Here is a 144179-nt window from a genome sequence, read left to right as displayed (position 1 = left end):
CTCTAAGCTGTCTTTTGTATAATTTCTATACTATAGACTTGGGCTTTTGAATATGTAATAAAACGATAAAATAATATCAATTAAAATTATATTTTTGTAATAATAATCATCATAGGTATATTTTAAGCAATTCCACACAATGCAAACATAAAAATAATAAAAAAATAACAAAAAACTTGTGCTATATTGTATAAATTTGATTTATTTTGATTTGCAGAAATTTTTTGCATTATAAAGTTTAGGTATAGGACATATTATTATTGTATTGTGCTTTCAACCAAAATATTTTGTCTCCACGGACGGAAAATACTTCACTCAAGAGGTGTGAAATCGTCAATACTGTGAACAATATCAACGTACCTATTGGGAATTTATTAGCTTTCTTTTGTAGAAACTTTAACTATTGCTTAGCAGTGGTATTGGCAAACACTTTTATAAATCCATCGATTCATGTTCATGTGAATTAAGCATAGTAATCCATTAGTAATGTTGAGAGATGGTGTCAAAGCAGAAAGATTTTCTGTAAGTGCAAGTTACCAGTTGACGTAGAAACAAGCTTTAGTATTATACAACAAAAAAATAAATATGAGTTCGGACTACGCAGAATCCGATAATTCTTTTCAGTATCATTGCAATGAGCAATGTAGTCTTGTCATTCAAATCGCTAGTCTGCATCGAAGTTGAGATGCTAGCTACAAATTAAATTCACCATTCACCACTATAGAAAGACAAAGGTGTATGATATTATATAATATAGAATCAAACCTTGATTAATCAAACTTGTATAACATAGTAAACCATCCGTATTGATTAGTTCATGAAGTATTACACCATTTCTGTTAGCTTGGTTATTAGTATTAGGTAAACAAAAGTTAGGAACATGATAATACAACATAACTACAATTTAATCTATGAGTTATTGTCAATAAACGAATGGTTGAAAATGTAGGAATTTTTGGCGATAACTTACCTTTATTAAGTTTTTCCCTCATTTCCCGAATAAGGTATGCCCTTCTTGAAAGAATATTATTTGACACTGGCAAAGGGTGGAGGCAGGCTGTTAAAATCCGACATAAATAGTGGACACTAAGCTTTGCCAGCCATACGAAAGACTTTGTTTCCATTAATTGTCAGATAGTGATAGTTAGTTTTAAAAAAAATAATTAAACCCTGCGTAAACCAAGCCAAATAATATTTGATTGTAGTTTAATTTGTAAACCTTAAACAGACTACAATATTCGACGAGGCGGGTGATAGCCAAAAACGCAGTCCAAGTGTCACTTCAGCATTCCTAATCTATTTAAAAATACTCCCTCGCATTCGGACTAAAACTCCGTATATTGGACTTCCGCACTTTTGCAACAATCTTTTTGCTATAGCTCAAAGCAAAAATGACTTAAAATGGACATCCACTCTTTCAGGTCTAATGTATAAATTGGTCTACCGTAGTTTAAGAAGTATGTATTTCGAAAACTATGTGACATTGGACTCCCAAAATTTCAGCATTAAAAGAACGTGAATACACATTTAAATCTGCAATTTACCTAAAAACTATAAAAATTTTACTTCCGCACTTTCAACACTAATTTTGAAAAAAAAATATTATTTATCACATGGTTATTGACTGATTTTTGTTTTGCGTATTTCAGGTTTTCATTTTAGACAAAGCCTAATTCTGAAAAATGTTTTTTTTTAAATTTCTATTGGTATCGCTTAAACTTTATAGTGGTTTTGTAAGCGGACATCAAAATCTATTCATAGCTAGCTCAATTGATACTAATATAGTAAAGGATAACCCGGTCAATGATTTCGGGCTCATTGCAGAGGCCATTATCATGCATTATCTACAACGAGCCCTAAACGTCGAGGAAAGAAGGAAGAAGTACACACGGTGGAAACCCAAAAATCTATTACGATAAAAAACAACCATGAAAGTCTCAAAAATTAATGATGAGAATAATTTACAGTTTACCAATTATTAGAACCTTCTTAACTGTATCCATTTCTCGAATAACAATTAATTATAATTATTTACACTTACTTATAAATATTATCAATTCAAAATACCAATATAGTATACACAAGGAATTGTAAATATAATGTAATTACTATTTATTTACAATATAATATATTAGTGTTTTAATTTCGGTTAACCTACAATATTCATGTCGAATAATTATACGTTATTGTACCTACTTATGATGATGAAATTATATTTTTTAATCAATATAGAATACACACAAGGTTTTTTATTATAGAAATAACATTATTTTGAAAAATCTTAGAAACATACACGTTAGAAAAAAATCGTAGCAGACAAAGGGTTACGGCAAGAAATCTGCAATTCGGTCGGGAAATCCCTTTTGTTTTTTTCAAATGCTATTTTATCAGTTATCACGGTGAACTCCCGTACACGTGTTTTATAATTAGAATAATATACTAAGGCAGGTAGGTACATGATTATTATTCTAACTCGAAATATGACGCCGTATCAAGGCGCTGAAACATCCTCGCCGAACTTCAAAACCAATGATAATGATTTAATGATACTTTGACCAATAATGAAAAATAATGAGGTGAGTAATTTTATTCATTAATTAAATTAAATACTTATTGTTATTTATTTTAAACAATATCTCAAACACGCTTATTCACCAGACTGTCAATGAAACACACGATCCCTCCAGTTAAGAAGTATATACCTAGCAGTGGCGAAGGTCAGAGGTAGGCTGTTAAGATCCGCCATAAATGGTGCAGACTAAACTTTGTCAGTCATACGTATTTGTATTCATTGATTAAAATACGACTAAAATTTACAGATAGTGTTGGTTAAGTTGTTTTTAAAGTTCAATTATACCCTGCGAAAACCAAGCCATAATAGAGAATAGTCAAAAAATACTCGTCTATCTATAAAATATCTAAAATCATGCAATTGAAATCATAAATAACTTTTAATATTTAATGATAGAATAATATTTTTTTTCTATTATAGGTTGGTTTAGGCGGAGCTTAATAAATTTAAAAAAATGAATCAACAATATCTGTAATATGTATTCTTAATCCAACGAAAACAAATAAGTATGAATGAAAAAATGTGCATAATTTTTTCGTATCACCCAAAGTATACTAAAGCTTTTATTTTGTTAACAGTCAATGCATGGTAAAACTGCATTGTATTGTTGTTTTTAAAAAAAATTGTAGTACTTATTCCACTTTAATAAATAAATTTGGACCGGTTAATATCCGCCATAAATAGGACATATTAATTTTTGATAAACCATTTGTTCTAAATATGAATACGGTAGACTGATTTAGGTTGACACCAGTAGCGAAGAATGGAGGTAGGCTGTTAAAATACGCCATAATTAGTGCATACTAAGTTTTGTTAACCTAATTGTTCTAAATAGAAATAGGGTAGACTGATGTGGGCTGACACCAGTAGCGAAGGGTGGCGGTAGGCTGTTAAAATACGCCATAAATAGTGCATATTGAATTTTGTTAACCTAATTGTTTTAAATAGAAATAGGGTAGACTGATGTGGGTTGACACCAGTAGCGATGAGTAGAGGTAGCCTGTTAAAATCCACCATAAATAGTGCACATACAATTTTGTTAAAATAACTGTACTAAATATAAATATAAGGTAGACCAGTGGTCGGCAAACCGCGGCTCGCGAGCTGCATGTGGGTCTTTGGCCCCTTGAGTGTGGTGCTGCCTTAAATGTCCACGTACGGACTGAAACAGTGAGAGATAGAATGTCAAAATCTCTTCGAATATAACCAACCAGCAAATCGAAGATCTTAAATAAGTTTCAGCTTTATTAATAGCAGTTGACGAGTCTTGTTACATAAAGGATACAGCACAAATTTGAACCATAATTTTATCTACAGATCTTAAAGAAGAACTTTAAAGATTATTGCCACTCAAGGATCAAACACGTGGAGAGGATATTGAAAATGCTGTAATTGAGTGCATGGAAAAATATCATATTCCACTTGATAAAATTGTGTCAATTTGAACAGATATAGCGAAATGGCCGGCGTAGAAAAAAGGTTTGTTATTATTTTGAAAGAAAAAAATAATCATGAGTTGCTTACCATTGCATCATTCGTCAAGAAGCGCTTTGTGCGCACACATTTCCAGAAGAAATTTGCAAAGTTAGCTCTTAATCATCGCCAATTTCAAGATTTTTTAGTTGAAATGGAGAGTGAGTACGCAGATCTTCTGCTGCATAATATGGTACACTGTTTATTGTTTTAAAACGATTCACTACCTTATTAACAGAAATTAAAGCATTTCTCCTTTAGAAGGGTGTTCAATATCTAGAAATAACGGACAATCAGTTGATCCAAAAAAATTATTTCGTGGTAGACGTTACGTCTCAACTAAATCAGCTTAATCGTAAACTACAGGGGGAAGGAAACACACATTTTTTGATGTAGGAAGTAGTTATTTCATTCGAAAACAAATTATCCCTTTTTGCTCAAGATTTCGAAAGAGAATCTTCGATTCACTTTCTAAGCCTGCTAAAACATCGCCAAGAAAATAATTCTGATATTGACATAACATGCTATTTAAAAACAACAATTTTAAATATGAGAGAAGCTTTTCTCAACAGGTTTCAGGAATTCAGAAACAGCAAAATGACGAGAGTCTTTGTTAAAAGAACCTATCAATGCTACGATAACAGAATTATTTTTCTCTCTCTTTAATGTTGACATTGGAAAGTTTGAAATGCAATTGCTGGATTTAAAAAAATGAAGAATTATGAAGCTCTAAATTTGAACGTCTCTGTGGTGATATGGAAATATTGGAGAAAAACAAATATGAAAATGGTTCACAGCACAAGTAGTCTGCTTTGAAATACATACCTGGAAAAGGAAGACAATATGATGATTTTTAATACCTGGAATAGTATTCCTGACTCACAATATTATTATGACTGCAATATCCTCAAAAACACACCAAATGCACGGTTAGAAAATCACTAATCTTATACTGGAACTGTCAAATATCGAATACGGCTACTAATAACCGTCGCGGAATAACGATCAACAGTATAGATACACAGTATTATTACTAAGGTATTATGGCCGTAACAACAGCGATACTACGCCGTTTCGGGTTTTCGGGTTTCGGGTTTCGGGTTTTCGTTTTACTACGAAAAAATAAGGGATATTAGCCGTATCTATGTCAGATACGGCTAATATCCTTTAGTAAATGATAGTTACAACCGAATCGCTTAATCTTTATTGAGTTTTTTCTCAAACTTTGTAAATACGGCTATTTCATCATCATCATCAGCCGGGGTCAATCCACTGCTGGATGGAGGCCTCCCTAAGCTTCTTTCAACTCTCTCGGTCCTGTGTCGTTTGCTGCCACGTATTTCCGCCGAACTTTACTAGTTCATTAATCCAGCGGCTTTTAGGGCGACCCTGTGGCCGGTTCGTGCCCCTTGGGTACCACTGGATGACGCTATTTGTCCAGCGGCCGTTCTTTCGGCGAGCAATGTGCCCCGCCCATCTCCATTTCAGCTCCAATGCAGTCAATCCATAGCTGACAGAGAAGGGCGAAAGGCGATCTCTGGCGCCTAAAAACGAGAAACCTTTGGCTATGGAATGGAAACCCCGACAGAAAACCGCACACCAACCCGTTTGGACAGCGTGGTGTGTTATGCCCGAAAACCCCCCGATGAAAACCAACAACAATAAATCTCGGCCCTTATTCTCCGGATGCCAACCTGACACTGATCACGGCAGCAATCAGCAAAGGAAGGCAGAGGGTGCTAATAATCCCCGGAGCAACGGCAACGGCTGCCTACCGATGACCATAGCCACGTATAACGCCAGAACACTACCCAGCAACGCCAAACTTGAGGAATTTCAGCAAGAACTCAGCGGAATCCACTGGGACGTCGTCGGCCTCAGCGAAGTCCGACGTAAAGATGAAGCTATCATCAACTTACACAGCGGACATGTGCTCTGCTATAAAGGAACTACAAGTGGACGCACTAGCGGTGTCGGATTTATTATTCATAAAGCATGGAAAAACCGCATAGTGGAATTCGACTGTTTATCTAATAGGGTGGCAAGTCTGATCATCCAAATCAATAGCAGATACCAACTTCGTCTAATACAAGTGTATGCTCCTACACAAGGCTACCCCGATGAAGATGTGGAGGACCTTTACGAAGGCATAGATAAATTAAAAAACAAGCGTAATTGCCACTATAACATCATAATGGGTGACTTTAATGCGCGGATCGGCTCCTACCATCGCGACGATATAGCTGTCGGGCGCTTTGGATGCGGCCAGAGGGACACAAAGGACGACATGCTGGTCGAGTTTACCGAAAGAAATAACCTGCATGTCATGAACTCCTTCTTCAAAAAGAAGCCTCCTCGCAAATGGACGTAAAGGAGCCCAGCAGGAGGAACCAGTGACATTGATTACATTCTCACCAATAAAAAGGATATTTACTTCTCAATTATACACTTGAGAAGCTAAGCCGAATTTGAGACTGAACTGACAAATAGACTTACATCTTTCCAGGCTTAAAATGATCCTATCTCCCTCTCGAATGCAGAAAACATAACGCGCATAATACTAAAATCTTCAAAACAACCAGACAAAGTGGCATCAGAGCCCGCACCCTCAAACAAGCTTTCAACCGATACGTCAAATCTAATGAAACAGCGAAGGGTAACAAAGAGTCATATTCAAGTATCAAACGATCCCGAATACTCTACTCTTTGCAAAATTCTCCGTAAAAACATACGTGAAGACCTCCGTAGATTTAATATGACGCTGATACAGGCTACTGTGAAAGCAGGGAGAAGTCTGAACAAAAACAAACAACGGTTAGGGATAGGGAGAAGACAAATCACAGCACTAAAAGTGGAGAACGGGACTACTGTTTTGCGAAACTGGGATAGTTTATTGAACAGAGTGGTGGAATTCTACAGTTCGCTCTATAATGACGAAAATGGAAAAAATTCGACTAGTTCAAACCATCTGAGGAACGATGATGACAAAAACTGTCTTCTTGAAGTCACTTCCTACGAGGTAGAGCATGCAATAAGAGGCATGAAAAATGGAAAAGCTCCAGGAGAAGATGGGCTTACGATCAACATTCTCAAGAGAGCCGGACAGACCGTGAACGACGTGCTAGCACGACTGTTCACAACCTGCCTGCGCAAAAAAAATGTCCCAGAGGCGTGGAAAAGTGCCTCGATCATCATCCTCTATAAAAAGGGAGATCAGGAAGACCTGAAAATTTATCGGTTAATCAGCTTATTGCCAATTCTGTACAAAGTTTTTTTAAAAATACCCTCCAACCGCCTAGAAACTGCTCTAGATGAGAATCAACCAAGAGAGCAAGCTGGGTTCAGAAGAGGCTATAGCTCAATGGACCACATCCAAGTCGTCTAAGAAGTTATAGAACGGTATCAAGAATACAGACTGCCACTATACCTTGGTTTCATTGATTATGAGAAGGCATTTGATTCAATAAAAAAATCTTCTATTATAGACGCTCTTAGCAACCAAGGAACTTACAGACGCTACATAAACATATTTTATCACTATAAACAGTGATGAAATAGCATGCGTGAAACTCCACAAACGGTCATGTCATGTTAATTATCCATTAACAAATACGGCTATTTAATTCCTTGATATTTCCTGTAACTATAGCTGTTACGGCTTGGATTTATTTACCGATCGTATACAAAAACTCTGCAGAATCCAAATACATAAAAACATGAAAATACCTAAATACGTCAGTTACGGCATCTGTGCTAAGTACGGCGTATGGGCGATCCGACAAAAATATTGCACACTTTTTCAGTCATACTTGTTTATTTTCGTTGAATTCAGAATACATATTAGGAGCAGTTGGTGTTAGTTAGTTCACTTTAATCACGTTCAATTCATTAAACCATGGCTAAATCAAACCATAATCGATAAAAAATATTTTTCTATTTATAAAATAGATAAGTATCTAAAATGATGGATGGTTTAATTATCTCATTTTATATGTTTTATGGATAAGCGAATATTTTTTTACTATTACCTACTATGGCTTGGATTAGGTAGGGTTTAATTGAATTTTAAAAACTAACCAACACAATCTACACATTTTTTTATTATGATTCTACCGAGGTTTTGACTTCGACTCGCTGTCATATCGCCTCTTTTCATCAAGAAGAGGATCCACCAGTCAGGCCCTCACTCGAATTCTGTTAAAGAACTTTACAATACTGCAAAGCTCTTCCGCCCTACCCTTCGCCAGGGTACCTTTCAATTCGTCGACATTCTCAAAGATATCCACAATTCACAGTTGTACTCTTTGTCGCTCATATTTCGGGCACTGTACTACTATAATATATGTACAATGTCCTCTAAAACATCACATTCATATTCGCGCAGAGCTGCGAATCGCTTCTTTCCATGATGACATCAAATCTTTTACCCATTTTGTGTCCTGCTCTTAATAAGTATCAGCTTAAGCTCATTTCTCTTCAAACGAGACTCTACACTCAGGGCAACTGTCGTGGGGATGGTAGAATGGGCTTACTCTATTTCCACTTTTCTAGTGATGCCCTAGAAAATCTATCTACTTGCTTTTTAAGACATTTTCATTTCATTTTCATTTCATTAAGAAAGACATTTTCTTTATGGCCTCATTCCAGTCTAGGTATTCTGGTACCGACATCGTGGTGATGACATCCTTGATTGGCCACGTTCCTTTGCCAGATCATTCGCTCTTTCATTACCCTCAATACCCATGTGCGATAAGATCCATTGAAGGCATTGGTATTCGCCTCTATGTTTATTGGCCTCAATCTGGTCAAGGATGTGGTATGCTATGCTTTTACAGTTATGTGAGCGAGTAGCTGCGGTAAGGTGTTGTAAAGCACTTTTGGAGTCTGTTAATATGACAGCGGGTTGCGCAGAGAAACCACCGATTAATGCATATTTTATTGCCTCGCTTATCGCGATCAGCTCCGCAGTCATTATCGGTATTGCTGAGGTTAGCTTCCCGCTGTTGTTTATACCTACTTCTGGTATCACGAGAGCTGCTCCTGCACTATTCTCATTTATGAACCCATCTGTATAGAGGTGGATCCATCTTACGTACCTCTCTATCAGCGTTTTTTCGATGAACTCTTTTGATTTAGCGGATGACTTGCTCCATTTTGGTTTGTCGATTCCTTTGATATCCAATTCTATAACAGAGCTGAGGTCGTACATACAGCTGGCTTACTCAGCGAATACATACTTAGGCATTTTGTTTTTAAAACGTTTCTACTTTCTGTAGCTTGACGGATTTCTACCAGTAGTGGGAGTTTTTGTTTCTCATAGTATGTATTGATTCAATGAGTTCGTATAGGAGTTTCACCTTTGCCAATATGGAGTTATCCATTATAAATTTCCACTTCCATGTCTTTGTAGCCAGTGCCCATTTCCTGACATTTATTGGAGGAACACTGACTTTCGCTTTTACTACGTGAATGGTTGTTGTTCTGATAAATCCTCCACATATTCTTAATGTTTTAGACTGGAAACGATATAGTCTCACCGAATTAGTTGCGCCAGCGGATAACTTTTCGCTGCAGACCTTTTAATTAATATTTAATTACCGCATTTAAATAACATGCTAATTATATCTGATGGCCACCTGATGGGCAACGCACCAGTTGCGTTGGACGCAGCGAATGGGATAACAAAATGTAATGTGGACTATTAATGGTAGATTTCAACAGCCTACCTCAACCCTTTGCTACTGGTGTCAACCCACATCAGTCTACCCTATTTATATTTAAAACAATTATTAGTTAACCAAATTTAGTGTGCAAAATTTATGCCGGATTTTAACAGCCTACCTCCACCCTTCGGCACTGGTGTCAACCCAGATTAGTCTACACTATTCATCTGTTTAGAACAAATTAGTTTAACAAAATTTAGTGTGCACTATTTATGGGGTATTTTAACAGCCTACTTCCACTCTTCGCTACTGGTGTCAATCCACATCAGTCTACCCTATTTATATTTAGAACAATTATTAGTTAACAAAATTTAGTGTGCACTATTTGTGGCTAATTTTAACAGCCTACTTCCACCATTCGCTACTGGTGTTAACCTACATCAGTCTACTTTATTTATATTTGGAACAATTATTAGTTAATATAATAATATGTCCTACTTAAGTCGGATTTTTACAGCCTTTCTCCACCCTTCGCTACTGGTGTCAACCCACATCAGCCTTTCCTATTTATATTTAGAACAATTACTAGTTAACAAAATTTAGTGTGCACTATTTGTGGCTAATTTTAACAGCCTACTTCCACCATTCGCCACTGGTGTCAACCTACATCAGTCTACTTTATTTATATTTAGAACAATTATTAGTTAATATAATATGTCCTACTTAAGTCAGATTTTTACAGCCTACCTCCACCCTTCGCTACTGGTGTCAACCCACATCAGCCTTTCCTATTTATATTTAGAACAATTACTAGTTAACAAAATATAATGTGCACAATTTATGGCGGATTTTAACAGCCTACATCCACCCTTCGCTACTGGTGTCAACCCAGATCAGCATTTCTTATTTATATTTAGAACAATTACTAGTTAACAAAATTTAGTGTGCACTATTTATGGCGGATTTTAATAGCCTACATCCACCCTTAGCTACTGGTGTCAACTCACATCAGTTTACCCTATTTATATTTAGAACAATTATTAGTTAACAAAATTTAGTGTGCACTATTTATGGCGGATTTTAACAGCCTACCTTCACCCTTCGCTACTGGTGTCAACCCAAATCAGTTAACCCTAATTATATTTGGAACAATTACTAGTTAACAAAATTTAGTGTGCACTATTTGTGGCTAATTTTAACAACCTACTTCCACCATTCACTACTGATGTCAACCTACATCAGTCTACTTTATTTATATTTAGAACAATTATTAGTTAATATAATAATATGTCCTACTCATGTAAGATTTTTACAGCCTACCTCCACCCTTCGCTACTGGTGTCAACTCACATCAGTCTTTCCTATTTATATTTAGAACAATTACTAGTTAACAAAAGTTAGTGTGCACTATTTATGGCGGATTTTAACAGCCTACATCTACCCTTCGCTACTGGTGTCAACTCACATCAGTTTACCCCATTTATATTTGGAACAAATACTAGTTTACAAAATTTAGTGTGCACTATTTGTGGCTTATTTTAACAGCCTACTTCCACCATTCGCTACTGATGTCAACCTACATCAGTCTACTTTATTTATATTTAGAACAATTATTAGTTAATATAATAATATTATGTCCTACTCATGTAGGATTTTTACAGCCTACCCTCACCCTTCGCTACTGGTGTCAAGCCACATCAGCCTTTCCTATTTATATTTAGAACAATTATTACTAGTTAACAAAAGTTAGTGTGCACTATTTATGGCGGATTTTAACAGCCTACATCCACCCTTCGCTACTGGTGTCAACTCACATCAGTTAACCCTATTTATATTTAGAACAATTATTAGTTAACAAAGTTTTGAGTGCACTATTTATGGCTGATTTTAACAGCCTACCTTCACCCTTCGTTACTGGTGTCAACTCAAATCAGTCTACCCTATTTATATTTAAAACAAGTAATTTAACAAAATTATAGTGTGCAATCTTTATGGGGGATTTTAACAGCCTACCTCGACCCATTGCTACCGGTGTGCACTATTTATGGTGGATTTTAACAGCCTACCTCCACTCTTTCGCTACTGGTGTCAATCCACATCAGTCTACTCTATTTATATTTGGAACAATTAGTTAACAAAATTTAGTGTGCACTATTTGTGGCTAATTTTAACAGCCTACTTCCACCATTCGCTACTGGTGTCAACCTACATCAGTCTACATTATTTATATTTAGAACAATTATTAGTTAATATAATAATATGTCCTACTTAAGTCGGATTTTTACAGCCTACCTCCACCTTTCGCTACTGGTGTCAACCTACAACAGCCTTTCCTATTTATATTTAGAACAATTACTAGTTAACAAAATTTAGTGTGGACTATTTATGGAGGATTTTAACAGCCTACCTCCACCCTTCACTTCTGGTGTCAACTCACATTTTGTATACCCTATTTATTATGTAAGTACTACAATTATTTTTACAAAATTATCAAGTAATCGGTATATTTTTTAAACTTTTAAGGGGCCGTCCATATACGACGTCACGTGATTTTAGCTATTTTAGCACCCCTCCCCTATTGTCACAACCTTTACCATCCTGTCTTTATTATGTCCTCCCCGCCCTCTTCGTCAGAAATCATCACATTTTAATAAATTAGACCCCTCCTAGAGCGTGACGTCATATATGGATGACCCCTAATAGAATAAATCTCAGCGAAGATTCTCTTGAAGATTGCAATCGCAAATATCTATTTATTAGTTGTGCGGTTGTATTGATTTCATTAGAGTGCAAATCATTAAAAATGTCCTTGAACGAATAATTTAGGAGTAAACAAATGCGTCACATGCATTCAAACCAATGCCGAACAAGAAGCCCTCTGATTGGTTCATTCAAATTGGATCAACAGAAGCTAAAAGAGTAAAATGTATATGGGAGGGTAAAATGGGCGTGGCTTCTATTAATAGATCGATACTTTTGTTGCTCCAAATGGATCAATTTCGTATGTCATCTTTGGCAATGGAGCAACAAATCAGGGTAGATCAACAAATAAAAAATGTTCAACAAATACCTGGCGCACCGTCGCGTAAGATCAACTTAGATCGAGAAGAGATATCTATATATATATATATATATATATATATATATATATATATATATATATACTTAAGCGCTCGTCCAGCGTACGCGCGTTCGGCGGAGCGTTGAGCGGCGCACGTAACGCAAACGTATAACCGTGTGTGAAAATGTTCGTAGACAATGTCTTTTTTTGTTTATACGTTTGAGTTGCGCGCGCCGCTCAACGCTCCGCCGAACGCGCCTACGCTGGACGGGGCCTAATTCACAAAAAAATGAATATAGGCATTTAAACCGAGTAAACCGAGTAAACTACGTAAACCCTCTTAAAAAAATTCCAATTGGCATTAGCAATGGTAGGTTAGCTCTGCACCTTGGGAGGTCAAACAACAAGCTCCCGATTTCTAAGGTAGTTAGTTACCAGGGACGTATAGGTAAATGCTACAAAAAATGGAGCTTCCATTTACACCGCGTATAAGTCAGAAAAAAATATGTAACTAACATAATATAATTATATGATTCGCCCCATACACATGTATTGAATTTAATCTTATGGTCGATCTGCCAGAGAAAACAAAATATTAATTTGCAAGCTATAGCTTATAAGCACAAACATAAAACATGTACATATACCTACCTACTGTTCGAAATGATTACTTAATTTTAGAAGCAACATTTAATTATATAGGTAATTAAAATATTGTGCTAAATATTTTAATATATTAATTACGCATTGGGAATAAATATATTATTATGTAGATATTGATATAAAGGTATTATGTATTATGGTCAAAGATTTATATGGTGTATGTTTCACATAAATAATACGTCGAGTAAGCTCAGTCTAAATTAAATATAGATTAAAGTTTGCCTCGAACGATGTTCTACGGAGTTCGTAGCTCTGACGTAGAGGCATCGTTTGTCGCGAAAGCTTTTGAAGAATAGTAAAGATTTTTTTCTGTTATTAAACAATTATAAAAAAACACATAAATACATACTGTATTATATTATGACGTATATTGTGATGACAGTTTAATCTACGCCGTAGACTGTTTACGCCCTTTGGCATAGTTTTGGTATCATCTCATAATATATGAGGTAATCTTTTAATATTTAAAAAAAATACCTAATTTTGCATAAACTTATTTTTACTTATATTAAATATAAGTAAAAATAAGTTCAGGTGAAGCATATGGGAACAATGCGGCGCCTGTAATGTTCCATGTCATTCGCCAGTTCGCCAATTCGCCAGTAGCACCACCATTTATTCACTAGGTAGCCATCATGTCGGTAATATTTTTCGTCCGCATCAGAGGGACATTTTCAAAATGTCCCTCTGATGCAGACGAAACCGGTCCTAATTTATTGATTATAATTGGAATAAGTACTACAAAAAAAAATGCGTTTTATTAAATTGTGGATGCTATATACACGGACTTTTCTAAAACTTTCGATAAAATCAATCACTGCATTTAACTTGAAAAACTCTGGGCCCTGGGGATTCACGGTGATTTATTTCATTGGATTTCTTCATACATCCCAAATCGGTCGCAAGCAGTTTCAATTAAAGGATTCGTTTCCAGTTTTATACACATTCCATCTGGAGTACCGCAGGGGTCCCACCTTGGTCCCTTATTATTCATCTTATATATTAATGATATGAGCACCTGTTTTCTTAACTCACAATTTTCCATCTATGCAGATGACACAACAATATATAAAAATATCTCTTCAGTCGATGATTGTATTGAGTTACAATCTGACTTAGATAGACTGTATAGATACTGTCAATTGAATCACCTTTATCTAAACGTCAACAAATGCTCGTCAATAACATTCTCCAGAAGTATGAACCCCATCAACAGAGAATACAAACTAGGAGTCGAACCCTTGAAACGCAGCTCAAAAATACGTGACCTGTGTGTTATAATGGATAATAAGATGAATTTTAACGCGCATATCAATGAATCTATCAATAAAGCATTAAAATTACTAGGTTTTATTCTTCATATCTCTAAACCATTCAGATCACCTGATGTTCTGAAGGTACTTTACTTCTCATATGTTAGATCCATAGTTGAGTTTGCTTCTGCCGTGTGGAATCCACAGTACGTTATATATAAATCGTCTCGAAGCGGTACAAAAGCTAAGGTACAAAATTTCATAAGCACGTTTATTTTAAAGCTTACTGTTATGATTTATCTAATTATATTTCGACCATTGCAACTTTTATGGTACCATCTTTGAAAAGTCGACGTTCTATATCTGATCAATATTATCTTTTTAAAATTATCAATGGTTTTGTTGACTCGCCAAACCTACTCGAAAGGGTGGGTTTCCATTGTCCATCAAGATTTACGCGAAACCAAACTTTGTACCATATCAGTCGTAGCGGTTCTAATTATTCACAAAACTCTTTTATTCGGCGCTCTTGTTTAAATTATAATATGTATTTCTCCACCGTTGATTCTTTTAATAATTCACCTGTTTCATTTAAACATGCTATCTCCAAAATTTTGTATAAATAGATATATAATATATTTACTTATATATATTTATATTTTTTTTATGTTACTTTTTTTTGTATATAATTTAATTATTTATTATTCTTCCTCATTTTTCTCATGTATTTTTCTTATGTAATTTCTTTATATTTATGTTATTCTTACTCTCTATCTTGTTAGGCTTAGCTATATTATAATGTATACATGGAAACTTTGCTGGTTGCAATAACTTTTCATTAATATATTTTATATTTTTGTAATCAATATGTAACTGTTTGTTTCCTTAATAAATAAAATAAAAAAAATAAAAATTACGTCCGATTAAAACCAGACGTGATACGGGCTGACATTGATTATGGATTATATTATTATGATACAATCCACAATATGTTTTTTTTATTTTTTTATTATTAAGCTTTATACACCGTACTGCCATGAATACAAAACATCCACAATATGTATTATTAATAACAAAAATGTATTAGAGGACCGATAATAAATGATTTAAAATTAATATATCTATACAAACTACCACATATTTAATTCATTGATCATTTTATTTGTTATTTTAGATTAGATACTTTTATCACACGCCAAATTTAAATCTAATTAACGTACCCCAAGCGTAACTTATTTCAAGCTTTCGATTATTAGATGCTATTTAAAATATTATACAGTTGGGTGTCGGTTAATTGTGTAAATACATAATTATACTGTGTTCGTAATTAGCGTAAATATGTACTTAAATACGCAGGAATCCACATTTAGCATAAAACTTTGTACAAAATGGCAATAATTCATCTCTCTATAGGAGCGAATTCCTCTATGGCAGCCACCGGCAGTAAATAATTTCCCTATTAGACAATAGAGAAAGCGCTATGTAAACTGTACATATTAGTTACTATACACTTGTATAATGTATATTGAATAGGGCTGGTGTGAAATCCGGAATTTACATTCAAAACCAACACGTTGAAACTGTTTGGACTGGCATAAATCACAATTGAATTGAAATTTTTGGGTCCTCCGACGACCAGACGCGCTTTAGCAGTAAATAATAATTACACATATCAATTACAAATAATAATAGGTAAATTATACCAGCCACTTAAAACTTATGTGGTCATAATTTTAATGAATTATGCAATAATAAATTGATATAAGTACCTACTGAGGATTGAACGAATACCAGTAAGTACGTCCTGACCAAGTTGAGGTTGAGGAAAAAGTTCTTTTTATCTTGTAATTATTTAAATTAAATGTCACCTTTACTCATTTAATTAACAACAGCTTAGTTTTCCAGAAATATTACAATAAAAATGTGTCTACTCTAAGTTGTCCGTCGTAAATGAGGCAAAATTCTACAGTGATTTTGTAAAACGTACCACCCCTGGTAATATACATTTTCCCTATTTCGGTGAACTGCCTGTCTCAGGTATATTTTTTGGAAAAGCTATATCATAATGTTTTAATATTTTCCTAAGGTTCGGCTTTTATAGTAAGTGGTCATTGGCAAACCCTCCTAAAATTGGAATTACAGGTCAAACGGTGGGTCAAATTCATGCATAGGCTAACTCTACCACATCACCAAAAGACGGCATAAAATATCGATTAACGTTATAAAGAGCACATGTTTTCATAACGGTAAGTATTTACGTTATTTGCTGAACTATAGTTATGTTATACTACAGCCAGCAATCCCCATATTTTGAATCGGTTACTAACTCGAGAACTGTCAACGCAAACAATGCTATTTTTTTTTTTTTTAATCTGATTACAGTGCTACGAGTACCTACATATTAAATAAAAAATATATAAAATACATTTAAATAACACGACTATTATTAGATTCGAAAGCTTTTTCTTTCGGACAATCTATGTTATTCAAAATCCACCATACAACTAATTTTGCTTATCTTTAATCTTTGGTGGAACGTTTAATAGTAATACAAATATTTTCTGTGTTTTATTTAATTAAACATGACCATCATCATCATTGATTCTATAATTCCATGTAGATATTGGATGCCTCCAGGATATCTCTCTACGCCTGAGTTTACGTTAACCAGTTTTGATGATCCTGTAAATTTATATCTCTATTAAAGCAGTCAAGGCATCTCGGTTTGGACCTTCCATCTTTTCTTCTTCCTTTCAGGTTTATTACCATTGCACTTTTTGGTGGATGCGATTTCTCCATCCTTGCAAAATTAACCCGCTCATCGTAAGCGTCCCACTGTCAAATCAATAACACTGGTCCCACCCAAACGACTAGCGTTATTCTTGGCTCCGCAAACAGGCTCCGTGTTATACCTCGTTTTGGCAGGGTTACATGTAAATTATACGTGTATGTTCGCCGTAGCACAGTTTATCTCGAGCTATTGTATCAAAAAAAGATGGCCGTATAGCTTTAGGATCAAAAAGTGACGCGTTATTCGTGGAGCACTGCAGATAGTAATGTTCCAATTTCAATAAATTTGATTTTGATACCTAGGTATCAAATATCTGATGACAGCGCTGTCATTATTATCAGATAGGCACGACTTGATACTTACGAAGATCTACTTACTAAACTATTTTTCAATCATCCAGAATTCAATATAAATATAATATACGATTGTTTTTCTAATTTATTTACTTACCTATTTTCTTGTGTCTTTCCCTTGTATTCCGATAGTATTTGTTTTATAGACATGACTTTGATCTCAATGCTATACGGCTATCTCTTTCCTATACAAAGACTCACGGTGAACGGTGATAAGGCGAACTGTATACGTAAAAATTTCCGGCCGAACCGTGGCGTTATTTTCTTGTGTGGCTCCGAAAACTATATATCTAAGTAGGTACGAGTACCTATCTAACAAAGCGTAGTTGTCTATGGCTGTCCAGATTCGTCTGTCAAAAATATGAAAAAAATAAATTTTAAGCTAAGTATATAAAACTTAATATTATTTTATTAAAACACAATTATATTATGTGTACTTAGAATGATTTTAATATGTTTAATCTTATACTAACTTTAAAATACATTTTCATATTATTCGGTCGATTTGTTGGTGTTTAAAAACAGTTTTACAGTCATAGAAATTTGAGGTACGCTATCATTTATTCTGTATGTACATGAGTATAGTTGCATGAGAGGCAAAAACCGTTTTTCGTTCAACAGAACCCCATCCGGGTTTATCTCGACACCTTCCGGGCGATTAACCAATCATGCCGTGATTCTAGAAACACGGCTATATGCCTACCGCTACAACTACCCACGGTTCATTAATGATGTGCCAGACACAACAATAATAATTTTAGCGTTATGTAGGGCGGTTTTTATAGAAAATATATTTTTCTTTTTAAGGTCTTCGTGTGTATTATCTAGCGTTAGTTAAAAGCTTGTCCAAAAGAATTGTAACAGTACACCTGCTGAGCAGCGATTCTTAATGGATTTTTCCAGATTAAAAAGCAACGTACCATCTAAAACCACACGCACACGTTAACAATTTTATAATTCGACAGAAAACCGAGCTGCGAAAATGTGTGCCAGTCCACCATAGATGCGACGAGGTGCGGTAAGATAATAAACGGGATACGAGCGGTCTTCAGTCTCGGCGGCAATCTATTAGCGATGCGAGCGAAAAAAATGAAAAAATTGGCTCTCAACAGTTGTATTCTTCAGATTGAGTAGTCGCTTTGTTATGATGTGTCGCCTCTAAGCAGTGTATAACCTGGCTACCCGTAGACAACGGCACTCATTACTGATAAATTAATTCATACATAAATGTTTTTCTCAGTGACGTTTGTGGAACGGTTGAGAAGCATTGATCTAGGACAACAACAGGTGTAAGACAACAGGAACGGGTCATAGCGTGTAGAAAAAGTTTCGCGCGAGCATCCTTATTTACGAATTTCAAAAATCTGTAATTTGAAGTTTGGTAAATGTTAAGATACACCATACGGAAGTGGCAGAACCTGGAATAAAGCACACGTTAGTTGAATTTAGGACTTCTACCATTTACAATGCTAAAAAGTATTTTTTTTATATTATTGATTTCCGCGTCGAACCTAGGATTAACCTAGTTTCGGGTAACATATTATTTAACATCCACACAATACGTAGTTATATTCCATGTGTTTATTCAATCTTTAGATTTAACCTGATTGCGATATTTTTACTCAAAAACGCAACTTATATAAACATAAGCGTCGATAGTAGGTTATACCTATAGTACATATCGCAAAAGCCTTGGCGGCAGTGTAAATAATTAAATTCAATACTTAGAATAATGTTAAAAGATTGAATAGTATTTATGACAAACTGCATCATCACAGAATATATAATGTTCAATTATTCTTGTGTTATTATCGGAAGTTGGTCACAATCAATGCCTTTGTTTTATCTTTCAGTGAAGCTGCACTCGTGCCTATCACAGATGTTCTTATGCCACGAAATGTAGGGTCGTCGATCTCTGATGCGTTTACTGTTGATCTTTCCTTGGATACTGAGTAGGTGAATCCTGTGTATTGTAATTTTTTGGTTCTAATTCTATGCAGAACTTGTCGATTCTTTCACATTCGTATTAAGACGTCAACACTCTACTAGGAATTTACAGGATAGGCACGTCTATACAGCCATACCTAAAAAGCGTCAACTTTCCGTGTCATCTCCTGGTTCAGCATCTATATTTCCATGTCACAGAAAAGATTTTGGAGAACACAATAGCGAACATTGCGGATTAGCAGGTCTACATACGGTTACCAATGAGGTATATCATATTTAAAAGGGCTACCTTTCTCAATTATTGTTTTTATTTCTTTATACTTGTCTCATTTCTCATTGACCATCGTCCCTAAATATTTATATTGGGTCACGCATTCAATTGATTCGCTTTTAATTACAAGACATATGTTTGGTTTCACTATTTTTTGAATGTATAATACATAGCTTAAAGTATGAAAATAATAAAATTGTTGATGATATCACATTCGTGGCTTATTAGTATTTTTAGAATTATTTCCTGTCCCTGTTATGAAATATTTCTATAAGTTGTCCCCACCGTCGTCGCATCGTCTGCCCGCGAGAATTTTCCAATATACCTACCTACAGGCAGAAATGCTAGCTTATCTCACCACTTTACAGTTGACTGAACATCAAACGCTATAAACATAGAATAAAAATGACTATTCAGAATATCACTTTCATGACAAGAATGTACAAAAACTCCCGCATTAAAAGATCCGCTTTCATAAAGGCCTAGTGATTATAAATGAAATTACTCCAAATAATAAATTACTTATATACTAATTATTTTTATTGAATAATCTAGATTCTAGAAGAATAATATATGAGTAAAAAAGTCGGTTTTTAGATAGCTACGTATTTTTATTATTCTTCATAGTAGTTACAATTTAATTGAAGAACGATAAAACACGGACAGGTACCTAAATTAATAACTAACCAAGTGTTTACCTATTTTTTTACTACCACGTTTTTATTAGCTCGTATTCTTGTTTGTCAGGTGGTTGTTTATTCAGTACATATTTTGCAATTGATTTTTAACTAACTTCCCGACTAGCTAGACATTTGAAACTTTTAGAATATATCAGAACACGATGAAAATGCATTCTTTTAATACTTTAAGCCATCTTTAAACAGAATTGAATTCATTTTCAGTTAATTCTGTTTTGTATGGAAAGTTATTTCAGAAAAATCCGTAAAAAGTAAAAGACTATTATTGGTTGCTAAGGAGGTGGTCCTAGCAACTAAATTATTAATATATACGTGCGTTACTATGGAAATCAAAATGACATTTCAGTATTCTATATTTATTTATTTTGTTCGTTTTTTATTTACTTCATATCAAGTATAAGTTTGAGCATATTGAGCATAATAATTCAACAGAAAATTTAAAAACGTTGTAGGTATATAAAAAGTTCTTTTTATCTTGTAATTATTAATATTCATAGTAGTTATAATTTAATTTAAGAAAGATAAAACAAGGATAGGTACCTAAATTAATAACTTCCAAGTGTTTGTCCAAGATTTTTAACTAGCTTCCCGACTAGCTAGACATTTGAAACTTTTAGAATATATTATCAGAACACGACGACAATGCATTCTTTTAATACTTTTGGCCATTTTTAAGCAGAATTGAATTATTTTTCAGTTAATTCTGTTTTGTATGTTTCGGAAAAAATTCGTTAAAAGTAATATTTACTACTCACTATTATTGGTTACTAAGTGGGTCCTAGCAACTAAATTATTAATATATACGTGCGTTACTATGGAAATCAATATGAAATGTCAAAATGACATTTCAGCATTCTATAATATTTATTCAGTATTTCTTATCAAGCACAAAAAAAGTTTTTATTAATACATAGAATTGTCAAGTTTATATGATTCAACAGAAAATTTAAAAACGTGGTATACAAAAAGTTCGTATTATCTTGTAATTATTATTCAGTATGTTTCAAATGTATGTATTAAAAAGTGGCTAACTAGATCATACGGTAAAATTAATTGTTAATATTATATACCTATGGGTTGGTGCTCGCGATGGAATAATAATCGAAATCGCGTCTGGGAAATTCACATGTTGTTTTCAATGTCGTTTGGGCCCACAATCATCCCTCCAAACCAACTCGCCCCATACCGTATAACGAGGTACTGACCCGACACCTGCAATATAATTAAATAAATAAAACTATACAATCAAAATTTATTTTGTGGGAAATTGTTTAGTCTGGCAGTCGGTGTTTATTTACGATTTTAACTTGGAAAATAGTAAGCATTACAAGGATGTATGTAGGTAGATACACAACAGTGGCGAAGGGTGCTTTTGGAAAGATATAGGCTGTGGAGATTAGAGAAAAAGAGTACACTTGTCTCAAGCGTATACTTACAGGACATCAGATGATAATACGATATTACTACTAATCAGTGCTCGAAATGGAAAATTTCACGAACAGGAACGCTGTATAATTTTCCGAAACTAAGTACTTATGCTAATCCTTTCTTTACGTACGTACGTACTTTTGATATAAAAATGCAACAATAAACTTTAAACTTCTTACGTGGATCTATATTGGGCAGGTTGGTAAGGATTGTCAGCGCCGTAGGCGAAATAATCTTGTTTTAACAAAGTATACCGTCAAAAATTGTATTATTCTTTATTTTTACTTTATCTACCACTATAACCAGTGCATGATACCTCTACCACCACTCGTCACTGATTATAACTTACTGTCTCATTTGGGATAGATAAGTTTGTAATTAATTAGTCATAACAAACAACATATCCACATAAGTACCTTATAGATTCAAATTAAAAAAATATTTACGTACTTATAGAAAATTTTACAAATTCCATTTAAATACGAGCACAGAATATCAAACATCAAGAAATAGTATTAAAATAGTGTTTAAAAAATAAAGAAATAGTATTAGAAAAAACAGTAAGTGCCTACCTATACCAAGAATTTATAAAATAGCGTTCACATAAACTCGTTCTCACGCAGGTGGAATATACGATTATCCGAAGCGATTTGGTTGAACATAGTTATTTCCTGCCCAATTATCATTAGCAATTATTGCACCTTGGCAGAACAAACAACTTAGATTATCAAGAAAGTTATAAAATAATATACTTATAATAAAATCAATACTAAGTACCAATAATGGCAGAGTTCTCATTTGTACTGGGTAGATATAAGTTGGAAAAAGTACGTAGCCTAAATACCTAGCTCTCTTTTTAACTTTCAGAATACAGTATGTAAGCATACGTCTTGAGAAATCAATCGGATAAAACCATGGATAGTATCCACTATCCACACAGCTTTAAAGGATTCTCAAAGATTTATTTTGAACCTTGTCCACTATAAGGGGCATAAGGCCGTACCTACATCTAATAAAAGTTTCAAGTCATCCAAACAACGTAAACATAGCATTATTTGTAATTAAATTACCAATGGTGTGTCATTTTCATTTATATAAGATAAAACATGACGGAAGGTGAAACTCAGGTTGCTAAGCGCGATTCTTATAGAATAATATAAAATTGTCATTAATTAGTACCTACTATATTCAACATTATAAGGACTAATATTGTATTGTATGCATGTTATGTTACAATGGTGATGCTTTGGTTACAATTATTGTAATATACATCTACCACCGTATTCATTTAATAATCTATGACTAACACCACCTAAGATAATTAGATGTCCGCACTGGACACATAGGTACCTAATTTGTTAGTACCTACTTATTCTAAACGATTCAATCTATGTTGTTTGTCCTTCCCTACTCACATTATTATTGCCATGGAAATGATAATAGGTACCTACATACAATACAGATATTATGATAGTCGTACATTTTTATTAAAGGATATTCCTATATTTTTTTTAAACAAATTTACAAACAAAAATTAAGTAAAAGTTCTCTCCACACTACCTATGTATTATTTCTATTATTTTTAAAGTCACAAGCTACAATGCATGTAATAATAATTGTAATACAATAGGAACGTCCCAAATAAATAAACTCTGCAGAAGGCTATTCAATATTTTCTGCCCAAACCATCAATGGCCCAAACACATTTTTGTAGAAAAAATCATTCATTATTCATTGTGAAAATTGGGGTTTACGACTTATCATAAATATTTTTTTAACACAAGTCAAGTTGTTGAGATGATAATAATTATTGAATCACAGAACAGATGTTGCCACTGTATTGTCCACCGGAAAGAATTCCTAATGTTTTAGCAGATTTACACGAAGTACCTACTACGTAATTAAGCCTTCATTATTTTTATAAATATCCACAAAATTATCAAATTGTGCGTGTGGCCAGAATTATCTTAAATCAGTTTGGATACCAGCGACAATAGTATATGTAATAATATAATTATGTAAAAATGGCGAATTTGTATCCCACAGGAAAGTACTTATTAAAAACGATAATTGTAAGGGTGATTATCCACTTAGTGTTACGAAGAAAAAGCGAATTTAACATAATAGACTTTTTAAAATAATATATTATAAAGCCTATTATAAGGAAAGTATTCATCCACAGGTATTTAATAAATAAATGTGAAAGGTTAAAAATTCTCCTCCTGTAATAGTATTTTGGTTAATTCGCCATTTTTACAATACACCGACGATATAAAGGTATTCGTATCGCCTGCTGAGAATTTTAACTAACTTTTAAGAGAACAAATTGTTATTAAAAAATATGTTCAACACAAAGTTAAAATTAAAACACAAAACTTACCAGAAGCAACAAAATTCACTTACAAAAAAGTATACTCATCATGACCTATGGCAAATAAATGAATGAATGTAGTAGTTATATCACAAGATTTATTGTACTATAGTCGCAATTCAACAATAATGTAAATTACAAAACAAATGTAAACATCGTAAAAAGAGGGGTTTACGACACGTCATAAGCTTTATTTAACAAAAGTTAATTGTTGAGATGAATACCATCTGTTGCCACTTCAATGGTTATTGGAGTGAATTCCTAATGTAATGTAATGTGGTTTTAGCAGATTTACACGAATTACCTACTACTTTATTATACCTTCATTATTTTTATAAATAACCACTCAATATCATTTTTTAAATGATCAAATTGTGTAGGTATGTGGCCAGCGTTACGTTACCTGCGACAAAATATTTTTCAATAGTTTCGGTTAACACGTTTCGCCTGATGACATTTTTGACCAACTTTTAGAACAATTTTTTATTAAAAAATCAAGTTAAACACACAGTTAAAATTAAAACACAAAACTTACTAGAATGTAGCAAAAAAACACCAAACTAATAATATAAACAATTTTGTTTAGAAACGTATTTATATCTTAAATAATACAAAATATTTTAAAAGGCAACTAATAGGAATATTATAGCGGATTGCACGAGTCAAATTATCAAACTTTTTTGTACTAATTTAACCATCGAAAACACAATTCATTCACCCGAAAATAAATGGCGAAGTAATAATTTTTGTCACTCCGAATAAAATAATATAATAAATTAGTAGGTAAGTAAATTAACAATGCGTAAGTCAAAGGCAAGATTGTATTGAGATTTGAAATGTTTCATCCTTTAGAAATTATTAAACAATGTATACTTTATTTTTTAAGAGTTTTCAAATAGTGTCAGCAAGGCACATTTTTTTGGGTAATAAAGTAATTTACGCTTGCAGCTGGTTGTTTCTTGTTATTTAGACAATGCATTTAGGCATGGACATATCGACACAAAATAAGAAGGTTGAAAGAAATTTAGGGATGTCATAATTTTTATTTTTAACCCTTGCACGCCCGGCATAACATAACTTCGTTAATTTTTAATTTTGAGAAAAACTTTAAAAGATACATTCATATATAATTATCTCAATCTAACGAACCGCAACGCAATTTTAAATGAATCCACGAGCCGGAACGGTATATTTTGGAATTCCACGAACCACAACGGCGCTCCGGTGCGTTCCTGTCCATTCCGAGCGCTGCTACTAATGAATATGTACACAATAATGACAAAGATATACTAATTCGATGAAATTTCAACAGGTTATGTACGAAATAAAATTGAGCGATGAGTTTAAATTATGTATTTTCCTAAACATTTATACTTACACATAAAAAATCATTAGATAAAATATTTTTTTACTTTTAAAAACAATCTATATTTAAGTATGTGATTGAATAAGTAGAAAATATTTTTTTTAAATTATCTACTTATTATTTTTCATTTGCTATGTCTATTTTTCAAATAAATAAATATTATACGCAAAAATTTTAAGCTTAAGTACATCGTTACAAGCCTATCGTTTTTCATACATTGCAATGCACATACTGAGGTCACTTGACATAAAGACCATATGAAAAAAACATCAGAATTCCCGGCGAATAATCCGATAAATACGTTAAAAACAAAAATGGCGCGCTTTGGCATATTTTTGTTAAACATTGAACAGATGGTGCTGTAATCGGTATTTATTTATAATACATTCCTACATATAGGTAAGACAGATGTCATTGGCAAAATAATTTTTTTTTAAAGAATTTTTTTCCGACCATGTCCAACTGCACAACCTGAACTTTTTATTACAGATGGCAGATGTGGACATTCGAGACCTTCCGGGGACCATGGCAAACGAGGTCTAAATAGATGCACTTTTTAATTTCTGTATTGATGTAATAAAAGGAATCAAAATAATAAATGGTGACATGTAATGATGATTCATGCCTTTCAGATCCAGTGACTGCAGTCATATAAGATAGGATAAGTATATGCTCAGAATATCAGTCCTATCCGACATTTCTATACTTTCATTTCGACAGTCCTCAGTTTCCAATGAATACGACAAAATATTCATCAGAATCACCAACCACCGCCTTGCGCTACAAAGAATTTTCCAGGGTTTTTTCAAGGCGATTTCATATGCCCTGGCCGAATTCAAATTAGGAATACCTGATGCGGGTAAAAGAATAGTTTTCAATAAGGCATATTCTCTGAGCCGGCACAATTTTCATTTGGCTAACATCAAGTAGAGTAGTTTGCGTGCCAAAGTCCTTAAAGAAACCTCGATAGTAAATGTGAGGTATCCATAAAGGCACCTAGAAAAAAATAGGATCATATTATTATGGGCCTCCACAGAGTGGAGGTTTGTATTGACAGATATTGTTTTTATGAGAAATGGATGTCAGCCATTTGCTCAACCTATTAGGTCCATAATCTGACTCATACGCAAATTGAAAAACAATATTTGTACTTGTCAGACCCAGGATTCGAACCTGGGACCCACGACGCAATAGGCCAACGCATAAGCCGCGCGGTCATCGTAATAGAATATAGGCAAATGATTATTTAAATACGTCAATATGCAATTAAATAATATTTTTCTTATGGTAGGCTTTAAATATAATTGCCTGGTGTGTAGCCTTCGCCACTGGTACACAATGTAAGAAGTAATCGTATTTTTCTAATTTATCAAAGTTATGCATCGTATTCGAAAGCGTTCTGAATAAATTTCAATAAATTTCATCAGAATACGGCTCAAAGTTTCCAAAATTATCGCATATAAATTTACACCACACCTGAGCTTTGGCGCTCTCTTACAGATGTACCATCTACCTACGCCCTACACTTCTACTCATTGCGCAAGCATGGTCCTATCATTAAGAGTATAATAATTTCCATGAGTTAGAACACTTAAGAATATATTCAATTACTAAAAACATTTTTTTGTAGATCTGCATAATCTTATTTCTAAAGAATCCAAAAGATTTAGACACCTACATAGTTCTAAGATACTGCATTTTATATTTAAAAAATATATAAATATAATATCGGGTCTCCGTAATTAGTTTCATATGCGTAGATAATTTAAATTTGACTTACCTCTTACATTAAATCACCATGTTCGATCCCAAGATGGGCTTCCACAGTGTGGATGTTGTATTAAACGATTTTTGTTTTTGCTCAACTATTAGGTCCATACTCTGGGTACAAACACACATTGAAAAATAACATTTGAATGTTCCATATCCGGGACTCACGACATTATAAGCAGACACGTTACCGCGAAGCCATCGTGACTTAAATAGATAAAAATATGTAACAAAATAAATGACGATTTATAAAAAAACTTCAAATAATTTTGGAGTAAGCAAAGTTAAGAGGGTGGGTTTTTTGCTATTTTGTACAGAAACTAGTACAAGAAAAAAGAGATTTGAGATGTTTCAGTAGGGGGCCGTCCATATATGACGTCACCGATTTTTGCTTTACCCCTTCCCCTATCGTCTCATTTCGTCGCATAACCTTATACCACCCTGTCCATATTACGTCACATTTTTGACACCCTTCATATCGTGACGTCATATTATATAGCCGGCCCCTAGGTACCTACTTACAATCCTTCGAATATGATCGGTGTGATGATCAAATGAATAGTGTTACTGGTGTTACTATACAAGTATTTATGGGTCTATTCTATACACAAGACGGCTATCGAGGGTAGTTTATCATATTTAATTATTGAGGTATTATAGTTGTTACAATAAGTTAGCCGTCTAAACTGTCAAAACTGTCTACCACGCTCTTAAAATCAAGACAGCCAAGAGAGGGGCTGTTAAAACATAAAACTTTTTGACAGTTTATACGGTTAACTTAATGTAACAATTAACCACATCAATACATAAAACATGATAAACTACTGTTGATAACAGCCTTGTGAATAGAATATTATGCCCACTGAAGCTAATGTGAAACAAATACGTAACGGATAAGATACTGCTTATAATAGGCTTATAACTACTGTGAAGTTAGTGATACCTACCACCTACCTAATAATAGAGTAAGTGTTAGAAGTGGCTGAGTTTATTGATTTATAACGCTCTTTTTACTAAATGTATTTATTTCTTCGTACCTATCTAAAATTATCATATTTCACGAAATAAATAACATCATAATATATTATTTTTTAAGCCTAAATTTTCATGGAATGATTAATAGCAAAGTTTTCCTTTCACAAGGCGCCCTTATTCAAAATGGTGGTCATCCGTCTTACTTACGTCGCAGGTATTAATGTCTTGTTAGGGCCAAACAGATTGTTTACGTGAAAATGTTTTATAATTTATAACTATATAAACTGGAGACGCTACGAAGGGTTTCGTTTTGTCAAGAAGTAGGTACTCGTTTTCTGTCTCGCATACCACGATTCCCATTTAACTAGAAAACTTCTTTCTTTGACAAAGTGGACGGCGACTTCGCCTACGTTTTCATACCTAAGTCTACTTTTCGAGTAGAGACGCTAATTATTGTAGTTGGAAAAGTTATTTAATTACTCCGGTAGTAAACGTATCTAGTCAGTAATAACTCGGTGACATTTATCATGGGGGGCCCGGCGTGGCGTGTCGACTAAATAAGTGAGATAAATGCACATCACAAATTTTCTCTAATACTATTTTCTTTTAATGATGATTATATAATCTGTGATCTCTGATATTATAAAATTTGTGATTGTGCGATGCGATTTTACAACGTTTTTCTTAGGTCGTATTCTTATTTGTCCGGTGGTTGTTTATCCGGTACAAATCTTGCAATCGATTTTTAACTAACTTCCCTAGCTAGACATTTGAAACTCTTAGAATAAATCAGAACACGATGCCAATGCATTTTTTTAATACTTTTAGCCATCTTTAAGGGGGGACATGCTCGTCGAAGGTCAAAATTGAGTTTTTATTGTATTTTCAAACCATGATCCTGGACACTCCTTAAACGTTGTAGATAATCTATTTATATAATTTTGAAGCCTTATTATCCTTTATTGTTATTTTAAACATTTGATGACTGCATAAAGTATTTTTGTTACATAAAATAGTATTCTTTTAAACCTCTCGCTCTAATGTTTTAGAATATAGTCATATTTCGGTACATAACTGTGCAGTGGTGTTAAGATTTTTTACATTTATTAATTTTTAAACGCATTTATAAAACCATTAGCATAATTTATTACGAGATAATTTTTGTAAAATATTCACGATAAAAAATTATATTGATAATCTCTGTGATCCCAAATTTGACAAGAATTAGGCATTTTATTATTCAAAAAATCGGCAAGATTAACACATTTCAAGATGATTCTAAAGATATTTATTATAAGCTATGTCTTTGACCATTCAAGTGTGATAAACATCTTATGAATAATGATTGCTTTATAATAATTATTGACCTAAGAATAAGGTAGTGTTTTTTTGAAATACGCCATTTCTTTTGTCATTCCCCAGTGGTTAAGCTACAACATACGGCCGTAGCCATAAATTGACAAACTATAATTGAAGTAGGGAGTAAAATGATATTGACGCGCGTGTTTGAACATGTACCGTTTAAAAAAAAAATAAAAAAAAATTCGGTTAGGTACATGTTCAAACACGCGCGTTAACATAATTTTACTCCCTACTTTAATTATAGTTTGTCATTTTATGGCTACGGCCGTATGTTGTAGCTTAACCACTAGGGAATGACAAAAGAAATGGCGTATTTCAAAAAAACACTACCTTATTCTTAGGTCAATAATTATTATAAAGCAATCATTATTCATAAGATTTTTATCACACTTGAATGGTCAAAGACATAGCTTATAATAAGTATCTTTAGAATCATCTTCAAATGTGTTAATCTTGCCGATTTTTTGAATAATAAAATGCCTAATTCTTGTCAAATTTGGGATCACAGAGATTATCAAAATAATTTTTTATCGTGAATATTTTACAAAAATTATCTCGTCATAAATTATACTAATAGTTTTATAAATACGTTTAAAAATTAATAAATGTAAAAAATCTTAACACCACTGCACAGTTCTGTACCGAAATATGACTATATTCTAAAACATTAGAGCGAGAGGTTTAAAAGAATACTATTTTATGTAACAAAAATACTTCATGCAGCCATCAAATGTGTAAAATAACTATAAAGGATAATAAGGCTTCAAAATTATATAAATAGATTATCTACAACGTTTAAGGAGTGTCCAGGATCATGGTTTGAAAATACAATAAAAACTCAATTTTGACCTTCGACGAGCATGTCCCCCCTTAAGTAGAATTGAATTCATTTGTAGCTTATTCTGTTTTGTAAGAAAAGTTATTTCGATACCATTATTATTATAATATATACGTGCGTTACTATGGAAATCAATATGAAATGACATTTCATTATTCAGTATTTCTATCAAGTACAAACTTTTTGATCGTTTAAGCTAGTCAAGTCAATTTTATATGATTCAACAGAAAATTTAAAAACGTTGTATATAAAAAGTTCTTTTTATCTTGTACTTATTTATTTGTGTCATTACTTGATAACTCCATAATTCAGGTGGATGTAAGTATTAAAAATACACTAAATACCCTAAATTCTTACCGTGAACGCCATTTGGAAAACGCTACTGTCGATCGTCACAGTGCCTTTAACCCTGGCGATAGGTAGGGGGCCCGACAAAGATCCTAGCCTTGGGGCCCGCTTCAGGATGTGGGTGCTATGAGGATAGGCCATTGGCTAAATTCACATAATATTATATTTGATACGTACATACACAATTTCTATCAGTTCAAAACGCATACGAAACCAATCATTGGTCGGCGTAGTGGTATTAAACGATGTACAGCCAATTAGGTTTTGAGTAATAAGTGTGGAATGGTCAGCCAAAGAAATTTTATATGAGGTTTCCCAAACTGAATGTGGACAACGTACGAATTTCATTTGTAAGAACGTCTCCATGAGCGCAGCGAATATATCAAACCTCATTGGTATTATGAATAACTTTGTAAATATTAATATTAGGTATATCATAATTTAGCAATCCTGCCAGTTATCATGGGAAATCTAATTCTAACACACCCCTCCATATGAAAGTATCAAAGGAATGAAAAAAGAGGTTCCACCAGTTTCATCAAAATATTCATCTTCTTAGGAAAGTCATGGTAGACCAAAGAATTTTGACCGTAGATAGAAATAGTTTTAAACACGCATTCCGTATAAGGAATTTTTAAGTTAGTTCTATTTTCGAATCTAAATTTGTTCGTGTGTCTATTTGCAACCGGCGAAAACAAATGGCTGCTTGTGTTCTGGTTTGAAGTCTGTTTACATAACCTATATACGCATTTCTCGGTGTTTTACGTGAGTATTCATTTTTAAAACAATGGTTATTGAATTGCTTTTCGTCGTCTATATAAAATTAACGAGGGAATATCTTCCCTCTGTTATTTATAACTAAATGATATATTCAATGTTAGCTTTGATACGGCAATATGCGATATGTGTACAATGTTATATTGAAGTCGAATTTAATTATACACCATCCAAAACTATGGATTTAAGTATTCAAGGCTCATTTTGGCAATATGTGTGTAATTAACTAATGGGTACATCTGAAATTATAATGGAATATCTGGAATATCATAATAGAAGTGTGAAGTTCTCTTCAGGTGAATCTGGAATACCAAGTCTAGTTAGAATAGCTATTTTAATCAGTAAATCAGACAACCTTGTTTGCTTCAATTTTGTACATCTAGATTTTTTCAACATTTGCTTGTTTTCCTGATTAAATGAAAAATCGGATTTTCATCCTTTTCTGTGGCCGGTTTATCCTGCCTTTCATTCATGTTTTATGCATGTGCATAAATTGTGGGGTTCACCAGCTTTGTCTTCTCAACTCAATAGTTAGTTAGGTTGTTAGATGCACTGGAAGGTGTAAATTCAATAAATCGTGTGATATGCCTCTCAATTAATCACTACCAAGTATTCTTTTTTCAAGAGTGTTCATCTATGGTGTTCATTTAACAGATTTTTTGTTGATGTGCAAAGTTTTTTTTGCAAATATCGAGTAGGTATTACCAGTGACGTCCCGTGGGGGTAGGCAGATTGAGCGTCGCTTGGGGGCGGCAGTTGCTCGAAGGGCGGCAAATCGAGGAGAATCATTAGGTATATACTATAGAAATAGGTACCTAAACTGAGTAATAACGGGAATATATTTTCATTAAAAAAATGAGCTCACTGGTAGGAAGCAAAATGTATTAATTAACATGAAAGGTTTAACAGGAATGTATTTTTTTGTCGAGTTTGCGATTTCTAGTTTACTTCCGTTGTTTTTGGACGTCACGTCCTTGATGACCAGCAATGACACGTGTAGATTTGCGAATTATATTTTAATTATAGGTAGGTACATAATAACCTAATAAATTTATCCAAATATTTTTGCCAGTCATTCGCGAGTTTTGAATGTTGTATTTTTAAACGTATCTGAAACCGTGGACTCGCAATATTATCTACTGAAGTAGATATGGCATTTAAATTAGCCATGAAATGATGGTAAAAAATACTGTATAAAAATGGGGCGGCATATTGGCGCTGCTTAGGGGCGGCATTTTGTCTAGGGACGTCACTGGGTATTACCACTTATTATTAGGTAGGTACTTCACGTGTTGATGATATACAATTTAATATCAATATAAACAACTTGATGTATTATTAATTTAATTTGAATATTATATTTTTATATTCAAATTAATTGAAATTACTTATTGTAACAACATCATGATTATGCCTAAATCAAAATGATTATAGTTTTCGTACGTAGCACGCTGCACGACAAAGATTAATATTTTTGTAAGACATTAGATAACATAATATATAGGCACTAGGAATATCTATAATAGGTCCACCACTGTAGAGTATAGATGTATAAACTATTTACTACATACTCGTACTTGGATAGGAACCTACTAGCATAATATTCATGAAAAATGAACTAGAATCAGGCATTCTCAACCAAAAATGACCAACAAAAAGTATATAAATTGAATAGTTTAAATTGCAGTTAAACAGATTTGATTGATTCAATTCATCGAAATAATATTATTTATTATTATTATTATTGTAATTATCTTGTAGGGTATATGTACCATAACAGGTACCTATGCAATCATTGCCGACTAATTATATTATAATATACATATTTAGATGTGATTTTAATAACTTATGTACCTAAACTAAAGTATTGACATTTACAAGATAAGTCTACCTTTACAATTTTAGTAAAGGAACTGGTAGATACATTATCACAATATATAGCTCGTACTAGTAAATGTTTAGCCACTTGCTTAACCTATTAGGTGCATACTCTGATTGCAAACACTAATCGAAAAACAATATGTGTATCTGCCAGACCCAGGATTCGAACCTGGGACCCACGGCAATATAAGCCGTTCGGCCATCATGGGCGTTAGATTGTTAGATCTACTGCGGATTAGACCATTTCTACGAAACCTACGTTTGTTACAAGATTGGAGGCCCTCTTGTAATTTTTAAAAAACTAAGATGTCGGTGGGTACTTTCTAACGAAGCTACCGCATCATCTGCTTAATAGAAAACCACAAATGCTTTCGAAAGTGGTAATGATCGTATTCGTTCCTTCATTTTCGGCGCTTTATAATTTTCCGCACCTAAGTAACGCATGACCTGCCTACCCCCACGAGACGTCACTGCGTCTTAGTCGGTGACGAAGCTACCTCATCGCAGGAGTATACAAAGCATTGGACCCAGCCGAACAATGAAAACTAAACCGTCAGTCCGATAGTTTCGTATTTTCTATTTTATATTTATTTTATACCCTTCACAAAAAATAACGATCGACATAAATCTTAGGTAAATCTGAAAAAAATGGAAGGAAAGCTAAAATAAACCTATTAACATTTTGGACGGATTAAAAAATATGATTTCTGCATTATTGAGGCCTTACATGATTTTTGTATTAGGGCCCAATAGTTCTAGTTACGCCACACAGTGACGTCCCTAGGCAAAGGGACGCCCTTAGGCAGACTCAGAATGTCATACCCTTTCATTTTTAATTTAAAATTTTCTACCAATTCGTTAGGTTACTTACTTACCTATTAGGTATATTATTTATTTTCAGCTCAATTAAACATATAAATAAACCAAAAATCTTAAATTGCCATACAACAGACGACATCATCTACTGAAAATTTGAGCATATCCACAAAACCTACCTCATATAGTGTTGATTTTAGGCATATGGAGGTTTGTGGCGCTGACAAGTTTGGAGGCACAATAGTGAAAATTCAGATCTCGATACTTTCTAATGAAGCGACGGCATTCTGATTCATGGAATACCGCAACTGCTCTCAAACGTTGTGATATTTGTTTTCGTTTCTTCATTCGCCGCCCTTTATAATGTGCCATATGCAACGTATGACCTGCCCACCGTATAAATTAACTTTAATTTCAATCGAAAAGAATGACTTGAACCAAGAGATTTAATGGTATCCGGTCAATAATCGATTCCTCTGCAGAACTTTCAACGCTACTTTCGCTCGCCTTTTATAGTGTGCTGCCCATATGCAACGCCGGATCTGCCTACCCTCACTGATACTTACATAGGTACCTCTCCAACTCTATTAAACGTTACATTGACGTCAAAAAATAATATTCAGCAGTTACCTTAGTACATAAATGCATATTTACATAAATCATAATACCTCCCATATTATAGGTACAGAAAATGTTTCACTTCCCTGATTTTCAGAAACGATGACCGGCAATTTGCATAGCTGCCGCCAGCCGCAGGTGCTTCCCTTTGGGGGCAAATGCGTCAGAAACATTAGCAACCCCAATTAATCAAAATAATAATAATGATTATAGCGATACTACTATGAGAACATGCTGTGACTCTTAATGATAATGCTAAATTCTTATTTACGAAATTCCTTATTCAGCAACTTCACTTTTTATAAGTTAACACCAATCAATATTCGAAGGTAGAAAAAACCTGCACTTTGTGAGGAGTCCCAGACCTCAGTGTCAACGATGGGGAAGGGGAGTCACATGAAACCCGGGATCGGTTACAAGAGGCCCAACAAAATGTCGACCTATTATTTTATATTACCATACTTACCTATTTTTTTTTTAAATAACTGACATATTAGGCATGTAGGTTTAGGCGTAAAAGGCTCTAAAACGTTGATGGAATTCCATAGGACGAGATATTCAACATGGCAACCAAAATAACCAGCGTGTAATAATTACAATGCGAAGGTGTTTATTTCCTTTCAGCCATATTACACGGGCAGGTAGGTACCTACTTATTTTACGAAAAAATAGTCTTTTTCTGTAAAATTTAAGTTTTATGAAGATACTATTTGGCTACAAATGATGTGATGTAGTAAATGAAATGCAGATACTGATCCGCTATATTGAAACAAGTTTTATATATTTATACGGTATTTTTGTAAGTAGATACACCAATCATGGCCCCCACAAGTGGGGGGCTGTCAGGGCTTTAGCCTGGGAGCCCGGGCCCAGGAGGGGCCCGGCGAGGCGAGTCGACCAGATAAGTGAGATAAACACACATCACAAATTTGCTTTAATAGTACAAAAAAGCCGTCTGCGGCGCTATTTTCCTTCGATAATATTATTATTTAAAATTATGTGGTTGTACCATACAATTTTTAATTGTGTATGAATCTCCATAATTCAAATGGATGCATTAAAATATACAATAAAACACTAAATATACACATTAATTTTACCGCGTACAGCATTTGGAAACGTTAGAACTGCAGAGCGTCACACTGCCTTTATCCTTAGCGATAGGTAGGGGGCCCGCCAAAGATCTTAGCATGGGGGCCCGCTTCACGATGTGGGCCCCATGACACCAATACATTGCATTACTCTAGTAAATAAAAATAGCAATAATTATTGTAAAGTATTAAGGTGTTTCATATTAATAATATATTCCGACATAAGATTTACTTTTAGTAATATCGCCCACGGTATGGCACGCGTGCCACCGGTGGCACGCGAGATGATTTTGCATGGCACGCGTTTTAGAGAAAATATACGTACTTATAATATTAATAAAAAATGACAGATCGCATTGTATACAAAATATCAGGCAAATACTAAATAAAAAGGTTTTCAAGTTATACACATTTATATTTTTTATAAAAATCGATGTTTTTTAAAAAAGATATAAAAAATGTTAAAACTATGAATTAGTCAAAAATCTCTTAGGCGATGCTTAGAAAACTTAATAAACTATATTTTAATAATAAATATGACCATAAAATATATGTAATAATAAGATGCGGTCCGATTTAAAAAATCACATTTTATTACATTTTTTACAATAATTGTAAGTTTATCTTTCTATTTAAGTTTATCTATCTTAAAATAAAAAATATTTTTCTTTTTAATGTTTTCGGATACATATTTATTACTTAATACAGTTGAAATTGTAAATTATCAAAAAAAATCTCAAATTGCAAGCTTCGTATTTTTCCGCTAGGTACCTCTTTAAAAAAAGGCTCAGTAAAGGCTTCACCTTAATGTAAATATATAATTGCATAGGTCGGTTCATAGACTTTATGCGTCAGATATAATATTATCACACTAACCTCATCAGGCGGCGAAGGATGCCGCGCCGCGAACCTCTAATTTTGATCTGGATCTTTAATAGTACCTATATAAATAATATTTATAGCAATCACAATCCACACACTTTCTAATATTTTTTCAACTTCGGCTATTATATCATTAATTTTATCGAGTCTATAATATAAAAAAGTACAGAATAATATCTACTAAAATCACACTTTGTTACTGCCCCTCAGTCATACCAGTATCCCTATAATATTATTTGTCGGCATGTCCTGTTTTTTGACTGCATATTACTTTTATTCGTATGGCAATGTTTCCATACAAAACATCGAATTGAAACGTCAAATTTGAAAATGCGTGCAAACCATTCCATATTGTGACAAAATATTTTGGGCGCGTTTCTATAAAATGATTATACCTGGATTAAGATACTTTAACGCATCATTATGCTTGGAAATTATAATAAGGATTATAATGACTGTCGTTTTTCTGTAAGTATAATGTATAGTACGTAGCTTGTTTGCTTGACGGCTGAAATTAAAATGAAACCCTTGCCATTTTACGCGGCGAAACGTATGTTTGTGTTGTTAAATCGCACACGAATGTATGAACGAATATATATGAAATTATTATATGTCTTGTATTATGAATTCTGATTCCGATCTTAATACTTGTTCACTGGAGATTGAGCATTTTAGGTTTTCGTGTCACAGAAACGGTGACATTTGCTTTTATACATCTGTTGACGGTGAGGTTTTTTTTCTATTATAGGTAGTAGGTAAGTAATTTAAAATTGAATTCTAACTATTCTCGATTCTGGAGTTACCTATTATAAAAAAATTAACAATATCTATCTTTTATTTCATGATTTTACTGACTGGACAAACATACCATTTGTAGGCAGTATTTCAATAGTGTCGCAAACAGTAGGTAGCGTTAGGGTTTCCAACTATTTCTGAAACAATCCTGTTTTTTGGCATCTCTTATTAATGATTTTTCCCCCTCCAAAATCAGAACAAGCGACCTTTATTTTAGCTTTTTTACCATTTTTAATTTTTCACTCCTTTTTAATAAATTCTGGTGTAAGTCACTTAAATGTGGGTATTTTTTGGATGATATTAGTTGGTGGCCTCTAATATTCCGGGATGGTTGGCATCTTGAATATGATCAAATCGAGATCCTGAAATGGGAATTCTTTTCCTGGTCAAACTGGGATGATTGGCAACCCTGATAGTAGGTCTTAACTGCATGTCTGATAACTGTTTAGATGTAGATGTGAACATTATTTGTTGAAGATATGTTTGAACAGGTGTAAGTATTGTGTAAACATATTTTATTAGTGTAGTATTATAATACCATAACATACTTCAGTCATTATAATGTTTTTAATACATATATTATTTTCCCAGCTTCAGTTACTCTGAGTAACTTATTTGATCCACTGCCCCTGAAAAAGTGACAAATGTGCGTACTTGTATATACTTGAAGGCATAGCGCTAGCGTATAATGCTTCCAATGTCGTGGGTAATAAGTTGAAATCCCAGGTCTCTCACAAATTCACATGTGTGTTTGGACCCAATAAGTTGAGCAAGTGGCTGACAACCATTTCTCATAAAAACAAAAATCTATGTCTCTTAGGATCGAACTTGGTGATGTACATAATGCAATGCAATTTAATATTTTTTATATTTCTACCTATGAAACAGTAAGGCCTACCGCGCATGGACGATTACATAACCGGCCGGTAGCATTCGAACAATCGTTGGTTTGCTCGCGCATGATCCAAATTATTACCGGCCAGTATGTTTGAGTGCGCATGGCGTGATATAGATCGGAGGCAATGCGCGCGCACTGAAGATATGCTTCCGCACGGAAAAATGGCGGACGCAATATAAGAAACGTCAAAATGGATTTTGTAGAGCTTATATTATATAATATATACAGGTTTTGTATAGATTATCAAACTGTTTTAAAATGCGGGTGTATATATTATTAATTTATGAAGAAAGAAACTGAAAAAATGGGACTGGTACGCGCATGCAAAGCCAATAGGTACGCATCGATGAACTGTCAAGTCAAATGTGGCGGTTCGATGTATGCGTGCGCTACATACGACCGCGTCACTTGTGCGTGCATGTATGAGTGCACTCTCGGCCGGCCATGACTTGTCATGTGCGGGCTCTCATTTAATAGCATTGCCAATGGGACCCCGGCCGGTTCGAATCGGTGTAAAATTTTGTGTCTGAACACAGATTTTCAATTCGGCCGTTCGCTCGATCGTCCATGCGCGGGGTTGCATTGCAATACGATGGTTACAACTCCTCGATTGTTGACTGTACGATAAGAAATCGTTCATGCGCGGTAGGCCTAAAGAATGATGTAAATAAGATACCCTGATGTTTAAATAATCAAATTATTTATTAAAGTGAACCATAGGAACATCCGCATTAAAGACAGAAAATTAAGATAATGAAACATAATTAAGTAAATAGAATAAAAATTGCGAATAACATTAAAAAAAATTCCTACTGAGAAGGATGAACCTATTGTGCTGCTACCAATTTATTAATGTTCAGCTTTATTTTTGTCAACAGCATTCTTAGTATGAGTTAAATCATTTAGTGCTAACAACACGACTGGCGCGTTTGCATTAGTTGGCTATTAGATATAATTAACTTTAAATGTGGTAATTAATTAGTAATTAGTAGGTCAGCAGTGAATCAGTTCAGATTTATGACCTTACTAAACTACGTTGGCCTTTCTTCCGGGCGCTCTGAGGTAGATTCTCGGTGGGGTCACAATATATTTATTTTACTCCAAAATAGTTTTGATAGAGTTGGCACATGAGTTGAGAACGTTTTCGTATGTCAACCAAATAAGACTGCACTCTAGAAATTTCCTTTAGATCAGTGATGCACAAACCGCGGCCCAAAATATGACAGAATTCTAATTTCCAATATACTAAGTTCTATCGTGCAAATACATATATACGTAATGCAGAGTGGAGAGTGATTGGAGTAGCTGATATGTAACTATTAAATTAAAAATAATAAAATGTATGTCTCGTCTAGTATAATTTTTCAATTTCATTTTTCAACACTTTTACCCACTGAGACGCAGTCTGTAAAAAATTAGAAAATGTATAAATCGGTCCTCTTTTCAAATAGACTGAGCACTACTGCTTTAGATGCACTTCAAAGTGTATATTATTTTGTAAAAATCTGACCGATAATTAAATATACAAAATTTATAATCAATCATAAGGTTGCACTTAATGGTCTACATGGTCAAGCCCCGGCTCTGGCCCCGGCGTTGGCAATGTGTCAATGTGTTTGTGTGGACGAGAAATATACAAATTTCCGCACCTTGCAAGAAAAATCATTTGTCTTTTTAGCAGCACATACATAATATACTTGTGAACCGTTTGTTCAAGGATGAAACACTATAAATCAAAAATTCATACTAGGGTAACGGACGTAACTCTCGAAAATTCTATGCAATTATCCTAAAGCATTAGCAATGCAAATATTGATAGTCTCGTAGTTCAATTATAAAACCAATCTTCACTCAAAATTTTGTAATATCACTAATATCTATATAATATTGATGTATTGTCCATTATTATAATTAAATGAAATAATAAGTATATAGCAACATTTTTTAATTAGTTTAATATTATTAATTTATTTTATTTAATAATTTGGTGTGGCCCTCGACTCGGAGACAGAATGATAAATTTGGCCTTTGGGATTAATAACTTCAAAAGTTGCCAATGCCTGATCTAAGGCTACAAAGCCGCAGGTTCTCCACTAACCGCTAATCAAATGACAACATGCATTTATTTATAGGTTTTCTTATTATTTTTCATATGCAAAATGCACTTAGTTATAGAGTAGTCGAATAAAAATCAAATTAATCATAAATTTAAACCTTCTGTAGGCAATTGGAAAATATGACCCCATTCATCAGGCATATACATCCCGATGAAATGTGGCTGTACAGAAATCCACGAAGAGATTCATATGTCAGCAGCGAGGCACTTTGGAGCATTGCCCTGGGAATACCAACCATTTTGACGCTGTTAACATATTTAGTTAGGAGGGATAGACATGATTTGATTCAGGTGTAGTAAAAAAATCTATTTATTAGTTATATTTTGATAAAATAAAAAAATATCGCAATAACACATCATATTTATAAGAAAAATTTATTTAGAAACGGTTATTATTTTCAGACATTCTTGGCCATATCACTGTCACTAGGAATCAATTGCATCTTAACGGACATGGTGAAACTTATTGTTGGTAAGTTAGTGTTTTCTGTAAAAATACTCATTTTTTTATATATAAGTAGGGTATATATTTTATCTACTGAGATGGGTTTACTAAAAAGACCAACAGTCATTTATCCAACCAATCGTTGTAATTATAAAGTATAGGGGATATGTTTTTCATTTCTCCTTTCTGAAAGGTATGTGTTTATTACCAACAAAACAAACATGTCGTTTCTTTGATCTTATTCATAATATATAGCATTTAGTAAAATGGCATCTACTTTTGCGATGACGGGATTGGTTGGAATGGATTTAACGCATAAACCTGTTGGATTTATCCACTATTGAAAATTAGTCCCATATTTCGTAGGTTTTTTAAGCGACTTGATGTTGAATTTGGTGAGTTCTGAAAATCACATATTGTCAATCACTCTAGAGCAGTGATCGCCAAACAGTCACTCGCGGCGGTATTTTCGGTAGCTCGGATAGGATATTTTATCATATTTATCATACTTATGTCAATCAACATTTTTCACTATGAAGGTGGTTAAAGGTAAATATAGAAACAGACTCACAGATGTACACCTTGATAATTGCATTCGGATGGGAGTGACAAGGTACTCACAGAGAATTGAAAAAAATGTGGAGGAAAGTGAATGCCATTCTTTTCACTAATTATTTTTACTTTCACTCACTTATTTAAAGATATGTTTCAATTACTATTTTGTTTACAAATAAGTAATTGAAGTACGCATTTTATGTTTTATTGGAAGTCTGATGTCCTAATTTATTTTAAGTAATATAATAAAATTATGTATGGTACGATAAAAGACAATGATAAAAAAATATAAATAAGGAATATGTATAAGTAGCTCACCAGACAATTTCAATTTCTGAAAATAGCTCACATCCTTATTGAGTTTGGAGACCACTGCTCTAGAGAGTGATCTAGCACTGCCTGTAAAAAATATTTTTTTGGTGTTGACTATTTGTGGTTTGTGTTTAAGTGATTGGTTTATTTTGTCCATCATATTATGGTATATTCGAATAAAAACAATATGTATAATCAATATAACGTCACCGTTTTAGCAAAACCATCTATGTGCACTTTCTCAAATTGTGCAGGAGAAGGATAAAACTGAATAAAAAAATAATGTTACATTTAAACATTAAAATTATGAAGAATGCTTTATTATAATCAGAAAATGGTCTAAGATTATTATTTTGTTTACAAAAATCTTTTATTTTTAATACAAAAATAATAAATATACAGTTTGTGATGTCACATAAGTTGTTTTGACCGTTTTGTAAATACACATAGTTTAATTTATTCATCAACATGTGAATAATAATAAATTCATGAAAAACTGTTACATAAATAATAGTTGAAATATACATAGTGCGTTAGTGATAAATTGCAATATCATTTTATTAATTATTAATGCAATAGTGAGATGATATTATATTTATAAGTTCGTTTACTTTCTATTAGCAGGTTTAAATGTTAGGTTATCGTAGAAATAGTGGTGATCTTTCTCTATTACACTTTTTAATTCCTGAAGATGTATGTATTTCGACTGCGATGTTGGCAATGATTCATTATATATATATTACAAAGGCAGTCAAACGGTTGCACTGATAAAGTTGAGTTTGTAAAAGATTGTTCCATCTGGTAGATACTGTAACATTTTAATATCATATACAACAGGATCTCCGATTCGTTTTCCTGGTCTGATTGAACTTAATCCAGATTTAATCTTATCCATAATTCTTAAAAATTTAAAATCAATGACATTAATTTTATAAGGTTGTTTTGGTCTTGCTATATAATCAGATGGTGAATATATTGGAGGCTTAAAATACTTTTCTTAGGTGGCATGTGCACTATCGGCCTCTATCATGGTGTGGCCTTTTTCCAGAAAAAGCTGTTGAATCTCGATGTTTTTTTTCTCTAAAGATATAACTTAGAGCAGTAGCGAATAATTTATTTCGGTTTTGATATCCACACCCATCCGATATTAGAATTATTTCATTGTATTGTCCTGCTTTCGATGAGATGAGACAAATTCATTAGAAGATACATTATGAAGAATGTATATGGTGAAATTGTGTAGTTGCAGCTTTTGTTTATAATACATGTGTGCCTGTGTTTTGGACATAGCAGCATACTTTGGAGATCCATTGTGATTACTAACCGTCCAGTAATACTTATGGTACTCTCCTTCATTTCATTTTTGGTCTTCTAGCATCTTTTTTTTTTTTAATAATGTGGCTATTGTATTTCATTTCTGAAACATTCTTCATTTTATAACTACAGCAGATGGCAGTGATGGCACACTGATCTTTACGTGGTTGGTGGATACTGATTTTTTGGTGGTAAATATACTGGAGTATATTCTGCTGCTTTATGACCATTTCCAGAGACCATTTTTTATATTCATCATGCATTTGTATTTTGGATCGGAAACACGATTCCACATACACCCTGGAGGTATTTTCTCTGCAATAATGGCTGGGAACTTTGGAATTAGATCCAACCATAATGTAACATTTTTCCACAAATCTCTCCGTTTTGATTTTTGGTTGCACTACAAATTATTTATCTTCAGTCAGATTCTTATTACCTGTCATTGTTGCTTTCAATTGGCCACTGTCATCGAGACGTTTGTAGTTATTTATCCAACTTTTAAATTAATTCTCGCCTATACCCTATTGACCATGTAGGCATCTTCCAGAAATTATTGAATATTTCCTCTCTTTTTGAGAAAGCATCTTTCAAACCGTCATGCAAGACCATAATGCATAGCATATAACATAGAAACAAACTATGTGTAGCCAAACTGTAAAAAAACATTACACTCTCGATATCAAAATACCATCTATATGTTACTATAATGTACACATAGTTGTTTTTGTGAACCGTGGTTTTTGAACCTTACACATAGCTGTTTTTTATTTTTTGAAATAACTTCGGAGCGAGTTTACCCAACACATAGATCATTTTACTGGCCTATAGAGAAAAAAATAAGGAATGACTTGGTATTTAAAAGTCATTTTTGATAAAAGTGACACATAGATGGTTTTGCTAAAACGGTGACGATAAGCAAATTGTAATCGGGTATATCGAAATTTGTTTGTATATTTTCAATTCATCGGTTTCTGTAATTCATTAAGTTTTAAATCCCCCCTAATTACTATTTTCAATATTTCATTGTTCAGGTAGCTACCAAAAATTTAAAATTTCACCTTTCTTTGTAAAAAAGGCAATGTGTGCATTGTCTCATAATCACTTTCGATTTTTACACCCAGTTTACTGGCTGTACCAAAATAGTTTTTTATATACACGTGATTCAAAATTATTATGTATAACATAATAAATATTGATGAGAACTGTTTGAAGATGCTCCAGCTCCTGGAGATTTGCTCCTGCAACACTGCAGCACCGATTTTAGTATATTATGTCAGTCATCGGAAATAAACATTGCATAAATAATTTACTGTGTAATATTTTGATTGTAAGTCCATTATTATTAAGACAAGCCATTAGTAGCAATACATAATAATTTTTAGAATCAAAACAGCTCACTTAGTGGAATTATATATATTCTTTTAGATTATGTGCACTGTTGTTTTATTTCATGTATATTACAAATACCAATTATTAAATGCTACATATTATATGGTTGGTAATATTAATAATGTCGATATATATTATTACAGGTAGACCCCGACCAGATTTCTTCTGGCGTTGCTTTCCAGACGGAGAGATGAATTCTGAAATGCAGTGCACAGGCGATATCGAGCAAGTTAAAGAAGGAAGAAAATCATTCCCGAGTGGACACAGCAGTAGTAAGCGATTATTTAACAAATGTAATAAAATTATATCCAACACAATTGATGATCAACAATCAACATCAAAGATTATTGACTGTTTTTTCATCTAAAAATGCACAATCAAATTTAAACAGAAGTAGACAAATTTTTAGAACTAAAAGTACGAGTTTCCCGGTTGAATGGTAATGGAGACAATTCCTGGCAGTGACCATGACCCACAGTCAGTAAAATCAAATCATATTATTTTTGTTATTCTTCATAAATCAGGGTCAAATGCTAGTAAATCTCCATAATTTGATGGCCTCTGCTGTGTTTGGGAGCATAATATGATACAAAAATGGATAAATATTTTTATAAGTTGTTTTATGGCATTCAATAATATATATCTATGTATTTATATCTGTTTCAGTATCATTTAGTTCGTTGGGTGTTGTATCTTGGTGGAGTATGGGTAAATTGAGAACGTGGTCAGATAGTAGAGGATCGTCGTGGCGATTGCTGACCGCCATACTCCCTCTTTCGGCGGCTTTAGCGGTAGCATTGAGCAGAACATGTGATTACCATCACCACTGGCAAGGTATATCAGTTTTATTGAATTTTTTGTTCTTAACCTTTTTACTGCCGGTAGGTGTATGTATGGCGATACCTTGCACGCCGCGAATTTTATTGCAAAAATAAAAAAATAAAATCAATTTACGTTTCAAGTGGTAAAAACGAACTCTGTTTCAATTCTGAGAATGTGATGACATTCCCAATGTATGTCATTGTGTGTTCAACATATTTGTATGTTTAAAAATAATTGATTTACCCCCCGTTTCCCGTTTAAAGCAGGACGTCCAAAGACGTAATTTTTGTATGAGCGGCGTTCCATATTGACAGACAGTAATACGCTCGGGAGTTCTTTCTAAGTTTTTTTTTAAATTTTCAAATTTTTAACTTATTGGCTGCTAACGAGATAGTTACAAATCTGACATCCTTGAGTGGCACTTTAGGCGTTTGCTCTTGATAAAGTGGCCCTTGATTTAAAAATGATGCACACTACTAAACTAGTATATACGTATATATTGTAAGCGGACGAAACTGATTTTGATGATTATTAAATTATGCAGAATAACTACCACATATTGCATTTTATTTTGATACTTATATATTGTGGAGTATTGCAAAATATAGCTCCGCCACTGTTCCAGTCAGATAAAATTGATATTATAATTAATGCATTGTTTTATGTGTAGATGTCCTCGTTGGATCATTTCTCGGTATTTCAATAAGCTACATGTGCTACAGGCAGTATTTCCCCCCGCTCGATTCATCCCTTTGTCATCGACCATACCGAAAGGCATGCAGAACTTCAAATGGTTCGTCACCTTTGAAAGAAAGTACCGAGACGGCAGACACAACCCAATGCACTGATGACGGGAGCAAAGAAATTCTTAAAGCTGGACCTCAAGTGAAATGGATTTAAAGTATTATTTTCAGAGTATTATAATGAAATATCATGGCGATCGAGTGTCATAAGTATATCCTAGAAATTATGTATGTATTATAATATTTACCGCAAAGAAAAACAGTAAATTATTGCATGAAAAATTATTGTGAAATTTCACACACCTATTCGGTAATGTTATTTGTAAAAATTGAACTGTGAATTAGTTTTTTAAAAATTCCAGCATGAAATCAGTCATCTTCTGTCTGTGTATTGTCAATTTTATTTATGAAATTAGCAGGTCTCGACAAATTCTGCATAACGACTCTTACCAATTTTTTTTCTCCCAAAAACTGCTCCTGTCGATGTATAGGAACTCCACAATGTGGACTCTATTAAAGGGGTGGAAAGAGAAAGAACATCACAAGTAAGCATTTGAGGCTATTAGTTTTAAAGTCTGTTAACTGCATTTTTTTATATCATTCATGATTTTGATTCTGTAATCACTTTTTCATTGTAAACTATCAAATCTCGCTTCATTTGTTGGTAAAATCGTATTAAACTGGAGGTGGATTACAAAGTCACAATGTTTTATGTTTCTCCACCAACTTTAAACATAGTTTTTTTATTAATTTTAATGACTCTTAGGTCATTTTATTTAGCCATTCGCTTTTTCTAATCATTTACTAATATATTTACAAGAAAATTTTCTATTTGCAATTCTAAATTTACTTTACGGTTTTTGTGATTGTCTCAAAATGGTGGAATATGGAGGGAACCGACTGTAGCCTCATTTATGGCTCTGTATTTGAATACAAATGTAGAAGATCTTTCAAACAATAATTAGCATGGTAAATTGTTCACTAGTGCGCAAGACAACCATTCTGGGTAAAAAGTAACTTCTTCTTTAATGGCGGTGCGGGTCAATTCGATCCATAGTCCTAGAGCTGTTCCACCGCTTTTCTCCAGTTGGCAGTTGCTGAAGCAACTATACTGATACAGTCATCTGAAGTCATGTTGGTTGTGCTTATAATTTTTTATTGGCTGCTCTTTTGAACATGCCAGTAATTGATACAATGTTGTTAAGTTTATCTAATCATCCATTTAAATTATCGACTTGTCTATTTGCCATAGAAAATAATACGATGATATTGTCGAGACCTGAAAACCCTTTGAATGCTAATCAACAATATATCATTGTTCATAACAGTGAGAAATGCTAACAACGATCATTGTTGATGTCATTATGCTTAAATTGGTAAATTTTTTCGGGAACTTCCCACTGTGCCATTATCAAACTGGGATTTTGTTTGTTCTGTACATTTAATTAGGTATTTGTTTTAACACTTTTGCAGGTTAAGTACATGATTTATTATTGGAAATGAAAGTTATTTATAGATAATCTAAAATGGATTGTATTTTTCATTTCTAGTGTGTTATTATTAGTCTCCCGCACACTGTGTAATAATAATCTGATGTCGTACAATCAATAAAAATGAATGGTGATTAATACTATAATTTTTTTATCACAAATAATTATAGATGGTGGCATTTCTCACTGAGAGTTTGAACAACATGGCAGCTAAAGGGTTTTAATAGTATTACTTATATGTACTTAAAAAAACTCGAGTCATTGTGGCGAGAATTTTAATAAATTTTATATTGAGCTTTAGAAGGTGAGAAATAAAAATTGTTGATGTGTCCATTTTTGGATTGTCAAATTATCTATTTATAAAAATAACATTAAAGAAAGTCATTATAATATTCTGCAATATTAATGAACGGGGAATGATTATACTTTATTATGTCAGTACAAGAGGTGGGAATTCGTTTTGTATTTATTTGAAGGAATGTACCAATAATCATTATTAATCGTTCATGAAAAAATCACCTCAACAATTACCAAATTAAATATAAGAAATCTGTGTACTTAATTGCAATTTTTTTATAATTTATTTTATAAATTTAATTTCTGTCCTCATTGTATTTACCGGTTAAGTGCCCAAAGCGTCTTTGGACACCCTAATTACACCAATTCTTATGTTAATTACTATCAATTAACTAATTGCGGATTAATAATTAGAAAGGTAACAATCCAAATATAAAAAGGCCAAGTAAATAATTTATTTATTCCTAGTCATGTTCTCCAACTTTTGTTGAAAGAATATTTGAATTTTGCCAATTTTTAAGACTGATTTAAGGCAGATTTTAAATGAATTTATTTTAGGTATTGTTTATTTATTCAACCGTCTGTACTAAATTATTGTGAAAACCAAAAAATATATATTTTATGCAATTAAATCTATATTTACACCAATGTATTAATTAATTTGTATATTACTCGTTTTGCTGCTTTTTGTAATTGTGGACCTGGGTAGAAGGGAGGCCTGAGTAAAATTCGAGCATTCCGTTGCATGTTTTTAGAATCTACAATTCATTCTTTACCATGTCGCCATAGAACATTTTCATTTGTCAATTACAGGTACTGCAGTAGTGAAAAATATGAAGACTAAACTGTTTATTTCAATTAAAATGTTTAAGAATGTCTAGCAGTTATCCTTTCTTCTACTCTGCTTCTCAATTATATTATGTGATGTCGCTTTCAACTAAATAAACTATTTATTATTTATTCCTCGAATACTAAAAGACTTTAGAGAAGGTGCACAAGAAATGGTGGGGCTACAGTGTTAACATCACTACTGTTGTGCTGGCTTATATTGCTCGGAGACCCCCTGCTTTTTTTAGTTGCCTGTCTCAGCTATCGAGCCTAATTCTCAATGTGTCAAATTCTATCGAGCTTTTTCGATTGTCTAACGAAAAAGTGTCACAGCCAACTCGGAAAACGAAATAACCTCCTAAGCGATCTCGAAACATCAACCTATCGATCAGCAATCAATAGCCTCTACCGCCGAACACCTCAGACTCAGATTGATGAAAATATTTTCTGTTATATTTCATTATGTGCCATTTAATACAAGAACTGAAAAATAGGGCTGCCATTTATTTGTTTGAGGTGAGATTATAGAAATATGTTTTTATGAAAATCTAGCAAACATTTTGTTCATTTCACCACCTACTAGAACTGGAAGTTTCACTTCTACAGTTCTTCTTCTCATTCTTTTAAATCGGTATGTACCTAATATAATATTATGTGTATTTTAACCTGTTGAGACAATCGGTGCCAATTTGATGTCACTGTTGACTAAGGCCATCCTCTCACGCAGAAACTAAAATACGACAAACTGGTTGCTGATGGAACTCATAAACTGGCCAGAGACTGATGCTTCGCACACGGGGCTACTGAAACCTAATAATCTCATAACCTCACTGTCCTACTTCATTCTAAGCTTTTTCCGTAATTTCTTTACGGGAACATCTGCCACATATTTTAAATCAAAAATCGGTTCGCCTATCTCTAACTTTTGATGTCTTGGCTTTGTTTTTTCTTGTTCAGTGTTACCAATTTTGATAAGAAAATATGATTTTTCATCGAATCTACTGATATTGGTTGATACTGGCAACTGAGAGACTAGCATATCGCGTCTCCTCAGTTTCAGTTGCGGAGATTTTGAAACAGAGATTCCAGTCTTGCGGTCAGCGAGCCGCCATTGAAATACGTTTTAGCTAGATACTGGAGTTTCAGTCTCGTCTTTTTTGAGTATTCACGTGAGAGGATGGCCTAAGTGATTTTGTAAAATTGACATCAATTTAGCGCTGCTTGTCATTAGTTTTTTTTTTTATTAGATTCAATAACTATACATTTTTTAAAAAAATATATTTAAATAAACATATTACAATAAAAAAGCAAAATCTTTCAGAAATTAATTTAATCGAAGACATCTAACAAATGAAAGTGCTCTTGAAAATTGTGGAAATACAAAAAAAAATTGGTATGTATTTTAAGTGGTGATTTTACTTCCAAATCCAAATTGAATGTATACATTCAAATGGCAGTATGCGATCATAACAAATTTTTCTGCGATGTTATCAAATGGCATTGATAATACATTTGCATAACATGATCATTGCACTCAATTTTACATTTTGTGTATTTTGGCTGAAATATTGCAATGCGATGATCGCATTCGATAGGTGATAGTGTTTACAATGATTGCAACCGAATTGAATGTGTACATTCAAATGGCAGAGATTTTACTTATGCAATGATCGCATAGCAGGTAAGTGCATTGTAATCAGTGGCGGCTCGTGGATAAGATATTTGGGGGTGCTGCGGTTGATTAAAAATAAAAATTTATTTGGATTATATTTTACTATTAACATCAAAATTAAATATAAATAATTAAAATAAAGAACTTTGCATAAATTGCTTGCAGAAATAAATTTTAACAATGTTAATAAATCATAATAGCTATATTTCTTTCCCCGCTGTGACGCGCGACGCAGAAATACTGAAATCGGACTGTCTGACCCACAGTACCGATTAGGCTTCCGTTTGCGAGCACCCTCCTTCGCCCACTCGAGAATATTCTATTGAAATCGGTACTGTGCAAAATCAAGTACCTACCGCGGTGTATGATAATATTTTTGGACATAAGATGTATCGATGTGCGGGCGAACTGATTACACTCTTAATAATATTGATATTTTCATATACTATACATAAATTTATGTATATTATAATATTATATTTGTCTTAATTTGCTTGGAGATGCTGCAGTACCGCAGTGCATATGGACGAGCCGTCACTGATTGTAATGCAACTGCTCATCGAATCATTTGTTTTAATTGAAACAGTCGCATTGACCAAATAACAAAATACGGACAGTTCTTATTCACATAAAATCTTGGCAAGTCAATAAAAATATTCTTATGGGTATGACTTCTGAAAAATGTTATTTTTATCAGTATAAATAAGTATTTTAGAATACTTTCTTTAGAAGATATACATTTTTGTTGAATTGCCAATATTTTACTAAAATATTAATTGCAGTTTTTGTTTCCACGGTGATCACATAATTAAAATCACACCATTATTATATTATTATGAACTAATATTTATTTTGTCTACATAATATTTAATTATGTCATAACTCAATTTGAAATTGATTTTTAAATTATCCCAGTATTGTAAAGGTTGTAAGTATTTTTCAATAATCCTACTGTTCCTATTATTGCTGCCATATACTTACTTTAATATATTACCAGTCTGTATTATAAAACATTTCTTTTTTATTACCAGCAGTGTCATACATACCCTGTGTTTACTTCAAGCAATTTGAAATTCCGCAGACATTGGGAAAACATGTCATAGAAATGCTATGGCCACGATGCTCAAGAAACAGTTTTTTAGAGGGGAAACCATTTTTATGTTCTGGCCTCATCCGGAAAGGCCCACAATATAATTTGTCTCCTTATAATCATAAAATAGGAACCAATTCACATTAACATTTTATAGATGGCACATTATACGATTCTTGCTTTTCCAAGAATATTTAACCATACTATTTAAATAGTCCCTACATACATAAATATTTTTTCTAATTTTTGTTTACTTATCGGTTATCCTAATTTTCAGACAGTTTTCTTATAAGTCAAACAAAATATCGAAAGTATGCATCGAAATATTGAAAAAAAGCGAGAATCGTGTTTTATATCCTAATATTATTTATATAACTAGATACATATTAATTTTTTGATTCGCATAGAAATTGGATCTACCATCCATAGAGTATTGCAATTTTCTGGGAATACTCACAATTTGAAAATCAATCCGCGAAAAGACTGCTGTATTCATCAGTCACGCTAGGTGTGGCAACTACGCAGAACGTCAACTCCGCATCAATTTGTTCAAGCATTTTATTGTAAATATAAAAAAAAATTCTAAAAACTCTGTTTGCACTCAAAATAGACATCCCATTGAATATTTGACCGGCATAAAAATAACAGTGAAAACAGCGATTACATATCTACATTGAATTTAGTATAAAATTATGATTGGAGAAACCATAATAATATTTATTATACATTTTACAGCCACATGTTTGCGCCGTTGGTGAATAATTATGGATCATACTTAAATTAAGTGATCATAAATCTAAAAGATGTGGTTTGCAACCACAACCGTTATGTTGAATTAATATAGGATTTAAACCCCTCTATCTATTTTTTGTATCTTTCATATTGGACTGGGAAAACAGAATGATCATTGCTATTATAGAAGTCAGGTGATGTGTTAGAAAACATTTCTTTTGTACCTAAGGTTATTTTGTCATAAAAAAAGAAAACAAATGAAACAAGTCTATTTTGTGACAGTTTATTGAATGTATTAATAGAATTAAAATAATGTTAATTATCAAAGGAATAAAGAATTATTTATAACAAATTGTGAGATCTGTTCTTTTTTATTTTAACTCTAAGCTATATTATAAAAAATATACCAATAAATAGTCATTGTTATTAACATAAACAAATCTGGAGCCAAGAAGTAAACTGGGATATGATAAAAACTAGGAATGAAATTTATTTGATAATGAATTTTCACATATTATGTAACTTGTTTTGGCATAGTAAGATTTGGTAAAGATACATACTCATTTTCATACATTTTTTTAAAGTTCAAAAATGGTTAGAAACTATTAGTATCGGAAAATAAAAACAAACCAAAACTTAACACAACCTACTGTAACCCTGACGTAACAGACTAATTCAGCTGAGGGAGTGTCCATTATATAATAAAGTAAGTCTTTCTTGACAAACTATGTAATTGGTTTACCTGTTTTTATTTTTATTATATGAAACAACGTTCCTAAAAACAAAGTTTAAATGTTTAAATAAATCTATTGAAATGTCAGAATATCGGCCAGGCTGTATTAAAACCACTACAGAAAGTCACACCATATGACATCAGAAACAATTACTGTGCGTAATGCTATGTGATAACATGCTAGTCGCATGACTAACAACATTGTTTATGAGCGGAATGTGAACCGGAAATTTTGTTTGTTAAATCCAGATTTTACTACTATATCAGATATAGTAGTAAAACTTTACTAAGATTCTTTATACAAAATTTTAATAAAAATTGCATGCGTTAATTTGTTGACATCTGAAAAAGTTACTATTTTGGGTTAACCGAGTTTACCTCTCAGGTTCAGAAATAAAGAATGATTCATCAACCACAAAAACAAATTCATTTAATTATGTACAATTCATTCATACACAAGTTGATGTTTATCAAAGACAATATGATTTTTTTAGTTCAATAAACATTGGCATTACTTAATGTGATTTAATATTTTTATTGTTATCAAATTATTTATTTTGAAGTTATACGTGTTAATGGCATTAGTAACCATTGGCCCAGGGCCACATTGTATCAATAATAAGTTACAGTAATGCGAACCTCTTTATGCAACTTTTGTATACTGTATTGTCAGAAAAGTAACTGGTTTAGTACGGCAAATGTGTAGCACAATACAAATTTCAATAATTTTAACACGGCATCATAATATAAGTGGACCATGTGCATGCACTCTTCTGAGCTATCTAATATTTTGTGAATAATTTATATTTTCAATGATTTAATTAAAATTAACCTATTTTTATGAAAAAATTGATTTTACTTATTTGCCACGTCTTGATCAATAAAAGCAATGTTTTTATTTTAATCCAGGGCTCATAAAATATTTCATTTCCAATGGTAATTCACTTTTACAAAAAATGAGGCTCAGTTTAGTAGAGATTTATTCGATCCAATTGATACAGATGTGTTTTAAAACAATAACTTTATTTACAAATTATTATTTAGTTTAATTACAACAGAAATAGCAATTACAGTACATCACATACACAAATTGTTTTTTTTTTTTCTTAATATAAGTTATATAAATATATTATAACAATATTATGACTTCAATTAAAACATAGGTACGTTGTATAAATAATATCCATAAAGCTGATTAAATAGATAAGGTTTTAAATAACCATAGTGACATAAATACACTGCAGATATTGTGTATAAATTGTGAATTCCTCTGACAGAATCTCTGAAGTTGTCCTACACGGTAGGTTCAACGTAGTACCTATGTAGTAATACATATTAGGCAGGAATATTTGTGGAAATCAATAGATGTTTCCATGTAAAAATGTAAAATTTTGCCGTTATCCTACATGTATATTATGTATGTACATTATAAATTTAAAAATTCATAAAAATGACACCAGCCTGCATAATGTTACCAAATCAACCGTTGAACTTCATCAAAGTCTGTCCAAATAATTTCTTTAGTGAAAAATACATTGAATGTCGCAGCATTCATTACCAAAAATAATACAGTTTCTAAAATAATGACCCACCAAGGTGGTTTACCAAAATGTAATCTCAAAATCATGAATGGGACAAAAAAATATCTGACCTCAATCATCTTTTGAAGTGCAACTGACAAAAATAAACCTAAATAATAAGGTATTAAAAAGCCTACGCTCACAAAGTTGCGTATGTTTTGGTAAATTGATACAGAGAGGAAAACATAAACGGGGGCCATTAAATACTTAGCAAACCAATATTTGCCAAAGAACTTATTCCAAATATAAAAAGTGTAATGTCTATTATCCGCCAATAAATAAGGATGCACGACTGTATTCAGATAGATAACAAATGAAAGGAATATAACGATTAATGTGGTGACAATTTTACGATTAGTGAGTATCGTTAACACATCAGTAATTTTAAGAATTACAAAAGGTATGGAGAAGACACCATAGAAAAGAGTAAAATAAAATAATTGGGGGATATGGGCGCAAGCAGAGTGTGCAGATTTATCACCCAGAACTATTGACCCATTGATGCCGACAAACATTGCGAACCCAATTAATATAAACCACAATGCCACATTCTCAACCACACTTTCGATTTTTATAGATTTGAACAGAATATCGCCTTTTGTCTCCACATTAAACACAAGAGCAGCACAAAAATCTGTAAAACCATAATTGTGGATATCCGACGCTGTCCTCTTCACAGGAATATCTTTGTTGTCAATGCTTTTGGAGTTTTTCTTAGTATTCAGACTGTTGGCTGTCTGCTTATCTTTAGATTTCCAATATTTGGTGATATTTTTGTGGTACGGTTGATATATCAGATCACAACTTTGTTTAAGAAAGTATAAAAGTACCCAAATAACATTCGTTTGGCGCATCAACACAGAAAAAGCACCACTGGAGGCGGTAAGTATGTAGCGCTCTTTCATAGATATGTACATAAGTATTAAAACAAACGTGAGCGATAATGTGTCAGTGTAGTAAACATGAGAGAAAAAATACAATGGTGGCAGCAACGCTAAATTAAAGGCTTGTAAAATGGTTTTGCCACTGAACGATTTAGAACTATCCTGATTGCGGCAGAGAATTTTAGCAAACAGATATAGATTCAAACAAGAAGCCAGTAGATTTATGAATCGCAATGAATACTTTGTGCATGTTACAAACGGTGAAATAACAATAGTCGAGATAATGTACAACCCCGGTAGAGTTGTTATTTTTGGATTCCAATAAGTGTAATTGCTTTTGCAATATTCGAGGCCTTGATCGAAATGAAATAATTCATCTACGATTAAGTCACTTGTCTCATACACTTTGTTAAAAATTTGCAGTGATCCTAAAAAATACACTAGAATCGTTACTAGTAAAACTATTTTTGTATAGTCAGCCATTTCTATTTTATGATTTGCTTATTGAGGTATAGTGGATATAAAATTCATTTTGTGTGTAATATAATTTATCAAATGATAGATCTGCTCATCAATATGGCCATATGTGATCTACTAAATATACTTATATCCTTGTCAATAGGTGAAGCAATTAGTATCATTCAGTAAATTAATATGCCACAGTATCAATAGGTTATTCCATGATTCCTAGTTAAGACACCTGGCTGTTTCATCGTACTGCTATTTAAATTCTAGATTGTCAACTGAACCAGATAATGGGTTTTCAATACGGTATATTGATTCAAATAACTGCAGGAAAACCTGAAAAAACAAATATATTAGAATGGAAAGACAGTAACCAAGGTACCAAGTACAAGCAATATTATTTACCCAATACTAACTTTTAAAAACGTAAATTTAAATCAAGCCAGATGTAAATCTGTAATACCACATAATTTATGATTATTCTAAGGCTTATAGTCTTATAACATAATCGTCTAAGTTTGACTAAATGATTACAGATTGTAGGGGTTACATTTCCAATAGGTACTTCAAGATTTCAAAAACAATGGACAACAAATTTATTTGAAGTGGCATTACATAAATATATTTTACAAAAATTGACAAGAAATTACAATACATAATATCTAATCAAAATAAGCACTTTCGTGTGAAAACTGTTATAATAACCAAGCATTATGAATATAGCATAAGAGAACCAGTATGTAATCCTAAAATATGCATGAGCAACACGTTCCTAAAATTAGCTTCATTTTTCATTCATAACTCTATATAGTTAGTGTACCCCAAAAATACTGTTTACTCGGTTACAGAAAATATGTATGACGCAGCTCAGCAAAATGCCGGGTAGAAATATTAGATTTAACAAAGTAGATGAAATATTGATAAATAATATTACTTAATTTCCCTCAGTCTATTTAGGGACCTATATTTAAATAAATTACCTCTCGTGTATTCATTTATCCACGAAATATTACAACGTCGTATCCATACGACACGTACTGTTTTTGATAACAAGCCGGAATATGCCATCGACAATATCGACTTTCAACAACTGTCATTAATGCTGCCAGAGATAATAAACGAAAATAAATTCGCTGAAAATTGGCTATGGTGATAAAAAAATGTTGAAAAATATTGAAAGGAGTTTTACCTACCAATAAAACTATTATTATTCATCTTGACTTTGAAGTCCTTGAGATAGGGTTTGCTCTTTCTTCTTCGCGTGAGGTTATATTCTACTAATTTATTTTCCTTTTTCTTGTCGTTGGTCATTCCTCTGTTTTCATTTACTGGTCATACCCGCGCGTCTGTTTTTTATGTATAAAGTTTGGCATCACTTTGTCTTCATTATGATATGACTCAAGGAACCAGGTAGAAGTTACCTGGACTTCAAAGTCAACATGAATAATAAGAGTTTTATTGGTAGGTAAAACTCCTTTCATTATTCGAATTTGACTTTGAAGTCCTTGAGATATCTGTTTGTTATCACTTGGTGTTGGGTATGCCAAATTCCTGTATGTGACAATGATTCATTGACGAGGTATAGACCATCGTGACTTTCCATGTATATGGTTGAATAGAGAAGTTAATGGGTTCTTTTCCCCTTCCAAGCTGGTTTATAAGTTTTTAGAGTCGAAGGCCGCCATCTGGAAGTAAGAAGTGCCCTTTCTTCCACCATTCAATTTGATGTTATTTCCACCCCACCCGAAATTATCCATAGTTAAAGGGACAGGTCCCGGGTCCTTGAAGGTGGACGGTTGGTCTCCATACCTACTAGTGTCGTATGTAGGTGAGACATTGTATAAGGAGGTACTATCGCCGTTTTTCGTAAGTCCACTCCCCAAAAGCATTGTTTCCAGCTCGGTGCCACTAGTAAGTACTTCCCTTTTGCTGAGTTCAAGTGCGCTAGGACTCGTGAAAGTATGTTTGGTGGGGGAAATATCCACGCCAGTCTGAAGTCCTACACTCGGCTGAAGGCGTCGTGAAACAGCGCGCCACTGTCTGTAACGTCTCGTGACACATACGTTGCAATGACATGAGCTATTTCGCTTGCGAATAAATCCACCTCGGGCACACCCCATCTTTGAAACAGGGGGGTGGTTGCGGTGTTGATGAGGTGCCATTCGGGAATGAGTTGTCTGCGGGAGAGATGATCTGACACGCAGTTGTAATTTCTGCGGAAGTATTGTGCAGTAAACGTGATGTTGGCTCGACTGCTAAATACTAGTATCTGTCGGCATAGGTTTGGGAGGGTGACAGATTTTGTGCCGCCCTCGTTGTTGATGTATGCCACCACTGTTTTGTTGTCTGTCTGCAGAAGCAGATCTGATCCTATGATTGATTGTATCTGAGATTGAATTGCAAACATCTCCTTCCTGTTGGAATGCCATGACATGCTAACTGGTCTTGTTTCTACGTACCTGATAAGGGGTGTTCATTCAGTTGGGCTCCCTAGCCTGTGTCAGCCGCGTCTAGGTCTGAGGAGCCTATCACCTGGAGCCACCACATGATGTCCTGTTAGGCCTGTGGTGGGATTGTCGTCTATTGGCGAGAATGGGACCTCGACAATTTGATGACTGGAGCTTTGTAGCCGCAGGCATAGGATGCGAAGTTAAGTCGCCCCAGAAGGGATTGAACATGTGCCTGCCTGAGGGACCAACTGCCTTTTTGTACCTGCCTTGTGTCAAATCTGAGGATCCTATCGCCTAGGGCCACCACATGATGTCCTGTTAGGCCTGTGGTGGGATTGTCGTCTATTGGCGAGAATGGGACCTCGACAATTTGATGACTGGAGCTTTGTAGCCGCAGGCATAGGATGCGAAGTTAAGTCGCCCCAGAAGGGATTGAACATGTGCCTGCCTGAGGGACCAACTGCCTTTTTGTACCTGCCTTGTGTCAAATCTGAGGATCCTATCGCCTAGGGCCACCACATGATGTCCCGTTGGGCCTGTGGTGGGATTGTTATCAATTAGCGAGGATGGGACCTCGGCCATATTAATGACTGGAGCGTTGTAGCCGTCGGCAATACAACCTTCCTCGTGAAGGTAGGATGTGAAGTTGAGTCGCCCCAGAAGGGATTGGATATGTGCCTGTCTGAGCGACCAACTGCCTTTTTGTACCTGCGTTATGTCAACTCTGAGGATCCTATCGCCTACAGCCACCACATGATGTCCCGTTGGGCCTGTGGTGGGATTGTCATCAATTGGCGAGGATGGGACCTCGGCCATATTGATGACTGGAGCGTTGTAGCCGTCGGCAATGCAACCTTCCTCGTGGAGGTAGGATGTGAAGTTGAGTCGCCACAGAAGGAATTGGATATGTGCCTGTCTGGGGGACCAACTGCCTTTTTGTACCTGCATTAGCAGCTGATGGTGACGGAGTGCTACACACTTCTCCGGCGACAGAAACCTCCGCTTGTTGTGTGTGTCCTACGTGATGTCCAGGGACCCTCATTGTTGGCTTGGGTTCAGACAGGATCTTTTAATATTTATTAACCACCCTAAAGACTGTAGGAAGGTTATCCTGTATTCCACCTGAACCGAGACTGTTTCTTGGATTGGTTGGCTACTAAGAAGTCGTCTAGGTAAGTGAATATTCTCAGCCATTCTTTCGTAAGCGTTCGGCGACCCAATTGGTCAGGGATGCCAACATAATCGGAGCGGTTGGCAGCACGAACGGGAGTCACGTGAATTGTAGGAGCTCCCCTTGGTAGGCTAGTCGAACGAATCGACGATGTTGAGAAGCCATTGGTACCTGGAGTGACGCCTGGCTTAGATCTATTATTACTAGCCAGTCTTCTGTTTGTAAGACGGCTGGAACCTCGTAATGGTGAATTAGTTTGAATGGCTTTGGCTGTAGGAACGCATTCAAACGCTTTCGGTTGAAAACAGGGCATAGGGCCCCGTCTTCTTTCTTGATCAGAAACAGGGTTGAGAGAAAAACTGGGGGTTTGACCCGCTTCTTCTAGAACCCCTGAGTTCTTTAAGCCCTCGATCTCGAGAGTGACCTCTGCTGATTGTTGCGTTGGAAAATCTTTCCGTAAAAATAAAGAAGGACTTACCAATGGTGGTACCCGCACAAAAGGTATGCGGGCTACGGCTATTATTTTTACCAATGTTGGTTTACCCAATGTTGTTGGTCGTCCAAATGAGGTCACCTTCGCTTAGAGTACGGATCCCTGGTGGAGCCCGTACCTCCGATGGAGAACTCCCTTCCCAAAGGACGTCACCCCTTGGGAGTACCCCGGCCATAATGTGAGTTCGAGGGCCTTCCGGCACTCTCAGCTCGGAGGAATCCTTGATAGTGCCTCCCGAGTGAAGGTATCCTTCCGGTAAGGATCTGAGTCATGTTCTCGCAAATTTTATTATGCGTTGTCCCCAAAACCCTCTTCGATTTTTTGGTACAGGCTCATCGCTGTTATGATGTTTTGAGGATTGGTTGCCCAATCCACTAACCCTTGCATACCCTTTCAGAAGCTGTCCCGTTGGGAAAACATCGCATTCTGGAGGGGCGCGATGGTCCTCTGCGTCAGATGGTTAGCTGATGACGAGTGGTCGCACCGACGCAACTTGTCATTTAGACCTAACTCTACGACCGTAGGGGCCGCCAAGAATTTTTTTTTTGGGCGTTGTGCCACTCCTTGCCGGTCCCCCTGCTGAAATAAGGTACGTAACGAGGATACCTCAAACATCAGCATCTTAATCGACGCTCGTATGTTGAACTTTTCCTCCTGTAGCAGTTCTGCTTCGCTGTCTGGTGTCCATTGCTTTTAGAATATCCTCCTCACGGTCATTCAGATGTTGCGCCATAATCACTGATCACTTAACGTTCACTTAACTATCACTTAACGTTCGTCCAAGATAATTTTTTTGATAGTTAGAATCATAGACTGTTAGAATGAACTGTCAGACGCAATATGTAAACAAAGTAAGAAAGTCAAATCCTTAAGGGGGGACATGCTCGTCGAAGGTCAAAATTGAGTTTTTATTGTATTTTCAAACCATGATCCTGGACACTCCTTAAACGTTGTAGATAATCTATTTATATAATTTTGAAGCCTTATTATTCTTTATAGTTATTTTAAACATTTGATGACTGCATAAAGTATTTTTATTACATAAAATAGTATTCTTTTAAACCTCTCGCTCTAATATTTCAGAATATAGTCATATTTCGGTACATAACTGTGCAGTGGTGTTAAGATTTTTTACATTTATTAATTTTTAAACGCATTTATAAAACCATTAGTATAATTTATTACGGGATAATTTTTGTAAAATATTCACGATAAAAAATTATATTGATAATCTCTGTGATCCCAAATTTGACAAGAATTAGGCATTTTATTATTCAAAAAATCGGCAAGATTAACACATTTGAAGATGATTCTAAAGATACTCATTATAAGCTATGTCTTTGACCATTCAAGTGTGATAAACATCTTATGAATAATGATTGCTTTATAATAATTATTGACCTAAGAATAAGGTAGTGTTTTTTTGAAATACGCCATTTCTTTTGTCATTCCCCAGTGGTTAAGCTAATGCCAGCGCTCCATTGGCGAGCCAAAAGTCCGAGGACAATAAATCGTCCGATTTGTCTATGCTCTGCTACTGATCAACGAACGAATAAAAAAGTCGAGCTGTCAAAAGTGAAAAGTTATGATTCTCGTAATGTCTTCCGATAATCCTATAATTTTGTGTTATTTATATGTAGACTTGCATAAAATAATAACAGTGAAAACAACACAAGTTTTACGATTTATTTTATGAATTTCATAAATACAAATAAAAAAATTAATTGTAAATCTCTCATTTTATAATGTGTAAATTAACAAATTAATCAATGAAAATGTTTAAAACAATTACAGATTTTTTTCCGGTCCGAATGATTGCGTATTAATAACAAATCGAATTCGCATAGTGATCGACTGACGAAGTCTGGCAAAAATATCAAACATGTTTGAAATCCAGCGAGCCTGGTCTGCGGATTAAAAAGTCTGCAGATCTGGGGTGCTCCACGCGAAAAAAAAGTCCGAAGACTGTAAATCGTCTGACTTGCGTGCCAATGGAGCGCTGGCATAAAACATACAGCCGTAGCCATAAATTGAAAAATTATAATTGAAGTAGGGAGTAAAATAATATTGACGCGCGTGTTTGAACATGTACCTAACCGAATTTTTTTTTATTTTTTTTTAAACGGGATCACAGAGATTATCAATATAATTTTTTATCGTGAATATTTTACAAAAATTATCTCGTAATAAATTATACTAATGGTTTTATAAATGCGTTTAAAAATTAATAAATGTAAAAAATTTTAACACCACTGCACAGTTATGTACCGAAATATGACTATTTTCTAAAACATTAGAGCGAGAGGTTTAAAAGAATACTATTTTATGTAACAAAAATACTTTATGCAGTCATAAAATGTTTAAAATAAATATGAGGGATAATAAGGCTTCAAAATTATATAAATAGATTATCTACAACGTTTAAAGAGTGTCCAGGATCATGGTTTGAAAATACAATAAAAACTCAATTTTGACCTTCGACGAGCATGTCCCCCCTTAGTGCAAGAACGTAGTGGTCGCGCGGGGGCGGCGCGGCGGCGTCTTGCGAAACTCAAACGTATAACCGTGTGTAAAGTGTTCGTAGACAGTTTTTTTTTGGGGCATAATACGCACGGTTATACGTTTGAGTTTCGCAAGACGCCGCCGCGTCGCGCCCGCCAATTAACTACGGCCGAGCACTTAATAAAGACAAAGTGATGCCAAACTTTATACATAAAAAACAGACGCGCGGGTATGACCAGTAAATGAAAACGGAGGAATGACCAACGACAAGAAAAAGGAAAATAAATTAGTAGAATATAACCTCACGCGAAGAAGAAAGAGCAAACCCTAACTCAAGGACTTCAAAGTCAAATTCGAATAATAAATTATACATACCATTTTAATAGTACACAATTATTATTATGCGCTATGTAGGTATGTTATTTCTAAAGATCTTATAATAATATTATTGACATTGCCCATTGTTTTCAAAGAGCTGTACTCTTTTTGTCGTGAAAGAATAATATTATTTTAATAGCGCACGATAAAGTATTATTTACTTTATTATTATTAAATATTTTTCAAACGAGAAAACTTATTGGTCACGCATTGTAATTTTCATTTTATGTAATATGTTATTGATTTGTTGTGATTCATTGGCACCGAAATGGCAACATTTTATATTTGGCAGAGGATTTGACGTTTTAGAATCTAAAAATTGCACGTCAGATTTCAATTACAATTGCCTGTTTTCTTTTTAAACAACAAGAAAGCCCTATGCATAAACAAAAAAATCATTCACGTGTACGTAGTCAATAGTTTCCAATTCAATTGTATATGCTGTTGTGTATATGTACGTAATTTTAAACACGACGTGATGTCATTCACTAGGGATACGTCAAATTAAAAATAAATATAGGTTCCTATAATAATAGGAAATAATAATATATTACATGACAATTGATTTACTGAACCCAATGTTTTGTTTTATTCCAGTCTTAAGAGTGCGACCAAAATATACTTTGAAATCTTGGTGCACGTTACAGTCATCAGTCATCAGCACAGTTGAGACACTGAGCTTGCAATGTCTTCAACGGAGAAACCCCTTCGTGTCGGTCAGCGTGTGGAAGTGACCGCCAAAGGTGTCCGAGGAACAGTGGCATACTTCGGGCACCCGACATTTGCCACCGGAAAGTGGGTCGGAGTTGTATTGGATGAGCCCAAAGGAAAGAATAACGGGACAATTAGGGGGCATGCTTACTTTACAGTAAGTTGGCTATCATTATATTTGGTTACCTTTAATGTATTTATTTAAATACCCACACTACCTAATTTTTTGATAAGATAGGTTGTGGGTAACAGCAAAAAAGTACTAGGACAACCATATTTGAATTTGATTTTTTTCATTTTAAATATTTTACTGATGGAATTTGCTAAACATTAAAATGTCATATTTTATTTTTTATAATATATATTTCACTAAAAGGGGCAATGTGTACTAAAGTTGGCAGGTATTTTACTGAAAAAGGTCATGATGCACAACCGCAGATCGAACTTATGCTATCATATAAGCCACGATGGTGCGTGAAAATTACATCGCAGTAGATAGATAAAATTTCATGAAGCTAAAACTGCCTCGCTAGATTGTTATTATCTTATTTGATTTCACACATTTCTATTCACATACACTGTTTGATATTTCCGGTTAACCCATAGGCTTAATAACAAACTGCATATGTTTACTCGGCAAAATAATTCTAACGTCATCAGCATATATGTTTACAAAACGTATGTATATTTTGTATGAGTGAATCACTCCAAATGACTACAACTTAGACAGATGGTAATTTTCTTGTAAACAAATATATTTTGGTGTAATACCCAAAAAATTTCCTTGACCCTCGATCGAGACTGTACAGCTTATTTTAGAGAAGAGGGATATTAATTTGTTTCATCTAACATGTGCCATATCTTGCTGTTTGTATTTTTGCTGTAATTTATACATCATTGAGATATGATCAGCGTTGCCAACTTAGCATTTTTCTTGCTTTCTTCTTTCGATAGGCATCTAGCTATTATACATATATAATAATATATTATAAAATGCTTGATCTTTAGAAAACGAGATTTCTTTTGATTTAGTTTGATAAAATTTAGCAATGCACAAGAAATTTTACAGTTTGATAAGAAATCAACCCTGACATTCTCTTATAGAATTGAATTAATGTATAATTTCAGAAAGGTTATTCGATTTTATGTTATATTCAAGAGATTTTTGTTTATTCAAGTAATAAATTATAAACATTTTCCTACATCAAATTGTATCATTAACTCAAAACCTTCGGGAATGGGACAACTGGACGCCAGGACAATTGGACGCCGCACTGTCGTAGACACGTAGACAGAAAGTAGACGAGGAATTTTAATCTGTTTCTATCTACTACATAGTAGTTTTATTTCATTTTACTCTTAACATAATGTTTTTTTTATTGCGGATTGAGAATTACCATGCCTAAGGCTTTATATAAAAATAATAAATTCTTTTTTCGCTGGAACTTAAACATAATATGCATGATTAAATCATTATTTACGTGTGCATATTTAAATTCTCACCAACTATTAAATCATAATAATTAATAATTTAAATATAAATAATAATATTAAATATTTTTTTAAAGTACCTATAAGTACCTAACATCTTTTTATTTTCGAATTGCGTGGCGTCCGGTTATCCCGGCGCCAAATCATCCTAGACCCAAACCTTCAAATTTTGAGTTTTTTCCGTATATAACTAAGGTATTGAAATGGCTCATAAAAAGTGTGTTAAGATTACCTATGAGATCATTCACTGTAAAATTATCTCATTAAAGTATCTTCATGTTATCGTCCCAGTTCCGGCTTGTTGTAAGTACGATTTATTAGTTATGAGATTAACATGTTTAAAGTTTGAATCCAAATATAATACTTGATATTTATACATATAGCAGAGTATGATTTCAGCTAGAAATGACTTGAAGAGAGAGACCAAAACTATATACATTTTCCTATTGCAACAAGTTAGAAGCAATGTGATGATATTATTGTGTTTTTCTTTATCGTTACAACAGACATTTTGTCATTTTTTAAGTGTGAGGAAAACTATGGCATGTTTGTGCGTCTTACACAACTGACACTTCTCGACGAGGATGGACATCCTATGGAGACTTCAGCTACCACACCCGATGAAACTAAAGGCTCCAGATCACGCCTGAGCAGGTGTGTATTTATACAATACATCATATTATACAGAGCATCACAATCGGATGAGCAGTAACAATAACAATTTCTCTGCTATTCAGTTTTATGCATTATTTATGTATAGTAGAACCCCGGTTATCTTTATTCTATTATGTATGACTATTAAAAATAACAGTTCGAAATATTTATTCCAGAACTGCGTAATGAATATTTCCAATTTATTTTTTCGACAGACAGAAAAGAGGTTCTCGACTTTTTCTTATTGAAAACATTTTGAAGACTGTCTAGCGTTAACCCATACAAGGAAATGAAAATTTAATTTACAGATTCAATATTATCCTCAGTAGAGCTTGTAAGCAGCTGAGTTACATTTTTGTCTTGAGAAAATTTAAAAATTTGCTTCAAGTAAGATAGATGTTGATTTCGCCAACAGAGATAAAATAATGGTTACAACATCCTTAAAGAAAAGTTATTTTTCTTTTAAACGATTTTTCCTAATTTTTTCTTATTATCCAGACTACCTTCATCCTTCAATAATGTTGATAAACAAGGTTCTACTGTATTTCATTTCAGTAGTCATATTTTTTTATCATGACAGTAGCATTTTTATGACACTATATTAATTTTAATTGAAATTTGTATATTCCATATTACGTATTATGGAGAATGCATTATTTTCATGATTGCATTATGATATTCTTGTTTTTAATTTTTCTTATTTTTCGTTTTCTCTTTTTTTCCCCATGCACACTGCTCTAGCACTATCCTGAAAAAATCCACAAGCACTAAAATAATAATATCTTTAGTTAAGCGTACTGCATACGCTCATCACAATGAAAAACTTAATAATCCTTTAACAGATATGAATATTTTGGTTAAACCTGAAGTAATTATTAAAAAAGACCAAGTGAAAATTGATCCTCGAGATGCGTCCCAAATGGCAGTACACAAGTGTGAACTAAATGTAGTCCAGTCAGTTAAGAATAAACCAAATCTTTCGAAATCAGTATATTCTCAGGAGAATGTCAGTAAATCTGAGATTTTCCATGACAATGATTGTGAATATACTTCATTGAGTCATGATAAGTCAAATGTAGATCATAAAATAAACTCAAATACTTCAAAAGATATTCAAATCATTAAGAGTCCTTTCTCAGATGACTTGAAGTCAATTATTGATACAGAAAATTTCCGTCGTAATATACGTGACTTGGTGCATAACCAAAATAATGCTATTGATTCTGTCAATGTCATTACTTCCAAATTTAATAAAAAAGATAATAAAAGTTCTTTCCCGAATACTATAGAAGAGACTAACCCTCTTCTGAATATAACAGTTGGAAATTCACAGGCCAAAGGTAGTCATATTTCTAACACATTTTCATCTAGTAAACCTAAACATGGCCGCCCTTTTCCACTAATTGATACCAATACTAATCTAGAATTTAATAACGCTTTCAACAAACCTCACTTACTAACCAAAATATGTTATTCTGGGGTTTGTGACAGTGGTAAACCACGGTCTATAACTGCTAAAAATGATAATAAAGATAGCTCACTGTTAATGGCCAAACCAAAATCAACTCTGAATAGCAGAGTTTCATTGACACCGACAAGTCAAGAGTTTAAACAGAAAGCCACACGTAATAACTTAATGGGTTCTGGGTTAATGACTTTCAATCCCAAAAGTAATACCGATAAAACTCCAAATTTGAAAAATGTAATGTCTCCTGCATTAATTCATAAAAAAGTTGGCAGTAAGACATCTGTAAATTCCACCAGTATGATTTCAAGCAGTTCTAGTAGTGACGTAGCCTCGCGGGGAAAAGTTAATAAGACATTCACACCGGTTCCGATTAACAAAAATTTAAAACCGAATTACAATCGGAAAAATGTTGCCATTAATAAACCAATTGTTCCCATTAATATTAATAAATCCGGCTTCTTAAACAATGAAAGAGATAATAAGCATACGGATAAACTTAAACATTTGACCTCTGAGAAAAATGAGCAGAAAGCAGCGAAAAGTTACTCGGTACACATTAGTTATAAAAAGCAAGTATTCTCTTAAAATTCTTTATCAGTGTTGTATCCCTAAGTTAGTATTATTCGATCAATACCAGGTTGACTCCTCTAGAGTTGTTGTTAGTGCTCGGCCTAACGTATAACGAAACTGAAACGTATAACCTTGTGAATTATGCCCCAAAAAAGACACTGTCTACGAACATTTCACACATGGTTATACACTCGAGTTTCGCAAGACGCCACCGCGCCCGCCAAACCACTACGGCTGAGCACTTACTCACCCTTTAGGTTTATTTTATGAGTTGATTGATTATTTGTAGATTGTAGGACAATTATGTAAGCATATTTTTTATAATATCAATACCTTGAGCTGTGTACCCATTTTAAAGTGTAAGGATGAGATGTCAAGCCATTCTCTTAGGCAGCCGAAATTGTCAACTTGTGACAGCGTCTTGACACCTAATGGCAGAATAGAGTAACTCAGGTGACAGCTGTCAAAGTAATCGAATATATTATTGTACACAGAAGAGTATTTTACTTATTCGTTTGTGACATCGAGTACCGAGTATCGACACAAATGCATTCTATCAATTTCTAAATGTCGGTTATCGATAGATAATATTTGTTTATAAAATAATGATGACATGTTTGATGTAGTGTTGCCATTGAAATTATTATTTTTAGAATGTAAGGTTCACTCTAACTGTAGTGTGTGCATTTACTCAATTAAACCACTGACAACGCTACTATTAAATCATCGAAAGTGTATATCTGAGTCGAGCGAACTATTGACACTTAGTTTAACTAAACAGCGACAACTATGCATTTATCTGGCCCGAAGTCTTGATATGCCTTTAGTTTAAGAATGTTTTCCGCTAGAAATATTTTTAGACATTTACAAAACAATAGAAAAACTATGTGTAGCTGTTATTTTTCAGTACTTAGCCTAGCTATGTAAATACTCGACTAATTAATGATCTGTAGAGCTTTAATAAGTGTGCTGCCTATTCCCCCCCCCCGAAAGGTATTGATATTCTAGCATTATTAATAGTTTGTGTGTTTCAATGTTTTATATTCTATTAATTTATTGACCCGTTTTTGCTACTCTTAATGGAACAGTATAACCCAGGCTCAAAGGTCTAGACCCACAACGTGAGTAGAATTTAGTGGAACTTCAAAATAGAACCATTTTTTTGTGTTTACATCTTATTTTTCTTTGTAGATTTGGTTAGTTTAAAATTGTTTATTAATACATGACATAGATATCATTATTATTACTGTCATTTCCACCAATATTATGATGAAAATAGTAATATCATGAGTCTAATCCAGCGATGAGCAACCTTTTCACGAGGACGAAATTAAATATGAAAAATTTTTTGGAGGCTGGATTTTTTTGCATAAATATCCAAACTGATTATTCTATAAAACAATAAAATCTTCTTCATTTTTCGACATACCTATTATAAAAAAAAATCCTCCTGGGTCGCAGAAAATCTTTATGTGAGACGCGGATTGCTCATCACTGGTCTAATCCATTTGAAATTCGTAGTGAGAGGATACATTTTTTAAAAATTTTATTATGTTTATCCACATATGAAATTATTTATTTTTATTTTACTAATTTCAATAATAATGGTGAATACCAACTGGTTAATGTATAAAAAAATATCATATATTACCACACTGATTCAATGTTTTCAATGTGTGTTTCCAGAGTATGGACCTAATAGGTTGAGCAAGTGGCTAACATCCATTTATCATAAAAACAAAAATCTGTTAATACAACCTCCGCTCTGTGGAGGCTCTTATTATGATCCTCTTAGGATTGGACATGGTAAAAAAAAATTATGCTTAGTTATTTATCCTTGTTTACCTCTGACTATTGATGGATAAACATTCTTTCCCCTTTATTCTATAATGAAGTTTAAATGAAGTATTCTATAAGGAACTTTATTCATTTCCTTGACATTTTTCTAAATTAATATTTTCCTTCTCTCTTCTTGGACGCTGCATCACCATTTTGTTTTGTTTAATTGGAATTAAAAATAAAAATCATCGTAATCTATTTTACCTTGTGACTTTATTTTATCCTGAACTTATCGATTGTAATTAAAAAATCTTAAATCAAAGTGTAAGGAGGAAGACGTCGCCCGCTCAAGCTCCGAAACCGGTCTCTCTTTCTGTCTCGAGGTAAACTTGTTTTTTGTAATGCGCTAGAAAGAGAACAATAGACATGCACTGTGTATACTGTAATCACGCCAATTTTGTACTATATAAAATGACTGCCTATTTGCATATAGACACTGCTTTTAATAAATTGTACTACTTATATAAATATGCGTAGAATTTTTACATTAATATTATATGCTACACAGAGAATTCTTAAATACCTTTCTGTAAATTTATTTCGTGACTTTCTGTTTTATATTGGCACTATCTTAATTATCACAAGTATACATGAATTATTTGTCAAAACTTATAATGGAGGCAACGCGCATTATTTAAAGGTTGTGGGTTACAAAAGTTGTTCTGTTTTGTGAGATTGTTAAGTATGAAAACATTCTTCTGTTTCCTTGATTTTTCATATATTTTCGACTGGTTTTTGTAAACTGATCTGCAATAAAATTATATACTGGCTTTTTGGTTCTACAGGGCACATAATAGATCAATACTAGAAAGCTATAACCATAAAAAGCTATTAACGCTGAACTGTAATTCAAAATTCCTTGAAGTTGACTTATTATACACCTGTAAAACTGATTTTATTTTCCAATTTGTTTGCAAATGTATCACTGTCAGTAAAATATTAATTAATAATGATCCTTGAAAATATTTAATATTAACTTTGTTATAAGAAACTATTTTTTTCTTTAAAGATTTGAGAATTTAATATTCTTTATTAAACATACATAATGGCTAAATTGCCAATAGCCTATTTACACGTGCATAGATTTGCTACTGGCAGTACGTATTATTACAGTCATAACAAGAAAATGCAAGTGTAAAAACGTATTATCGTGCAAGTTGCAAGACTGCAAGCATGGATCAAAAAAGTTCAGCGGCTTCTGAATTTTGACGTCATAATTGCAACTTGCACAATATCAGCGCGTGCACAGTAGAAATAGTGGTAAACCTGACAGAAAAGATATGAACTACACCACGCAGACGTTTACTGAATTTTACAACCTATCCGAACCAGTCAAATAGCACCTAACAACAACAACAAACACGCTTGAAGAATCAGATTGGCAAGACAGTCATCATTTTTGTATGTTAACAGTTATTATCGCAATAGTTTACAGTTTACACTATTGATGCCAGTAAATCCATGCACATGTACAGGCTCTATTAAGCACGTAGACCGGAATCCGATGGATACAGGTTCGAGTCCTAATCGGTGTCATATTTTTTTAAGATCTTCTCTAATAATTATGTTTTGTAGTTTAAAAATTATGTATAACTTTGATATTATACTATAAAGAATAAATCACTCATATTTGTTAAACTTATTAATTCTAAATTATTTAGCTTCTTTTTTTTTTGCTTGTAACGAGAATACTTGCACACAATTAAGTAAATTATTTTATTTTTGCAATATTTTTATTTGACACTTTATTTGAAGCACAATATGATTCTGAAATCAAATTTAATTTTCAATAAAAAATATATACCGGAATTAAATGGTCTTAACAATAATATCTATACTATATAATAAGAGGTTTACAGATCTCCTAATCTTCTCAATGAAAATTCTATAGTTTGGGTGAATGGTAAGGTATATGAGAAACGTATTAACGTATGTGTCTGTCAATCACTAACATGTGTATGCTTTTGTATACAAGTATATTATTATATGTTTTGTTGTAATTTTAGAAACATTAAAATTGACATCTGTACAAATAGTAACTTTTTCACATATTTTTTTTTATAAATATTTCACATATTTAAATAGTTTTGCGGTCTCAGCAAAGATGTATTTTTCAATGACATAATTTTTACATCATTTACAGTAAAATTTTAAAATCTTCATCACTCACTGCCTGCACATATGTACACTTGTTTATAGCACTATAATATATCAAAAGATAGTACTTTTTACAGTTCCCGTCAATCGCTGGCTGGCTCACGTCAGTCACTCTCAAATGCATCCATTCAGTCTCCCAATGAGAGAGATTCTACTCCGGACTCCACCATCAAGAGGGCTTCATTCGTTGAGGTAAATCATCATTTTTATTTGAATCACAAAAAGAAACCACTCTCATATTATACTTGTATCTCAGATTGATGCTATCTCTACCAGAGGATGGAGTATCCAATGAAACTGTGTTTATATATTGTGATGGTCTTAAATAAGTTTTTATGTTGAATTAGGAAAATAAGTAATGCAGTAGTGATCTTATAATCCAATGACTTCTAGAGGAGTAGTAGTAATTCATATTTTACCTCTCTATCTTATCTACTATCTTCGATCAATACAAAAGTCAAAATTATAAGTAATTTTGTATTTTTACAGACAAACTTTGTGGAGACATTAAACCCCCAGTTCACACCTGGTCAGAGTATCACGTCGCCCATCAACCAACCCACAGTGCAGCCCGCTTCAACAGCTGCCGAAGACAAATTAGCGTACCTACAGTCTCAACAAGAGGTAACAACTTTATTACCACAGTGGTTACGAGTACCATTTGGTATTCTAATATTCTATTAGAAGTATAGGTTAATCAATAAGAAATCCCTCAAATCTGTTTGTGAGCTTAACTTAAAATAATGTGTCCCTGGTATCAACTAATGTCAAATCTAAATCAATAATAAGTCCCAGACGTTGAAAAAAAACCCTCACCGTTAAACGAAGGCTAAATATATTATGAAAGTGAAGCTGAAAAATCAGACTATTGAACTAATGTTTAAATTAGTTTAAATTAGTTTAAATCAGTCAATAACATCAATTATTAAATGTGCAGCTATTGATAAAATCCAGATACTTACATTTGCTTGGAATGGTTGTTATTGTTTTTACATCGACAGACTAGACTTGTTTGACTTGTACCATAACCAACATTATAATGCAAATATAACCCGTGGAAAGAAAGCATATTGTATTATTGTACATAGAAAAGCAGCCAAATTTACATATACAATCACAAAAGTCACATATGTATATTACTGAAATGTTAACTGTCAAAGATAATGATGCCAGTTATAAACAATGCCACCATGTTTCAATGTGCCAAATTACAAAATGTTAATTTTATGTGGTTACCATTTCTACCACACTAAAAATTTGTCAGAAATACCGTAAAATACTGTAATACCAAAATTTCATAAGGTTCCATATAATATTATAGTACAAGTTCTCTTTGACAATTCCACACTTTCTGTATTTAACGAAGTGTTATGTATTTATTGCAGGTTGTCAACCTTAAAGCAATTGTCGAAGATCTTACTGAGAAATTAGACACACTTCGTGTGCGGCGACTAGAGGACAGAGAAAAACTAAAGGAGTTGGAGAGACTGCGCCTGCAATTGGATCAAATGACTGAATTCAAAGCCAAGATAATGGAATCTCAAGCTTCCCTGCAGCGGGATTTACAGAGGGCAAGATTAGAGGTAATGCATAACGTCGTTTCCATTGCAAAATTGAATATCTGCAAAATCTCAAGTTTTCAGGGGAGCATAAAAACAGTTTACAAAATGTATGGCACTTGAATCAATTCAAAAAAGGTTTTCATAATTTAATCGATAATGCAATTTTTGTAAATTGTGTTATTTTGCATGTGTGTAAAGGTGATTTTTGCGGTTTTAATTATACAAAAATGTCAAAAACGCATATTTTGCAGATATTCAATTTTGCAATGGAAACGACGATAACATGAAAATTATGAAACATTACCAAATGTAATTTTATCACTAAGTATAATATAATTTTGCATAGGAATGCACCATTATTGTATTATTATTGTTAATACAGTAGAACCTCAATGACCCGAATTATCCCAACTATTTTTATCCCCAATCAGTTCAGTTAATCGAGGTGCTACCTAGTTGAAATTCTTTATTAATTTCCAGAATCATCCAATAGAGTTTTCACATAACAAGCTATTATGGTGGACTTTATCTATGACATATCCAGGGCTTCGAACCGGAACTGAATCGAAAACCGGAAAAACCGCTATTTTTTTTCAGTACGAAAACCGGAAACAAACCGATATATATTTTTTCACTTGAACCGTAACTGAAAAAAATAACGGTTCGAAGCCCTGGATATACCCACAATAAAATTAACGGATCGGAATCAGTTTTAGTGACCCGGGTTTTATCCTTTGACATTTTCAGAGAATGAAAGAATCCCATTAAAACTTAAGACACATGGGACTTTTCAATGCCCGATCATTTCCTTTACGTATGAATAACGTCAATTATTTAATTTATTTATATGTTAATTACTATATCGTCTTCCTGTTCCTGGTACAACAACCCTATGCAGGTTTAGGCCTTTTCCTGCATCCTGGGTGGAGTCCAGGTTTGTCCAAAACGCTTCTGTTAAGTTTTGAATCTGATCGTGTATTGTCAACAGATCCAAAAATACCCTACAGCATGCTCTACTTTGGTTTTGCACCGGGTTAATTTAGCCTAAACAGTAACTTTGCCAGTGCCATATTTTCTGTAGTTAGATGAATACCAATACGCACAGAGCCTATACATGCCAAAAGACGAAACTTAGGTTGCTAAAACGGATTCTATGGAATATGTAGTAGAAAACTTTGAACAGTCAGAATTTAAATTCCATCACATACCCTGAGTCAATAGTAGTAATGAATAGTATTGAAGTTTTATCACAGCCAAAATATTCAGAATTTTTGTAAACCCTGTATTTTGATTTGACTCAGGCGCGTGAAGCTACGGCAGCTCGCGATGCCCACGCTGAAGAAATGGCCGAGCTGTCGGAGACAACGGAGATGGCCGCACTGGATAGGGAAATGGCTGAAGAAAAAGCGGAGACCTTGCAGCTGGAACTGGACGCCAACAGGGAGAGGCTGGAGGAGGCTCTCCTCGATCTGCAGCTTCTCAGGGCAGAGTTGGATGCTGCAGGTAAGTCATAACAATTATTATAATATCAGTGAATATGGTTCAGATGATTTTTGTTTAAACAATCATTAAAACTAAATGACTTATAATTTGTCTTTTCAGGAGTGAAAGAGGGCGGGGGCGGAGGCTCCACATATGAGCTGAAGCAGTTGGAACAGCAGAATGCTCGCCTGCGTGACACGCTTGTTCGATTGCGAGATCTCTCTGCCCATGAAAAGCATCAAATGCAGAAAATGCAAAAGGTAAAACTTCATATCAAACTCGCTTAACTGTTCGTAATATATTCTGAAGCTTACATAAACAATTCACAATTTCCGCACCCTTTTTCAAACACTGAATACAGGTCTACCAAATTATACAACAATTATTATTTAGATTGTTTATGCAATAATAACTGTTGAAAAACAAAAATTTTCATTTAAAATATATGAGTAAGTATGCCCTTGTAGAGTGTCGGCTTCTGAAACTGTGGGTCACGGCTTCGAATCCTAAGTCTGGAGAACTCACGTGTAGTTAAACTACATTTAACTTGAGTGAGTGGCAAACTACCATCATTTCTCATAAAACATACTGTTAAGATACCTCTTCGGCAGGCAGCCAAGATCCACATTAGATTATAGAGAAAATGAAACAAAATGTATTCAAAATGTTTGTACATTTTTTTTCAAATATTTTTCTACTGCTATTTCTTAGATAGTAACATATTATGCAATGTGTTTCTTTGTGTAAATTATTATGAAGTGGTAAAAGCTTCTAATATGTTACAAGTTGAATGTACTTATTTATTATGTCAGTAATTAATTTTTCTTATTTTATTTTCCACGATTTTTTTATTATGTTTATTTTTGCTTCTCTAATGCTTTTTTATAGAACGAGATTGCTGCAAAGAAAGCAAAGGTTTGTTAAACTTGAAGTTAGGAGAATGCATTTCATGTTTTTACCCCAATGCTTTTTTAGCATTTTTTTTGTGCATAAGTAAATACACACATTATCTTTTTGTCTTGGGGAGTTATCGTTTAGTATAGTATGTTATTAACATTACAGAATACGTACATACTTAATTATAACATCAAACCTTCAATATATATATTTTTTTATCCAAGCATGATTTTATTTCAATTTATAACACAAACAATTTTCCAATAGGTATCTCGGTTTCATCTTAATTGTAAACTTTATATAATTTATGTAAACTTCATATAACTTCTAATTGAATTATTGCCAAGCTCTTGTTCTGGTCTTATGATGAAAATTCATGTAGCTACTTTAACAGTGTAATTTGTATTATGACATACATCACAGTTTTCAAAGTGTGTGCCTCGGAATCCTGTGGTGGTATGTATGATAAATTCCCCAAAGTAGCTCAGGATATTCAATTATTTTGAATATCAGTAAAAAATGAATATACCTTTGCTGAGTGCAGTGAATCCTAGTTTCATATACCTTTACGAATCTGGGTTTTCAGTAGTAGGTAACTATAATAAAAATTAAATACACATCCAATAGAGATTTCAGAAACATTTCTATTAGAAAAAATATTGGTGGCGAGCGGGACTTGAACTCGCATCGATCGGATTCTGACCAATGTGCTTTATCAATTTAGCCACCTGCACAGTTTCCTATGTATGTTCAATAAAAAATGCTTCATACTTAAATCTATAATAAAACAATAGTTTAATTTAATACATATTGGTAAAAACGTAAAAATTTCTACAATTTCTATGATTTGAGAAACTGAGTTGAACAACGGGCTCATTGGTAATTTTTTACTGTAAAAAATATTTATATGATTAAGGTGCGATGAAACACGAAAGTTTGAAAACTACTGATATATGTAACTGCCCCAGAAATTTATAAATAGACTCTTCAACCAGCATCGATTGTGCAAACATTATACCAGTCTAGAATATTGTATCTTCTTCGCATGTAACTATGAAACTAATTAAAATGCTCATTTATTCAGGATTTGGATCAGAAGAAATCGGAAATAGCAGAACTCGGTCGGACCAAAGAGAAACTCAGCGCTCGAGTTGAAGAGCTGGAAGTGCAGATCGCTGATCTACAAGAACAGGTGAATTTTATAATGACATTATTTACGTTATTATTATTATTCAATACACTTAGTGTTACGGGGCATAAAATAAGCAACTGTTAATAATGTTTTAGGAACATAATATCTAATTTAGAATTTTATTTGATATGGTTACAAAAACTTGTAATGCTTTTTGTATTTACCTACTTATGTTTCTCATTTAGGATTCATTTATATGTCCGGTATCAGATTTGTATACGGCCAGTCAGTTAAAGACACTAGTAACATCGACTCGCAAAATATTGCGATAAATACATAAACGTGGATTTGCAATATGTATCCTCATTGCAATATAAATAGTGTTCATTATTAACCACATTAAATCTGTTCTCAAAAATTTAAATTTATATAGGTATACACAGAAGTCTTTTGTATATCCATTAGGGTAGGGTTGGCGAACCTTTTAACGTACGCGTGCCAAAATTTATTTATTATGATATTATAGACACTCAGAACGTAGCACACATACCTATAACTTTATCACATTCTTTAATTACGCTATACATTTCGGTCCACCAATTTTAAAACTGTCTACCAGAATTACTAATACTTAGTAGCTAGCTACTAGTCAAATGTTTATTTTTTATTTTGTGCAGTCATTTTTTGTGGGTAGAAATGAAATTGTTTGTTAATGTTTTAATTAGTTTGGTTCTTTACGCACAAATTGATACCAACATTGCTCCGATCAAAAGAGGCATTCTCTTGCTAAAGTAGTCTCAAGCATTGTAAATCGATAAAAATTCGAGGTTAGTGTGATAATATTAGATGTGACGCATCCAAGGACCGACCTATGCAATTATATATTTACATTAAACGTAATGCTTATTCTTGAAGAGTACTTGCCTGCTATTTTTATACGATGCAATCTGTCATTTATTACTATTAAATTATAGGTATCTCTTCAAACATGTGCCATGCAAAATCGTCTCGCATGCCATAGGTTCGCCACCACTGCATTAGGAAGTCACCAATTTTGCACCATCTATATGCGTCAGAGCAACCGAAGCTCAAGCTTTCTTTTGTAAATATGTCACTGGCAGTGACAAAGTGGTGTGCTGCCGTACCATCACTGTTGCATCAATAATGTGAACGATACTTATGAAAATTAGCTTGTTTAGATTCCTGTGACATTACAATTGATACAATCTAATTAGGTATGTTAAACTATTGTAATCTATACTAAATTTTCATTAAATATCGAGATGTAATAATATCACAAAGAGAATACGGAACTGATATCAGACAAATAAACGGACCTTATTGCCAAGTTGATATTTTATATCCCGTAAAAATATTTTTATTTTAACACACACATGAGTACATCAGACACGATTCATTGTAGAAATAATTACACTTTTTTGTTATGTAAATACATAATGCGTTTTTTAAAAATATCATCTGCAGCACAATTTTGAGCGCAATTTTTTTTTGTAATAAAGGTCAATTTTCAGTTATATTTTTATTTCTTTTTCTTTGATTACCTAATGAATGTTTTTAGAAACAATAAAAAATATTTAAAACAAAATTCAATATGAACATTGAATTGAAATAGCGGACATTTTGATGAATGTAATGCCTGAATTAAAATTGATGTAACCATATTATGGAATTTCTAAATTATAATTGTTTACCATGCTGCCGCAATGGCTTTTTAGGTTACATTTTATACATATTATATATTTCATACTTATCTACTACTAACCCTTAAGTATATTACAAGTGCAAAGAAAAAGAATGCCAGAAATTTAATTGGTAATTTGTATGTTTACACAATTTATCGTTTATTAAATTTTCACTCTGAACACATCATTATAATCACGTTTTGCAAAAATAATTTTTTCATTTGAATATTAAAACATTTTTTTTTCTTTGCCAAAAACGTGTTTCCGAAGATCGAACTAAACGATGTAAGTTTGATTAATTTTCATTTTATAAAACCAAAAAAACCACGCTTCATTTTGTTTCAAAAATTTTATTTTTTTCACCCGTAAATTGGCAACATTGTAATATATTTTTCATTATTGTATTTTGTCGATGCTATAATGATTTTTTTTTCATTACTTGGGCAGCACTTTCATCATCAAATTTCGTGATTTTTAATGTTTGTGCATGTGATTTTTTTCTAAATCGTGTTTTTGGCTTCTATGTATCATTCTTCTGTCTCTCTCTTCTATTTTATTTAGCTTTTAACTGAATACGTCACCAGATGTGGTAAAAAAAATGCTTATGATGCAGACATGTAAATTTGTTATATTCAGAAGGGTGTGGTTTTTGCAGCTTTATTATACGTTAATGATGTAATAAAACGCAGTATATAGTGAAATGGACTTTTTGCGCATTCCAAATTTGTCATATTCTCAAAATTTAATTGACAACATCATCTGTTTGCCTATGCTTATTTTGGTGAATATAATAATAATTTATGATTGTTTTTTTTAAATATCTCAACCATTTCAATAACATAAAACTATTTCTAACTAGTATTGTTAATACATAACATACGATTCTTACAATTTGCTGATTTTTTGATAATTTCCATACAGACACTAGTATATAAAATAAACTTAACAGTTAATAGGGTACTGGTTATTGATAGAGCTATAAAAATGAATATGGATTTGACTGCATTTTCTGTTAAGTATATTTTTTTCTGAATCTTCACTTAAATATTATGTTTAAATTTTATTGTTAAAAATATTTTTTTGCATTTAATTTATTATTGATTGTATTTTTTTTTCTTGATCAGGTCGACGCAGCCTTGGGTGCTGAGGAAATGGTGGAGCAGCTCGGCGAGAAAAAAATGGAATTGGAAGATGAAGTAAGAATCATTCGCTTTACATAATATTCCCACTGTTCAGCTAGAACTATCGGCAGAAATAACAGTTTTGAGTTAAATATGCCAATGGATTCAGAAAAACAAATTCTTTAGAAAACCTTAAGGCCGAGCTCAATAAATCGGACAAACTACTGAATCTGACTAAACAGAGAGCAAACGTGCCAAAATCTTCATTTTTCATTAGTCTTGATACTTTCAAAGGCTATTATGCTGATGGTGACTTCTGTCTGAATGTCAAGCATAATATATTCTTCAAATCGAGCAGATGTTTGTATAGACGGTGACCAGGACATGTATTTTAATGCTTTTACATGAGATAGTAGAAGTCATTTATTTTGCTACAACCTTTTTACAATCATATTTTTTGTTGAATTTTCAAAACATGTTCACCTGTCATTTATTTTATTATTATTGTAATAATTATTTAGATGTTTTTAAATTTGGATTTTACATATTATTAATGAGACATATTATAATGGGAAGTGAAAATATCATAGGCGAAAGATGGAGGTAGGCTGTAAAAATTATGCCATTTAATCGTACATTATTTTATATATTCCATCAGTAGAACAATATTTTTTTATCTATTACATTTTGGTTAGGCAGGGTTTATTGAACTTTAAAAACTAACCAACACCATCTACCGTTTGTATTCTTAATTAAATGAAAACAAGTAAGTATGACTGACAAAGTGTGCACTATTCATGTCAGATCTCCACTGCCTACCTCTACTCTTATAGTTTGGGTTAGGCAAGGTTTCATTGAATTTTAAAAATGAACCGACACCGTCTGCAATTTGTATTGTTAGATGAATGAAAACAAATAAATATGACTCACAAAATTTAGTGTGCATTATTTATGTCGGATCTCCACAACCTTCCTTCACTTTTCTCCATTGGAAAATATATTACATTTTTTTGAAAATCATACAGAAATGAGGATAACTGTGAGGAGTAAAAACCATTTCATTTAGCAAATAGTTTTTACTGTTACTTACCTGTGAAAGTATTGAATGAGTTAGACTACGTGAAACAAACGAGTTTATTAAAAATACAGGATCTACAAAAATTTTAAAGGTTCATATTTGGCAACAAGATAATTAAACGCAAATGTTCTTGTTCATCATTTATCGATATATCTATCTATCTATGAGAACAATGCAATAAACTCTACTCGAAGTGATATACATCATTGATTATGTGATTATTTCCAGGTCGTCCAACTGAAAGAAGAAGTAGCGGAATTGGAGGCCCTGCAAGAAGTACACGAACAACTAGTAGAGTCTAATCATGAATTGGAAATGGATCTTCGGGAAGAATTAGAGATGGCGCATTCTGCTACTAGAGAGGTATGTATGCTTCAAATAACCAGCACTATCCTGTCATCATTAAAAAAAACTTACTCTTAGTTTTGATGTATTATGATGATTGTATTTTATAGTAAAACTAAGGCACTATGTATGAGTCAATTTTGAAGTGATTATATGGATTACAATATGTACATCTCTATGATTTTTTTGTTCTAGGCTATACGGGAGAGGGAGGCCGCTTTAGAGAACATATTAGATAGAGAATCTACGATTACAAAGTTCAGAGAATTGGTTCAGAGACTAAATGAACAGTGCAATGACTACAGAAGTAGACTGGACGAAAAGGACAACAAATCTGGTAAGCGTCACATAGTTTTATTGTGAAAACTGTTAGTCATGATGGGCTAGAAATATTACAAAAGTTAGTAGTACTTATTTTATCACCCATGAAATAGGAATGGCAAATAATTGTCGCCGATTAAAGCCGTGTGTCGCTGGTTCGAATTTGGCATTTAGCACAACAGTGCTTCATAAAATCCAATGTGAAATAATAATGGTGATTTACCTATTTTTACATAAACAATGTAAATTGAAGTTTATGACGATTAGCATGATTATTGATTTCCTTGAAATTTTGCAATAATAAAATATTAACGATAAATTATATATATCTTCGATTTTCATGAGCCATCCTTGATGCCATACATGATGGTAAATTTCTTTTCTTTTAAATGCAACTCAATTTATTAGAAATACTTAAGTTCTTATAGGGTTCTTGCCTTATCGAGTGGGTCACAGAACATTTTCAGCAATAACATTTTTTCTTAGATAATAAATAACATTCCAACTGTACAAACATCATTTTAAAAATTACCCTAACTCGGTTAGGACCCATAAATGTTTTTAAATGAATAATTTCACAGTTTCAATTGCATTTTTAGTCTCACACTTATTATTTTGCATTCCATGTTCTGTAGGTGTAGAAGTTCGCACGGTGACAGAGCAACAAATGGAGATGGTGGGGCAAGGGGGACGTGCCAGCACGCGGGCTGTTGACTTACAACTGCGAGCGCTGCAGCTGCGCCAAGCTGCGGAGCACTCACAACTGCTGCAGGCCTACATGCCTGATCATCTCATGCTCAGAGGAGGTACGTACTACATTTATCAACTAATGCCATCCATACCAAATAATTTTGAATAACAAAGAGACTAATGACTAAAGAGACAAACTATTTTTATTATGACAACACTTGACAGCACTTTTTATAGGTAAACCACTGAAGGCTCCATCTGGAAGAAGATTCAACATCTTTACATGTACAGTGAAGAAGATTCAACATCTTAACAGCAATACAAGTTGTTTTATCTCATGCAGCTCTGAAAAATAAATCTCACCGCAAGTTTGAATTTTGCTATGTATGTATAAATAAATCTGCAATGAGAAATGACTCGTACCCAATTTAATAATGAGAGTTATTACTATTACCAGCTTACCGTCTTCACTTTCATAGATAAAGGTTCCATCTCCATTTTTCTTCAACATCTCTGATCCATACATTCTAAAACGATAGGTATGTACATAGTAATGATTTTAATAAACCTCATTTATTTTATTAACAGGTGACCATGATGCCATTTTGATTCTTCTTCTTATTCCAAGGATGATTTGTAAAGCTGATATTTTGGTCGGACAGCTCCGAGAAAAGTAAGTGAATAATATTATTAATGTTGTAAGTATAATATTAGTAATCGAACTTAATCCCATATAATTTTTGTCGTTTCATAAGGATTGCCGCATTCATAGTCAATTTCATAATTTGTTTATGTTTTTAGGTTCCCCATGGTGCCCCATGTCGATAGAGAAATGGTTGTGAAGTCTCATTCTGCCGTTCAGTTCAGTTTCAGATGCAGAATGCAATTCCATCTTCACATGCTATTGGTGAGTTGAAACTTCATTAAAGGATTTCTAACACAATGTAACCTCGTCTTCTCTGGTCTACAAACCATTTGTAGATAGTTGAATACATTAATTTAAAATACCGAAAAGGGACATAAGGAGTAAGGCCTGTTTCTACAAAAACAATAACAGAATCGATATTCATCTTAAATTATATTTGTAACACCAATTATTGTCTACCTGAAAGTCAAGTAAAGGAGGTCTAAGGATCGTCTTTCGTGTTCCAAGAAATCGGCCATTTTATTGCATGTTGGGATTTTACGAAAACTTTTATGTAATGTAAAATCGCGCGAGATATGAATTTAAAAATGTAATTAATATATTGTCAAATTAATTTCCAATACAATGGTTTTGAAACTAAAGTTTGGGTTAATTCTACGATATTTAGTTATCTATGTTGACAGCTGTTTCATGCTATAGCTATATGCTCATCTTCAGACTGATTAAGATAACTATTCCTAAAAATTCAAACCAACTGTCCACAATCCGAAAGTCATTTCTGAAAGAGAATATACATATACACAACAGTAGCGTAATTTTCATTCATTTATTTATTCACTTTATTACATAATAATGCATCCCAACCATTCGTATGTTAGTCACAATAAGTACATATTAAATTCTCACAGGCTTTTACATAATATGTATACTGCTTAGATGAAATTCCATTATCAGTAATGATATAAAATAATAATTTTTGCAACAATAAAAAATATTATATACACTTTTCCGTTCACTGTACTGATTTCCTTCTTTTCTCAGAGTATCCTACAGCAATATGCCCAAGCCTTGGTCTGCTGCACTCCCGACACTTTATTGAGGGTCGGAGGTTCACTACCGGAACTGGCCACCCAAGAGAGACCTCTGGATGCCTTCTTAGAACTTCTGAAGGCGGATAGATTGGATGAAAATTGTGCTACGGACGGTCAGTTTGAATGTTGAGAAACAATTAATTGATAGAATTGAATTTTACTATTTGACTGATTATGAATGATTCTTTCATTCCTTAGCCTTGGAGAAATGTTACGCATACTTGGTAACGATGTTCCCCACATTGCTGTCGGCGACGTCTGGAGATATTGAGGCGCAGTCCCCTACCACCCCTCAGCCAAAGTGCCCGCGGCCGGGTGAGGCACAGGCCGTGCGGGCGTGGTGCGCAGCACTCGCTTGCGCTGCTGAAGGTTTGGCGGGAGATTCCAGCATCGTCAAAGCTCTTCTACAGGTGTCTATTGCAATGCATCTATTATTTGTTACCAATAAAATTAACACATTACTATAGTCATAGCCAAAGTTTATACTGATAAAGAGGGGGAGTCCACCAACCTTTTTGTATTAGACAAAAATATTTACATCAAATGGGACTTGAACCCACAACCATCACAACCTAGATGCTGTGCTTTACTGTTTGAACTACTGATGCATTCACTAATCGTGCAGAAATTTCTTAGCATCATGTGCAACTGAAGTGTTATATTGAATCAAGGTATTATTAACAATAGATACCTACTTGATTCAAAGATGGCATTAAAATCTCTCGAAATTTTAGTTTCAACATATTTGCTAATAATTTTTTAATTACACTAGTTTTTTTTATTGTTTTGGAATAAGTAATACAATGTTTTTACACCAAGAATATTGATAATTAACACCATTAATGAAAAAAATTGTAATATTTCATGAACCATTAAATTATTTTACAACTTACCTTATATTTTATAATACCATATTTAAAAAAAAAATGGAAAATTTTCAATTAGGTATATTATAAATTTTCAGTCACTTCTAATAATATAGTTTCTATATTATGTATTATTATTGTTGTGTCACCTCTTGCAGCCCGGTGAAGATTCAAATGAACTTCAGCAACTATCGGAACTTCTCACTGTCACTTCGGAAACTCTGCTACAACAGTTGAAGGCTATCAGAAGACGATTGCCACAAGATCCGGCGATTACAACATTAGGATTAGACTCAGAGGTGAGATTTTCTTATTCACTATTCATCTTATTCTTTGTGGTCAGAGATACAATGTGTATAAGAATTAATTTATAATTGATAATTTAAAACATTTTTCCATTTAAGTTTAATTTAATAATTGCTTCATATGAATTCTTAATTTCATACCAAATAATATCAGACGCTAATTCAATGAGGTCTCAACCGACCCCAACAATGTCGTCCGAAATGTTTTCACTACACTGTAAGAGAGTAAAAATCGTACGGAGCATTTTCTCCACTAATACAAATGATATTTTTATAATAACTTCCCAAAGTTATTGATCAGTATATAGTCCCAATATTTAAATAAATAATGATATTTCAGAAGAGTGGCATGAAAATTACGATAACACGGTGAGTTGCCGTACTAATTTAGCCATACTCTATTCATAGCATTGGAGTGTGGCCGTACATATACGGCCATACTGCCATGAGGGTAAATAAATAATCTACATGATTGTGTGCAGTGGTGGGAGCGTGTGGGTGTACCGGCTGTCTCTGAAGCGTCAGTGGCGATGCGCTGTGCCCACGAAGCGGCTCGAGCATGCGCTGCAGCCGCCGCCCTGGCTGACCCCTCCCCACCAAGCCCGCACGACTTGAGAAAACTCTGGGCCGCCACCAGCGACAAACATTATAGACAAGTGAGTACTTAGTTTGTCTTTTAATTAGTTTTTCTCCATCACATTCTATGTGCCTTCACCTACTAGTGACTCAATTGAAGAGTATTAGATGAAGTCCAAGATGCACATACAAGAGACAAACAAATCGATTGTATTTAACAATTCAAATTAAATTAATTATATGAGTTAACATTACAAAATACAAGTCCAAGATGTTCATGTCATGACATAACACAATGAAAACACCAAAATAATACATATAAAATGTAATATATAACTAAACAGTATGACTAAAATAAAATTATGTGCAAGTATACTGAGCTATTATAAGGATTTATAAAACAATGACTATCTAAACTCATTCTCTCTAGTGGAATTTATCGACATCCAAAGCAACTTGGTTGAATACGACTATTGCTCTCCTAATTGGCACCACCAATAGCACTTTTGTTCTGCAGTTCTGCCTTTGAAGAACAATCAACTAATACTCCCAAATTTCTCACATTGTTATCAGAGACACACATCACTAGAAAGATAATGGTAGTGATCTCATTTATACCGCGTATAAGTCATAAAATATACGCAGTCCAATAAATATCTCTTGTAACTTTTAAATTACAGTATGTAAGCATGTACAAGAGAAAGTCAGCCGGATAAAGCCATGCACAATGAAGTATAATATTTGATATATGGATTTATTATGTAGAAGGAATCAAATTCAATTAATGTATCTTATTTATATGTATTTAATTCCAGGATGACCTCGGTCCTTTGCAGTCAGTGAAGAAATCCTTACAAGTCGTAGCCGCAGAAGTTGCGTCGTTAGCTCAATTCACTCAACAACATGAGTGCCAGATCAATAGCAATCTTAAACAGGAACCTAAGGTACGCACCACTGATCTAATTCTAATGATCTAATTCATTATTTCCCAAACTTACAGAATGCTGGTTAGTAAGTATGTACCCAGCCTCACTGCCAGCCAATTTTTACTGGTTGGACAGCTATTTTCGGAATAAAATAAATCCTTTAAAAAATATGAAATAGGAACGGAATGATACATATTTGTGAAAACTTATCTACACAACATGTTTATCGAGTTTATCGTGAATATTTTCACACTAAAATGATAAATATTGTTTAGAAAATATACACAGAATGTTAATTCAGAAGTTATGACATTTACAAGAACCCACGAGTCAATTCGTCCGCGGCCTGACGCAACATACATGCTTTGGCTATTGATGACAGATTATAACTCCTTTCTTTTATTTTTTTCTGAGCTACAATTTGAAAATTTTTCTTTCAAAGTGAGATTTGAAAAAAAGAAAAAAAATCGTCCAATCACATAATCTCAAAATTTTTCATAGACCACAGTTTGTGAAATACTGATATAGGACTACCGCTTTGATGGTAAATGGTGTTGTCCAGTTGCAGTTTCGCATACTGAAATATATACAAATACTATATTTAGATAGATCTTATGTCGTAAGTGCATAATTTATTTATTTATTTTTCAGACTACACCTCCAATAATGCTGCGAGCACAGATTGTTAAAAAACAACTTGAAGAAACCAAAACACTTACATTGAAATTAGAAAACAAAGAAGCTGATCTTAGAGAACTCAAAAAACTACTGAAGGTAAAACATTTATTTCTATCCAACATCATTTTATTAAATCAAGTATGTTAAATGAAAATACAATGTAACAATCATTTTGTCTATAAGCAGTCATCTATATATTATGATATCACACCTGAGGGGCGGAGGGGGCTGATATATTGGAATGATTTGTGACAAAGAGGGCAGAGGGGGTTGTAGAAAATGTGACATCACAAAACAAATAAAATATAAACTCACATTTTTCTGAGAATAAAATATCACATGAGAACATTATATACTAAAATCAGACAGATTAAAGGGAGAATTAAAGGGGAGGGGAGGTCAGAAAATACCAAGAATTATTTGATGTCATTTATTAATGACCCCTAATAAATTAAATTAAATTCAAAACATATTGTGAAATCTGATTTCAGTTGAAACAAGACGAAATGTCAGAGATGCAAATTCGTAAAGAGCTTGCGGAGAAAAAACTCAGCAGTGCCGCTAGAGATCAGGAACTCCAAGTAGAAAAATTGACAAGGAAACTAGAAGATGCCACCAATCAATTGAAGAGGTAAACATATTTTGTTATTCACATTGTATTTTTATCTATATTCTAATTTTGCAATGCACAAAATAATAATTATATAACCTGTAATTATTTACAAAATAGGAAAGAAAAGGAGTTCGAAGAAACAATGGATCATCTTCAGCAAGACATAGACTCTTTGGAGACAGAACGAGGAGCACTCAGGGATAAGTTGAAGACTTACGGGAAGAAAGGAGATAAGGGCACAGGTTCAACTCAGGGAGCAGGGGGTACGTCTTTCAATTTTTTAAATTTAAGTTACACGGAACTTGTTTTTTTCCATTTGCTGCAGCAAATTGGAATGGTAAAATTTTGACTAAAGTTGTTTGAAAAATGATACTGGCCAACAGTAGTGTTGCTTTATTAATGATGGAAATTTAACAAGTTTTTAAACTACCGTCATAGTTATAAAGAGTAGAATAATACTCTGAATTATTTGGGAAGGTAATATGATAATCAATAAATACCAAGCATTACTTTTGGAGTGTGTCAATAATAATGCTTACTTTTTATTGATTATAATTAATAATTTTCATAGCGAATGACACTTAATAAATTTAATACTCTTAATCTCGTGCTAGGTGATACATCATCTCCAGGCAGTCCTAACAAATCAATGGCTATGGAAAGGGTTTCACATAGAACTTCTCCGGATAATGCTGACGGACTGCGTGAAGAACTGGCACTTGTTCATGGGTAAATAGCAAACATCTCTCCACAATAAATATTAAATATTAAAAAACACTTTAATTTCTTTATGTTATTTGGTAAAATAAACTATGTAATAGAAAACTGCACATTATTTTGCTGTGCTTATCATTATCAGTCCATTTACTATTCAAATAGTAAAATATTTTATTTATTTAATTTATATTATATCAAATAAATACTTGTATTCATTCCATGCTATATTATAAATTATTTTATAGTTTACTCCACCGAGAACGTGCTGAAAGGGTGTCTTTAGAGAGAAAACATTGCCGTGAAATTCTCGATGGATTAGCGCCTGTCGTGGCCCCAACACAGAAGCATGACAGTTCCGCATTGAGACAGAAGTTTGCCAAGTTCCAGTTTGTGAGTAACAACACATTTAATACTTTTACAATTGCAATTTCGATGGCGAAAACATTGGTCATAAAATAAAAATTTTCAGTAGAAGTATTTTTATTTAACATCTTGCTACATTATACATAATTACAAATCGACGCTAATTTTCTAACAAACACGTATCCTCAAAAAACATAACTTTTCAGGACAGGCAAATAACAATTTTATTCTCTCAGTTTAATTCAGAAATAAATTTTCTTCTATGAAATATCCATTTAGTATAGTGACACATATTTTCATGAAAACATGTTATGTTTCTTCAATCTATCGTACTACACTTCCGATCGATCTGTAATATTGTCGAAGATACGAGAATGCATTGCAACTTTTCTGTGAATCATTCCGTGATATTACTGCAGTAAACACGTATCTTGACTTGCGAGAAAGAACTTCAGTAGAATCATCTGTCGGAGTTCAGTATTCTGTGTACTTACAAACACGTAACTCAAGATACGAGTTTATAATATTTATAAAAGTCTTTTATTGATACGATTTTTTTGTCATTGCTTAAATCTATTATGTTATAAAGTATATTTGAGATACGTGTTAGTGGAATATGTGTATATTCAAATTCTGAATTCATTACATCAAACAACTCAAAACTGACAAAAATTGAGATACGCATTTGTAGAAAATTAGCGACGAAATGTCTTATTTGTGTCCCGTTTCACCCATTTTTTCAGAGGTAAAATAATTTACCTAATTAGATGTTTGTAATATAACATTTCCAAGCAACGTTTGATTTATGTGCTTATACACAAATGTATAGAACGATTCAATTAGAATCAAACTGCTTTACTGAACCGGTAATAAAACAAAAAATGCAATTTCATGACATGTAATTTTTCACTCCGCCAATAGATATCTTCTATTGAAAACTACTAATATATTCTTCATTATAACATTTTATTCTTTCTTCCAAATTAGGTCTGTATTTTACGCATAATAATATCATGGATACCTTTGTGTATATTATATATATGTGCATATTATATATATGTAGCTAGCTTTATTTTAATGTCTTCTTAAATTTAAATAAACGTTAACGTGTTTTATAGGATTGGACAATGTTCCTTGCAAAATCTGGAGTATGTGTATTCCCTGACGATGCTTCAAAATATGAAAAGGCTCTTGAAGACCATAAGGCTAAACAGAAGCTCATCCGCCAGCAATTAATGGTAAGATCTTTTTCAGTATAATTCTATCTCTGATTAATCCATTCTGGCATTGATAATTTGGTTCATTACCATTCTATAATATATTAATCATGTTTTAATTATTTAGGACCGCCTTGAACTAATTCAGCGGGAGGTGCGAGAAGAATATCTGAGGAGACGACCGTGGAGATGTGTCGATACGGATTTAGCTAAATTTCCCACTACCGAATTGACAAGGGTGAGTTTATACTTTAACTTTCTTTGTATGAAGTGTTACTAACTATAATTTCTCTTAAACAAGTCCATTAATATAAACTACCTTTATGGGAGGCCCATATTATAGTACAAATATGTACATAATTTGTTTTGTTTTCATTATTTCAATTATCCAGATTAATTATTATCCTATATTAATCTGGATAATTAAGGTTATATGGTTGTCTACTTCTGGTCTTGCATATCTAATTTATTGGTACATGTAGTATTAGTATATTAGTATATTATTGAAAAAATTATCACCAAAGCACCCATGTGTAATGTTCTATGTTTGTGTAGTCGATCAACGCATATGGTGGCGTAGAAGTGGCGATACTGGAATACCCTTTGCCGTCAGGAACGACGCCGATCACTCCAGCCGTACACGTAACCCGAGAACAACTTTCAGAACTCGGAACCGCAATAGAAAGGCTCGGCGGTGCGGCCACCATAGTTTACAACGCCCAGTGCGGCAATATTGCAGCTTAGTTTCATAACTTGCAAGTGATATATTTAAAATAAAACCATTATTATTGCTAATTTATTTTGTATAAAATATTTGCTTTCTCTATGGAATATTTTTTGCTAGCCACAATGTAGGGCGTAAGATTTTTTTTACCTTCCTTTAATTTTATTATTAATAATCATGTTTTCTCTATTTCTTTTGTTGACGAAAAAAATATTGAGAAACATTTATGAAATTAATCTAAATAGAAGCGAGTTCTGTACAACATAAAAAATATTTTGTTAAATTTGAAATCAAGTAAATAACAATATTAATGATATTTAATCCCACAACCTTAGTGCTTTCTCAATAAATATTTCAGTTGTACCACCATCATCAAAACTATCTATTTTTGAAAGATTAAGATAAGACGTATTCTTGATAATGGTGTTATGACAAAAGAAACATAATTTGTGGAATTTAATATTATTAGTATAATACCAATGTAAAATTGATATCTACCAAGTACCTATCTCAATTACTTAATCAAGTAAATAAATTTATTAGTGTGGAATTTATACATGCAATACACTTTTTCATTGAATGATGGGAATTTTTATACAAGAATCTAAATTCATATTTGTTTGAAAAACTTTTGAATCACAAAAATAAATTAGTGCTCTTTTTATGATACATTTACTCGTCTTCACAGGCATCTAAAATGGTTTTTATATACAATTAATGACAAGCTGATAATATGGTATAGGTAATTTATTTTTTTTGGCAAATTTTTTTATTTAAAAAAAATGAATCCAATAGGTGCATAGTATGTTGCTAGCTCTGTATTATAAATTAATAATCTTTAATAAACCACTTACATTTTTTTTTAAATGATATTTTGTAATGAAAAGAATATGTATATTTCGCTACAAATAAAATACTGAACTATTAATAATTATTCGTTTTGTTTATCTTTTATTAATTGGGTATTTGTGATTGTTTTACTTCTATTACTAACTGCACTACTATCAATGGGCCCCGTGGCCTTTAGTAGTGTTAAAATGAATATAATATATAAAAATGTTCTCATAAACTACACAATTATATATTTCGCTATATAAGCTAGAAGTGAATACATAACTGAAACATTTTTACTACCCAAAATGAATCGGTAACCAAACTAGCAACATTAAAAATTCACTGTATGTGTCAATGAATTGATAGGGTACCTACTGATATTAAGGATATCAGGCTTAAGAAATGTTGTTTTGCTGATACAGATTGATGGGCCTTTTACTCGTAGTATTATCGATGGTAAGGACTACCTGTTAAACCCTTTAACTCCATAGTGTCGAGTTTTTGTCACTGTTGTATGTTATCAGTATAAGTGCAATACCATGAAATTCCAAATATTTTAGGATAGATTTTTCCCGCATTCTGATTAACGTGACGTGGTTTGTGTATTCATTTCATTATTAATCAATAGTTTTTTTGTCATTTGCTTAAAGCACATCCGCAAACATGAACCACCAAATCTAGTGTTCGATCCCCCACTGGCCCGCTGTAGTAAATGTAGTCGGCGCCGTATGCCTATGCATAGAGGAGATAAACATAACTTCAAGACTGCGTTAATGGGCTTCAATTAATACTGTGTATGAACAATGCATACTACTTGCTGTAAAGAAAACCGGAAATGAATCACATTGTCTCTCCCGAACATTTTCAAAAATGGTTCATTCATGATAATGCACTTACACCAGTGTTGCCATATTTTTCTATGCTGATTATAGTACAAAGGCGTAAAAATTATAGTATTTCTGAAAAATATATAGTACAAGAACATTTTTCGTCTTGAATCCTTTAAAATTATAGTATTTTGGTATATTTGGTGTAAAATTATAGTATTTTACATTTTTCGCGGAATCAAAATTATAGTATTGTACTATAATTATAGTACGGTTGGCATCACTGACTTACACTGACAAAATATATTATTCAGAGATACCATTTGGGACAAGTAAAACATTTTGTTTCAAAAAATCTGTTTACAACAAAACTCCACTCTGTGGAGGCCCATATGATCCTATTAGGATCGGACATGGTCGAAAGAAAAAGAAGAAAACATTTTGTTAAGGCAATTCGGTTTCCATTTATTGTTTGTAAAATAGATCACATTTGACATTTTAATATTATTTTGATGTGTGTATTCACTAAACGAACATGATATTGTAGTGTAGATATACTTAAGCTAATATTAAACATTGAGTATTATTTAAGTATATTATGTGATGAAGTAAAGAGGTGTCCTTTAGCACTGTGTTGGCTTTTTTGTTGCCAATCTGCAGATGACTGATTTCAAATCTGTCATGGCTGCGTTTTGATCTTCTTGGTTGAATTTCTGAAACAAATAAAACAATGCAGTTAAATACAGTAGACTATTACCCCTCTTTACGGCTGAAGCCTCGTTCCAGGAGAGTTAGTTGTAAAGCAAAATGCCGTATAATGAATCATTTATTTCTATACAATTTACATAGAATCAGTTACAACAAAAATTTGTCATTAACTATTCATAATCTCAGTTTTTAGTTGAAATAATATTTACGTCACAAAATGCATTCTTCATTATGATTTATTTGGAGTTGGATGTATGTTAACTCTTTGTTCGAAATGAGAATGCGCTTTTGGCAAATCTTACGAGGTTAACTGTTAGCCAAGTAGTTCTTGTCATGTGTCAATTGTCAAAATTGTGCGGGTGTTCGTGATTTGTTATTGTTCTGCGTCTGGTCCAAATATTAGCATCTGCAATTGTTTATTTGCCCAATTTTTTATACATATACATACAGTCGAACTTAGTTATTACGAGGAAGATGGAACTGACTGAATTTGCTCATTATAAGCGGTACTCGTTATATCAGAGAATAGGTATTTTTAAATGAGTGTCACATAACAAAAAGTCGAAAATAAAGAATCTGAAAACCATCGTAAAAATCCTAGAAACAAACATGGCCTTCATAAACTACAGAAGAAGTTGTTTATTGTATTGAACGCTTGTAGGTTCACGGACTTTACAAACCTTGAATTTTTCAACCATGTGCATGGATACTTTTTCATTAGTGTCGGCGAAAACAACAATTAGACACTTAACTAGTGTCATAGACTTAATCCGTCCCCCGGCGGCATCCTCTCCGATCGGATTTTATTGCGTAGGGTCAAAATATTTTTAAATGATCGGCCCATTAACAGTATTTTAGCTCGGTATATCCAATAAGTTGCTCGTTATAACAGTGAATAAATGTATGGAGAAAATCATAAACCAAATGTCAACGAATGCTTCCTCATTACATCCGAGATCGTAATAACCAAGTTCGAGTGTATATATTTGTGCGTCTGAATAGTATTTTTAAAAGTGACCTCCCATTATGTCTTAAGCGTAAAATGTTCAGTCAATCTGTGCTACGAGTGCTCATGTATGAAACATGGACTCTTAGTGTAAGAGAAAAGCAAAAATTATGAGTTGCGCAACGTGGTATGTTTAGCATAACACGGAAAGACCACAATAGAAACCAATGGTAGAGGAAGCAGACAAGAATATGTGATGCGATAGAAAGAGCAAATACAGAAGAAATGTCGCTCGACAAGTGGGCAATCTCTGAACAATTAATGCCATCATACGGTGGTACCCAAAGATCACTGAACACAACTACAGGGATGCCCTAAAACCTGCTGGATAGACAAATGTGGATGCACATGACAGTGAAGAACTAGGGACCGTGAAAAGTGGAAAGAGCTATGGGGAAGTCTTTGTCCTGCAGTGGATTGACCTCAGCTGATGACGATGACATATAGACAGCCAGAGGGGAGTAGAGATTCCCTGGAGGCTTGTTATATCATGATGTTGTGATATTTAAATTGTACAGCTTATGAAGTACTTTGATGCTATTGATGGATGCTGCTTATTGGAAATTAAATTCAATCAAAAGTCTTCATTAAGTGAAATCAATCAGTTGTATATTATATAGATATTCTGAATGAGGTCGATTGCAAAATTATGATAACGTGTTGCCAACATAAATTGTCCAGTGTTCGGATTTGAAAAAGTTCTCTGAATTATATACAAAATGTTAGCATGTACCGCCCTCACTTAATGTACAACTTATACTGGTAGATAGCATTAATGTAGGTAATAAAATAATCATTGATTGATACAATATTATCAACTGACAAAATGTAAATATATGTTACCTCATTGAAGATGACAGTTGGTACAAATGAAAGATTTGGTCGTAGAGCAGCAGTCTTGTCTCCATAGTAAGCGAGGATGTCATCTCCTTTGGTGCCGTTAGCGCACGATTCGATGGAAGCAGCTTCCACACCCAATCTAGTGGCACACTGCAATTGAAGATAAAGACAAAATGATAAAATGAATAAAATATGTGATGTCTTCGTAAATACATTTTTGTTGTGAATATTCAATGTCGTAATAAGTTAACCCATAGAAGAGAATGGTAACATTATCTGTAATATTTACTTCATTAAGAGCGGCATCAGGGTGCTTGTCAGCCATCAGACAGTTGATCAAGTCAAACTTCTTCTCGTCACTCAATTCCTTGCTCTTCAGGGCACAACCTTGGATCTGAAACATCGCATATTATCATATAAATACAAATTTTTCTTCAGTAAATGACATCCAATAAAAAATTACATTGAAAAGATAATTACTATAGTTACAATGACAAAGTTTAATTGAAAAATTGATATTATTTTATAGATTTTTCTCATCATGAAGGTTGATACCGCCTAAACCATGGCATCCTCAGAGGATCCAAGGCCACGAGGCCTGAATCATCATTGGGCTGATTCATGCAAACATGAACAGATCGACTGCGAGGCAAATTTCTAGCCCGTAAGCAAATAGTACCTAATTATTAATATCATTTTTTTAATATTATTACCTACATTTCATCCAATTTTGACCAATATTGGAAGCAAAGTTCCCAGCCATACAATGTACCTAGCACCTAGAATATCTGATTTGAGATTACTTTGAAAAAAATATGAATTTGTACCTAGTTCAAATATTTCAAAATATGTAGCTAACAAGCAAAGAAATGCAGAAGGTACCTAGTAATAATTCCAAGAAATTCACAGCCCCTTTCCAAAGCATGTACCTAGAAAAGGTCTGAAATATGAGACCTGAGGTACCTACTTACAAGCCAGGTACATATGCCAGAGGCTGTTTTTGTCATTTGTCAGAGATAGAATAATTGTGAATTGTTTGTTGGGTATTTATTACTACCTACTCTGCCCTACCAGCCCCTATTAGGGTCATTCGGTTTTCGAACTCTCGAGGAGCGTGACGTCGGCTGTGGCGCCGCGCTCCCGGCGTCACTGCCATTTTAAATTTAATTATTTTTTTTTAAATATTTTTTTGTTAAATATTTTGTACGCTGTACTTTATTGTATTCATATTCCGAACAATAAACGCCCTGTTTTCGCCTGTACTTCCGCGTTGTCAATCAACACAAACATGTCCCCGAAAGAAGCAGACGATACCACCGTGACTTGACATGACATTACATCATCAGGGGGGTCCAGCGCATTTACCTACACCCCCCCCCCCTTTCGGAGGTGACATTTGGCCCCCCAAGGCGTGGGGCATACGCCTTCTGATCGTGATCGTCTACGATTAGGAGGTAGGCGGAATTTCTTTCGCCCGAATCCAAGCCCTGAGAAGCGATTGATTGACAACCGGAAGAGAGAGCAGCGTGTGGAATTGTGGGAGATAGTACAGCGTCCAGAGGCTTGACCTCTGGTGGCGCTCAACTTGCAAGCAAGCAGAATCATCAAGCCTTCAAGATGCCGCCTGTCATGGATCCGCCGCAGTTAGGAAACTATCGCCGGCCGACTCATCGCGCATCATCGGTAATCACGCACGAGGATGCTGCCGAATAACAGCACGCCAGACCATTTCAAAACCAAGGACTCTCGATGTTTCCCCGACCAGCTGTATCATCAGTCGACCCTGGCCCACGGACGGATACGTCGAGGAAGTTCCTGGCTCCAACTGTCTGCGAGCCTTGGAATCAGCCCTGGCCCAGACACGGGACACCAAAGTGCGTAGTCGATGCCACCGGCGCGTCATCTACCACACTTCGGAAGAGCCAAGCAGCCTTCTTCAGCAGAGAAAAGCAGCCTCCAGCAGCAAAGCGAGCAGCCTAGCAGCATCCTCAACCAGCCGTAGCATAGCGTCATAGGTTAGGCAGTTTCAAATAGTGTTTGTGTTTGAATGTGGTGTAAAGACAGTTTAAATATACAACATTTTAGCGTCAGTTTATACCTAGTAACCTAAGCCTGTGTAAAAAAACCTTAGCCTGTGTCAATTACGTGTTAGCATAGTTTTTTTTCATGTAAAATTGCCTGTCAGTGTGTGTAACTGGAGGCATGGCAAGCAAGCAATCAAAAAGTGGTCGCGTGGTATGCATCTGGGTGAAGTGTCGTTCGATCTTCGGACCGGCGTTAAGACAGGCTGGGCGCGACGCCCTCCTCTCTCAGCATCCTTACGGTAGGTCCGAAAAACTGTGGAGTCACTGACCGCGAGGCGTCAAAGTGCTGTATTCCCAGTTTGACCGGCCACCGACGGCTCGGAGGGGCTTCGATCCTTTAACGCAGGAGTTGCAACCACCCACATATCAAGCCGCCGCATTGTCCAGTTACACACGCTAAAAACTTTGTATCGTGGTCGATCTTAATCGGCCCAATTACGGTTCAGGGCCTTTCCCAGAGAGGTCGCTTGATACCGCCTAAACCATGGCATCCTCAGAGGATCCAAGGCCACGAGGCCTGAATCATCATTGGGCTGATTCATGCAAACATGAACAGATCGACTGCGAGGCAAATTTCTAGCCCGTAAGCAAATAGTAATTATTAATATCATTTTTTTAATATTATTACCTACATTTCATCCAATTTTGACCAATATTGGAAGCAAAGTTCCCAGCCATACAATGTACCTAGCACCTAGAATATCTGATTTGAGATTACTTTGAAAAAAATATGAATTTGTACCTAGTTCAAATATTTCAAAATATGTAGCTAACAAGCAAAGAAATGCAGAAGGTACCTAGTAATAATTCCAAGAAATTCACAGCCCCTTTCCAAAGCATGTACCTAGAAAAGGTCTGAAATATGAGACCTGAGGTACCTACTTACAAGCCAGGTACATATGCCAGAGGCTGTTTTTGTCATTTGTCAGAGATAGAATAATTGTGAATTGTTTGTTGGGTATTTATTACTACCTACTCTGCCCTACCAGCCCCTATTAGGGTCATTCGGTTTTCGAACTCTCGAGGAGCGTGACGTCGGCTGTGGCGCCGCGCTCCCGGCGTCACTGCCATTTTAAATTTAATTATTTTTTTTTAAATATTTTTTTGTTAAATATTTTGTACGCTGTACTTTATTGTATTCATATTCCGAACAATAAACGCCCTGTTTTCGCCTGTACTTCCGCGTTGTCAATCAACACAAACATGTCCCCGAAAGAAGCAGACGATACCACCGTGACTTGACATGACATTACATCATCAGGGGGGTCCAGCGCATTTACCTACACCCCCCCCCCTTTCGGAGGTGACAAGGTGAACTGCAACTCTGCTAGACAGAATGCAAAGAAATTTGAAGGAGAAAAAATTTCTAATTACTCTGTACATACAGTCGGTGGGGTGCGGATACACCGCAGTGAGATAAGAAAATTATACCTTGTTTCCGTAGCATTCTTTCGGTCCATGTTGACAGTCGAACTCCCATTTGCCATCCTTTTTATTGTGCTGGGGAAATAAATATGTATATAGATTCAAAAGATCAGTAGCATTTTATAAGTAGGCATGTTTTAATAACAGAAATGCAAATTTATATTTCTTCATAAATCGTGAAGACTAATACAATGTTACATACCTACTGTATATTGTTAAGTATTATAGGGGGTTTTTAAATTCCAATTTAAACAATTAATTTTTTCTATGCAGAAAACTTAAGTATGTGATGCATACATGATATATATATAATTACCACATTTAAATAACATGCTAATTATATCTAATGGCCACCTAATGAAGACACAACAGCTGTGCCGTCAGCGCTGTAAGGACTAAAAGATTGTTTAAAAAAATACATGAGTTAATACATAATAATTATTGTATTAAATTTATACTAACAATGGCCTTTCCGTATGGAATGAGTTTGACACGGATGGCGCCGTTCATTGTTTGCCAGGCGGGGTAAAGTTGTTTTGTTATAAAGGACATACTGTCGGGACACAGAGCCTCATAGTACACTGCAACTTTCAACTATAAAGAATAAGAAAAAACAATAACATTAATGTTAGTAATAAATGTAAGTATGTACAGTAGAATCTCACTTCCAGTGATCCTGTAATATCTGAAGACATTTTGGTTTTGCATAAGTTACAGGGCATAGGTTTTAATCAAAGTTTGTATGTCAAAACAATCGCTGATAGGTAATAAATTATGTTGGTAAACAATAGTAAACACTACTTTTTGTTACCCATTAAATTTGACTGATTTTTCAAATCCTTATGCAGCAAACATCATCTTCATATTTTTTATTTTCCATTTTTCTATACAATTCACTAATGCGGCACCATCTGGTTTTATATTATAGTGCCAGATTAGTGAGAGTCTACTACATTATTTGTAAATTGTAGCATTTTGTCATGTTAAATGTATGATACCCAAATGTTTTGTATTATTATATCGCAAAGGCTCTCATCCCTTTTCAAATGACAAGATATTATTATTTAATTGCACATCGTTTACCAACCTTATTAAATACTTCAACTTAATTAAAATTGAGAGCAAATACCTAGTATAAATTAAATTGTTTTTCAGTGTTGTATGTGGGAAAGGTAATTAATGGATTGTGTTTAATAATACTCTATTACATTAATTGAAGGCGTCCCCGGGAAAGGGGCCTATATAATACATCATGTCAAAAAGTGATTTTATTGAGTAAAACGGGCAAAGTTTTATTATTTTAACTGCCACACTTTTTGAGATATTAGCAACACTAGAATGCTTACCTTAGAACCTTTTCTATATCTATATTATGATTATTTTATTATCCAAAAAAAAAAAATCAATGGTAAAGAGTGTTTTCATGAACACAATTATTATCACAGATATACTCCAAAAGTCCGCATGATCGAATAAAACCTTTTTGTCCACTCCTGAACAATTTTGTTTTTGCATATAGACCACTTTTCCAGGGACGCCTTCAATTATTGTTACATTCTTATGTTGTAGAAACAGACTCAGTAATAGCACCGAACTCGAAATAAAATCATTGATCTACAGGCCGGCAGTTAAGAATGGCTTCTTCTTAAACACAGTAAATTAACAGATAGAACAGGTACTTAACTAAAATAATTAGCATGCTCACTCCTAAGCGGAATATATGGCTACATGGCGGAGAAAAGTATAAATACCATAAAGTACATATAACCCATTTTAGACTTATGCGTGCAGCCACGTCCCGTCGGGGTAGGCAGATTGAGCATCGCTTGGGGGCGGCAGTTACTCGAAGGGCGGCAAATCGAGGAGAATCATTTGGAATATATTATAGAAATAACTAAAATTATTTGCTGCCATGTTGTACAATAATAGCATAGTGAAAATGTTAAATATAATAATCTGTGTATTGCCAAATGGTAAAAACCAAATGTGTCCGGTGAATTGGGTGTCTAACATAATTACCTACCTCTTATTATAGTATATTTCGCTTTTTACATCTAAATTTAATTTTATATATTTTAGTGGTATTTATTTTGTTAGTAATGTATTCATACAACATATTCTTAGATATTGGAGTCATGAAAGGATGATAAAAAATACTGTATAAAAAAATGGGGTGGCATTAGGGGCGGTATTTTGTCTAGGGACTTCACTGTATGCGTGCTCTGGTCCAATAGCTACCCAATCTATTTCCCTTTATTTTCAACATGACTCATGAGAATTGTTCCTTTGCATAATAATGTATTACCGACGATCACTCGGCAAAAATATAATTGTAACCCAATTTACGTTGTTCAATATTTTCTATGCATATGCATGCCAATGATTCATACTATCTAAAATAGTTCAACCACTGTAATCTGCAATACCATTTATTAGTTAGCCACTCAATCAGTAGGCAGGCATGTTATACCTACTACAGTTCATGAACTTTTGTGTTGTGTACCCAATCAACAAACTGTCTTCTGTTCATATCTATCTAATTTATTATACTAAATAATATTTAAATTACATTTCATTTAATTATATTTTTCTACTTTTGTATTTGCTAATATGGACATAATTTATTATTGTAAATTAGAATATATTGGTGTAATCTGACTTACTTTATCTCCGCTGTCACTTTTCTTGTGTTTGCAAGAGACCACTGCGATTGTGCAGATCATGATTGCTACGAAGAACTTCATTTTCGTTTATATCTGAAAATAAAAAAGGAAAAATAGTAAGATACATTTTGTGACTCTATTATAATTCGATATCTTCCAAGGCTTCGAACCGGAACTGAACTGAAAACTAAAAACCTGAAAAAACTTTATTTTTGTCAGAACGAAAACCGGAACTGAACCGAAAAGATATATCGGATTTTTCGGTTCGGTACATGTTCAAACACGCGTTTTAAAAATGTATGGCAACGGGCTTTCATACAAGTACCATAAATGTTCTAAATTATGGCGTAAAATCAATTTTTACTAAAAATAAAAACATTTAAAAATTAATCACTCGGAGCTAAACCGAAAACCGGAAAAACCGTTATTTTTTCGGAACGAAAACCGGAATCGAACCGATATAATATATTTTTGTACTTGAACCAGAACGAAAAAATAACGGTTCGAAACCCTGATATTTTCAATTAATAAAATAAGTGTACAAAATTCGTAGACTTCATAATATTATTTTCTGTGGATAAAGTTTTAAACTGTGTGGGACTCTATTAAAACTTGTACTTATCTCGTAAATTACAGTATTGGCGAAACCTTGATTCAGTACCAAGGTCCAATATACTCAGGCCGCGGTACGAAACTGTAAATATCGATCTTAGTGCTAAGACACAGAACAGATTAATAAATAGAATTCCGATAGCCTATATCCCAATACACTACATTTTGACGCAAGGTTTGAATGTGTGAACGTGTCCTACGAAAATGAACAACACATTATAGACGTGCAATAATGTGTGTTGCAACCTTAAAATACACCAATATTGAATGAGCATCAGTGCATAAAACGAGAGCAGTTGCCAGAACGAAATATGAGTACAAGCGTATTCTTGACACGTGTTTAAGTTTATCCCATATTCTTCCACACTCGAGATCGGTTGCCTGTTTCTCCACACCCGTTAGGTATGTAAATTCCCGTTATTTCTGAGTTCCAGGTGCTAGTACGTCGAATATTTTTTTTTGTAGAAAATGATGATAGCTTCATATTATTGAAAAAAAATACATTAATTAATATGAACGAAACATTCAATTCGAAGTTACACAATAATTAACACTACCATCGGAACTCGGCATTTAGTGCCGCGGTCTGACTATAGACGGCCTTGGGTGTGTGCCTAAGATATGATAGTTTTTTGGCAAGGAAGTTAGATACACTCTATGCACGTGGTGTTCAAAAATACTAGCTTTGGTGGCATGAGTGCCGTACCATGTTATGCAGGGTTGGCATGGTATATGAGGTAGTGATTGGCGATAACAATACTGTGATCGTCAAATGCAGTAATGTCGCCATAAGCTGTTCTTATTGTAAATAGTGTGATTGTTTTTCTCACGGCCACTAATAAGGTAAAGCATTGCATAAGGCCACTTAAGTATGACTGTGCACTTGTGGGTCTATTCTATGCTTATCGACCGCTAAAGTGATAAAGTGAAAAATATTATCAAACTTAGGGTAGGTTTGTATCAAAATATTAGCACTTATTGTAACAATTACACGAAGCCGGTTTTTATTGTTGCAATAAGTGCGATATTTTAACAGCAGCAAGATAGGTGCTGTTAAAATATAGCACTTATTGCAACAATAAAAACCGGCTTCGTGTAATTGTTACAATAAGTGCTAATATTTTGATACAAACCTACCCTAAGTTTGATAATATTTTTCACTTTATCACTTTAGCGGTCGATAAGCATAGAATAGACCCATTGGTCCTAGTTTGAAAAGAGATTGAGTAAAACAGTACACGAGGAAAATTTTGTGTGAATTTCGACCATGTCCGATCCTAATAAGATCATAATGGGCCTCCACAGAGTGGAGGTTAGTAATAACAGATTTTGTTTTTACGAGAAAAGGATGTCAGCCACTTGCTCAACCTATTAGGTACATACTCTGACTCATACACAAATTGAAAAACAATATTATGTGCACTTGCCAGACCCAGGATTCAAACCTGGGACCTACGGCGTTATAGGCCGACGCTTACGCCGCGCGGCCATCCTTAATGCAGGCAGGTAATTAACTAAAATTATATTTACCTATTGCTTCGTGTAGATTTTGTAAAAAAAAAAACTACCTACATCAAATAGGTAGGTATCATCCTACGTAGGTAAATATTTAAAAAAAATAGTAAACTGATTTGATCTGTTATATTTATGTACGTATATTTAATAAACATTGAGGTACCTACCTGCCTACCTATTTGTTAACCTGCATTTAAAAAAATGGATGTGTCGCATAACATACTACTCTGAAACAGGTTTTGTAAGTATGAAAATTATCGCGTGCAAACAAATCGGTTCAAAACAACTTACACGATCGTAGATCCCTCGAGGCTAAAAAATATTAAAATAGCAATGAAAAAAAAGGAAGAAGACACTTGCTATAAAAAATATCTTTCAGATATGAGTTCGTGAACTCTGAATATAAAAATAAATTAATCATATATTGTATTTATAGAAATGAATACTATCGCTAATCACGATCTATTAAAAACAATTTGTACAGGTGGTTATATTATTATTATGAATATAATAATGAGTTTCCTATTTGATAAAGGTCGCGAAATTGATGATACTATTACTATGGCATTGTGCTCAGGGTTGGGATGTTGCTCAGCGAGTGGATAACCGAATTACAGGGGTATCCAAGGGGTGTTAAACCCCCACAGGGCCGCCCTTAAACCCGCTGGGTCACTCATCCATTCGGCGAAAATGCGTGGCGGTGAAAACTAGGTGGGTACCGAGAAGAGTGGGATGAGCTAGGAGATACCCAGCGCTCGAAATGGACCGGAGCGTAGCTACAGTTCGTGAAATCTCCATCATTATCGCTTCGTCTCGTGGAAAAATTAAATATTGCATTCCATTTCGTGAATTGTATTACTTCTCTTCTTCTTCCACGGCGCTACATCCCGGGGTGGGATTTGGCCTCCTCCACAACCGCTCTCCACTCACTCCGGTCTCTCGCCACACTTCTCCAGTTACCGGGTCTTCCTATATGAAGCCAGTCCACTTCTACGGCGTCAGCCCATCTCCTTCTTGGACGGCCTCTGGGTCTCTTCCGTTGGTGTAGCCACTTCGTCATGATCCTTGGCGCTCTAACTTCAAACATTCTCTCCACATGTCCCGCCCATCGTAGTCTTTGGGACTTACAGTATCTTATGATTGTTTGCTGTTCAATCAGCTCTTCCAACTCGTGGTTCATTTTTATTCTGTAGTTCCCATTTTCCAACGTGGGTCCAAAGATTTTGCGGAGTATTTTGCGAAGACAGCTAATTTGTTTTCCTCGTTTTGAGTTAAGCACCAAGTCTCACAGCCATAAGTGACCACTGGCCTTAAATTGTTTTATAAATTGGAAGTTTACTTCTTCGGCCTAGAATTTTCGACCCCACCAGTCGCTTGCAGGCATGGAATTGTATTACTAAAAGGTAAAAAAAATAATTCGACAACGTTATGACCTAAACTAGCATTCCACAAGTTTAAAGACAGTTAATACATCTAAGCTTGGCAGGTATATTTCAATATTAATACATCCCTACAACTATTAAGTACATAAATATGAAAATATTTTCGAAAAATTATCGAGCGCTCCGGTTCGTAAAATCTTATATTTCGAGTGCTGGAGATACCTTATTTTATATTAGTGATTAGACAATACTGAAGCTGTTATGAATAATTAACACATAGGTACGTACGAAAATAAATACATATTATTTCCAAAATAAAGGGACCAAATCAGTTTTTTGACAATTATAAAATTATTTCCTTTTATTGAAAAGATTTAATTATACGTCACTTATCTATGATGCCTGGTCCAGCCAGACGAATATACAATTCTATAATCGAACAATATTTTCAATCCGCGGCGGAATATAGATAAACAATGTATCAAACAATTCTTATAGAAATATTTGTAAACAGTTTGTATACAAATGACGTATCTCGGTATAGAGTAGGCATGAAAGGTTTAATTAAAGCATGTGCAGTGCACGCCTATGTATACGTGGGATTTTTGTTTATGGAGAAATATGCGTCAAGAAAATTGATACATAGTTTTATTTGAAATTTTTTAAAGTAATTATTAGGTAAAACGATGTATTTCGTAACCGTAGCCGGACAATAGTAATTGTTGATCGTGCGGACAGATTCAAAGGGTTATTAAAAAAACTATTAATGGTAACAGAGCATTTTCATGAAACCTACTCTCTAACAGTGGTAGTGTCAGGTATGTGGGGGTCTGTGGCATTAACGGGTGTTGAGGCACCCTTGTGAAAATTTTACCTGTGCGATAAACCGCCATCACAATTTATATACAATACATGATTAATCGTAATGTTGTCAGGATTTTTTTATAATCCGACTATTTTTTAAACTAAGTTGTTGATGATTGATAATAATTGTATTCGTCCCTTCATTTGCCGCCCTTTACAGTGTGTGCCGCCTCTATGAAACGCATGACCTGCCTATCCTAACGTGGCATCACTGGATTGGGATTTCTTCTTTAGAATATAGAATAATTGTATGAGTTATATCAATGGATTTTTCTTTAACATCCAATACTGAATAGTTCTGCAACCTTTAAATAAATTAAAAAGTGTTAAAACATCTCGGAATTACAACATAATATTGCTCTTCATATGTGCACGATAATATGTAGCTCCGGTGGGGTCAGCATACAACATAATATTGTTTTAGATTGAATTATGTACCTATCTATGATAGACTTCGTTTTTGGCCTCAAGCCCCAAATGCCCTGATGATGAAGGCCAGCGATACTCGCACACCGCCGCGGTATCAGCAAAGTTGGGCCACTGTGCGTCATTAAATTCATTATCACGTGCGTTGAATGTCAATAAGATCCACTACTGTTTGATGCAAGGCAGGTGCCATAAAATTTCAGTTAATAAATTTTGTTTTGTGATTAAAAACAGGTTTCGGCATAATTATTTTATTAATGTAATATTAGCAGATTTGTATAATTATAATATGTACTGTGTATGACTGGTGTGGCTATTATTTTAGTAATATTATTTTGATGAATAATGACGGGGAAATTGTATTACTTCTGCAACATGTACCTATACATCCACTATTGAACATAGGCGAATAACATTGATGTTCTCTTCCGCATCCTATGGAGTCCGACAGTTTTTGTGGTAGCGTTAGAAAAGTTTCACACGGGGGATTCGTGTATCTGCCATGGATATAGGGTATACATTAATATAAATTAAGTCTTTCATATGGAGACACTCGTAATTACTAAGTCAAGTCAGCAGTGACGTCCCTAGACAAAATGCCGCCCCTAGGCAGCGTCAAAATGCCGCCCCATTTTTTTATCATCCTTTCATTACTCCAATATCTAAGAAATGTGTTGTATGAAGCATGGCCCCCTCATCCTGAAGCGGGCCCTATGTTAGGATTTTTGCCCCCCCCTACCTATCGCGAATGATAAAAGCAGTGTGACGCTCTACAGTAATGTTTTCCAAATGGTGTACGCGTTAAAATTGATGTGTATATTTAGTGTTTTTTTGTATATTTTAATACATACACTTGAATTGTGGAGTTTTTGAGTATCGCTACACAATTATAAATTGTATTGTGTAACCATATAATTTTAAATAATAATTATCATTATTGAAGGAAAATAACGCCGCAGGCGAATTTTTTGCTATTAGAGCAAATTTGTGATAAGTGTTTATCTCACTTATCGAGCCCGAGCCCCAGGTTAGAGCCCTGTCAGCCCCCCCCCTTGTGGGGGCCATGGTTTGGATACATTACTATTAAAATATACACCTACCACTAAGCTGAAACATACAAAATTAAATTTAGATATCAATAAATAAATAAGCGAATAAATATAATATTAAATAGACACTTACCCAAATCACCAGAGTCTGAGATGCCATTTGGTTAATATGTCTGACACATTTGGTTTGTATCATTTAGTAATACCTACGCAGATGTATTATTTTCACACCATTTTTTCTATGCTATTATTGTACCCTACAACATGTAAACAAAATAATTTTCCTCATTATTTTTTAAATATAAACCTAAATTTAATCATAAATACATTATTAATTAATAGTCTCAACATTCAACCGTTGATGATTGAAATAAACTACAAATCCACACTATTATCAGCAAAAAATATGTTTACAAAAAAAACGACTTAAAAGAAGGTATTGCACAGTATTGTATTCACAGCACGATAAATATGATATAATCTAGGTAGATACCTACTAGTGTACATTTTTATTACAATTAGATGGTACTTAACGTAAATACCTATTATATGCACGAATACTAATTGATTATGTCAAATGTCAATAAGGATTAATAATCATTATGAATAGGTACATCCGGCAACTTTTAAATCTCGCGAATGACTGGCAAAAATATTTGGATAAATTAAAAAATACGGTATGTACCTATCTACCTATAAATCTCTACCATAAATTCTCCTTGTTTCGTTACCAACGTTGATATAATACCTATATAATATTATTTTCTTTTAATAACTATGGCGCGACATAATTATTAGTTTTTGCGCAGTATACCTACCACTGTTATGAAAGGAACTCTTTAATCTGAGTAAATGACATTAAATTATTATGACTGATTTATTATTCGTTTGTGATGTTTTACATTTATAAAAATATTCATAATGTGTATAGGCGCCAAGTTTATTAGCATTTGTATACGAAACCGAGCAGTCAAAAATAAAATAAAAAAATCTCTAGTGGAGCGTGGTGACATCATACTAAAATGGCTGCGAGTACCGACTGGGTAATAATAAAAAAAAGCATCCGGAACAAAACATCTCCAAAGCTCTGGTTGTAATATAACTAAGTTTAGGTAGCTATTTCTATATAATACCAAATGATTCTCCTCGATTTGCCGCCCTTCGAATATCTGCCGCCCCCAAGCGACGCTCAATCTGCCTACCCCCACGGGACGTCACTGCAAGTCAGCATCCGGTATACATAATATCGAATACGTGAATCCTAAGTGTAAAACCGTGATGAGAGCCGGCGCTGTAACTGCGACATGTAAACATGCCTGGTCTTATTAGGCCCGTTTCAGACGGGATACCGGTGTCACGCTCGATATAATATAGGAGGCCTTTGTATTCGAATAAAGGGGCCTTTGTATTATGTTTATGAACTCCCCAGAGCTAATGAGTGTTAACGCGTTAGCGTGTCCGGTACACTTTTACATCGGCCGCTACATTCTCAAGCCGCCGATACACTTGTTTTTATTAGCGCAGCTAGTTTTATGTTTTAATTTATAACGCGAAATTATGCATTGACTCATTAGCTCTGGGCGTTAATAAACATAATACAAAACCCTCCTATATTATATCGAGCGCGACACCGGTGTCCCGTCTGAAACGGGCCTTAGACCAATCGGACCACACGCCCTAAGTTCCTCCGGGCAGGAGATTGTCATTTCTCAACTTTTATCGTTTATCGAGAATCGATTTTTTTTCTTGAAAATTCGAGTTAAGTTTATTGATTTATCAAGAATCTCAAGAAATATCTATATTCAATATCAAATTTTCTACCGGCCGAATCCGTTTGAGATCAAATTCGAGACATTTTTCTTTTATAGTTAAAAAAAAATCACCAATTTAGAAAATTCTATTCCGGTTCAAAGTCAAGTACTTTTCATTTTTTTTCCTCAGTTCACATTTCAGACCAACAGGCGGCTTTCTTTTTCCGTTACAAATTACCTTTTTTATTGTGTTTTTTCTAGTACTTAACACAACTACAAAAAAACTACAAGACAACAGTTGGGTTTTGATTTGATTGATTAATTGATTGTAATAGTCAAGAAGATTGTTTATTATAATCGTAGAGTTCTTGGAAAATTTGATAAAATAAAGACGTCCCAGGTAAGGTACCTACAGCGTCATTTGCACTGCCAAGTAGCATCCAACAGGCTTCATTTTGTTTGCTCTCTACATTATGTCGGTAGTATTCTACCATACATAATAATTTCGTTACCTTACTGCCTAGGTATATTATTATTTCTACATGGCTATCTAAAACCGTCACCGTCAATATGCAAACATCGTATGGAGGCATTCTGTTTTAACCTAGTACAGTCGCGAGTCCAAAACATTTGGCATTGAGTTGAATGCTGCTACTAACTGGCTACAGCCATTATCATTCGGATAGTGGACTCTCAAAAGCACAAGAGTTAATTTAATAGTATGTATCTTTAAAAAACAAAAAATGAGTTTATATATATTTATATGTATAATCTACACGTCAGATACACATCTTCGTTTCAAAATGATTTCAAGTTGTACCTACCTATAATAGTATTTTGATAATTTCTTATACCTACTTAGTTTTGTTCTGAAAATATTCGTAACATGAATCGTGTGTATGACAACGGCTGCCAACGTTATTCGAGAATCGACATATTTTTATGCAAATGAATTTCTACATAAGGGAATTTCTATTATGTATATAATATTTTTTATGAACCGGATGAACAATATATCAAGAATCATACTCACACACGATATTAAGATAACTATAGTTACAATAATTAATATGTTCACGTGTGCATAGTCATTTTCATTTCTGTCACATTGGACTCTTATACACACTCATTACAAAGACATATCAAGTATTTTCAGTCAAGTACTGAGGACGTTACAGAAATCGTTTTTAATCCGTACCAGCAGCTACTTATTGATAATTATCAAAAAGAATAAATTACAATTCTTATTTCTTGCGTTAAAGCGCGTTGACACGGTCCAAGTACTATCCAAGTACACTTGGACCAAGTGCCATCCAAGCGACAGCTTCATACTAATTATTCCTATCCAAGCTATTCGGACCGCGTCCTACTCATACAAGTTAGCTTGGATAGGAATAATTAGTATGAAGATGTCTCATACGAGTGCGCTTGGGTGGCACTCGGTCCAAGTATACTTGGATCGTAATTGGACCGTGTCAACGCGGCTTTAGCCCATGAACTCAGCATTGTGAAATAATGAAATAAAAAATAGTCCGATACGCAAAATTAAGAAATATACTAATTCGACCCTCCCCCCAAACCAATGAGATAGACAACGGATGGATCTAGGCGCGCGGTCACCCACTTTTACCTCACCGACGCCCCCATCTGACCGGTTTACCTACTCTTTATTCAATAATAAATTATTTGTATTATTAAATCCGACTAAACCCGAATGATCGGCAACGATTGCTGATAAATAATTGTTGCAAGTGCCTTATTTTTACGTTACATTAACTTCGGAACCTTTTGAGATATCGAGATGAAACTACCTATACTAAATTAATATTGAATGAAGGTGTGTACATTTCTTCAGTATTGGTCCAGCAGTTTTTAATTGTGACCCGTGTGAAAAATAAAAAAAACTATAATATACCTACCTACCTATTATAGCGCTGAGCAAAAAGCAAATATTTCGAAATCACAGACATACACTTAAATTTTATTATTAGTTAGTTATTAGTGTAAGCTACGGTATCTACCCGTCATTATTTTTTTAAAATCAAAATGAATATGCAGTCATGCATAACAAGGAAGAGTCGGTTAAAAAAATCGACCTTTAACAAGATTGGATTATCAATAATCATCATTGCTTAAAATATGATTTATGGCTTTTCTTTTTCGGTTCTTAAAATATAATATTATGTTTTATTGTTTTTTGTTGTTGTGAAATGAGTGTTATAAATACCTATAGTAATTAGTTTTCAATCTGAAAATTCTTTTTCTTTTTTGAAAATCAACGAATTCTATCAATTTGTAAAATTTGTTTCCGTAGCTCACTTCAGCATCAAATCTCAAAACGAATGGTGTATTTATTTTCCTAGTAACAAGTTAAATTAATCAAAAGAAAACCGGACAGTACCGTATATATTTTTTAATTTAACGTGTTACTAGGAAAATAAATACACCATTCGTTTTGAGATTTGATGTTGAAGTGAGCACCGACAAACTAATTTTACAAATTGATAATACTTATATGTATGTACGTTTTTTACTTTAACTGTATGACGAACTGACAATAAAATTATTTACAAACCAAACATAATAAATTAATAATTATTAAAGTCATTAGTAGGTACAGTAAAAAAATTCCAAGTTTGTGTAGCAACGATGACATTTTTGTTTTGTACACTTTAAGGCTATACCTCAGTTGAGGCACGGTCTAAAAAGATCGTGGCTAGGCGATGCGCGGATTGCGGGTCGCGGGTGCAAATGACGCATGCCAAACGAAATATAATTTGTCATATAAATCCAACATGCATCCATTTAATGTTCTGTTTATTGTTCTATTAGTAACGATAATAATATATTCATTGACATGTTTTCTTTTTAAAGTAAATGGGTAACGTTTTAATCATATTGTTCATTGTATATTATATTATACTTCAAACCATTTGCGACTTTCTTTGACGCAGATAATGCAACCGATTCGTCAAAAGATTTAAAAGGGGGCCTCGAAATAGTTCAAACTAGTCACACAATTATTAAATTATACAAAAATCTTAAAAATACGCGTATTTCTAACCAATTGATTATAAACTAATTACCTGCAGCGGTGCCCAACCCGTTGCTCGCGTACCGATTTTTTCAAAAAAAGGTCATCGTCCTATGTGTGGCTCGCCTAAAATTTATAAAATCTTAATTTGCTCGAGATAGACTAAATGTTGGGCACCACTGACCCTAAAGCATAACAAAATCCCTGTAACTTATATCAATGTGGCCTGTAATATACCCACTCAAATATTAATACCTACGTGCCTATTTGCACACAAAAATAAACTACTACAATCTTAGACTATAGATATAGTATTATGTATTAGATATAGTAGAATAGTACCTAGGTATTATGTGTCATCATTGAAATCTTCAATAATAATGGGATTGGGGAAATCACAGAACGGATTAAATAAGTAGAATTCCAATTGGCTATACCCCAATACACTACATTTTTACGCAGGGTTTTGAATGTGTGAGTGTCCTACGAAAATGACCCACCTTCAAATAGACCAATATTGAATGAGCGTCAGTGAATAAACCGATAGCAGTTGTCAGAACGAAGGACAAGCGTATTCTCGTCACGTGTTTAAGTTTATCCCATATTCTTCCACACTTTAGATCGGTTTTCCAATTATTTCCGAGTTCTCTGGGGAAAATATACAATGTTATATTTACTAGGTACATTATGTACGTTGGTAGTTGGAATTTGTGGTTTTAATTTTATTTCTTATCGTGGGGTGCCTCAAAATCATTCAGTGCCTCGGGGCTTCAAGACCCTGAACCCGCCACTGCTTCAAACAGTGTATACATGTAAAAAAATGTATCGATATAAATAAAGTTTAAATGCAACTAGATACCGTACAGAAAACATTAAATATTTTACTTTGTTTAATTATTCGGCTTGTAAAATCATTTATGAATGATGTCTGGAAGTGCCTTTATTGATAATGTCGAATAATGGATATCAACCGAGGATAATAATTAATACTGACCGAATGATAGCCCTAAATAAGAACAAGACCTTGAAGACATTGTTGCAATTTTTAAGTAAGACAATGATACTTTTATGTCAATGAAAAAAGTGTTTACCTTTTCACATGATTGCGTACGAAACGCGTAAATTGTCTTATAATAACAATCTGTTATTATTGTGCTTACAGAAAAAAGTAACTCGATTATAATTACACGGTGAATAGAGATTTGGTTTACGGACTGAAGTGTCCCTGGTTCTCTTTTATGCAAGGTAAACAATATAATAATTATACCTGCATATATATTTAAAAAGACAATCTAGATTACAGATAAGTATGTCCCTACCTTTGTCCTTAATTAACATAAAAGATAATAAGTAGAAACCTTAAACTAACCGTGGCAAAAGTACAGAAATCTTTTTCTGACATTTCAAGGAAGTATCTACCTAGTTAATATTTTGTTTTCAGCAAACAAAAACTTTTAACAATGTTACTATTTGTGTACAGCCGTGGTATACGAAAAGGTCAGCCATGTTTTCTCTTCCTCATAAACTGTATTTTATTATTCACCCGGGACAACATAGCATGTTTCATTAACTTGCATAAGGTCAATATTGTGGCTCCACTATAAAAGCGAAAAGAAAATTAGTGAGGTTTTCCAACTAAATGTCACAGTTTTATAACAGGGGCTGCCAGGAAAACGTATTTTATTTCCTACTCAGTATGCGAGTTAATTAATTTCATTTCGTGTCATTTTACTATCCAAAGTATAAATTTATGATATTTAGTCATTTTATGATGGGCGTATTTTTTGTTAATTTTTAAGGGAGCGGGAGGGGACGGGATTAACAAAATCTAGTGGATGCCACTAACTTCCGCATTTACCCCGCTCACCCTTGACCTTCTCCGGGTACATACCCCATATGCATACACTCCGCACTTTGATTTTAGCGATGAACATCGAGCCTGCAGGTCTACGGGTGTTCACCTACGAACTATTGCGAGTAGTCCCATCCACGTGTGGTTATCGAATGCGCATGCCAATTGCAACGTAGGTAAACTCACTACAAATTTATAAGACGGTTTTGTGTAGCTTTTTGTGCTCAAAAATAATAGTTTAAACTAAAAGATTATATAGAATAAAATTTAATTAAAATAACTGATAATACTGACTATTTATATCTGCCAATGAGTAGCCATATAAAGCAAATTCTATCGGATAACAAATATTATGTTGGTGTTATTGACCGTCTTAAATATTAATTCACCTCTACCTAGTAACAAAAACAAAGTCCCTATTCAATAATAATTATTGAAAATTGCAATGATGAGAATTGCAATATTAGTGGTATATTTTTATGTGGTTATGTTATAGGCCCTTAGGATGTTAGTTGTAGGGAATTTGTTTATACTTTTGGTAATGTTTTATACTAGATGTCTAAGAAATACGCATATTTTTATAATTTTGGTATAATTTAAATATTGCGCGATTGTTTGAACTGTTTCGAGGCCGTCGATTTGTATATTTTCATGGCATTTAAAATATTTAAATAGCATAATATTATACTATGTTCAATAATAATTAGTATCGAACAATGTTTTTATCTCTCGTTGTAAAAAATAAAAGTTTAATTACCGACATACATACCGATTGATAAATATGATAAATTGATAAAGTATAAAAGGACTGTTTTATTTCCTCCTGATTGTTTTTTTTAGAACGGACAATACCGTGAAGTTATTTTCTTTATATTCGAAATATTTAAATACCAATGATTTATGTTCAATAACAATTATTATTGAATAATTTTTAGTACTTACTTATCTCTTATTTAAAACAATAAAATTTTATTACCTGCATACCAATTATGCTTTCTTTGTTATTGGCATTTTTCAAAACGGACGATAGTTTATATTTTATTTTTGCATTTGAAATACATAATATGTATTTAAATATAATATAAGACCTATGTCCAATAATAATTCTCGAATAATACCAATGCGTATGATAAATATAAAATATAGTCAATATATTTTAAATTCCTCTTTCAATGAAACGTGAAAATATTCACAATAATAATAATAATTGTATTATAAAACCTGACTAAAATAAATAACTTGAACGTGAGTAGGTAAGTACTCAAGATCCTTCTCTGAAAAATAAACATACACAGGTACGTGACTAATGAATTATTGAGTTGTGAGTTTACTTTAATGTGTATAAAAATATTATAATGATTGCAATGTCAATATTTGTGTAATGGTCGTGAACTTCACGGCATGTTACAGCAACATTTAAAAGCAGTTAGTAAACTTTTGACCTAGTCTATAACTTGTTTAAGTATATTATAATGTATAACTGTTTTCGAACTCTTCGATTTAATTATTTATGAGAAAAATAATAATTAAAGCCTGTTACCATTGTGAATAGAAATATCAGCTCATCTAAGTATTTTCTTGACACGTTTTCATTGTTTGTGAATTACCATAACGTTCATAAGAATAAAAATACAAGGTACAAAGAAACAGTTAGGTATGTTTTTCTTTCCAACCGGATAAATAAGTCGATAAATAAATAATAATTTACAGATGAATATGCAACAAAAATTTTATATTTCATATTAGAAATAATTCAGTGGCGAAAGGTGACTTTTGGAAAAAGGTAGGCTGTGGACATCAGAGAAAAAGAGCACACTCGTCAGGTATACTTACGAAAAAAAAGATACAACAATATTACTACTGATGAATAGTTACACACTTATGACAACGAGACACTAATTCGATGAAATTTCAATACCTCACTAATGACATAAAATTGAGCGATGAGTTTAAATTATATATTTTCCGAAACATTAGATAAAAATAACTTTTATTTTTAAAAACAATCTATATTAATTATATGTGATTGAATGCCATAGATTATGTTTTTTAATTATCATATTATTAATTATTTTGGACAAAGCTGCAGTCGTAGACAATAATATTATGCGCAAAGGTTTTAGGTTTCGCCATCGAAGACTACCGTGTTGCATACATTGCGGTAGACAGGCTGAGGTCACGTAATATAAAGTCCATACAAAAAATATCATCATTCCTCGCCGAATAATCCGATAAATACTTTAAAGACGGATGGCGCGCTGTGGCATATTTTTGACCTAAACCTTTGAGAAATGATTGTGTAATCTGTATAATATATTTATAATACATTCCTACATATACAACAGATGTCGTTGACAAATTAAATCTTTAAAAAGGCTTTAAATAATTGCTGATCTCTTCGTCTGCGTCTTCGTCTTCACCACCGGAATAATTATTATACAGCACCAGCGCATACAACAAATATTCAAGGAGACTGTTTAGATACATAATATTATAAAATTTTATATATTTATAAAAAAATACATTGGCATTACAAATAGGAGATTCTAAAATATCTATCAACGCTACGATATAATAAATATATATACGGTGAAGGCATCCTCTAATTTCTTTCACCATCTACAGTTTTTATTTTTTTCTGACACCTATCTCCGCCATATTGGTGTATGCCGACAAATAATGCAGTCATACTGCATTATTTGTCCAGCGGTTAATAATTTCCCGAGAATAATAGTAGATATTATAAGATAAATAAAAACAAGAACAATACTAGAATTGCAAACATTTGATTACTAAGTGGACAATTAATAGTGGTACGCGATGTGATAGGTGAATCAGTTCATATGGATAAGATTTATAGAATTTTCTACACAGAAACCAACAATTTTCCATTTCGTCTACAAAAATTTCGATATTAATTTCACATACCTATACCGACTCAACAAACAATAGATACCACGTTCGATCCTAAGAAGGTCACGTGGGCCTCAATGGTGTGGAGGTTGTATTAACAGTTTTTTCGTTTTTTTATGAGAAATGGATGTTAACTATACAAACACACATTGAAAAATAACATGTGAATTTTCCAGACTCGGGATTCGAGTCGGGTCGCGGGACCCACGACATTATAAGCCAGACACGTAACCTGTCGACCATTGTGGTCATAACAATAAACAATACCAACTCAAAAACTGAAAGATATAAAAAAAAACAATACATAAAATGGTGCCCCATGCGATTTTTTCTATACGTGGAAAAAATTGTTTTTTTTTTACAAAATTGTTACAGGGAAAATGGGATGAAATCTTCATCAGGATAGGTTAGTTTTTCTCATAATCTGGTCATGCGAGCATGAAATTTTCTTCTAAAATTTCCCACGATCTCTGGGAATACTGTGATAAACTGATAAGAGGGGGTGGTCGTGGTCTCGATGGGCATCCGCATAATATTATGCAGTAACCATAAACAACCATAAACTCCAATGACTATCGTACCTACTTAGTAATTTTGTATAGGTACAAGTACGAATGTCTTTGGGTGGTTTTGTTATAGGCGTTATATACTTAGGGTAATATTGTGTAGGTACGTAATTTGTGAGAAATGCGTCTTTATTAAGACGGTACTTCAGTGAAACGGCAAATAATTTTCAACTATAGGTGCGACGAAATTTCGGGACTGGCTGGCAATAGGAGTGCGAAAGTCGAGTTGTGAACACGCCAATTTGTTTCGTGATGGCGACGGGGGTATTAATTCTTAAATCGTGTAAAGATGACTAAAAAAACGTTACCCATTTACTTGAAAAAGAAACATGTTAATGAATATGTTATTATTGTTACTAATAGAACAATAAACAGAACATTAAATGGACGCATGCTGAATTTTTATGACAAATTATATTTCGTTCGGCTCGCGTCATTTGCACAATCCGCGCATCGCCTAGTCACGATCTTTTTAGACCATGCCTCAACTGAGGTATAACCTTAATATTTTAGTTTAATTTAATATCTGTACGACCGGTTTAAACTATTTTGAGGATCCCTTTCTGACGAATCGATTGCGTCATCTGCGTTAAATAAAATAAACGCTTCACGTGAAATAGTAGTGCAGAATATACAGAAGATATAAAACACTCTTAGCCATAACAAGTAGGTATGTACTCCTATCGTCATACATAATATCTGTATAAATACTTATCTCATACAAGTACCTAGTTTCTTCCAGTTAAATAATAGCCAGATAACTCAAGTATCAATCCAATAATAAAATTATTGTGCACTTTTGATAACAAAAGTGTGGTGAATGTGGAGTTTATGGTTTCATTTTGAAATCTCAACACAGTTTCTTTTTTCTTGTGGGAAAATAGTATAATATTCGACATCATTCAAAATAATAGCTTTGCGTCGAATTCCAAATTATTAATCAACCGTTTACTTGAATCCGCTATACAGAATTCCGTTTAAAATACTCAAAATATAATTACTATTAACAAAAAATTTACAGATTAGTTTAAATACCATGATCAAGATCGTTGTTTAGTCACGTCGATGTTTGATGGTTTGGTGGCCTGAGATCGACCTGGGAAATTGTATGGCTAATCGGCCCAAAAACTACATAGGTATACCTACATAATAACAATAAAACATAAGTATTACTACCATGGCCCCCACATCCTGAAGCGGGCCCCCAGGCTAGGATCTTTGGCGGCCCCCCCAGCCCATCGCTATGGATAAAGGCAGTGTGACGCTCTACAGTAGCGTTTTACAAATCGTGTAGGTACGCAGTAAAATTAATGTGTACCTAGGTATATTTAGTGTTTTTTTTATATTTTAATATATCCATTTGAATTATGGAGTTGTACCGTACAACTACATAGTTTTAAAAATAATATTATTGGAAGGAAAAAGGCGACTTTTTTTACTATTAATTCAAATTTGTGATGTGTGTTTATCTCACTTATCTGGTCGACTCGCCTCGCCGGGCCCCTCCTGAGCCCGGGCCTCCAGGCTAGAGCCTTGTCTGCCCCCCCCTTGTGGGGGGCATGATTATTGCTCAATGCCTATTACACAAAGTATTGACATGAAAATTGAAGAATCCTATTAATTATCGAATATTGAATTGCTCCGATGGTGATAAAACATAACTAGACAGTCTTCTTTAATACATGATTGCCTATTTGCCGAACACAGAGAATTTTTTTAAACTAGTTAAAAAGAATTCCCGTAATTTATTTTAACATAAATTGTTTAAACGGGTTATTGCGCTAACAAAGGTTTCATTTTATAGCGACAAAACACACTGCGAGTGGCCGTGCGATGGCCGAGAGGCGTAAAAAGCACATGCTTTGCGCACGGATCTTGCAGTGTGCTCCGCCACTAATGGTTTTCAAAGCGGGAGTTAAGCCGAGTTGCCATTCTTATGACGTTACCAGCTCCAATGGTGTACACGACTTATGATCTCAACCAACAGTTTCAAATATCTGTGATATCATAATTATGTAAAATCTATACATGCACACATTGGCTTGTTTTATTGGGGGTTCATCGGCCTACCAGGATTTCTCATTGTTTCCCGTGCGGACCAATTCGACTCTGAGTACCTATATAATATAATATAGCAATAGGTAATAATTATCTTACTGTATCTACCAACAATATTAGCAAATAACCGTGACTAAAGGCATAATATTATTATTTATATATGTAATCTTAGTTATTGATATTCTGTAAACAATAATAAACAATGTAGTGCATTCAAAATAGATTGGTTAAATAGAAAACAAATGTTTTCAGGATGGATATAGGTATAAATGATAAAAATATTCGTATAATAATAAAAATAATATAATCTTTAGCTTAGACTATAGATCTTTAGTGTTGTATGTAGGTATAAAATATTCTATCTGGCATCTGGGACAATAAATTAAGTGTCTATAAATAGCTATCGCAGAACCAAGGATTGGAACAAGGAACCTGGATTGCTTCTGGCCTCCTAAATAATGTCTGGAAGTTGTGGAATGTTTACCAGACATTATCTCAACAGAATACCTCGTTAGCCCTTCGCGACTTTGCATATTTTATTGAGTGTAATAAGGCTTTGCGCCTAAAACGCAGTGTTCAACCAGTGTCACGTAATCAGATATGCGTACAAAACATGGACCATCAGTTAGTAGGCGGATACAGAAACAGAATAGCTCAGCATGGGAGGTAATAGAATGATTGAATAAAGAAATAAACAAGCGTAGATATGCGATATTTGCTAAAAACCTAAAATCGAAATGAGCTTGAGACATTAGCTACAATAAGAGACAATCGCTGGACAAATTTATACCTACTTGAGACTCTTAGACTTGAGTGTAGGTACATATTATTATCTCCATGTTAAAAAAGAACACTTGAGGGGAAACGCAAGATTTTTCATGGCATAGTAGCTAGTTAATGTACTTACTGCTTTATGGTATTAAAAATCTAAAAGTATCTATTAGGGATGAAAATATGAATAGACCCAAAAATTGAATTATCCCTGAAAGTACAAAATGTATGAATGTAAACATAACATGGACATCATATTGCTTGAAAACAATAATTGTTTTGTGTACCTATGTACTATTAACTGGTATTATTATTTCAAAATTTTCATGCGTCGATATAGTTAAATATTATTTATGTATAAATACACCATACATTATTGTCCAGCTTCCGAGACAATAAATTCGGATAAATTGCTAATAAATTGTGACAGTATCGTCTGGTCTTCGAATTACGTTTATTTCACAAACTGCATTGTAATGTTGCACTGTTACAAACCAGTTTTAACACATATTATTTATATTTAAAAAAACCGTTAGGTATGTTTTAATGATAAGTTTGTATCTACTAACTTGTTATCGTATGTTGTCTATAATAATGAAGCGGCAAACGGGTTTGTCGACTATCAACTGCCTTAGAACGTCCGCACCACAAGACTTCTCCACTCAAACTGCTTTACACTACTTTACAGAATGCAAAAGATAAAGATGGCTATGATTGGTACTAGAAGACATTACTCGTACTATAATGAGATTTTAAATTTATGGAGGGGTACACGATATCGATTGAATACTGTATATATAAAATTTAATCTTATTATGTAAGTAAGTACTTATTTTTCTTTTCAATTAAATACTTTTATTAAATTAGATTATAATAATTAAATAATTGGTTATTATAAAATTGTAAAATTACCAATTTTAGTTTATACCTATAGTAAAAAAATATTTTTTTTTCTGGCCTTTCATTTGGTAGTTTCGGGTTTGATCCCGGTGAGATCACAATATATTTATGTAATTATCTTAATGCCTGGGTGTTTCTGATTGTTTCGCTTATATTATTAATATTACATGACTATCATTGGGCCTAATGGCCTGTTGTAGCGTTATAAAGAATATTTACATATCGACTTTAGAAAGGAAACAGTAGTTAACTCTCAGTTTTACAAAAATAGGTTTTTTTGGATGATAATATTGAACACCACTAAATAAACGCTGTGGCCAAAGGATGTTATCTGTAAAAATACCAAATTATAATCTAAATTGAGCTTATATTCTTCTAAAATAGAAGAAAGTCAAGTTGGAAAAAAGACTTAACCATCATTTTTTAATGGTTTTCTCTAATTAGGTAAGTATATAAGTACCTCAATAATTAATATCAGATTGGCAATATAAAACACCAAAATAAGTATCCTTGTGCATTTTAGGTTTATTTATGTCTATTTTATATTTTAACTGACCGAAAACCTTAAAAAAAACATTTTTGTGCCTCCTGAAATTTTTTATTTGTGTGGGTTAAGTTCTTTTTCCTTTTAACAGACAAATAATTTTCGATAATTTCGTTCGGTTATGTGGTTATGTCAATAATATCGTATCTATACCATACCTGTGGGTGTCCACCTAGTCTAGTATCTATATTCTATACATATCCAATCCGAAGAAAAGTAAACATAATATTATTGAACGTGAATAGTTCGATGCCTACCGATGTATTTACCTATATTAAATGCCAAATCGATGCCCAACCTTATTTTTTCATAGATTGTACATTGTACATAGGGATTGCAATACCGAATGAAAATACCAATAGGTACCGGTAGGTATTTCCTATTGAATACCGGTATTCGTGAAATATGTGAAAAAAATTAAGTAGGTATCTACTAAGTACTAAGTAATACATATAAAAATCTCTTTAAAATATTAATATTTTATAGCAAAAATATCTAAATAATATGTACTTACATAATATACGTAAACCTTTAAAAATAGGTAAAGGTGAGATATGGTAGAGATATTGAGGTTTAAAAATACCTAGTAGTTGAACTATTGGCACTATCTTCTTCGAATGATCTTTCAATAAATTTATATTATGACGTGTTTGTAGATAATGCATGTGCCCACTGGTAAATCCATTGCACTTTTTACACTTAGCAATTTATTTGCTTTTATCCAGTAAGAATTAAAACCAAACACAATGTTGCTCGCTTTTTTGTTAAAAAAAAAAATATATATTTCTTCATTATTGTGTTAACTACTCTTTAGTAGATAAACATCAGACAATTATTATGCGCAGGCCAATCCATTATAGTGTAATTATTATTTCATGATTAAATATTCACCCACTAATACGGAGGTTAATAATGATTATACAAACGGACAGAATTTAATGCGAATTCAGATACATCCAAAAATACACTAAACAACTTCTGAAACTCGCTAGTGACTGTAGAAAATATTTGGATACATTTAAAATTAGGGAAGAATGTACCTACCTACAATGCAAATGTATTTCGCAAATCTCCACGTGTCATTGGTGGTTACCAAAGTCCTTGGAACCAACGGAAGTAAACCAGACATAGTGTAACCCGAGAACAATTTACAGTCCTTTTATGTTAATTTATACATTTTGTTTCCACTTTCAATACCGAAAATATCGGTATTGTCTGATTTTTAAAACGGTATTTCGGTATCAAAAAATACTGGGATACCGGTTTTGAAACACCGGTATTGCAATCCCTAATTGTACATACATTCATATTTAGTTTATTATGTAGATAAGTACTACTACGTAGGTATATTGTGAACTCTTCATAATATACAATCGTGTTCACCAACAAACTCCATTTGCACGATGCGAGACCGACAACATATTCGGACTCTGGTGGTATAAAACAGTTTTTTCGTCTTTTATTTTTCCTATTCAAATGTGGAGATGTATTTATGGACTTTATGGTCTGTCTATATTTTGTATTTTGCTGTGATTTCTCGTAATACATTGTATTTCTTCTCATTCTTGTCAAGAATCCTCGAATTATTTTTTTTTCCTCGAAATTTAGATTAGTTTATCGATCTCTTGAATTTTCGAGAAAAATCTTTATTTTTTTAACTAATTCGGCCCGATTTTTCTACCGAACGAATCCGTTTTAAACCAAATTCAAGACCTTTTTTAGCTTTTCTTGGCACACGTCATTTTATCACGAGCGAATTTCTCAAATTCCGTTCCGGATCAATCAATCCGGAGCGATTTCTCAAATTCGCGAGATTCTCATTGATGGTTTCTCGAGAAATGAGAATATTTTTCGGAAAAATGTATTTCTCGAGATTCGAGATTCACCCTTCTTATTATTTCTCAATCAAAACCTATAGTATGTATGTTCTTTCAGTGTACGTATGCCCAAGACGTTGCGAAAACTTTGCCGGTGCGATATGCCTTATACCTTAGCAGCAGTAATCTGTTATCTTGCCATGATTTTTTTTTTAAATTCTATTGATTGTTTTTTTTTTACTAATTATGAAGAAAACGCCACCGTATCAGTGTGTCAATTTCGTCACTGGAATGGGAACCCCGGCAGTCAGGTCAGTAGGATGCTGGCGTTGCCTTTCAACAGTAAACCGGAAAGTATATGTTATACATATATTTATATTATTCAAAAAAAACCAATTTTAAAGTACCTAATAATATTGTTAGTTGCTATAATTATACATTGATAAATATCTACGCAGCATAGTTGAGTTTTGGAATGTTTTCTTTATCATCTTTATCATGTATATATAATGCATAGAAGATCACCAAACGTCATCGTGAATGTGATATAATATATTATTAATAAAATATATATTATATATTTTTAATCAATTTTTGCACTTTATTACAATATAAATTATATTAATATAATACTGCATGTCATGTTGTAATTTTAGTTTTAACCTCAAAAATTTGTAAACGAGACAATTATTAAGTACTTAATAGTATTAATTTATTATTGTTTGATTACAATTACTCAATGGAACTGCTTAATGCGCTATGTTTATAATCATTTTATTATACAAAAATCATCAACATAAAACAATGGAAGCGCTGTAAATACGGATGCAAAATATTAGGTATCATTTATTGTAGATACGTAGGCACCATGTTTTACAGTTGACAATGTGCAGATGTTATTAAATAACATTTTTACATAGCCGTAGGTGCGGGGCACAGAGAGGGGGGAGGGAAAGTCTTAGGTTCAGACCCCCTTCCTTAAAGGAACAAAAAAAACAAATTATTTAAGTGAATTGGATTTTACTTATTCTTCTTTGTCGGAACCTAATGATTGAGGATAGTAACCCGGATGATTTGGCTGTCGTCTTCTCAATGGTTTGGCCATGCTCCTCTCGGCATTCTACGACACCCAAGTCATGTGGCTACTGGAAGATACGTGGAGCACCAAATGTTTGCTTCAATATTTTGACGCGGTATGTCTAAAAGATAAGATAGTGCGGATGACACGAAGGGACACTGACGGTCCTAATAATTATTACCGTTAAACCTCGCACATTCGATAACCACAAATTGTGTAGTGTGCTACAGCTCGCAATAATTCGTAGATGAACACCCTTAGTTATACATGAAGGACAGGTGTGTAAGGAGTGTCTGGGTATGGGGAATGCACCTGAATATTATGATATTCCACGATTGAAGCGACGATAAGCCATAAGTAAATAGGTACCTAGTATGCGGGGTAAATGCGGAAGTCAGTGATAGTTGCTAAATTTTCAATCAATCAATACAAACATATTTTTTTTTTTCAAAATAGACCCCCCTAAAACATTTCTCTGTGTGCGCGATAGCCGCTCATATATTGTGGAGAGGCTTGACCATTGAATTGTTGTATAAGTAGTATCTGTAGCATTACAGACAACACGTATTATCAACACTACTTTTCACATTGTAGCATTATTTATATACCTACTTAATAATATGGTATATGTATATAATATCTATTGATTGCAGACATTATATTATTTTAATTATACATTTATGACTGTTGCAATAATAAAATTATTATTATTATCATAATAACCACTAATAAGGGAACACATTAAAATAATATTAAATAATATTACATTCGGATTAACAATGATCACATTTTCTCTCACGTTCTCTATGCAAACATTACTAAACATCCAAACATGTATTAATTTTATACTGAACCTATATATACATTCCCATTTGCAACACTGAATAGGTCATCTGATTAAGCATTAGACATTTATTGACCTAATTGCGAGATATACCTATAAATATAAATAAAAAGGATTTCAAGCTATACACATTTATATTTTTATAAAAATCGATGTTTTTTAAAATAAATATAAAAAATTTTAAAACTATGAATCAGTCAAAAACCTCTATGTCAAAACATAGAAAATTTAATAAACTGAATTTTAATAATAAATGCTTATGACCATAAAATATAATATGTAATAATAACTGTGGACAAATATGTGACAAATTCAGATTTTTTTTTTACAAATTGTAAGTTTATCTTTGACTTATTTTTTTTTCTTTTTAATGTTTTCAGATAATATATACTTATTAATAAGTACAGTTGAAATTGTAAATAATTATCAAAAAAATGTCTCAAATTACAAGCTTCGTATTTTTTCGCTAGATGCCTCTGGTGGTATAAGCATCCCCTTTAATACTAAGAGAATTTAGCGACCCATATAAAACATTTGCAACATCCGGGGTAAAAGATTATAGAGATTTACAGTTAAAAGATTTGGAAATTAAATTTAAAAGAATTATTTTGGACATAAGTAAAAATGAAATATCTAAATACATTAGTAGATAAAATTTGGCATTAATTGACAATGCACACAGCCTGGATTGCGATAGTTGTGGCATGTGTGTTCAAATTCAGTTTGTTACCTACATTATGTTTATATTTATTTTCAAAATGATTTTTTTTAGTGTTTCGAAGTATGCATAACTTTTTTCAATGACAAATGGTTTTAGCTTTGTTTTCTTGGAAAAAGGTAATAAAAAATTTACCATAGCCTTCATTGTCATGGAATCAGTGTTGGTTTTAAGAATGTGGAAACGCTGACAGATTTGGAGTCCCCCCCCCCCTTGCGAAAGTATTACCTGTAAATCATGGCCCCCACATCCTGATGCGGGCCCTCAGGCTAGGATTATTGGCGGGTCCCCCTACCTATAACTAAAGATAAAGGCAGTGTGACGCTGTATAGTAGCGTTTTCCAAAAGTTGTACGCGGTAAAATTAATGTGCATAATATGCATAATAAATATTATTTAGTGTTTTTTTTTTGTACATTTAAATGCATCAATATGAATTATGGAGTTGTCGAGTATCAATACACAATTAAAAATTATATCGTACAACCACATAATTTTAATTAGAGGGAATTTGTGATGTGTATTTATATCACTTATCTGGTCGACTCGCCACGCCGGACCCTTCCTTAGCCCGGGCCTCCAGGCTAAAGCCTTGTCAGCCCCCCCCCCCTTTGTGGGGGCCATGCTGTAAATACAGCGTCGTTAGGATTTTTTGACACCGCCTCTCCTCATCAGCTTTATGGAAAATCACCACTGAATGGAATATCATTTTTTATAACATTCAATAAGCACTTACCCATATGATACTTAAATATTTATATGTACCAATAAATTCAGCATAGTTATAATAAACACTTTCATTTATTATTAAATTATATTATTATTTCTACGAAAGATGTCGCGACTAGTGAAACCAATCCCGAGCCAAAATCTTGAACCTGGGATTTCGGGATTACGATTTGACGATCCCGGGATTGGCATTTTTTTCAATAGTTAATATAAAATTTCTATATAAGTATACAAATAACGTTGATAAAATCTGTCAAAAATAATTTGAGTATCATTTATACCAGGTTTGACGAACCTTTTTGCATACGCGTGCCAACATTTCCCAATAAATATTTTTCGACTGTCTGACGTGCCAAAGAGTCGGCTCGTCTTTTTAGGAAAATATTTTCGCCGCGGGCCGCAGGTTGCACAATTTTCTCAAATCTCGACATTATTTTTTTATATGTAGGTAAGTATAATAATATTCATTTGTATACCTTTTTTGAAATTTTTTATTGGTTTTCGTTCGCGTGCCGTTTGCCTCCCCTGGTTTATACTATTTAAGACATTTATTGTTGATAGTTAGTACGTTCAATCTTCGGAAATACATTTTACAATACACAGGTTTAATGGAGTAAATAATATTGTAATATGTATAAATAATAATGTGGAAGTAAAACAGTTTTATTTATTTATGAAAAGATAACAAATACAAGTTCAATTAAAATTAAAAAAAAATGACAAATGCATTAAAACCATGGTGGAATCACTTTGTTAAAAGTGCGAAGCATTATTTTTTCCAATCTTTCTCATTTTTATTAATGTTTGTGAAAAAATAAAATTAATTGGCAAGACATGGGTAATAAATCAAACTTCATTCAAACTCAGTTTATTTCTAATGTATTCGTATGTTATTAAAAGTATTTTTTCTGTTATATTTTAGTTTTTATTTTATTTTCCATAAAAATTGATAAAAAAAACTCAATCCTGAAAGTTTCGGGATTATGTTTACCAATCCCGGGATTCATAGGTATCGAAAATAGTTCGGGATACCGGGATTGGAATCCCTAGTCGCGACATATTCAGATATCTCAAGGGTCAAACTAGACTGATAAATCAATATGAAAAGGTGAACACTCTTTTAACAAACCGTTGAATGCAAAACGATATGCAATCAGAAAATTATATGTAGGTACATTCTACTTACGAGTACTAGCGGCAAAGGCTTGTATTAAAAGCACTAGTGTCACGCTGCGTGTAAATAATAAATATTTAAAGATTTCTGAACAAAATAATTTAAAAACTGAAAATATCTAGATAGTCCATTTATTAGTTTTTGGACTAAGCAGAATATATTAATCAATTATAAATTCATTCTTCATTTCTTTTATACGTTTATATTGCTTTTTCTATTCTAAGTGAGAAACCATTTTTATGCTTTATCTCAAATTTTATTAAAACTTGCGGAATTCTTCCGTGTTGGCATGGTATGTTTAAACTTCTCGATATTCTCTGAGACATTTTCAAGCCGCAACTTTGTGTTGTTCAAATTTAGTGCATTGTACCACTATGTGTGCAATGTCCTCCTGAAAACCACATTCATCGCAGAGCTGCAGATTGCTTCTCCCCATGAAGATATCAAACCTCTTGCCCGTGGTGTGCCCGATATTAGTTTCAATAGCAGTTTGAGCTGATTTCTGCTCAGAAACGACTCGACAAACCAAGACACCCGGCATGGTGAAAGTAGTATGATCTCACTCGATTTTCCATTATCTAGGGCTGCCTCGTAGTGGAAATCTATCTACATGCTTTGGCAAATTTTATTAATAAACTCATTCCAAGAGTTACTGTGTACAAGTGTGCATTATTATTCTTTTTCTTTTACCATCATTTATTTTGATCCCAGTAATTATAGCCAGTAGTCGCTGATTTAAAAAAAAATCTAATCACCATAACCCCAAAGCCACTTTTTCAAAAACACATTTTTAAATATTCATACTTTTATGTGCTAGGTACCTGAAGTTTCGAATTTTACCGCTCGAAGTAATTCTCGTAAGTTGTATTATAATCTCTTTGGGATTGGACTGACTTCGCTTCTGTTGCATTTTACGTCCAGTTCACTGGGTATGAATATACATAATATTTAATTTGATTCTCGAAAAAAAAATAGAAATTAAAAATAACTACAAATTATTTTTTTATATTAACATATTTCAAAATTATTATTGTAACAAAATATTGATGAAATTTTTTTTAAAAACGTGCCGGAGCTCGTTCCTTCATGTAAAAAAATCCTGGGTCGCTGAGGCTCCACTTCACCACTGTTCTTAACGACTTTATTTAAATGGAATTTTACAGAATAAAACAATTCAATGACATTCAGGTAGATGCTTTTCTTATTAACCAGTCAATTTAGTTTTAGTGGTCATAGTAAGTACTTACCCAATACTAATTGATTTTCGACAGCGTATAGCAGTATCTGTCAAACTGTGTGATGCTAAAAATAAGTCGGTTCCTTCTTGAATGATTTACCCTCAATGAAGCGATGGTTCCCAGTAAACCAGTGTAATAAATATTAATAGACTTGAAAAATGATCATGTGTACAAAGCCTCAATTTCTGATTTAGAGTTGTCAGCATTTTGAATAATTAAGGTTTGGGGTCAATATCTTCGATTACCTACAGCAACTATTAAATTAATCTTTGTTGCCGTTTGGATCGTGGTACGAGGTGGGTCAATAAGTCCTTAGAAAAGCCGACAGGTGGCGCGACTAGTACTATAAGCGGTTTGTTTTCATGCAGCGGCACTACCGATTCAGTATGCTGCGAAGTTTCAATCAGATTGGTCGGGTTGTTGTTTTTTATTTTCGTACATTTAAAAAAAAATTTGCTTGTTTACAAAAATGGAGAAAATTGAGTTTAGAGCTGTTATTAAACATTTTAATATAAAAGGGTTAACAGCAAAGGAAATAAAAAATGAGTTGGATTTAGTTCACGGCATATCTGCTCCTTCGCTTGCAACTATTTATAACTGGTTAAATGAATTTAAACGTGGTCGTACATCAACAAAGGATGAACCACGCTCAGGACGTCCTGTAGAGGTGACTACACCAGAAATGATCAATAAAATCCACGATATGGTGTTAAGTGACCGAAGATTAAAGTTGAGTGAGATAATTGAGGTTACAGGGATCTCAAAAGGTAGCGTCATTTTTATTTTACATGACAAATTGGGCATGAAAAAAGTTTCTGCAAGATGGGTGCCGCGTTTGCTCACAGTCGACAATAAACGCAATAGGGTGGTGGCCTCTAAAGCCCTGTTGTCGCTCATGCAACGCAATCCGGATGAATTTTTTCGTCGCTTTGTGACTGTAGATGAAACATGGATACACCACTATACTCCCGAGACGAAAGAACAGTCAAAGCAGTGGATTGCGAAAGGCGAACCACGTCCAAAGAAGGCGAAAACCGTAAAATCAGCTGGTAAGGTTATGGCTACTGTATTTTGGGATGCACGTGGAATTATTTTCGTTGACTATTTGGAAAAAGGAAAAACAATAACAGGGGATTATTATGCATTTTTATTGGACCAGCTAAAAAACGAAATTGAAGAAAAACGGCCTCATTTAAACAGGAAAAAAATCCTCTTTCATCAGGACAATGCCCGTGTTCACACATGTTTACGATCAATGGCTAAAATTGAAGAATTGAAGTTTGAATTGGTCGACCACCCACCGTATTCGCCAGATTTAGCCCCCAGTGACTTTTTCCTTTTCCCAAACTTAAAAAAATGGCTAATTGGACAACGTTTTTTTTCAAATGAAGAAGTCATCGATCGGACAAATGCTTATTTTGAGGACCTTCCGAAAACTTATTTTTCTGACGGTTTAAAAAAAAATTGAGAAACGTCTAACCAAGTGTATTGAGCTCCAAGGAGATTATGTTGAGAAATAAAAAAAAATACAAAAATAAAAACTGTTTTAATGCTTTTTTCTAAGGAATTATTGACCCACCCTCGTATCTTTGGGAATCAGGTTTCTCAGCTCAGACAAGTTGCATTCTTCTCACTAATAAAAATATTATCTATATTACCTGCATATGTCTGTAAATCAAACAATATTATTTTATTGTTATCTATACTGGGGGATTTTTATTTTTTATGTATGTCGCCAGGTAAAAAGTTTGGCAAACGGCCCGTACAGGGAAATAGTTTCAGAGGATTGACCATGCTAATGTCACCGACAGGAGTCGATAGTGCGTGAAAATAATTAATAATATACATTCATGGACATTCGAAACGTCCAGAAATACTTAGAATATATTTAGGTACCTACCTACCTACATATTATTTACCCTGTCAGATATTATTTATCAATTTTCAGCAAGTAAGTACCTACCAAAATACTAAAAAAATACTCGGAGTAATTCCATTAACAAGGTGCTTATCTACAATAATTTTAACACACCGCACTCCATCTTACTTAATTCCAAATGCATTCGATTAAAATCACGAATCAACGACATTTGACAGCTCGCGGTTAAGGCGGTGATGGGCGACCGTATTAAAAATATCACATCTAACAGTTAACTTCCCGGGGTAATTAACTGCCTAAAGACGACATTATAATCATGTTTATCACTTTTTATTGCTTATGAAATTAAGCGATATGTTAGATTTTTAATAGATATGTACTTACAGAAAAAAAACGAAACAATAATTCGGTCAGTCGATAGTGTGCGTGCGTATGTGGAGCCGTGATAAATGCCTGGCAGCCGATGGCCGCGTATTCGTACGTAGATATACGTACATTATATCATCGACGAACCGCATCATTGTTTCGTTTTTACTGTACATACATTTGAATTAAATAAAAATTGCATCGTACAATCAAATATTTGAAATTATTAATATCATTTAAGTAAAATAGCCCCGCCCCGCAGGCGACATTTTTTTTATTATTAGAGCAAATTTGTGATTTGTATTTATCTCATTTATCGGGTCGACTCGCCACACCGGGCCCCAGGCTAGAGCCCTGTCAGCCCCCCCCCCCTTGTGGGGGGCATAGGTTTGGTTACCACTGTATTACGATATATTTTGTTCAACACTAAATGACCACACGAACGCCCTAATACCCGCCGGATAGACGAACTCACAAAGGTCGGTGGATGCATGTGGCAGCAAAGAATTGGGAACCGAGAAGAATTTAAGGCGCTAGGAGAGGCCTTCATCCAGCAGTGGATCGACCCCTGTTGATGTTGATGATACACGATTCAGGTTTGATACGGCAATAGACACAGGATGTCACCACCGAATGAACATACATAACTCCATGCCTGCCCTATGCCTATAAGTAAGTCAGTAGGTAATAATATACAATATACATATTGTCGATTTTGTGTTTATTTGCTTTTCTTATTATTCACCCACGAGCCGCCCTATTTGACTCCTATAATATCTAAGTTAAAATATTGGTACGCCAAGTTGTTTGAAACTGTCATCCGCGTTGTCTTTTCGAGAGGCGTTGGACAGCATGACGAAATGTCACCCGAGCATCTGTTTTATTAAAAAATTGCTGCAAATAATTGACTTCCATTCGTCACTGCGGTTCCTCGAGTAGGTCAAATATATTATTATGTTTGGAGACCCTTACGGCAGAGATCATATTCGTATCAAATAAATAAAGCTCCCTATCAATTTGCAATCGGTTCAATGACCAATTCAAAAGATTTCTGCATTTAGACGATTCAGAATATTTTACATATTAGTAGTCTACCTACTTATATAAATATTTTGTAAGCAAATATAACCTACTTTCAATGTCAATGTAGATTAATCATGCCTGCTTTACCCATTATCCTGTGATTCAATGAGTTTTCATCTTATCCTGCTACAAGCTAAAGTGGGTATATTATTATGTTGAACAATATTCTTACATTTTTACACTATTATAATATCATCATCATCATCATCAGGGGCGCGACAACCCGGTGTGGGTCCTGGCCTCCTCCAACAGCTTCCTCCACCTGTCCCTATCCAGTGTGGCCGCTTTCCAATTCGGTACCCCCAGAATACGGCAGTCACTGGCAGCTCCATCCAACCAGCGAATCTTTGGCCTGCCTCTTCTTCTACGCCCTATTGGATTGCTGGACATTACTTTCTTTGCCGGTTCATTGTCATTCATACTGTGCACATGACCTAGCCATCGCAGTCTCCCAATCTTAATTGATTGAACTGCGCTGCAATCTTCGTACAGCCCGTAGAGCTCAGCATTATATCTTCTCCTCCAATTGGCGCCGTCCCTGATCGGTCCATATATACGTCGGAAAATTTTTCTTTCAAAGGTGTTCAGGGCTCGTTCATTTCGCAGAGTTAATGTCCAGGTTGCCGATGCGTAGGTGAGCACTGGCTTTACAAGTGTCTTGTAAAGAGTGCTTTTAGTTCGGCGAGATAGTATGCGGGACTTAAAATGTCTTAACAGGCCAAAGTAGCATTTATTCGCAGACATGATTCTCTTGTTGATTTCTTCTGTAATATCATTATGTCGAGTTACAAGAGATCCAAGGTATATGAAACTGTCGACCGTATCAAACTTGTATGCACCAATATCTAACTTTGGTGCGCCTTCTTGTGGTGTGACATAGACAGGCATGTATTTAATTTTTTCCTCGTTTATTTGTAAGCCCATTCTTTTGGCAGAGGCTTCTAGTGCTGTGCTATTATAATATACTCATATGTATTTAAAAATCAGTAAATAAAATGGCATTTAGTCAAAAACAAGTGATTTGGGGTGAAAACATCCCGTAATTTATAAATAAATGATAACTCTTGCAAAATCCATCATTTTATAATAATTATTAATATGGCAAATAGATACAAAAAGAAAAATGTAGCAATTGCTATAAAATTACGAGTCAATTACAAACTACGATGAAAAGTTTGTCGAATATATTTTAATCATAATTATTATAGTACCTACCTACTTATTAAATAACGTTTGCTAATAGGTATATGTATATATTAAAATTAATACTATCTACCGAGGGTACCTACTTGATTTAATTTGAATTTAAATTCTAATGACAATAAATAAGTATTTACCATTGGTGAGTGCACATAGTGCCTGAAGATGCCGAAAGGCGAAACCCGGGTCGCTAAAAACGACTCAAATGGAATAGTAAAAAACTTAAATTCATTACAAAATAACATTAAGATTGAAGATAGGTATGATTTACAATTTGATAATTGACAAAATATTAATTTGAAATAGTCTACGAACATCAGCTGATCAACCAAATAATCAAGGCCAACTATAGATAGGCCGGAGCACTAAATTGCGAGTTACGGTAGTAGTGGTAGGTAGTTATTGATTAGTTTCGAACGTAACGAAGTAGCCTGTTCTCAGTAAATAACGATTTTTGATTGTAGGTATATTTCGTCCAAATCAATCAATGTATTTCAATAATATGAAACAATAATCAGGGCTCGAAATGGACCGGAGCGCACCGGAACGCCGTTCCGGTTCGTGGAATCTGTAAAGTTATCGCTCCGTCCCGTGGTTAAAATATTTTGACCGTCTGAGCTAGATATGCTATATAACAAAAAACCTAGGACATTTATGTTTATAAAATACCTATAAAATTTGATATCATGTTAATATCCTCAGAAAATTTTCGAGCGCTCCGGTTCGTTAACTTTCCATTTCGAGCGCTGACAATAATCATTATTTTATTTAAACAGTTCAGCGTCTTGCACTCGAACCATAGCACTAAACATATACAGTTTTGTGTCACGGCCTGATAATATGGCGATATTTACAATAATACTCTTGTATGTTATTAATATATTTTGTGTGATTATGAAATATAAATTTATAATATTATAAAAGACAGAGATTCGTAATGACATAATATTATATAGGTACATCTTTCTCACAAAATTTACAAATTACTCAGGCTTAGCTCGCAAACATACTCAAAATTCTTAATCTTCGAACTTCGCACGGCATCTGAATAAAATAAGTACTAAATGCATATTGTTTTCATACATACCTGCGCTTTTCCGGCCTAGCTTCATACTTGCATAGGTCCCTATATCCTGAGCATTTTTCTAGTATGAGATAGAGATAGTTGATTGATTGTTTTGGCACCGCATCGGTTGAAGACCGCCTAATTATAGAGTGAATACAGAATAGGTACAGTCTAAACCAGCGATTTCCAAACGAGAGGCGCGGAGTGTTGCAAAGGGAGGCGCGAAGAGTGTAACACAAATGTAGCCACAGGTTTGCAGTTTGCAAATGCATAGTTTATAAAAAGCTTGGGGTCCGGCCATAACACACATCACAAATTATTTACTCTAATAGTTTTAAAATAGTCGCCTGTGGCGCTACTTTGTTTCAGGACTTTTACATATTTTAAATATGTGGTGGTGCGTTGCAATTATTTCATGTGATACCTATATGATGATTGCTATACTTAAATGATAACTCCCGTGTATAATTTAGGAAACACTACTTCAGAGCACTACACTGCCCTTAACCTCAGCGATAGGTAGATGGGCCCGCCAAAGATCCTGGCCTGGGGGCCCATTCAGGATCTGGGGCCCATGATAGAATCCATTTGTCAATGAACGTTGATGAATTTGGATTAACTACTTGAAATACTAATTGAAAAGGAAAAATTGATAGAATTATCATGCGATATTTCATTGAAACAAAACCCTAGTTCAATTTTGGTTGAATCGAAGTGAAGAATAATATAATACTTTGTCAAAAAGTTGTAAGTAAAGTACTGCTACCATTGATTCGTAACATCATATTATTTATGCGAAACGGGATTTTCTGCATTAGCTGCAATGAAATCCAAATATTGATCCCGTTTTGTAGAAAAACAGCACTTTGTGCTAATAAACAAGCACATCCATCGCATGAAAAATAAATTAATTTAAAAATGAATATAATATAAGTAGTAAAACCTTGTTTATTTTTATAATTAAGTTTTTTTTTCATTTTTGAATTAGTACATTTTTGACTATTTAAAAAGGTGTCTGTATTATTTAATGAAATAAATGGGGGGGGAGGCGACAAGGTTAGATTTTTTTTAAAGGGAGGCGTAGTAACATAAAGTTTGGAAACCACTGGTCTAAACTAACTTTTTTTACTTCGCATTTTAAATGGGAACTATGCCATTCTTCTGCGTAAAAGCGGCACTTTATCTCGTCACTGACTATTTATTCTATTTATGTCAGATTCATGCATTTAATATAATAACTGTATCCACCAGTATATTCTTGGAAATTAATAACGCAATGACGTACGGTGTTAATTATTATACTCCAGGCTTGCAGCCGGGGACTTGCAGTCATGTTGTGAAACCGCTGTTCAAAACCACCCCCTAGGGCAGGGGAGGGCAAACTGTGGCCCGCCGGGTATTTTTTCGCGGCCCGCCATCGATAATTGTACTTGTGATTACGAATAACATTTTTATAATTTTTAAAAAAATATTGACAATAGATCATAATTTGAAGAATTTGTTGTTTCGTAAATGTATTATCTCAGTACGTATTCCTTGCGTCTCGTCTCACACTATGTAACCACGATTTTCTACGTTGAACATCGATTTCAATAGATATTGATAGTGTACCGACAGAGCTACAACTTGAGATTATTAATCTGCAGTGTGACACTAATTTAAGAGAATTGCATCGTCGTGAAGAAATCTCAAAATTTTACAATGCTCTTAATTCAGACAAATTCGACCAACTTAAAGAGTAGGTATGTAAGAAAAATGTTCGTTATTTTTTGATCAACCTATATATGTGAACAAACATTTTCGATCATGAACCTCAATAAAAATTCTTTACGATCAAATATCTCCGATGCCCATTTACTAGCAGTTTTGAGCTTTGATTTTGAACAATATCAACTACAAAATTAACACCTAAATTTAAAAAAATGTACAACAGTTTCATTCTTCTCATTATTTTTTTTGTAATGTTTATTTTTCGTGATAATAAATAGTGTATATCTAAAAATGGTATTTTACTTGCGGCCCGCCGCTCATTTTGAATTCTTGAATTTGGCCCTCCATCCAAAAAGTTTGCCCGCCCCTGCCCTAGGGCCTAGAAAGATATAGATTAGAAATGCCGTGAAAGGAATATGGGATGGGCCAGCTTTGAAGGGAGTGCCTTAGCCATCATAAACACGCGATGTTTTTCACGCTGTATCCATTATAAATAGTAAGTGACTTGAGCTGTAAATTAGGTTAGTTAGGAAGGAAGCCACTACCAGCATAGTAATATATTGTTTGACCCAAAATATATTGTCCCCGAAATAATGTTCAATGAATGCTTACATATTTATTTTGTTTGCTTTTTGTTTTATATCGTACTTATATAAAAATCTTTTTAAATAGTTTTTAAGTGAAAAAAGAAAATATATGGTCGTTTCAATGTTTGTCAATATGCAGTACCTATTATTAATAATACATTGTATACCTACAGTTATAAATAGAGCTTGAAATCGAAAAAAATATGTACCGGAGCGCTAAATAATTTTCCGAAAGTAAGTGTGTTTTTTTTTGTTATAGAAGTCCAACCATGTCCGATCCTAATATGATCATATGGGCCTCCACAGAGTAGAGGTTTGTATTAACAGATTTTGTTTTTTTACGAGAAATGGATGTCAGCCACTTGCTCAACTTATTAGGTCCATACCCTGACTCACACACAAATTGAAAAACAATATGTGTACTTGCCAGACCCAGGATTCGAACCTGAGACCCACGGCGTGATAGTCCAACGCTTTTATAAGTACAGTACCCACGGTTATATAAGTACCTTATATAATATATAAGGTATATATTATATACCAACCTATCTTAGACGGCTAAATAATGCAATAACATTATTTAGACGTCTGATATTCACTACTAAATTGAAAATGTTTTTGTCCAAAAAAAAGTAATTTTTACGAAATGTGCTGTCAAAAATGGTACCTACCTATTACTATGTTTCCTTCCTTTACCTGCTGCACATAAGTGTTGCGTAGATTATTTAACCCCGCGGGGCGTCGCTGTTTTGTACTCATCAATAATATTAAGAACGTTTAATTAATTTAATTAGTAATTTCAAACAATATCCACAGACATTGAAGATGTCTGAAGGCATATCCTGGAATACTAAACAACATCCTATATATATCCTTAATCAAAATTTAAATTATGTACATTAGGATCGCCTAAAAACTTTGTCGCAAAACAACACAAAATCTTATTATTATTAGTAGATAAAGGTGTCGACGACATCTCAAGTTTCTTATTAAACTTCATTAAAAAATGTAAATTAATATAAAGATTAATTAACACTATCTAGTGGGTAGGATTTGACGAACTGGAGCCACGCTCCGGTGCATTCCGGTCCATTTCGAGCGCTAGTTATAAAGCGTTATCAAATACTTACATATTCATTTAAAAATAAGTGTAATTAATTCAGTAGTTAATAGGGGTGGTTGTAATAAAATATTCATTTACATCAGACCATTAAACGTTTATTTCACTTTTTTATAGAAGTCGATAAGAAGGTAAGGATAATAATATGTTAATAGGTTAGGTTAGGTTATATATTATTAATTTCAGAAATGTATTAATTTAGTTCGCAACAACTTTAAGGACTTACATTACTTATAGGTACTACTTAGCTAGTATTTAGGGAATCACAAAAATATATTTAACAGACATATTGTCATGAAAATAAATGATGTAATATGACGTCAAGCGTTGTGTAATATCTACAATTTGTATTGTGATGCTAAATGTTTAGATAAAACTTAATTAAATCTAGCCCCATTGTTGCCTACATTTTCCGGTTGCATCTATCTTCCACCCGTCTTGGCAGAAAATTGGAGCATCTATAAATTTTCTTCTGAAGTCCACAATACCCGGTGGTTTTTTGTCGTCGTCTTGTTTTTCTGGTTGTTTATTATCAGTGAGATCATTCGCTTCGACCAGGTTACCTTTATTCAACAAATCGTTTGAACCATCAACAGATTCGTCAACAAGCACGTCTTGGCCATCTTCTTTATTATTTGCAAGCAAATAATTAACATCATCACCTTTTTTATAGCTTGGTTCGTAAATATCCAAAGAGTTGATGTCATTATCCAGTTCATCAACTGAACCGAAACGATTGCTCACGTCGAAATCACTGATGTCATTAGTTTCAAGTACTGAATCTTTGTCAGATTGACTATTTGTGTCATCATCTTCTTTACTGTATATGTAATCTCCTTTAGAATCATTGATACCTTTATAAATTACCTCGATACTTTTGTAATAAGTTTGATCAGAGTCAGGATCATTACCATCACTGCTTACTGCGTCATCATTTTCATCATATTCATCCAGATTTATGGCTGCACCATCTGTGAAATTATTGTCATAATATTCATCATTATCATCTTCCCAATATGAATCATCATAATATGTATTAACATCGTTGTATGAACCAAAAAGACTAGGATCAATATGATTCGCATCGATGACGGCCGCCTTATAGTTAGGAACACTTTTATCGGAGCCTTCTGCGTTAAATCTGGATTTTGTCTGAATTTTGTTATCATTTAGCAGTGATTCTAAATATCTCGCGTTCATTTCAATTTCTGACATATCTACTACTCCTTTCTTGGAGTGGTCGACGACGGTTTCTCCCGAAATGAATTCTTCGGCTGAATATACGGGGAGTGGCTTAGATGTTGGTGTTGGTACAATCGGAGTTAAATCATCGTACGGAACTTTAACGAAACCGCATACTTGGCGAGGGTACCAGATATTACAAACGCCAGGGTTTTCCATTGAGTAATAACATTCTGGCATCCAGTTACACTGGTACTCATCGCGGTACCGTATTACTCCACAGTTTACAGTGTAACTAGTCCACAACAACAATACTGTACATAATAATCCTCGCAAACCCATTTTAAGCCCCCGCAATATCCAAGATGCACAGAAACTTGTAAACTATCTTATTTGTGTCACTTTTTTCATAAATTTGCACTCGGGTTATTTTATTACAAACCCGAAAACACTGTTATTAAATTAACTTTATAATGTAGAGTACTTTTACAATCATAAAATAATAATGTATAAGTATCTACTGATATTTATGAACGACTTGAAGAATACGGTGATTATTCCGGATATATAAGTATTTTATAAAATGGTAATGCCATTCGAGGCTCGTGGGAATGGGCAAAAATATTTAACCTATAAATTGAATTACGTATTTGAATACATATTATGTACATATACACTACAACACAATTTTGTTTTTGCCGCTATTCTCAATAAATCTTATATTACATATTATCAAGAAATCATCGACGGGAATCTCGAGAAATCGAGGATTTGTGAGTAAACTGGCGATCGCAACCGGAATTTAATAACACTAAATGGAATATCTAAAGGATATCTTGATTTCACATTCTGAACGGAATTTCTTAAATTTATCAACAAAAATATTTGGTTGGAATGAAGTTGTTGAAGAAGTTGAAATCTAAAATTATATGAAAAAAATCGGGATGAATTAAGTTCGGAGTAATGTCGATTTCTCGAAAATTCTCAAGAAATCAAAAAACCAATCTCCGAGAATTTTCGAATTTCGTGAAATGAAAAAAGTGTAGAAATCATGCTCTATTATTTAGACTATTTTACGGTGTATGGTGTATAGATACCTACAATGTGTCACAAAACAATATTAAAACAGTAAAAATATCAACGTGTGTGCCCTTGGTTTGTGCCAGTTGGTAGGTATATAGATATTACAAAATATAATCATTATATGGCTTTTTTTAATTTGATTGCAGAAAAATATGAAGTTTTAAATAATATTATTGTTAATAAGAAAAAATAGTACTTAACAAAAATAATTTTGATTTATTTACGTCTTGTACCACAGAATCACAAACTTCATATCAGTTGAAAATATATACCTAATATTGAAATGTTTAATCCTTTTTTGATATCACGAATTGAGTCCATTTTATCTTTGAGAGTATTTTTTCGTAGGTACTCGTACATACTTAGTGGGCAATCCTGCCGGTCCAGACGCATCGAGGCTTGTGTAGTTTTCTCATATCTTTTTGAGTTGTTGTATTAAGTTTTTGGGTTGTCATCGTGCGTTCTTCTTCATTCTGTTCTCGAGGTTTTGGGCTCGTTGCAGAGGCTATACGTAATCAAGAGATCTCATGCGAATGGCCTCTGCAACGAAACATCATGTATAATGCAGAACACACGATAACACTCCAACAACAAAATAAAGATGACATGCAACCGCGAAAGTCTCAAACTTTGAAAATATTTTTGCGTAGATAGGTAGGTACCAATAAAATGTTTCATAGCACGATGAAATCGAAAAGATTTGACTCATCAACTGGAGCCAGCTTTAGTGGAGGCTGATTGATAATATTTTAACCCAACCGACCAACCGATAAAGTTACGTATAATAATTTATACCTGTCGTTTAAACTTTAAAGAACTGCACATCAATATGTCAGTACTACAATATGGAAACCACAGAACGGATTATGTGAAAGCCAGTCACCAAGGTTTTGAAACCGAATTCGCTTTATTACTTTATAGCTGTCAGTATAACACTCAAGAAACACAAACCTCAATGAGTACCCTCAAATATTAGGAACACTGAATTCGCGATTCGTTTACGCGTAGAGTTGGTTTTCGGGAATTTCCCGACGGGAATTCTCGAGTAATTTTCGAGATTTTCTATCTCGAATCTCGAGAATTGAAATTTTTAACATTTCGGGAAATCCCGGATCTCGAGAATCTTTCCTCGGGATTCGGGATTTCTTTATTATCAAATTTTAATTGAAAAAACGATTTACTTTATGAAAAAAGTGAACAGAAAACACAAAACGTTTAAAGACTGATCGGGGCATTTAACACAATTAAGCCAACGACGACTCAAAATGAGCGCAATTTTTGCAACATCGGGGAATTTTGTGTCTCAAAAACGTGCGCGATTGACAGTCTGTGTTTTTTGAAATTCTATTTTAATAAGTAATGTTTTCAATTATTTTTGTCTTGAGAATTTAAAATTTCATCATTTCGGGAAATCCCGAATCTCGAGATTGAGATTTTCTCGGGATATATACCCAACTCTATTTACGCGCCATTTCATGCAAATGTACTCGTAACTATTGAAAATACCGCCAAACTTCCTTTTACACGTGTTGAAGTTTATCCCATATTTCTATTCACTTCACATTAGTTTTGTTCTCCTGTGGTTCACCGAAATTATACTTAGTTGGCCGTTGACTGTGTTCTATGAATACGATGGAATTGCATTAAAATCAATCAAAAATCCTTCCTTTTCTCTCCTATAATCGCACATTAGAAACAATCCTCGTAAAAGGTTCTCGTTTTAAGTACTCTCTGACACTGTAAATACCCGGTGTGTTATTACGAATAAGATAACAGGTGGTCTACGCGTAAAGCGTAGTAGTAGACGTGATATTATGTACTATTTTGAGGGGTTATTCTAACCAGGGTTCGAAATGGACCGAAGCGCACCGAAGCGCCGTTCCAGTCCGTGAAATCGGTAAAATTTTCGCTCTTTTATAATCTAATTTCTAATTCTAATTTAATCGTCTGAGCTAGATAGACAATATAACAATAAATCTAACACACTTATTTGTATAAAATACACATAAAATTTGATACTTAACTATATTGTTAATATCTTGGAAAATTGTCGAGCGCTCCGGTTCGTAAACTTTTCCATTTTGGGCGCTGATTCTAACTTACTAAACGTGACTTAGGTACCTATTACATATTGAATGAATTGGTGCCATCCCGAGTCGTCACTGCCACCGAGTGGTATCATAATAAATGCAATAATTACGACCGCAGGATTTTCGCTACCGCCACACTTCCGGTTTCGATTAATTCAAATTTATTAAATGATTTTCTAATCCTTGTTAAACTCAGCATGACTCGATAATTCCACGATCATCTAAAGAAAAAAAACCTACTGACTTGCTATTAAAAATCACCAAATATAGCCTAATAATTGGCAAGTCATTTACACGACATTTGGCTCACAATGTGTCGGTGTTTCCAGTTTGTATTAGAAAATTCCATTATTCCGACAATTCAATAATACACAATATGTATTTACGTATACCTGTGTGACTAACAACTTTTGACTACGTTTTTCATTTCTTATTTCTTATATGGAAGGATGAAATTCATTCACACCAAACCGATCTTCACCGCTGCCCGAAACGATTGGATGGAATATGCACTACAAATCGTGCAGATTCTAAATCCATGAAATGCGTCGTTCTCCCTGCTTACTTGTACTCCACTGATAATGCGCTGGGGAATCTGTATGTACTTATACTGTTTGAGACTTTCATGGTTGTTTTTTATCGTAATGGATTCTTGGATTTCCACCACGTGTACTTCTTCCTTCTTTCCTCGAGGTTTCGGGCTTGTTGCAGAGGCCATTATCAAGAGATAGATATATTACTTACTGTAGGTACTTGTCCAAAACTTTTTCTATAATATGCCCGAGGACGTGTAAATGTCTGAATTGAATACTACACAGAACAAATCAGTCGTTTTAAATCTTTTGTGAACATCAACATCAGTAACCTTGTCAATCATAGTGTCCTAAAATGTTCATGGAAAGCTACGAGCTGCTCAAGTTGGTTCAACCGGCTGCTGGGCCCACTGGACCATCTGATCTGGTCGCCATAAAAGCCAATTTTGTTGCAATTAGAAAATTTGGGGCGTCCATATTACCAACGTGAAAATCTCTTTACTTAGATTGTTCGGTAGTTTTGTATTAGCTTTTGTTACTTACTATAATTTTAAAATTTTGCCTCTACGTCCTCCTCTCTCCCATAGATACTCTTAAATTAGTCATGAAAATGCAGTCAAAGCACATTTGAGTGCATGGTGACCTCAGTCTTGGGTAACTCCTGAGACATTCCCAGTCATAAAAAAAAAAT

At 33.7% G+C, this 144179-nt stretch overlaps 5 protein-coding genes across 18 annotated transcripts; 3 read left to right on the top strand and 2 right to left on the bottom strand.

The window, feature by feature from the left end:
* The first annotated feature begins 5612 nt into the window (after positions 1 to 5612).
* Positions 5613 to 6416, top strand: LOC147067195 (protein CFDP2-like). Its single transcript, XM_085954859.1, has one exon. It carries the CDS (start codon positions 5613 to 5615, stop codon positions 6414 to 6416), a length of 804 nt encoding a protein of 267 aa, XP_085810985.1.
* A 31127-nt stretch (positions 6417 to 37543) lies between these two features.
* On the top strand, positions 37544 to 49120 carry LOC147067194 (phospholipid phosphatase 5). 3 transcript variants are annotated; one of them, XM_085954909.1, is made up of 6 exons: positions 37544 to 37736; positions 41185 to 41368; positions 41480 to 41549; positions 45239 to 45367; positions 45762 to 45929; positions 46588 to 49120. In XM_085954909.1, exons 1-6 carry the CDS (start codon positions 37654 to 37656, stop codon positions 46815 to 46817), a joined length of 864 nt encoding a protein of 287 aa, XP_085811035.1. In that variant the 5' UTR covers positions 37544 to 37653; the 3' UTR covers positions 46818 to 49120. The 3 variants fall into 3 exon arrangements, with proteins under 3 accessions (XP_085811035.1, XP_085811037.1, XP_085811036.1); XM_085954911.1 differs by lacking the exon at positions 37544 to 37736 and adding an exon at positions 37883 to 37993 and having other exon boundaries at positions 46588 to 49100; XM_085954910.1 differs by lacking the exon at positions 37544 to 37736 and adding an exon at positions 38587 to 38709 and having other exon boundaries at positions 46588 to 49103.
* Positions 49121 to 54838: 5718 nt separating this feature from the next.
* Alg10 (alpha-1,2-glucosyltransferase Alg10) lies at positions 54839 to 56588 on the bottom strand. The gene has a single exon (XM_085954905.1). It carries the CDS (start codon positions 56447 to 56449, stop codon positions 54974 to 54976), a length of 1476 nt encoding a protein of 491 aa, XP_085811031.1. The 5' UTR covers positions 56450 to 56588; the 3' UTR covers positions 54839 to 54973.
* Positions 56589 to 63706: 7118 nt separating this feature from the next.
* DCTN1-p150 (dynactin subunit 1) lies at positions 63707 to 93443 on the top strand. 12 transcript variants are annotated; one of them, XM_085954881.1, is made up of 31 exons: positions 63707 to 63830; positions 64023 to 64293; positions 66154 to 66281; positions 69408 to 69440; positions 70422 to 70481; positions 72393 to 72507; positions 72805 to 72939; positions 73701 to 73898; positions 75179 to 75380; positions 75480 to 75619; positions 77341 to 77448; positions 79362 to 79376; positions 80216 to 80287; positions 81519 to 81653; positions 81831 to 81972; positions 82592 to 82762; positions 83235 to 83319; positions 83448 to 83553; positions 84334 to 84496; positions 84582 to 84793; positions 85408 to 85548; positions 86037 to 86210; positions 86946 to 87074; positions 87708 to 87830; positions 88226 to 88365; positions 88465 to 88610; positions 88962 to 89076; positions 89310 to 89454; positions 90546 to 90665; positions 90772 to 90882; positions 91200 to 93443. In XM_085954881.1, exons 2-31 carry the CDS (start codon positions 64111 to 64113, stop codon positions 91386 to 91388), a joined length of 3936 nt encoding a protein of 1311 aa, XP_085811007.1. In that variant the 5' UTR covers positions 63707 to 63830; positions 64023 to 64110; the 3' UTR covers positions 91389 to 93443. The 12 variants fall into 12 exon arrangements, with proteins under 12 accessions (XP_085811007.1, XP_085811008.1, XP_085811010.1 ...); XM_085954882.1 differs by having other exon boundaries at positions 63707 to 63879; XM_085954884.1 differs by lacking the exon at positions 69408 to 69440.
* A 25-nt stretch (positions 93444 to 93468) lies between these two features.
* LOC147067191 (gamma-interferon-inducible lysosomal thiol reductase-like protein) lies at positions 93469 to 121217 on the bottom strand. Its single transcript, XM_085954913.1, has 7 exons — positions 121118 to 121217; positions 101756 to 101848; positions 99555 to 99686; positions 99099 to 99167; positions 95873 to 95977; positions 95587 to 95733; positions 93469 to 93742 (listed from the first exon to the last, which is right to left on the bottom strand). Exons 2-7 carry the CDS (start codon positions 101834 to 101836, stop codon positions 93653 to 93655), a joined length of 624 nt encoding a protein of 207 aa, XP_085811039.1. The 5' UTR covers positions 101837 to 101848; positions 121118 to 121217; the 3' UTR covers positions 93469 to 93652.
* Between the last annotated feature and the right edge of the window lie 22962 nt (positions 121218 to 144179).

The sequence above is a fragment of the Rhyacophila brunnea genome, unplaced genomic scaffold, assembly GCF_057557595.1.
Source record: "Rhyacophila brunnea isolate RB1 unplaced genomic scaffold, BYU_Rbru_1.0 scaffold_4, whole genome shotgun sequence".
Taxonomy (NCBI): domain Eukaryota; kingdom Metazoa; phylum Arthropoda; class Insecta; order Trichoptera; family Rhyacophilidae; genus Rhyacophila; species Rhyacophila brunnea.
The sequence above is the reverse complement of the archived record's forward strand: the minus strand, read 5'-3'. Positions and strand labels throughout refer to the sequence as shown.

Coding starts and splice junctions, on each gene's coding strand:
- Alg10 (XM_085954905.1), bottom strand. CDS start 56,449: ATGGCTGACTATACAAAAATAGTTTTACTAGTAACGATTCTAGTGTAT.
- LOC147067195 (XM_085954859.1), top strand. CDS start 5,613: ATGGAATGGAAACCCCGACAGAAAACCGCACACCAACCCGTTTGGACA.
- LOC147067194 (XM_085954909.1), top strand. CDS start 37,654: ATGATTATACCTGGATTAAGATACTTTAACGCATCATTATGCTTGGAA. Junction 45,368..45,761: donor CCCGAGTGGACACAGCAGTA/GTAAGCGATTAT, acceptor TATCTGTTTCAG/TATCATTTAGTTCGTTGGGT. Junction 45,930..46,587: donor TTACCATCACCACTGGCAAG/GTATATCAGTTT, acceptor TTTTATGTGTAG/ATGTCCTCGTTGGATCATTT.
- LOC147067191 (XM_085954913.1), bottom strand. CDS start 101,836: ATGAAGTTCTTCGTAGCAATCATGATCTGCACAATCGCAGTGGTCTCT. Junction 95,978..99,098: donor AAGAATGCTACGGAAACAAG/GTATAATTTTCT, acceptor GCGATGTTTCAG/ATCCAAGGTTGTGCCCTGAA. Junction 95,734..95,872: donor CTGATGCCGCTCTTAATGAA/GTAAATATTACA, acceptor CTTCAATTGCAG/TGTGCCACTAGATTGGGTGT.
- DCTN1-p150 (XM_085954881.1), top strand. CDS start 64,111: ATGTCTTCAACGGAGAAACCCCTTCGTGTCGGTCAGCGTGTGGAAGTG. Junction 72,508..72,804: donor AGAGGGCTTCATTCGTTGAG/GTAAATCATCAT, acceptor GTATTTTTACAG/ACAAACTTTGTGGAGACATT. Junction 80,288..81,518: donor AAATGGAATTGGAAGATGAA/GTAAGAATCATT, acceptor GATTATTTCCAG/GTCGTCCAACTGAAAGAAGA.